We start from the raw sequence: 144,179 nt of genomic DNA, 5'->3' as shown, positions 1-144,179 counted from the left end.
AAGAAGGCTGTTTTACGGAGGATGGGTGGGACTTCTTAGCAGTACCAGATTGCACTATGAGGCACTCGTCTTTACAACCTTTCCAGTAATCCCCACGTCTTGTAATAAACCAATGCAAAGCCAGTATGTGTAGAATTATTAAATAAATTCATAAATAATAAATGCAGTTTTCAAATTATTATGATGTCATAAATGTTTTTGTGGAAATAAAACACATGTATGCTTTTTGACTTTTTAATAGTGTTCCACAAGTTATACCCATACTGGCTGTAAACATATATATCTGTTCTAAGACAAACTAAATATTTAAGATAGAAAATGTTAAATCCTTTTTACCCTAGGCTTACCACTTTCCCTAGTTGTACTTTATGATGCAGATATTTCACCGTTTCCCCTTTTATTTTAAAGCTGCAAAAAACATTTTTTGGCCACTAGGGGGTAGAAGAGAGTATGAATAGAAAGCTGTTCTATGAAAATCAGAGAATTTCAAATTCAACACAAAGACTGTTAAATCCAAACTAAACATTTAAAGTAGAAAATGCTAAATTATTTGGGGAGTACATTTGCAGTGGACATGATTCTCACTCATAATCCAACAGTTCTGGATGAAGATTCACTGTACTAGGCCTACTGTGAACTTCACAGGTCTGCAGCTTATATATATATATATATACATATGATATTATCTGTTTAAGGAATGGAACCAAACGGCAATGGCGACTGGACAGAAAATTTGAGTCTCTCATCAAGCCTTCTCAAAATTGGGTGACTGAGTTAGGAAAGGTTGCTGCATGTGAAAGAATGTTATAAAGAATGTGTAATAGGACAGAAAATGTTTTCCTCAAGCAAGGCATAAATGTGTAAGCAAAAGGATGAGATGGAGGCACACAAATGACATTGATTTCGACATGGGAGCTAAAATTTATTTCTTTCACTCAGAATTTTATTTTTTTCTTTATTTCTTAGCCACTTTGTATTTTAATTGACCTCTCATGTTTCTGTGTTTGGGTGAGGTGGGAATGGGACATTTGGGATGTTTTTAAAAATGATTACTATTTTTTTCTGATGTAATGTTAAATTTCAAAATAACAAGACAAATGCTACCAGCCCTGTTAGGCTGTACTCTGGCATACCGGTATTCTGAGCTAAATGCTAGCACGCTTGCACTGACCATGCTAATATACTGATAATATTTTCCATGTTCACCATCTGTAAGTGTAGCATGTTAGCATGCTAATATTTACTTACTGGCAGTAGTGGTGCGTTCCATTTGACATGGAAAGTCGGTATTTCCGAGTTTAAAGTTAAAAATTTCAAAGGGAACGCCCCCTTAAGTCGGATTTCCTATTTGGGATGTCAGGAGAACCGCACTGCCCCGACTTTGTGATCCAAGATGGCTGTCAGGGTATCAACAGTTAGTGAAAGCTGTAGTTTATACTGTTTATTAGCACTTCTGTGTACTTGTGACTCATAGAAATGTTCGTACACAAAGTGCTGTCCAGCGGCTGTCTGGACGTGTTGACACAGTGCTAAGTATGACCGCACAATGCGTTTTTTTTATCAACTGGCAAATCAATAGCTAACCTGGCTATTTGTAAACAATGGCTTGCCAAGTGAGGTTTTCCTGCTTGTTAACTGGAACGCCATCGAATCGGGTGTGACATCATTCCCAGCTCCGACTTCCGAGGTAAATGGAACGCAGTATTAACACAAAGTACAGCTGAGACTGATGGGAATGTCATTAGTTTTGCAACTATTTGGTCATAAATGAACATTTTTACCTGATGACGGGTTTTATGAAAAGTAAAAATAGGATTACCAAAGTGATTACAATTCATCCTCTTCGGACCATGAATGTCTGTACTAAATTCCATGTTAAGTTGTTGAGATATTTCAATCTGGACCAAACTGATGGACCAACCAACTGACAACTAATAATAAAACAAAATCATTTCTACTTCCCACTCTACCGTCTCTTAGATTTAGATACAAATAGCATTACCCTTATTTTTAAAGCTTAATTAATTGATTTGTGGCCACTAGGGGGCAGAAAAACATCAAGAGATACGCAGCCACCACCAAATCCCTGGTTTATAAAGTTTGTTCTGGCTAATGCAAAATATTTTGACAAAATTCAGACATGAAGCAACATTAATATTAATTTGGTGTCATGTTCCTGGTCACCCCATGAGTCTAACTCACACTGCTTTTCACTGTAGTTTGTAGTCTTCAACAACTCCTCAGTAAAGTATCTGGCTTGTTAGACTTTCTTCACTAGCTAGCTTTGTCAGTCTTTCGTTTGGTGCTGGGCTGGTAGTGTATTATCTGGGGGTTAATCAGACCTTGCTTGCTGAAAACAGGAGCCTGCTGCAGCTGGATACAGAGCTGTGAGGCCGAACCTTACATTTAATTTGCAGGCTGTAAAACCAAGATAGTCTGAAAGATCTTTTAAAAGCTATATAGAGGTGCATAGCTGGGTGTTAATTATTTGTGTTCTCAGCTGCATGAGCAATGTTTTTGCATACAGTAATTTGATTCAATGCTACCCTTAAAAAAATATTGATTAAGGTACATTTTGGGTGATCTGCCACAGAGACAGCAGATGATGCGTCTTAATACAGAATAAACAACTCTGTCTGTCTCCCTCCTCAGAGGAACAATGTAGAACACCAAACACAACAGCAGCTTTGCGGGAAAGGCGAGGGAGAGGGGGGGGGCGGGGAATGACAAATTACCTCTCCTCACAATGCCCTGCCACAATAGCACAGCCTGAGAACAAATAATGAATAAAATAAAGTTCTCTGAGATTGAATGAGGAGAGCAATTTGTGAAGCAGTGGCTTTTGTATGCGCAAGAGCGAATGGCCTTCTGCTTGTCTTGCAGATGGAATGACCACAAGTGGAACTGAGCACATGAACAAAGCAACTCCATTCATCTTTCTGTCCACAAAGTACACTGATTACACATATAAGAACACTTCAAGGGACAAAGAGACACACAAAAAAATGTAGTGTGGTGGTGACACAAATACATTCGCAATACTAGGAGGTTGAGGTGAAATCTGTGCGAAATCAGTTTGATCACACACTCTGCTCTCCAAAGGCCTTACTCGCCATTTCCTTTGCTCTCCACAGGTAAAAACATATCAGAACAGAGGTGGAAAATAGAAAAAAGCACAGAGAACAAGGGTAATGGCGGTAACAGCGCGAGGTCAGATTGATTTTCATCAAGAGGTGGAGGGAGAGACTGAGGCATGAATAAGGTCTGCAGATTGGTGTTGTAGGCTACTTAAAAGGCTTTGAAATTCTCCCTCTCGCTGTATGGTTTTTGAAAATGTGTTATTACCTTCTAGTTCCCTAAGGCTATTTTCCTCAGCCTTTCCCTGGCAACAACCTTATGTAAGAGTTCAAACACAGGGTGAATGGGCAGCTTTTCCCCCAGCTCTGTGCTGAAACTGAAACCAGTCTCTCTAATACAACAATAAACATGACTTCAGTTTTGTTTCTTCTTCCACATAATTACTTAAATTGTATTGTATTACAAGTGTCTAGACATGTCTGCAAACAACATCCCTCGTTTACTTTGCGATTTGACGCTGCAATGCAGAAAATGTAATTGTGGTGACTGGCTGGAGGGAGAACAAGAGATGTGGGAGGAAAATTAATGTACCTAAAATGAGAGTAAATCAATATGGTTGCCCGAGGATGTGAAAAGGTGGAATGAGAATGAGAACAGTGGGGGGAGGGGGGTGTTGAAATAGAGTTGGAGCAAGATTAATGATTATTTAAAAAGGAACAGTATTCATCAGTAGTCAGCTTCAGGTGCAGAACGCCGACTGTGTGTGCCAGAATGCAGTAAATTTACACTTTGTCTTTAACTTTATAACTTTCCCTCTAACTCTTGCAATAAATGACCACCCAACCTTAATACTGATTACTCTGCAAATGAGAGTGGGGCTTCATTTCTTCTCTTCATTTAATCTCTGCGCATTCACATAGGAACACACACACACACACACACACACACACACACACACACACACACACACACACACACGGTGATCCAACAGCACCATCTACAGGTTTGAGCATTTTTAAATTTAATCATCCAAAAACCATTCAAAGGAAATCAGTTATAAACTCTATAACTTTTAAATTTAGAATTTAAAAATAGGGCACACTGTCCAAGAAATAATGCTTTATTCATTTCAAAAATCTTCAGAAACATATTCAGCCTCCATGCGTACAAAATAATGTTGCTCATCAAGTGTGTTATTACAAAATCATCTTTCCTACACGTAGCAAATGGAGTGAATCTTCCCAATAAATAATCAGCACGGTGTTAAAGGTATACAGCAGGAACACAAGAAATACCCTCATGGTCACATTCACACAAACATATGTCTGTCCATCACTTGCACTTGTATGTGAGCTGTTTGCGATGATAGTGGATCCACGCGGGAGCAGCAACAAGCCCAGTCAGGAAGCCAATCATAGCGCCCAGACTGCAGGAAATGGGCCAAACCTACAAGAAGCAAGACAGTTGGGTCTGATCGTTCAAGGCCTCAATAAGTTGCACTGATACATCAAGAGAAGCTCAAGTCCCCAGAGGCGTGTCTCCACTTGTAATGTTCAGTTAATTTAAAGAGGAACTTCTAGAGGAAAAATACAGCACCACTGTCATTTAGAGTTATGCTCCAATTACCACTGTCTACCTCTAATTTGCATTTCCCTCCAGTCATTTTGTTGAGAACTGCCTTTGCAATTATAATTTGAATCTTTTCCTTTTTGTCACTGAAACAAATCGAATTAATTTAATAAAGAGAAGGATTTAATGGTTACTGTGTTGAATTATTATCTCATACATGTGGAGGTTGTATTTAATACTGTTCAATGATGAATGGAAACAACTGTGCTGTACACCAGTAGGGGAAACAAGAAAAAAAAACTCCTATTATTGTTAAAGTTAAGCACCAGTTACAAAAACTCAAAAACAGTATACAGTATTCACGATTAAAAAAGGGTCTGTATGACATAAATAAGTTCTTTCTAGTTTCCTTTCCTGTTCATTACCTAACAAGCCCTTCAGATTTATCTTCCAACTCCTGAGGGATCCCAACCCACAGGCTGAGAGCCAGTGTTATAAAGGACCACAAAATAGAGCTCTCTGTACTCCTACACATCCATGCTTGTGGACGTTTGGCTTCATGCAAGAATAACTGCAATATCAGATTTGTTCTTAAGTTGCAAATAAGACTGACTTAAAAAATTTGGTCATGAATGTACTCGTACTTGGAATTCTCTCTTTGGTATGAACAAAATTCACGAGTGGTCCAGTCCTGTCATACCAGTACAGTTCTCCGTATATCTGGAATAAACTCTCAGAAAACTGCAGGTCTGCTGAAACTTTCAGTTCTTTCAAATCAAGACTGAAGACTTTTCTTTTTACCCCAGACTTCTATAAAATCTAATTTAAGGCTGTAGATTAATATCTTAAATTGCACTGTAACTTTTACTGTTCTGTTTTATCTTTTTTTTTCTTTCTATTTAACTCTTTTAAATTTTATTTTATCCTGTTTTTATATTTTAACCTTTTAAAATTGTATTTCAATGCCTTTTTTTAATTTTTATTTCCCAATAATGCTTCTATGTTTTATGTAAAGCACTTCGAATTGCCTTGTTGTTGAAACGTGCTAAAAAAGATTAACTTACCTTGCCTAAAGATGAAATCCCACGATTGAACAGGTGGCATTCATCACGCTAAAACAAGTTATTAATGACAATTCCAAAACAAGCCTTTTGTCAAATTCAGCGAATATCTCCTCGCTAGCTGTCCGTTCTATGTGCGATGAAAGAAATCAGGTGTTTGTACACAGCCCTGACTCTGGAAATGCCAAATGGCCCGGGCCGAGCCACACAACACTATTTCAGCTGTTCCAGCCATGATTTCTGTGTCAGGTAATGTTAATTGACTTGCCCACAAACATTGAGGTTAGCTTAGTTGGCCAAAATATGCCGGCTCTGGGACCGTGTCGTCCTCTCAGTATGTAAGCATTGCAGCAGCAACTTTAACGACAGTAGGCTAACCCACAAATTAGCTAACGTTAGATACATTACTTGCTATGTTGTTGTTCGCTCTATATCATGGTATTTGTCATGGAGTTGGAGTTCTTTAGGATAGAAATACAAAAAAAGTCTTCCCACAGTATTAATGTTGTTAACGAGAGGATTTTCAGTGTGTGCTGACCTGCCAAGGCCTGTCCCAGTCCAGAGGTATAGGGAAGGCTCCCACCCAGGCTCCTACCACTGTGCAGGCCACCGTAATCTGTAGACAGGTGTCCCACACAGACATAGCTCTGGAGACAGGGACAGAGCAAAGCAAGGACAGTAAGTATATTAAATTTATAGACACGCATAAGCATGTGAAACATATGACAGAAGGACAGGGAGCAGGGGTAAGCAGATTTTAGGCTTACCCATGCCGACTGAACACTCGTATCCAGGCCTGGACGTTCGGGCCGAGGACACAGAGACACCTCAGTGTGGTTAGAGAGGTCAGAAGCACAGCTAGGGAAAATGTCTCCAAGGCGGATCTGAAACACATGAAAGATTATTAGAGCACAACGGTTTTTCTTTGTTGCACTTTTCTCTATTACACACACATGAGCAGCACCAGCTACTCACTCAATCAGCGGAGCTCCATAGAGAACCACCACAGTGTGGAAGAACAGGCATGACAGGAAAAAGTACAGACAGGAACGAAACAACCTGGACAGCTGCAGAAAGAGACGGATGAAGACAGTTAAAGGTAAATCACGTAAAAAACAAAACAAAAACGTTAAAGAGTAAAAGCTAGAGCCTTTGATATTAAGGTATGAATGTTTCTTGGGCTTGAAAAGTTATCTCCCTGCAGAGTCTTGGAAAGTAGCTAAAAGTGCAGGTTCATTCAGGTTCAGTGGGTAATAAGTTGGTAAATTTCAAAGAGTCAAGTATTTGCAAGCAAACATTAATCTCTTTACAAATAAAATAAAAATAAAAGTGATTAGGTTTATCTAAAATGTTTGCACAATACTCTGTGTACCTGCAAAACACGTATTGTTTGCTTCCTTCAGTCTCTTAACAGAAATAGAAGTTTAAATAAATAAAACATACGATGAGAGAAGCATTTCCATTTTAAATGTCAAACAGGCTAAACAAGATTAAAATGATCCAAATTTATAATTTTACAAAAACTGAATATGGCATAATCAAACACTATCTGACTGAGCTAACAATGTATTGGAATAATGCTGGATATCTGTTGTATTTCCACAATATACAAGTAAATATTTACTTTACGTTTTGTTTGTGGCTCACTGGATGGCTTTTTGCTACAATATTTTACTTTTCATAATGTATAATTAGTAATGTATGCTGTATGCAGCTCCGTGGCTGAGAACGCTGAGCTGTCTCTGTAATTCTGCGTCTTCTTCATTGTGAATTGTGATTGGTGGTTCACATCTCCCCAGCTGGCATATTAAAGAAATGCATTGGAACCTGATCTCAGACATAAAGTATGAGTTGTGAAGTGGCAGACGCCTACGTTTGTGTGAATTGAAGCCAGACATTTTCCCCCCAATAAATTTCTGCTTTTCTTTGCCTCATTTATAGATTTTTAAAAATACTATCGGTTGAAAACCACAGAAAATGTTAATTACATATCATAATAGCTTTCAGTCTAGCAGTCTTTCATGACTGACAGTAGTTTAACTGAAACACGTTCAGCAGTGGTGGAAAGTAACCAAGTACACTACTTCTGTTTTGTGTAGTTAAGTAAAGTTGTTTCTTTTCAAATTAGGATATTATATAAACAACATAAGATGCTTATAAAATACAATACATTGTTAAAGATATTTGGCTTCTTCCATAAACTAAAACTAATTTAAATAACCTGTTGGAGCACTAGAGACAAAGAGAAAAGCCCAAAAAGGAATACACGTTTGTGTTACAGAACATTTTTCTTCTTTCCCACCTCATTCGACTCTTGATATTTTTCTTGAAGCAACATTCAGTTTTTGCAACAAAAACTTGAGATCTGCTCCAACTCTCCATTCTTTTAATCCAGGGTTCAAGACTTTTCTGTTTGCCACTGCCTTTTATTACAGCAAATGTGGAATTGCCTATTCATATTTTGCAGTGCGCTGTAACAATTCTCCTGTTTTATTCTACATTAGCTTACTTTTATCTTTTATTATATTTTTATCTTTGCCATGAGTTGCTTTTTATGTATGTAATGCACTTTAAATTGCCTTGTTGTTAAAGGGGTCCATACAAATAAACATGACTTGCCCTTGTCTTGTGACCCCTAGGTAGGGAACCACAGGATTAAACTGTCCAACTGCACATAAAGTAGTTAAAACAAGCTAAACCTCATCCAGCTTCAACAATAAAATGCAACAAACTACAATTACATTTATTTTAGCATTCAACAGTTCAGACACAATTAGTTCTCCAATACGACCACAAGTCAGCACCTTGTATCCCAGTGTGTGCTTCTTGGTGGGCGGTGTGATGCCGAGCAGCCAGAAGACTGCGACGCTGACTACAGTGACCGCACCGGACGCCGAGTAGAGCCACAGCAGGTGCGTGCCGTACACCGAGAAGCCGGGCACGAGCACCGCAGGTAGAACGGTGGCCATGAACACCGAGGCGGCGATGATGGCGTGAGTGGACGCCATGGCTCTGATTTCATGGTCCCACATGATGGAGACCGTACCTATCTACAACAGGAGACTAAGACACGAGACAAAACTCACATAAAATACGTTAAAATGTTCATTTAGAAACGAGTAGGTTAACTCCATGAATGAGTTTCCCGACCTGTCTTCCGTAAACATGGCGTAACGTGGACTTCCGCTTGGATTTCACTATAAAAGTCAAATTGTTTCCTTATGCTTGCTTGCAGATTCAGATACAGATTCCTTTTGTTGTCATTGCACATACAACGAAATTGAATGCATTCCCACACTACGAATAAAACAACCATCGCTACAAAATTATTAACATAAGGTTTTAGATATAAAATGTGTAAATTATTGAATCTGTAAAACAATGTGAAAAAATATAGTACCATCACTTATTGTTATATTGCTCTCCAGGATATCGCAGGTTTGCTGAATTGCAGTGGCCCTGTGTACAGGTGGTGCAGTTGGGAATATATATATACTCACAAGGTGCAGCTGAAATGCAAGTTCAGCTGTCAAGTTGAAGTGACATACAACTGACCCTGCTATTTAATTTAAATGATAATACCTTAATGTACCTAATGCATTAGGTATTCACATTGTACATTATTGTTTATGCCACCCAACAGTCATTACTCGTAATGCTATTTATGATATTTATAATGAGCAAAAGTGTATTAAAGCGAGTCTAGTTTATTCAATTATATGTCAGTATGCTTGCTATGGGATAATATTGACCTGTACTAAATGACACGAGCTGCCTTTGTGATTACATTTTTGTGTGTCTGTGTAGAAACTGAAAAATACAGTCTGAGAATTTCAAATATAGTCATTATTATTCTAAATATCCATATTCTCTGAAATAAAATACATCCAATTTTAGAGGCCTGACTTAATTGCAATGTCATCTGTCTTTCTGTATCATGTATGTGGTATTTCCCCTTTAATAAAACCTATTGTAATATTGAAAAGTCTTTGTATTTTGCTGTAGGATCAGTTGCCCCTTATAAAATGTTAAGTCCATCTGATATATTATTTGTAGATACAATTAAAGATTACATGGCAAATATCCCTTTCTACTCCATAGCAATCTAAATAATATTAAATGTACAGTCTAAATCTCAATAATCACATGTTTAACTGGATATATCTGGTGCTTACATTATTACTAACATATTCCCCAGTTGACCATATATTTTGCCAGTACAATGTCCAAAACATATCACTAGGTTATACCTTGTATGATGTTTCTGGCATATTTGTTTGAACTGAATTGTTTTAAATCAGTGTCTGCTAAGAATATAACTACATTGTCAAATGTATCTACATGGCAACTGTATTTATTATAACAGTATTGTAGTATCCAATACTTATGCATTTGACTCATAACAGTTCAAAATAGCACTGTAGCAGCAAGACAGAGGGTCAGTGACCTTTGGGGAGGTGTTCTACGGGGAGAGCAGTGATTGGTGGTTATGTAGGTTGAAGGGACTGAACCCTTCTATAGAATTTGACCTCTAACCCCTTGTTTTGTTACCTCAAAATAGTACTGTACCCTTCTATGGGTTTGACCTTTTACTTTGCAGACTCAAACCCTTCTATGGTACCTAACAGATACCTAAACATATCCTATATAAGCTATGTTTGATGTACAGAGAGACAGAGTGGTCATCAGGCTGGGTCACTCTCCAAGCTGCTGCAGAGCTTTTAATTGATGCTGAACTCTTCGACTTAATAAACTTTTATGATCAAGAACAGTGTCAAGCGGGTTTCTTCTCAACACATCATCGCAGCATTATTGTTCGGACACCACAGTATATATATAGATCATTTTAATATTGGAGAACTGTAGACTTTCTAGGATTTTTTAAGGAGAAACAGTGGTGTGAGGTTCTTGAACCTGTCTCTACCTATTTAGGCCACGCTCCAGTTGTTTGACCTAGGCCTATATATAGCTAGAAACACGTTATTTATCTATTTGGCTGTCAACGACTCTTAAATATCATGTACACCGAGGAATTGACCTCTACAAGACTAAGTGCCTCCTTCAGCGGACTTTTACGTTAAAGAAAAAGTACGAGTCTGCAGCAAACAGGAAGTATTATTTTGGAGGTATAAAGCATATGCCGCGTTCGAGACCGGTCGGAACTGGGTAATTTCCAAGCTTCTGTCTTCCGACCTCAAAGCTTTCCAGGTGCATGATGCCGAAAGTGAACGAAAACCATGGCTGACCATGACAAAGTGCACACACAGTTGCACCCTCAGCAGAGTTTTAGGTGTTACTTCAAAGGATGGCAGTTTAACTGCAACAACTGACATAAATAGCCTATACGTTACTAGTTAACTGTGTACCCCTCTAGCTACATCAGTTGGTAACCCTCAAGTCATTCAGTGTTGTAGGTTACACTTCCTAATGTTTTGGCATTTTTAACAATAACTTTTATGCAGAGAAGATGACTTTATGAGAGTCTTTACTGTAGCCAGCTACCTAATAGACCTAACATATTTCTACACCAATGTACATGTATAACAGGTTTTACTATATGATCGTATATGTATTATTTTAAATGTACTTTTTGTTGCCTTTTAGTTTATCGTTTACCATTTACAGTGTGTGCTTCCATGGGAGCTGCCATTGTTTTTCTAGTTGGAGATCGGAAATTTCCGAGTACCAAGTCGCTTGGAACGCAGCAATAGACTGTGTATAAAAGAGTCCAAAGACGTAAAAGTCATCCTCCAACCAATCACAGACGGTCAGGGAAGTTTTACCAGGATCTTATGTGACGGACGGTACTATCAGCCAATGAAATTTGAGATTGCCATCGCTTTGACCACTCAATCTGTTGCGAACACGAGAACGAGGGGAAAGCGACCGGAAGTTTACAAACATTATCCGAGGAAGATACGATTAAGCTAACGTTGTTCATTTTATTTTGACCAACGAAAAGCGACGGTTTAAACGAACAAAGAGAAAATATGGTTTGTGAAAAATGTACGTATGATACTGTTCAAATGATTCCTGTCTTCAAATCTAACCTAAAATTTTGCTGCTAACGAAGGCTGGAGATTCAGCACAGCTAACGTTGTGTTATGCTAACTGTTTTGATTCCTCTACTCATTGTATGGGTTTATGAACACCGACCCTGCTCTTTAGACTTTAATGTAATAACGATTTTTGTGTTACTTCTTATTTCAGGCGAGAAGAAGCTTGGTAAAGTCATCACACCGGACACCTGGAAGGATGGAGCCCGGAATACAACAGGTGAACTGAGGACAGAGGTTCAGTGAAAATGTGGTTTTATCATTAACTATTGTGCGTAAACCGTATTGTAATTCATATCGTTATATAGCTACATTGGGGTCAGGTTTTATAATGTAAAACTACAGCATCATTCGAGACAAACAAACAAACAATAGTGGAGTGGCAAAGCCTACATATTTAAAAGTCTCATCATAATTAATCATGTTACTGAAAAATTCTCTGTTCAAGGCTACTTTGAATATGCTGTTAGATGAGAGCAAAGTGAATTTGCATTTGGGTGGATACACTAGAAAGAAAATGTGTTTTTACCCATCAGACACTTAAAAAGAAACAATATGAAAAGTAGTAATACCTCTTGTAAAATAACTATGAGTGTCTTGTTATTTTTAGCTTCAAATAGCTTGTTTTGTTCAACAGTCTAAACCCCAAAGATATTTAATCTATACTTATATGAACAGATTAAACAGTGTACATATCAAAACACTAATAAAAAAAAATATATATATATATATATATATATATATAATACACAGAAACCACTATAGGTTAATGGCTACTTGCCATGTGCCTGCAGACATGTGGTAGTATTGTGTGTAGTAGTTTCTGACAGAATGGCAGGCTGTTTTTCAAAACAATCAGGACATCACCTTTAGTTTCGGTATGTAATGTTGTGTTCAGCAGTTTAACGTGTAAAAATAGATCCTTTTATCTCTCTGCTCCATTCTGTGCACTGTGATATATTTAGGTTGCCATGTCAGGTGTGACTCTTTCACTTTAGATAAAACTTCCAATATAGGCGAAATTCTTAGCCTAACCCGTCTATTCTACTGTTATATCTTGCTGGCATGATGTTTTTATACTATATGCACATTTTGTCTTCTTTGTTTTTGATGTAATACAAAAATTTATCACTAATCAACATAATTTTTTGCTTCCAAAGTTCAAGTGATAACTGCTTTGATTACAAAAACAAGCTTGACCTCCCTTTTTTTTTTTTTTTTGATTGACACACATTTTTTTAAGCCCGCACTGGACATTAATTATGCCTTTGTTTTGTTTTTTTGGGATCTTTTAATTGTGACATACTATAATGTAATGTTCCTTAGATTATAATTTTTAATGAAGTTCCTTCTGCCTCATTCACTCAGAGGGTGGTGGACGCAAGCTCAATGAAAACAAGATGCTGACTGCTAAGAAAGCCAGGTGAGTATGCTAAAACCCTGGCTTTAAGTCAAAAGTTAGTTAATGTGACTCATCACTTTGTTTGTGAGACAATGTCACCATCATTGTCTCTATTTTTATCTAAAAAGAGTAAGTAGTTTTTATCGCCAATTGTTGCACATTTACATTTATCATGTCCATTTGTCCCTCTTAGGTTTGACCCTTACAGCAAGACGGGCTTTGCTACCTGCAGGATCTGCAAGAGCTCTGTTCATCAGTCTGGATCACACTACTGTCAGGGCTGTGCATACAAGAAAGGTATTAACTCACCCACACCGCACTACATACTGAGCCGAAATCCTGATGAGTTTTATGTTCCACTAGTGACCTAAATTGCAAGGGAAAAACATGCCTTCTCACTTGCCTCTGTAGAGGCAAGCAGATGGTTTTGAGTTTGTTTGGCCATGTTTTCAGATTTTTGTCTGAGATTTCAATGTACCTGTTACCCTATAAACTTCACACACCACACTGTGATCAGGCTCTATTTCTCAGTAGAAATGTATTCTATTGAAAACAGCTGACAAAGAGGTCTGTGGATTATCAAGAATCAATAGGATGGGTTACTTTTACAGGTTTGTTTGAATGTGGTGTGTTTGCTGGCACCATGAAGCGGATAGTATTAGCTACAGAAAATCAGTCCTTGTAAAGCTGCAGTGGAGACACAATAAACAGTATAAACAAATAAAGGGCAGGTCCAAGTACAGTGCATAATAGCTTCATTACCAAATGGTTACACAAACATGATGATGACTTCTGTGGACTGTGCCCAAATATAGTGATAGAGCAGTTATCAGTCGGACAAATAATGGGGCAGTTATCTGGCATTTTGATATAATCGGCATGAGCCAATACCGGCACTCATCATAAGGCCGATGTACAAAAAAAAAAAGTCTGTAGCCTTATCAGTGTGGCTAATGTGGAACAATGTTAGCGCTCCCTCTTGTGAGTTTTGTGAAGGTGGTGAAAATCAACATCTGTCACCAACCGCCTTTTTAAAATGTTTACACTTCTCTACTTGTTAACATTTTCTAACTGTTGAAATCCACAGCATAACTTGATCTATTTTTCTATTGCATTCATTAATAAAACTTCCATATGAAACAACACTTTATGTGGACTTCACCGTGGAAAGGTTAAACAGAAAAGCCACAATAACATTAACATAACAAACCGATGTTCAAGCACCATCTCCAGTTCATATGGTGCAGAGGCAGGAAGATAGTCACTGTGTATGTTTCAAATTTAGAGGACCTCACAATATACTTTTAGCAGCTTTTTACTGCTGATTATTTATATTTAACTTCACAACTGCTCTAAACATGCTGCTGTGTTTTTGAAATTTGAATGTATCTTAACTTTTCAGGCATCCATTGGTTTACATTCATTTTCATAGGGTAGAAAATCTGTCAGCACACTATAGAAATATACTGTTGTGCAAATCAAGTGTATTTCCTTAATAATATCCCAAAATCACAAACCTGTCTCAGACTGTCAATGTGAGGCTCCTTCTATTCTTAGACCCTTGATTAAAAAATGCACCTAAAAAGGGAGAAACCTCAGGAAAAGCAACAGAGGAGGGTTCCCTAGTCCAGGATGGACAGGCATTCAATCGGTGTGCTATATACAGTAGTAGGCAGAAGTACAATATGGAGAGACAGTGACACAGTTACATATAAAATGTACATAACATAATATTCTATTAGGGCTGTTCGATATGGCAAAAAATTAATAACCTGATATAGATCATTTCAATCTGTCGTGCAAGATTCAACCACAGCAAGTCAGCCTAAAAAATGCCAGTGACTCTGTTACTAGAAGGCATTTTCAACTGGAACTCGGATATTCCTCTGCATTATAAACGTGGGGTAATTGAGAACTTAGAAGGGAGAAATCCAACACCATGACAAATTATACCATGATAGAGTGAACAACGACACAGCAAGTAATGTAAATAATGTTAGGTAGGTTGTGGATTAGCAAACTGACGCTACTTGCTGCTGCAAAGCTAAGCCAATGTAAAGCTAACTTTTCCACGCTGCAAAGGTGAGGGAACGGCCTCACCAAAATATTACGGTAAAGTGTGGAATTTGCGACGCTACGATATAAACTATAGAGCATAATTGTAAACGATAGACGTTTTTCTATTGTCAAATGATATAGTCATATCGCACAGCCATGTATTCTATATATATATATATATATATAATATATATATCTGTTTTTGCAGCTCTAACATTGAAAATGGTTGCAGACTCGCAAGTTCCAAGAATATTATAATTGATTTTCATACTGTGCATAAACGTCTAAAAACAATGACTGCCTGCGAAGGTACAAAATAAATCGACCGCTATAACATGCGTTTAAAAATGGATCTGCAAAAATGTTTTGATTTGAAGTTTAGAAGCATGACCCAGAAAATGCCACTGGCATGGTTCTTTACATTTTATATCTTCCTTCTTCGGCTATGTTTCTTAACTTCTGTCCTTCTTTTTTGTCTCTCCAGGAATCTGTGCAATGTGTGGAAAAAAAGTTTTGGACACAAAGAACTACAAACAGACATCTGTGTGACAGCCTGTCGATCAGAGAACAGCTACAAGGATGAGACTGATGGTGCATGTTTGTCCTAGGTCACATTTTCAGGACAGTGTCCTGTCATAGACACCTATGACTCTTTACTGTTATTCTTCCCACCTTCGTGAAAGAGAGAGATTTGGAGGTGGCTTTGCCCTCTTATTATATAAAGCCACTGGAACTATTAAAGTGGCCATACCACCAGTTATCACCTGCCCCTCAAGTTGAGGCTTCTAGATTTTTCTGTATATTTTAAATTCAATACTTAGACTTGGATTCTTTGCTTTTTAAAAACAGATTTCTGTATGTAATATATGAAGTGTTGCATTTTTGAGTGAATTAAAGCATTCAGTAGGAGTACATTTGACAGGATTATTTGTGCCTCTGCTTGAAGCCATTATGGGTATAATTTTAGCCTCTTACGCACAACATACCCATGTTTGTCCTGTATGGCTGTAATAATTGGTTTTCTCTTACATAATCAGATTTGGAAACTGCATGTTGCACAGTCTCCTCCCCCTGCATCATTGCTGTTGGAGATAGAGGTTACAGTTCATAGGTTGTTTGACATAAGGCTCCTCCTTTTGATATTTAAATGCCTTGCACTCCCTCAGGCCTTCAACCACATGTGCACACACTTGCTTATATGTCTCATTGATTTATGCTGTTGTACCACATCACAAAAACAGCACTAGTCTCCAGCTAATACAAATAATGTATGGTAGGTAATGTTTGGATGTAGCAGATGAGCCAGATGTTCAAGCCAGTTTATTAACCTGAAATAAAAAAAACAATCCACTTACAGTCCAGTTACAAGTCTGCAACTATAACTGATTATGTAATTCTGGATCCTCTAGTTTGCTTCTTATATCACTGCCTTTTTGCATTCAGGGTTATCGTTATAATATCCCAGTTTATACCTGTTAATACGGCCAACTCTATAGAGCATTTAGTGTTCAAATTAGAATGTACTGTATAGTATATATACTGCAGTTTGTATATGTAGAATAATGTATAGAAATAAGTGTAGTTTACCATTTAGGACTTTTTAGGGATGGAAAAAATGGTCGGTTTACCACTTTGCTTCAAACTGAAATATTTCAACGAAAGTGTGTACAGAGGTCCGTGATCACCAGAAGGCGAAGATCCTACTGACTTTGGTGAACCCCTGACTTTTCCTCCAGGAGGTCAAAGTTTTCCCCCTGTGAAATATCAACATGATGGGTTTACACAAAATCTCGTACAGACATTTATGGTCCCAATAGGATGAATTGTAATGTTTCTGTGTGAACACACTACATACTCTTAGAATTTGCATGTAGTATGAAATCGAGACACTGAAATAAACACAACACAGAAACCTTTCCTTGGCCGTTAACATCTTTTTGACATGCACAAAGAAAGATCAACAACTTTCATATTGTTTAAGCTAGTTTATTTAAGCACAGTGATCATTTTTATACCATCTATTCAGGACATCATTTACTCTACTCTTTGGACTACAGATATAATAATTTTGATTAGTATCTTAAAAATTTCATATATTACAAAGACTATAAATGTATTTATAAATTACTCAAAGTTCATTAAATCATTAAAATCCGTGGATTCTAAATATGATTATAAGGAAAAGAAAAGGTGTTAAGAGTACCACTTTGCAATAGCACCAATGAAATTCCCATCAAATAAAGTGACTGAAAATCTTAACTAATGTGGCATTACATTTCACTCAGGTTTCACATTTTATGTAGTTATAAAACCTGTAGTTATGAAACCTGAGTGAAATGTTATAATGCCACATTAGTTAAGATTTTGCTTAAAGAATGTGGCATTTTGTTTTGATATTGCCATGTAAGACTATAAAATATCTACCAAAGGCACCAAAAATGTGTCTCTCATTTCCTATAATGTTCACAGTGATTTCAAATGATAGATTTCAGCAACAGGATTGAAATCTACCAGGCATTTTGAGGTGAGCTCCAGAGTAGGCTTGGATACAGCATCAAACAGCAGCTTTGTTGTTTCCAGCATGTTTCCTGCTATTAGTTTTTGTTTTCTTAAAGTAAAGTCAGTTGTGGATGCACTGTTACTCTAGAGCTTTCAGTGTGCAACTGTATAAAGAGGCTTTGGAGTGAATGGTGTATGACATTTGTTAAGTGTGCTTTGAAAGGGTCAGGAACTCCTCCCGGGTTTTGGGGTCTTCGAGGTAAAGTCCCACCATGGCGCTCGTCATTGTGCGGCTGTTCATCTTCTGGACGCCACGCATGACCATACACATGTGCCTGCAAACACACACATGGCTCAGATTTGCAGCTGCAGCGTTTGACATGCTTTGAGGAGGGTCTTTGACCTATAGAACATGTGTTCAAAGGCCACAATTTTACACATCAAAGTCTGTTTAGGGGTACATGTGAACAAATGTGTAAAGTCAGTGTCAGTCAGGGTTTAATTAAAAATGAGCATTCAGCAACCAAAAGCAAGTGCTCGTACCAGATAAGGTAAGGTTGTACAGTGTATCGATTCAACCAGGAATGCGTTTTATTGCTTATGAATTCAACTTTTAATTTGTAAAAGGAAAAACTGTGTTAATTATTTTAATGGTTGCACAGAGTACATGCCAATTCCCATAATTGCATCCACATTTCCCTCACTTGCGTCTTTTCCTTGAATCTTAGTCCCTCCCACAAATGAAACTATAGTTTCTACTCGACGCACAGGAATTTCCAGGCTCACGAGACTGAAGGGAAATGACAATTACAATATTGCTGGAAGACAACAGGCTCCCCTTCTCTCCCAGACAATAATATTATCCATGATACCGATTCAGACACAGAAGAGAAATCGTTCTCTTCTCCTTAATGAATGAAGACGGTAGTGGTTCTTTTGTGAATCGACCTACACAAACACACAGTTTCATTGCTTTCAACTATATGAAGAATCAGCAAACAGAATCTAAAACCTAAGAGTATTATACTTGAGCTGGTTCTGTTATTTGTCAATTATATTAAGTATAAAACTGCAGTGATGGTGTGGTGTGGGTTCAGATCAGTCACTAACACATTTTGCAATAAAGGACTGTGTCAGTCCAGTAAAAGACTGCTGCCAAAGTTGGTCTTGTGTATCCTCATTCATGTCTTCTCAGAGCATAAATTAGAGCCTTTGTAATGGCCTTCGTGATGGCAGACTGGAATAATTCTCGCTCAAATAAGGGAAATGGCTTTATGGTAACATTTTTACATTTTGCCTGAGGTATCAGGACAGCTTTAAATCATACAGATGATGATGAAGAAGGTGGTGTGTGTACTTACACTGCTTCAATAATCACAGCTACACCTTTTGGCTGCAGGGCCTCTGATATTCCCATGGCAATCTGCTTGGTCAGACGCTCTTGAACTGAAATCAAACAAAAGTATGGCACACATGTAAACATGATAACACCAGACTGCATATAAACTCTTGGTTAAACTGGAAGAAAAGTGCTCTGACTGTATGCAAAGCCTTTTGATATTGCGCAGTGTCTTTGGTCGCTCACCTTGGAGCCTCCGACTGAAGAGCTCCACAATCCTGCAGAAACCAGAACATAAGCAAAACAGAGAGGTCTGATTATAGATCAGACGTAATAATGATTAATCATTTGTTAAACACAGACTGGCATCGGTCCCTGACCCGCGGCCTCTAGTCTGGCAATCCAACTGTACAGACCCTTCATCTGTGAATGATTCACCCTACAGAACTCTCTGAATCAGTCGTGCAAGATTCAACCACAGCAAGTCAGCCTAAAAAAAACCAGTGACTCTGTTACTGGTATTCTGGGTTTGTATGTTCAGAGATGGTGTGATATTTTAGGAAAGGGAGAGGAGACAGACAGAGAGGCTGTGAAAATAAGTGCTGATTCCCACAGGTCCGAAGGGATTTTCTCATGGCTCGAGAGCGGATAGAGTTTAGATTTGTGTCTGTGAGTGTGCTTGATGAGGGGACTAGATGATGGCCATTGGGCTTAGACTTAAGCCTCCAGGTCAATGCACTGACATAACAGAAGAACGCTGCCACCCGGCACTAACACCAGAAACATACACCCACAGTGACAGCACAAGGGTATAATGTGTGTGTGCATGCGCTGTGTTACCTTGCCAGCTTGCTTAGTCCCACCACTTTTTTGTTGGGAATGTACCCGATGTGAACCTGAAGAGAGATGGCAGCCAATGAAAGCAGAGGTCACATTATCAGAGTGAAGGAAGGTAAATATTAGCAATTAAATTCTGACACTGACCTCACAATCCTTAGAAACACACACATACACAGCACACATCAGCTCGTAAGCAGAAAAACAAGACAGTGACACCCACATGCATGAGCCTGCACAAATACAGTGTTTCAGGCAAGGGCAGACTGGCCATTGGGAGGACCGGAAGTTTTCCGGGTGGGCCACAGGAGAATTTGGCTGATAAACCACATAGTAATAAAACAGAGACAAACAACTGCAGTTGAGAATCGATTGGATCAACTGGCAAGTAGTGAGTGGTTACTGGCCAGAATATAAAGAAGTGGTTGAAACGTGGACCTAACCCCTAGCCCAATTATTTGTGCTTCAATGGATAAAAACTTTAGAAGAAACACAAAGGTGGTGCTAAAAAGTTAAGGGAGAAAAAAAGTTGCTAAGGGCAGGTGCAGTTAAAGACTTTTCTTTTGGTGCTGCTGCTACTTCTACAGCCACAAAGAGCCAGATAGGGGTTTGTAGTTTTGACTTTTTGTACTTTAATGGCTCATTTCATGATGTACTATACTTAAATAAAATTCTCAAGAATGCAGGAAAAAGGTATTTAAATCCCCATGCTTATTTTGAAGAATGGGTTGACCAGGGACAAATTCCCAGGCCATTTATTTGCCCCAGTCCACCCCTTGTTTCAGGCCAGTTATTTGTAATATCTGCTTTCAACCCAGAAACACACTGTCTTTACACTGTCTTTAAATCCCTTACAGTTGGTATGCATAAATACACAGACTTACCTTGCCATAAAAGGGCACCAGGTGATGTTCACACAGTGAAAACATATCTATGTCCTTCACAATCACCATCTCATCGTGGTCTTCGTCAAATATGGCATCATTTAAAATGTCTAGGGGCACAAACACACATTAACATACTTTAAAGTATCATCCACTTAAATGTTAGAATGTAGTGAAACATGCCCATAAATCCTATTGCTTTGTCCCACAAACACTCCAAAACCTAAATAAATTCAGTATTTCAGTAGAAGAAAATTGTCAACTCATGTCATCTGTGAAGCTGGAACTACTTAAAATTTGGCATTTTTTGCTTGAAAAACGTTATTTTTTGCACATTGACTAATCGATTAATTGTTGCACCTCTAAACTCTTGACATATTTTATAGCTGCTGTAATCTAACAGATTTATGAATATAATTATAATAAATAGCACTGCCATAAAATAATACAAATGTTCACTTTTGTGGAAATGACTTCTTTAGTTGTTTGTATTTTGCTTCATTATTATTGTAGGCTATATTAATCTGATCATAAGGTGTTCATAACATAGGGGTGGTAAACACATTAATGCCATCCCATGCAAATTTCAGCACTGCAAGACAGTGTGCAGAGGTTGTATATTTTTATAGTCACTCAGAGTTTAGTTTTCTCATTAATCGAGAATAAGATACAGTACGATAGATGGGCCATATCACATTAATAACGGTATAATTACACAAGAGCATCTTCCATTGTAAAGCTCACAGAGAGAAACCTGTTGACTCACCGTGGATGTTCTCATGGTAGCCCTTGGTGAGGAACTGCATGGCCTTGGCGGCGCGTAGCGGCGTGCGCAGCAGTCCCTGTCGGTCCGTGTCCTCCCCGAGCTCGTGGAGGATGCTGGTGTAGGCGGCTTCGAGCGCAGGTAAGCGGGACTTGTTTTCCTCCTCTTTGCGGGACGTCTCGTGCTTGCGGTGCACGGAGGACTTCTTGGTGTCTACAGGTCGCCGAAGCAGTTGTTGCAGTGCAGCTCCTCCAAGGTGTGCACTTTCATTACAGTGGCAGTCCATAGGATCGTTTTTGACTCTGGAGGAAGAGAAGAAAAGGTGAGAGAAGTGAAGCTGAGTTAACCTGCAGGTCTGGTAGACTTAACATTTTTACCCGTGCTTTCCGGCTTATAAAGCCTAAAGCCACTGCCGCGTGCGCATCGGGTTCCCATTCGTCGAGGTGCCACCTACGTCAAAACATTTGGTTTCGTCAGCAGTGTTAAATTTTACGCAGAGAACCCCCTCCCAAAGTAAGTAAGACATCCGAATTTTCTGCATCTTATCACTTCAGCCTACTGAAGCCGATCATCATCCGTCTCCATTCATTAGTTCTGATTATGTTACTTTACCAGAAACTACACTGACCACTCTCATTCAAAGCTCATGACTTCAAGTAGAGCTCAGACATGATTTTTGTGCAGTTAGGCCTACACCTATTAAGTCTCTGAAGTTGAACTTCCATAAATCCAATCTTACAGAAACCATATCCAAATGAAATGCCTTGATAATCCACAAACAATACATGAAAAACACAATGTATTAAATCATAGATCAGTGTAGTAAATGAAGCTGCATTGTAGGCTATGTGGCCCTACTGTAAAATGTTTATTGTCTTGGCCTAATTAACGTTATATAGCGTAGCGTTATATTACTGTGTTACTCCCAGCACTGTACAGCATTATAAACAGATCTGTTAAAAACTGATAGTCTAACAATGGTGTAGGAAGTCGGAAATCAATTGGTCAATTACAGGTAGCCTAACTCACAGAAAAAAACTGGGTGGCTGTTAACTGAACTGCCTTATAGTTTTTACCTTATAGCTTCTGTCTGTTTTCCCTGTTGGTGTAAGTTTTGTGGTGATCTGTCTGCTTGTGTCTTTATTAGTTTATATTTCTTCCTCTGGTCTGTTATGTGTTCTGTAACCTGTGTTCCGTCTGTTCCCCCAGTTGTCACTTTGTCTGCCTGTCTCTCTCTGTTTTCCCTGTTGTCTCTCTGCCTGCCTCGTTAGCCTCATGCTCCTCACCTGTGTTGCTCCCGCCCTGCTTGTTGTCTGTGTGTATATATACCTGGTGTTTCTGGCTGTTTTTTGTTGGGTCACTGTTTATTGTCACCCAGTGTTGTAGTGTGTTCGCCTGTTGTCAGCATCACTTGTTGTGTCTCCCTGTTTCCCTGCTCGTTTTGGTTTTCTGTTGGACAACCTTTGTTTTGGACTTAGTCTATCAGCCACTCAGTCTGTAAGTGTGCTCGCTTTTTGTTTCCATTAATAAATTCACTGAACTGTACCTGCCGGCTTTCGTGTCCTGCATTTGGGTCGTACTACCTGCCTCCACACCACTGAACGTGACACACCTACTACATCCAATAAGCAGCAGGAGGCTCGTCATCGTGGCATCTATGGTAATTGTACACAGTTTATGGGTACAATAAGAAACTGTTGAGAATACAGTTATAGGGGATGGTTGTACTGGTTTTCTGTCTCAGCATAACTTGAAGGAATTTTGTGTTGTGCTAAAGCCTTCTCACATTTGGCACAAAGTACCCTTCCTTGTCTACTACAAATAGAAATGTGTCCAACTTCACCAGCTATATTACAAGACGTTCCATTGTTACAACCTGCACCACTATCCGGTAAGTTGTAAACAACCTGGGGGAAGTTTTAACAATAAGAGTGAAGAATTTAAAATTAAGACCACACAACAAAATATGTATCTGAAAAAATGTATTGCACTGCTCTGCATTGTTCCAAAAAAATATATATATATACCGTCTCATCTGAAAATCAGTGTTTTGGCTGTAAATTTTGCATACTTCTTCACCCAGCCATGAAATGGAAGTGGTCATATATGTAATTAATCACATGACTCTGAGGTCATCCCTTCTAGGGGAAAGTGGTGCTTTTACAACTTTCCCTTTTCTACAACCATCCCCTGTTCTCTGCTAATACTGTGAAAACAACTAACTAATTTACCCTACAGTCAGAAGGCCTATTAGATGTTATAGAAGTTAATTGTCTATTCCCTTCTTTCAGGGCCACTTGGTCGTTGTCCTTTTTTTGGGATTTGTTTGCTTTTGGACTTTCTATCTCGGTTACTAGACTTTTCTGCTCCTTTGGTTTTTGTTTGCTGTTGATGAACTGCTGTTTCTGGTTGGGTCCAATCCATTGTGTTCTCTGTGCTTGACTAAACGTGACATTTTAGTGACCTAATGATTTCATAAAACATCATACTAAGTTCAGTCCCTAGCCTATTAAACCTTAAGTCTGAAGTGAATGTCGCAAGGAACATTTCCTGAGCTCTGATGTTAAAATAAAAGATTGCACTTTAAATCGAAGACAGTGTTTAATTTGAAAATGGAGTTGAAAATCAGTTGTTTTTTGCGGTCAGTTCATGGATGTATAATAAGACCTTATAATTCACCCAAAAATCAGTTAGTATTACTATATTTAGATTTATAGTTCTGTTTTCCCAGAATGCATTGAAAATATACAGTAATATACTGTACACAGTTTATAGCTACAGAAGGAAAGTGGAGGCCTGGGATGTTTGTAACACTTTTTGTCTCTGCACCTATAATTTGCAAAACGTTTTGTGTTAGAATTCTCACATTTGGAACAAAGTACCCTTATTTGTCTAGTACAAATAGAAATTTGTCCAAATTTTCCAACTATATTACAGAATTAATTGTTATTTTTGTCCATGAAGTTCCATTGTTCCAACCTGCCCAGTAGTACTACTGTGGTAAGTTGTAACAAGAAGATTGAAGAATAAAAAAACTGAGACCACACCAGCAGGGATGGGGATCGATAATCGGTTCTAAAAGGACCCAGTTTCATCCATCCATCCTTCATCAACCGCTTATTCTGTGTACAGGGTCGCGGGGGGCTGGAGCCAATCCCAGCTGACATCAGGCGAAAGGCGGGGTACACCCTGGACAGGTTGCCAATCCAGACCCGTTCCAAACTTTCTCAAAACCCGAGCTTATAGATACTGCTATCAAGAGCAGGTCCTATAATGTAACGTTATATCATGAGTGTCAAATCTGATTTGTCAAATGAAAGTAAATTTTTTGACCAAAACTAATTCAAATCAGCTTTATTGTTTTGTGTCTGTACTATTGTAGATAACATTGTTTGACTTATATTAGATTGAAATGTAGTTTCTTAAGCAACATGTGATGCATTTTTTCCTTTCTTATTTCAAACCACCATGCTAATACAGCTAGCTAAACAATGGCTGACCGGGGTGAGGTAGTAGGCTGTAACACTTCTTTAAAAAAGTGTTAGAACCATCCACTATACATCCAACTGAGGACTTTCTTGATTTTAATATTTTACAGAGTATCCATTGCAATCTGGGCCCGCCAAGCCTGCACTCCAGGGTTACCAGCATTCATTTGTCAGCTCTGCTGTCACGATCGTGGTGTGGAGGCAGGTTGGAGGACACAGAGCGGAGCAGGTATAGTACAACGAAGGGTTTTAATAAACAAACAAAAGCGAGCACACTTACAGGTGAGTGGCTGAATAACTGAAATCCAAAAGTACAGGGAGACGAGACAAGACGAGACAAGACAAGACAGGCTGGTTAGGCAGGCAGAGAGTACACGCACGACAGACTGGGGGGTAACATGAACAATGACCGGACAAGGACAAGACAGAAACACCAGGTATATATACACAGGGACTAAAGAGCAGGGCGGGAGCAACACAGGTGACAGACATGAAAACAGAGAGACTAGACATGACAAGCAGACTATATAATAGATACTGGACACTAGACAGGACAGAACCCAAAACTCAACATACTAAGGCAGATACTAAACTCAAAAGTGCAACACAAAGGATGGCCAACCGGCAGAGTGTGACATCTGTAACCAGTACTCCCCATTCACATGTTGTTCACATGTTGCTGTGTGCACTAGATCTTTTCCCTAATCAGTCTCCATTGATGGAGAGGGAATAAAAGCGTATAGGCAGCTTGTGAGAAGTGCCGGTGCGCAAGAAAAAGTCCCAGTACGTCAAAGAGGAAAATATAGAGGTGCTGGTACTGCAAGCTCTAACTATCACTCTGATTAAGAATATACATACATTGACACACACCTTTTTTTTAGTTATATTTAAGGATGTACAACGATGTTCTTTGATTAAGTACATTGTAGTAGTAAGTATACTGTTAAGTAAGTTTATTCTATAGACAAATTTATATAAACATACATGCACATGAGTCAATCACACATAGTCTGGCACAGTGAGAGAGAAACGTTCTTTTATTTCACTATACCTGTTTATGTAGCATATCATATGGTGTGGCATCCAATTTTGCTTCTTTTGTCTAATTGTTACAACTTACCCCAGCATGTGTTACAACCTACCCCAGTATTGGGGTACCAACCTCAAATTGCACTAATAAATGTAGAACATTTTAAGGTATGAATGTAGTTTCTAGCTGAAAGACATGAAGATACTGAAGAATTGTGAGAAAGTCCCAAGTGTTGTGAAGACTTTACCTGAAATATTTAGAAAGGGGTATGAAGACTTGGAAAAGTTTCAAATTGGGTAATTAGTATGTGACATAAGGGTACCAACTCCCACTGGAGGTCCTGGCTGAGGATGGTGCCCAGGAAGTGTAATGACTCCACAGTGTCGACTGTAGAGGCACAGAGGGTGATTGGGGTAGGTGTGTTGCTGGGCTCTTCTTGAAAACCACAAACATCTCCACTGTCTGCAGAGCATTGAGGTCCGTATTGATCTGGCTGCACCAGGAACCCACATGGTCAGAGCCCAGTGAGGGTGGTGTCATCTGTACACTTCAAGAGCTTGGTGGTCTTACTACAAAACGCAAAAACCCACCAAAATTATTGCAAACACTAGCAAGCTAATGCTAATAATACTAATAAAACATCCACCCTGCCCGCCACCTCCAAAATATGAATTTCTTTATTATTTTCTTTCGTTTTTGTCATATATTTTTAGGCTTTAAGGCAAAGTTGCTTAAGAAAATGTTTTATTTGTATGGTTTTTGTGTATTTTGTTAGATTTATTTCTATGGATGTACAGGCAAGCCAAAAGTCACTATGTGTTGGTTGATAATAATAAGTTTAATATTTCAGTGAAATGCGAGGAGTTTGATAGCAAATGGATAGTATTATAAGCAATATGTAGACAGTCAGGGGGAGAAACCGGACATCTTGTGTGCTCAGGAATCATAGCTGAAACCCAACTGTATGGATATGTGGCAATTAGGCACTAGAGGAAAAATTGAGGGAGAAGGGGGCTGCGTTAAACAAGGCACTCCTCACAGAGTAATGACTATTGGAAAAGGAATATAACAGGAGTATGTGGTGGTGGAAGTTTGGGTGGAAAGGAAGGAATTAGTGGTTATGAATTACTCTAAATCTTGCAAATTGAACAAACACCACACAAATTGAACAAACTGCACACACACACACCATCAATGCACATAACTCACTATGGGCTAGTGGGAGAGATGTTAAATGCCAGGTCTGATTAAATGATGAAAGTAAAACAAGAATAGAAGTAAACAAAGGGAAGGAGTTGACACTTGATCTTACAATGGTTTCAAATAATATTGCTACCATTTGCGATTGGAAAGTGTACTAAGAGGGAACCATGGGTAGTGACAACTATCTGTTATATGCACGATATAAATGAATGCACTAGACATGGGTGGAAAATGGGTGTTTGGGAATGCTAAGTGGGAGAAGTTCAAATCTGGAAAAATGTAAAATTGTAACAGCTGGTATGTAGTTGCCACTTTTAGATATCATGTGGTATGACCTCAGAAAAACAATGAATATAAAGTTATTTCTGCCAATATTTGTTTTGATTATAAATTTCATGGAGTTCTTTTGTAGGAAGCCTGTTTGTTTTGTTTAGGTTGCGTGTTCTCTCCCTGTAAATTTTGACTAAATTAGAAAATATCATGTGGTGCAACGAAATATCATGTGGTGCGAAAAGTTGTTTCCATGATTGGCAATTTAGTTTTTGTCCTTTTATATTCAATATATGACATTTTCATATAAAGTACTTTTATTGTAGTATAATTTGGAATACATTTTTCTGCAATTTGACACACTTTTCTTACATTTCAGAAACAACGGATTATTTTTATTCTTTGTACAATATCATGAGAAAAATGCCCCCCAAAAAATTTAGAACTTGTAATTTCACTTTGGTAACTATGCAATATTAGTAATATCAGCGCTGGATTGAAAACTAGAAGTAGACATTAATAAGAAGCTTGTGTTTCCCCCAGAAATAGTGGCTACAACACTCCGGCCAGACATGGTCCTGTGGTCTCCAACAACAAAACTGGCATATGTTGTGGAATTAACAGTACCATGGGAAGATGGGTGTGAAGAGGCATAGGAGAGGAAAAAAACAAATATGGCAGCTGAAGCATCCCAGAACGGCTGGAAGATCAGCATCTTCCCAGTAGAGGTGGGATGCAGGGGATTTGTTGCCACATTTACTATTAGTTTGCTAAAAAAAATAGGGGTGAAGGGTCGCTCCCTCCAACAAGCCATCAAGTCCATGTCAAGTGCTGCTGAAAAAAGCAGTAACTGGCTCTGGATCAAGAGTAAGGAGCCCAACTGGGCAGCAAGATAGAGACAGATGGTATGCAGTCAGGCTTAGGCCTGACTCAGGGAGAAGGACGCCCCTGCCATGCAGAGCCCATCAGGGACATAGAGGGGTATGGCATGGAGGGGGGTGTAAGTTACCTGGGACACTGGGTACACTGTTTAGCCCTCTGGAGACGTCGTGGGCTTAAATCAGCGAAACGTTGATGAAGCAGGGTGCCCATCTGATGACCCCAATGACATACCTTACCCTCCTTCTTTTTCATCACTTCACATCGACTGCTACTGTCAAGAGTTTCCTCTTAAAGGGATTGAAACATCTAGTTCTATTAGCTTTACATACTGTCTTTTTACTTGCAAAGGTTTTATTGCACGTACTTACAGTAACGAGCGTAGCTGTCATCAACTATTAGAGAAAGTTTGGAATTGGGTCTCGATCCCCATCCCTACACTGGACTGAACCGCACATTAGGCTATTCAAAATAGGCGAACATTACTCAGGCAGTTGTGACTACTGTGGGCAACAAGAAACTGTAGAGCATGTTATGGTAGGCTACACTATCAGAAGTATGAGGAAGAACGAAAGCAGCTGATTCAAACCCTCAGAATTATAAAAGTAGGTCTACACTTTGATTTATTAGATTTAGAAGAGATGAGTGCCATCGAATTGTATTTCACTATAGAGTAACCAATGTGACTGTGAGGATATGAGTTTTTGTTTGTTCATAATGTAAGGACTAATTATTCTGATCCACACTCTATACCAGTTGGTGGCGGTACTGCATCAATTTGTTGTTTTCCAACCGCCAATAAAATTAATAAAGAAGAAGAAGAAGTAGTAGTTTCCTGAACACAGTTAAAAATAATAGGACGGATAGATAATACAGTAAAAAGTTTATTGGAGTATGGAGAAAGTGTGGAGGGTAGGAAATGGATATTTGGTTTTCTGAGGGCGACTAGATTAGATAGGCAGATTTAGTATGAATGGAAGCAAAGGGTAAATAAAACCTGAAGGTGGCAGTAATGCAACTCAATAAGGAAACCTGGAAAAGATGCCAGCAGACCTGGAAGCTATAGACCAATTGCCTTGACGTCTCATATCTGTAAGTTATTGGAACGTATGGTGAATGAGAGGTTAACATACTTCTTGGAGGAAAGAGAAATGGTGGCATCATACCAAAGCGGTTTCAGGAAGGGAAGGAGTACCATAGATCCAGTGCTGGGACATGAAGATGAAATAAGGAAAGCCCAAGTAAATAAAGAGACAATGGTTGCAGTATTTTTCAACGTGGAAAAGGCATATGATATGTTATGGAAGGAAGGATTGCTAATTAAACTAAACCTTATGGGTGTTGGAGGAAGAAGGTTCAATTGGATTATGGACTTTTTAAATGAAAGAACTATTCAGGTGAAGATAGGAGCAGAACTATCTAGCCAATATATAGTAGAAAACAGGACACCTCAGGGGAGTGTAATAAGTCCAACTTTATTTTCCATTATGATAAATGATGTATTTGTAAACATTCCAACAGATATGGGGACATCATTGTTTGCAGATGATGGAGCATTGTGGAAAAGAGGGAGAAATGTGGAATATGTAGCTAAGAAAATGCAAGATGGAATTAATCAAGTCGAAAAGTGGGGAACAAAATGGGGATTTAAGTTTTCAGTGGAAAAAACAAAAGTTATGTTATCGTTTTTTGGGAGTATATATTGATGTGAGACTAACATGGAGGGAGCATATTAGATATGTAGTTGATAAGTGTAAAAAAAGTTATAAATGTCATGAGGTGTCTTGCAGGATTGGGGTGGGGAGTGGATGTAGCATCGCTGAAATACATATATATAGCCTTAATAAGATCAAGGTTAGATTATGGAAGTATTTTATATGGTTCGGCAGCCAAATCTGTGTTAGCAGACCTGGATGTTATACAAGCTCGGGCTTTAAGAGTGTGTGTAGGAGCAGTTAGAACCTCCCCAGTATGTGCTCTCCAAGTAGAAGCAGGTGAAATGCCATTGTGGTTGAGGAGGAAGCAGCTGGGGGCTAATTATTGGGTCAATTTAAGAGGGCATGGAGATAGCCATCCAGCAAAAAGGGTGCTGCAGACGTGCTGGGAGAAGCAGACAACACAAAAAACAAGTTTTGGGTGGACAGGAGAGCAAATGGCAAGGGATACAGGGGTATATGATAAAGAGTTTGGCGCAAATGTGGTGTGGCCTATCAGACCTGTCTGGGAATTAGAAGTACCATGTGTAGATTTGGAACTACATGAGATTAAACGCAATAATAAGAATGCCGATTTAACTAGTGTATACTATAGCTATAGGGAAAGTAAGTATAAGGAAAGTATTCAGATTTTCACAGATGGGTCAAAGGACATGCAAAAAGATACAACAGGGTCTGCAGTTGTTGTTCCTAAGTATCAGTTAGAACTTAGCAAAAGAACATCTTTTGAACGGTTTGCCATATTGATGGCGTTGGAATGGACAGAACAAATTAGTGATAAGGAAATATTAATATGTAGTGACTCTGTGTCAGCTCTTATAAGCATGAAGACATGCACAACTAGAAGTCACCTGGACTTGCTTTATGAAGTCTTATTTATGGATTCAAGAATAGCTAGGCAGGGGAAAAATGTCATATTTCTGTGGGTCCTTGCACACTCGGGAATTCAGGGAAATGAGAAAGCAGATAAGGTGGCAAAAGAAGCAGTTAAAAAAAAAGGAGATGTTGAAGTCAACATTAAATTATCAAAATCAGAGGGGAAAGGCATAGTGTGGAGGAGTGTAAATCAACAATGGCAACAGAGATAATGCTATAAAAGGGAGACATTTACATGAAATCCAAAGCAAAATAGGTATATCAAGAAGCAGGGGAGCAAAGAGGAAAGAGCAGGTGATAATAAGTAGGTTGAGAATTGGGCATAGCAATCTTAACAGCACACTTTTAATTACAGGAAAACATCCTACAGGAATGTGTGAACAATGTCCGGAGGCTGAAACAGTAGAACATATTCTTATAACATGCAGGAAATTTACTCAGGAAAGACAAGAAATGATAACAGTTAAAAATAATAGGACGGATAGATAATACAGTAAAAAGTTTATTGGAGTATGGAGAAAGTGTGGAGGGTAGGAAATGGATATTTGGTTTTCTGAGGATAGTATAGATAGAAGAAAATAAGGAAAGCAAGGTGGTCATTGCATCAGATAGCTGGGCAGCGCTCACCAGTATTAAATCTGTTAAGTCCTGTAGGCTGGATCTGGTATTTAGTCTTCATAGCTCTCTATGTAGATTATATCATAAGAGCTGGACTGTCTGCTTTGTTTTGGTTCCTGCCCATGTAGGGGTAGAAGGAAATGAAGATGCTGATATTCTGGCAAAACAAGCACTTAAATCAAAGTCAGTTGATATACAAGTTCCGCTAAGTAAATCTGAAGCTAAAACAATCATTAAAGAGAAAATGCAAAAAATATGGCAAGAATACTGGGAACTAAATGAAACTGGAAGACATCTTTACAGTATACAGAATCATGTTGGTCTGGGAAGAAAACTGGGTGGGTGCCGGAAGACAGAGACCGTCATTACCCGTCTAAGAATAGGACACACAGGGCTTAACCATTCACTTTATAAACTAGGTAAACACCCAACTGGACACTGTGTAAAATGTAATAGTATAGAGACCTTTCAACATGTGCTGGTTGAGTGTAGAGGCTATGTAGAGGCAAGGAGGAAAATAGCAGCAGTTGTAGAGAAAGCTGAGCTTAGGTTCACTGTCGAGAACCTCCTTGGGGATAAAGCATGGGGAATATCAAAGCATCTCATTAAATATCTGAAAGAAACAGGATTAATGGAAAGGATATAGGTTTTAAATTTTTATTTATTTAATTTTTTTAATTTTTATTTTGTGTTTTATTTGTTTATTTGGTTTTTATGTTAGTCTGCACATAATCTGTTTCACACTCCAGTCCGGTAGGTGGCGGTAATGCTCCTAAATGCTGGCTGCCAACCGCCAAGCAAATCAAAAGAAGAAGAAGAAGAAGTAGTTTCCTGTTTGGGTACAGTGGTGGCGGGAGATTGCAGCATGGCGGTGCAGCCGAAACAGAACCTGTCTATGGACAGTGCAGCCGAGCATGGCTTTCTAAACTTCATTTTTTCTATGCCGGAGAAACCGGACACTACTTTCAGAATATTTGACCGTAACGACTACTACACTGTTCACGGAAAAGACGCCATATTCGCAGCGAAGGAAGTTTTCAAGACGAATGGGGTCATCAAAAATCTGGGCTCGGGTAAGCTATCCTCTATATCCCGGCTATAGCTAGCTGAACCTTGCAAACTAGTGGCAGGCTGCGTTGACTGTTTAGCAAGCTAATTCAGTTGCGTGTTTGTGCATTTACTCAGAGGCCTTGCGGTAGCTGCAAGCCTTGGCTAGCTACAAATGCATCAGTTAGCTGCAGTCTTGCTAGGCACTTGCTTCAAAGGGAGCCTTTCGGGAAATGTAGGCACAGGTTGTTTCTAATATGAACGTGAACGTGTTGGTCTACAGGGAGCCGCAAGCTGGAGAGTGTGGTCCTGAGCAAGCTGAACTTTGAGGCCTTTGTGAAAGACCTGCTGCTGGTGAGGCAGTACAGAGTAGAAGTGTACAAGAACCACAGCAAGAGCAGCAAGGAACACGACTGGAAGATCGAGTACAAGGTATTGTGTTTATTGTCGAGAAGTGTCAGTGTGGTTTCTGTTTGTTTAAAGATCCATCTACCTATTAAAATGTCGATGAGCTTTGTTGCTATGTTGTTGTCTTACTTTAAGTGTACCAGCACTCCATTATGAATGTGTTGTTAGTAGATGGCCTGTACTGGATATTGATCGTCTGTGTTACATGCTTCAAACAGATAATGCATATTGCATTGATCTAGTCCATACTGTCAATACGAATACTACATAGGGCTGTGTGATATAGTTGATGTATCACAGTATGGCAATGTCATCAGATTTAGAATTGATTTTAATTATGTATGGGTCTACAAAAACAAACAAACAAGTGTCAATTTTTAAAAGACTTAAATTATTTAATCATATTAATTGGTTAATCCATCTATTCATTTTATGCCGCTTGTCTGCATCCAGGTCGCATTATTTTTATTAATTATATATCATTAGTATGTGAATCTGAATCTAAAGCTACCTTCGACTTTCCGGAGATTTATAGTGAATTCAGATTGTCGTTTTGCTGTTTGGACCTCAACTTTACTGTTCTTTATCACTCGCAATGCCCTCATTGTGTTATTTTTGTCTGCAGCTGTTTTCGATGAAAAAGCTCGGCTATTTCTATCAGCGGTTGGTGGTGACCTAAAAGACAGTGTACGATGTATTTATATTCACTAGGTTGGCAGAAACATTACTCCAAATTACATATCTGCTGGATGTGTAAAGAAATGACTGTTTGCTAGCTAGTTCACTGGATCACCTTAAACAGTGTTAAAATGTCAATGTTGTATTTAAAACAAAAATATCAGTTATCTCTGGTTTTAGCAAACCAATAAAATAAGGGGTTGTTTGAAAATCTCTTTTTGTATATGTTGTCCTTTTACTCCCCTCTCAGGCGTCTCCAGGAAACTTGACTCAGTTTGAGGAGATTCTGTTTGGTGGTGGAACCGGAGCGGAGGGTTGTGCAGGAGTTGTTGCTGTTCGGTTTTCTACAGGAGCTGACGGACAACGTGTGGTCGGGGTCGGCTATGTGGACGCAGCCCAGAGGACGATGGGAGTGTGCGAGTTTCCAGACAACGAGATTTTCTCCAATCTGGAGTCCCTGCTTGTCCAAATCAGCCCAAAAGAGTGTCTTTTAGCCCAGGGTGAAGCCAACACAGACGGCAACAAACTACGGGAGGTATGTGGTGGGAACAGTTATGATATAACAGCAAAACAGCTGTGCTACATCTGAAAGAAATTTCCTAAGTGTGCCGTGTGTGAGAAGGTGGTACAAGCTAAAGTTTGGGATTTTTGCTTGAAAAGTGACTCAAGCAATTGATCTATCCTGTTAAATTAGTTGCCATTCATTTGGTGTGGGAGACTGGGGTTCGATTCCCACTGTGACACATCCACCAACGTGTCCCTGAGCAAGACATTTAACTCCTATTGAGCTGTTTTTGCATCTGGATCTGTCAATCAAACTGGATTTCCTGCCTCATTTATTGTCTCACTGGTACCTGAAGCAACATGCTCCCCACCAATTCTATTTGTTATATGTTTGTATAGGTGGTACAGCGTGGCGGCATACTGGTCTCTGACAAGAAGAGAGCGGAGTTTAGTTGCAAGGATGTGGTGCAGGATCTCAACAGGCTGCTGAGGGTGAAAAGAGGAGAGACTGTGGCGAGCAACACACTGCCTGAGCTGGATAAACAGGTGAACAAAAGATAGAACTAAGATTGAGACACTTAAAATTGATTCACTTGAGATGAGTATGGCTACACCCACACTAATACATTTTTGTTTTAAAACACATAACCGTTGCTGTTTACACCTAGCGTTCACACTACTTCAGTGTTTTTGAACCCCTAATACGATAGTTTTGACCCCATTTTAGTTAAAGTTTCATAAAACTCTTGTGTATATGTCTATATACAGTATAGTAAAATTGGGAAGGTTGTGTCTTCAGTAGTAGTAGTGTCAGTTTGCCAAAATGTAAACGAAATACAGGTGCTGGTCATATAATTAGAATATCATCAAAAAGTTGATTTATTTCAGTAATTCCATTCAAAACATTCATTCCACACAGACTGATATATCTCAAGTGTTCATTCCTTTAAATTTTGATGATTATAACTGACAACTAATGAAAACCCCAATATCAGTATCTCAGAAAATTTGAATATTGTGAAAAGGTTCAATATTGAAGACACCTGGTGCCACACTCTAATCAGCTAATTAACTCAAAACACCTACAAAGGCCTTTAAATGGTCTCTCAGTCTAGTTCTGTAGGCTACACAATCATGGGGAAGACTGCTGACTTGACAGCTGGCCAAAAGACGACCATTGACACCTTGCACAAGGAGGGCAAGACACAAAAGGTCATTGCTAAAGAGGCTGGCTGTTCACAGAGCTCTGTGTCCAAGCACATTAATAGAGAGGCAAAAGGAAGGAAAAGATGTGGTAGAAAAAAGTGTACAAGCAATAGGGATAACCGCACCCTGGAGAGGATTGTGAAACAAAACCCATTCAAAAATGTGGGGGAGATTCACAAAGAGTGGACTGCAGCTGGAGTCGGTGCTTCAAGAACCACCACGCACAGACGTATGCAGACATGGGTTTCAGCTGTCGCATTCCTTGTGTCAAGCCACTCTTGAACAAGACACAGCGTCAGAAGCGTCTCGCCCAGGCTAAAGACAAAGGACTGGACTGCTGCTGAGTGGTCCAAAGTTATGTTCTCTGATGAAAGTAAATTTTGCATTTCCTTTGGAAATCAAGGCCCCAGAGTCTGGAGGAAGAGAGGAGAGGCACAGAATCCACGTTGCTTGAAGTCCAGTGTAAAGTTTCCACAGTCAGTGATGGTTTGGGGTGCCATGTCATCTGCTGGTGTTGGTCCACTGTGTTTTCTGAGGTCCAAGGTCAACGCAGCCGTCTACCAGGAAGTTTTAGAGCACTTCATGCTTCCTGCTGCTGACCAACTTTATGGAGATGCAGATTTCATTTTCCAACAGGACTTGGCACCTGCACACAGTGCCAAAGCTACCAGTACCTGGTTTAAGGACCATGGTATCCCTGCATTGCTTCAGTAATTCAGGCAAATGGAGACCCGACTTAGTATTGAGTGCTGTACATGTTCATACTTTTCAGTTGGCCAACATTTCTAAAAATCCTGTTTTTGTATTGGTCTTAAGTAATATTCAAATTTTTGGAGATACTGAATTTGGGATTTTCATTAGTTGTCAGTTTTAATCATCACAATTAAATGAAATAAACATTTTAAATATATCAGTCGGTGTGGAATGAATGAATGAATATATTTCCAAGTTTCACTTTTTGAATGGAATTACTGATATAAATCAACTTTTTGATGATATTCTAACTATATGACCAGCACCTGTATTGTTCCATGGACAGTGAACAGGATGGCCAGATATTTCATATCCAGATTTCTTACATATTACAAACGTCTGTGGAACATATGAAACGTTTATACAAATATCCAAAATGGAAAATTTAAGAAGATAAGAGAACACTCATGCAAGACTCTGTTTTACTTTTGTCTTTTGTGTCTTTATTTTTATTATTTGTCATTATTATATGTAACTTCAGTAGGAGGGGTGGATTGATTAGAAAAGTCTTTCGGCTTTCCTGCGCTGAACTTTACCTTACTAATGATCTTTTTCATACAACAATCGGTCAAATTCATATGTTTCCCAGCATCTGTGTTTGCTTAGTATTGGCTTGTTTGAATATTTATGGCAAAATGAAAAGCTGCTTAGTAGTCAGTTAGATCTCTTGTTAGATATAGTAAACAATACATGCAATGAAATGGTCCCAAAATGTGTATTGTTAATTACATCTTCAAATATAAAGTTAAAAGTTCAATATTTGTAAAGTTCAATATATGAAATGTTTGACTAGAGTCTCTGCGTGTATTTGTTATTCAAAGGTGGCGATGTCGTGCCTGGCTGCAGTGGTGCGTTTCCTTGAACTGCTGTCTGATGAGTCTAACTTCAACTCCTTCAGTCTGACCACTCTGGAGCTGGGTCAGTACATGAGGCTGGACAATGCTGCAGTGAGGGCTCTTAACCTCTTCCAGGTCAGTGACAGGAACCAGGTCGTAGAAGCTCACCCCCCAGTAACCATAGTGGTTTAAAAACACTAAAGCGTCCGATCACTTAAATGACAAAAGAAACATTCTCTTTCTGTGTCCAACCAATCATGCATGAAGCGTGTACAGGACCTTTGGGACCTCCCAACTTGAAACTCTATTATGGAGCTAGAGCTGTAGAGTAAAGATAGGAGAGGGGTATCAATGTTCTCATTTAACACTCAACAAGAAAGCGAATAACTTTTCAGATGTCATTCTCCTACTGCCAGCAACTGCTTAGCTTAGCATAAAGACTGGAAACGGGAAAAATGGCTGGCTTGGCTCATTCTGAAGGTAATACAAGCTGCTTACTAATGCTTCTTAAAGCGCACTAATTAACACTGTATATCTTGTTTGTTCAATACAGAAGTGTAACAATGACCGTTTTGGGTTTTATGGGGGGTTACAAAATGACCAGGTGCAGTCGACCCCCTTTCCAGTCTTTATGCTAAGCTACGGGAATCGCTTCGTATTTACGGTACAGACATGAGGGTGGTATCAATCTTCTTATCTAACTGTCAGTAGACTAGGAAAAAAGCGAGAGAATGAAACCGAGAACACTGCTTTCCAAATGTATGTTGTATCACAATACCCCGGCAGGCTAAAAAAATTCACATTATTTGTGACCTGTTTTTGTTATTTTTGTTTCTGTTAGAGCTATAATGGAATAGTTTCTGCATTATTATATATTTTGTTGCTGTGGCACATTTTGATATAGATGTCATGGGATGTTGTTTGTAGATGCGTTGTAAACTCTAATGATCAAAAGTGTATGATGTTTGTGTTTTTTGTTCCCAGGGATCAGCAGTAGTATGTGCTATAGACACCATAAGATATTTATCATCATAACATTTTACTGGCTTTGAAACGAGCTATTTTAAATTCATATTCCAGGGATCGCCTGACGACACCAGTGGAGCTCATTCATTGGCCGGTCTGTTGAACAAGTGCCGTACGCCGCAGGGTCAGCGGCTGGTCAACCAATGGATCAAACAACCACTCATGGACAAAACCAAAATAGAGGAGAGGTAATACAACTGTCGACCTCAAATACTTCTACTAGAGATGTTTCAGCTAAAATAAAGCAGGTCCAATTCTTTCTTACTGAACTCTATTCTTTGTCCAAATCAGCCTGTTGCAGCATCCTTAATGAATCACAGTGAAGCATTTAACTTCATAAGCGAGTGAACATTTGTGTGTGAATATGAAAAATAATTTGGGTTACTGAGAGACACTGGCCTAAAAAAAGAGTCCCTAAACTTGTACACTAACAAAACTGTTGTCTGTCCCCTTTACTAGCAAAGAACGGTGCACAAAAAATGCAGGTATCAGCTTCTCAATTAGAGCTGGCACTTTGGTCAATGACAAAATGACAAAACGTTGCCAGAGGTCATATTAGCTTATTACTTGATGGCAGGCCAAAAGTAATCTGTTTCAACATGTTTTCTGCAGCCGGTGTCTGAGATTTGTGAAAGATAAGTTGAAGATTTAGTAGCTACAGCTGTAATTTCAATATGTCATATACATATTTATATGATCAGCATTTAAGTAACTGTAAGTAATGGATTGAAATCTGTATCAGCAGATACCCCTTTATTAAATTTTCCCCAATTTCTACATTGTTCTTTGAAATACCTGTAGTTGAATAGAGTGTGTTTTTATTGTTTTGTTTTATTGAAGGTAGTAGGTGCTGCTATGGACAAATATGGAAAATCTACTATGGACATTAATTGCACTCAAAAGACAAATTTTGTAGATACTCTTTTTTGTGTGTGTACAGGCTGGACCTGGTGGAGAGTTTTGTGTGCGACTCTGAGCTCAGGCAGACCTGTCAGGAGGACTTGCTGCGGCGGTTTCCTGATCTTCACCGTCTGGCCAAGAAGTTCCTCCGTCACACTGCGACACTGCAAGACTGCTACCGCGTCTACCAGGCTGTGAGCCACATCCCTGCCCTCGTCACAGCCCTGGAGAAATACTCGGGTACACACAAAGCCAGTTTATTAGGTGCCAGTTTATTAGGTACAACTTTTGTAATGGTGTATAGCTCCTCCTCAAACGGCTACCACCGGCAGCCTGCACTGCAGATACTTAACCGTATTACTCCAAAGACTGGGTGTTGCCTAGAGAGGCTGGTGGTATACCTGATAAACTGGCAACTCGATTTAGATGTATTAAGAGCCTGCATACATACTGTACACTGCAGTAAGTCGCTGTACATGCACACTACCTATTTTGATTTCTTGTATGTGTGTGTTGTAGGTAGCTACGAGGTTCTGTTGGAGGCGGTGTTCCTGTCTCCTCTCAGAGACCTGCAGAATGACTTTGCGAAGTACCAGGAGATGATTGAAACCACTCTGGACATGAACCAGGTCTTTTTCTTTAGTATTTCTGTAAACATGTACAATGTAAGAATATTTTTCCGTATATTATGTTTGCACATTATCAGTTCTACATGTTGTTTACATGGATCTTTTCTTGCATGTAAACAAGATTGACCACCACGAGTTCCTGGTGAAGGCGTCTTTTGATCCAGCATTGAGTGAACTGAGAGAAAAGATGGATACGCTGGAAAATAGCATGCAGGCAGTCCTGAACAGCGCAGCCAGGGAACTAGGTAACTACACACACCATGTGAAGCAAGTCGATCATATGCTGTATAATCATTTGTTTTGAATGTGGCAGATATGCAGATCCCTCCAACCAGGGTCCAAAATCAAGACCCGCCAAGCGCTAAATGCGGTTAGATCTTCCGTTTGGCTAGTAAATCTTGGAAGCCTATTGAGAGTTGTATTCAGACTTGATTAGACATTGATCAATATATTAAAATGATTTTGCTCTGGTCTGTTCTTTAAGATCGGCAGGTTCGATATCCTGGCTCCACCAGTCCTTGGGCAAGATACTGAACACCAAATTGCTTCCAATGCTTCCCACTGAAAGACTAAGATTAAAAATCTGAATGTGTGGCAAGTCAAAATTTGGTTAAAGTCTTAATTTTAGAGTGCATACTTTAGTAATGATATGAACAAAATATTATCATTTTACCAAACATTGCCTCAAAGTCAGTATACAGCTATTTTGCCTACATTACTAATGTTTTTTACATGACGAAATTATTGTCCAACTGATGTCAGTGTTACGGGTAACTAACTTACGCTGTAGCCTACATATCATGGGCAGACGTGTTGTTGGTAGTACTGAAGAGTAAGGACCACAGCAGCATCTAACTGGCCCTTCTAGTGCACTTTCCCAGTTAATTTGTTTGGTCGCTCAATCAACAAGCAAGGCCTGCTACAGTGACCTGAGACCAGAAAAATGGCAGAAAATGTATGGCCAAGTGTAGTTTTATATTTGGGTGTTTAAATGTCAGTTTGAGCTCATCATAGTCATTTTGTGTTTCAGGTCTGGATGCTGGTAAGACGGTGAAGCTGGAGTCAAACGCCATGCTCGGCTTTTACCTGAGAGTCACCTGCAAGGAGGAGAAGAGTCTGAGGAACAACAAGAAATTCACCACCCTGGATGTTCAGAAGAACGGAGTGCGCTTCACAAACAGGTCCGTCTCACTGTGTGTCACACACACCTAATGTCAGCCTCGGATAATCTGTTTTCTCATTCATGTGCACTTTCACATGTCTACAGTAAACTGAGCTCTCTAAATGAGGAGTACACCAAGAACAGGGAGGAGTATGAGGAGGCCCAGAATGCCATCGTGAAAGAGATCATCAACATTGCTTCAGGTGAGGCATCTCATCACATGTTGCTTACTTTCTCATCAGCATGACGCTGGTTTGACAGAGAAGAAAAACTATGATCTCTCTTATGTGACATTAAGTAGTTGATTTAATTCACAAGCTCTGTAAACTCTACAGTGCATTGAACTTTTAAATGACTTGAAGAATAGTCATTTGATAATGACTGGTATTTGTGCCTGCACATGCTGCAGTTTCCTGTCTCAGTGATGATTAATTTCAAGTGTTGAACTCTTTATTCACCAGGTTACGTGGATCCCCTCCAGACGCTGAGCGACGTGATAGCACAGCTGGACGGTGTGGCGAGTTTTGCCGTGGCGTCAGTCTCTGCTCCCGTGCCGTATGTTCGGCCCCGTCTGTTGGCGGACGGCTGCAGGCGTATGGAGCTGCAGCAGGCCAGACATCCCTGCATGGAGACGGACGCAGATACCGCCTTCATACCCAACAACATCACCTTCGTCCAGGGAGAGAAGAGCTTCTATATTATAACAGGTGTGAAGCGATTACGCAGTTCTGCAGTGAAATATCCACAGTTTCAGTGCAGTTAGTATGATAAAAATGTCAAAGCTAAAAGGAGCGTGACTATGGATATATATTTTTCTTTTAAAATGTTTTTAAATGTTAAAGAATGATATTACATATTGGGTTTTGGCCATTATTCCTGTTGGTAATAATATCAATTTCTACCTCAAAGCACCACAAAGTGCCAAAATTCTTGTTGGTGAAAATTGACTTTCAATCGCAGTAGTCGGGTTTAAATTAGCAAATGTTGTAATTCTTCACGGTTCCACAGATGCAGTGGTGAACTGGAAACGCATACAGGAATGCGCAAAAGAGACTTTATAATATTATTTTTGAGTTTCTTTTTAAAACATGAAAGGGGAACACATGAAATTATACCAAAAACTATAAAAGATGAATAAACAGAGATGATCTTTTAAGGCAACTTGAAGGGAAAACCCAGCTTTAAGCATTTACTGTAATATGTGGGTAAATTTTGGACCTCACCATCACACATGGTACACTTTCTACAACTCTCCTGTTTTTTTTTGTTTTTTTTGTCTGCAGGACCAAATATGGGCGGCAAGTCAACATTTATCCGGCAGGTAGGTGTGATTGCGCTGATGGCTCAGATCGGCTGCTTTGTGCCATGCGAGAAGGCGGAGCTTAGCGTGATCGACAGCATCCTGGCCAGGGTGGGAGCGGGAGACAGCCAGGTGAAAGGAGTATCTACCTTCATGTCAGAGATGCTGGAGACGGCTGCCGTTCTGCGGTAAGAAGTCGACACACAGGCTCGTTTACAGCTTCACTAAACAGATTTTTCTCATCATCCGTGCTTGCCCCTCCAGCTCGGCCACGGGAAACTCCCTCATCATAATCGACGAGCTTGGCAGAGGCACGTCCACATACGATGGCTTCGGTCTGGCCTGGGCCATCAGCGAGCACATTGCCTCCAACATCGGCTGCTTCTGTCTGTTTGCCACTCACTTCCATGAGCTGACGGCGCTGGCAGCACAGCAGCCCTCTGTCCACAACCTGCACGTCACAGCCCTGACCTCCCACAACACACTCACCATGCTGTACAGAGTCAAACCAGGTCAGCAGACAATACATGTGGTTAATGCAGTTTTGTTCTCTCATGTCTAAAATATCTGTGAAATATGAAGCTATAGTCTGCTGACAGTTATCTTAGACTAGAAAGACTAGAAAGACTAGAAAATGGGGGGGGGGGCAGCTTGCCAGGCTCTGTCAAAATCAGCCTACCAGCACCTCTAAATCTCACTTATTAACAGTTTGTTTGTTTAATCCGTACAAAAAAATGTATAAACAAAAAGTTGTGGTTTTACAGGGGGTTATTAGGGTCCAGGCTTTACTGTGAAGTTGCCAGGCCAACTAGTAGTCAATCACATAACCCCTGTAAAGCCATAAATTGTTGTCTTTACATTTTAAGTTAGTGTTTTTTTGTTGTACGGATCAAGGTGTTTTTACACTACGACACATTCGTACACTGAAGGCAGAGGCTAAGGTCACACCGATGGAACAGCCATTGGGAGCAATTTGGGGTTCAGTATCTTGTCCAACAATACTTCAGCATGCAGTCCGGGGGAGCCAGGATCAAAACACTGACCTGATAAGTGGATGACCGCTCTACCTCGAGCAACAGACGCTATGTCATAAATAGATAGAATATTCTACTTAAGTAAAAGTACAGTTACTTTAAAGATGTCTAACTATTTCTTCAAGGATGACCTCTCTGAACAATTAATTGATAAAATTATGATGTATTTCTTTTGTCGACTGATGCAAAACTAGAATCAGGAAACTAAGCAGAAAAGGCTGTGGACCTTGAGTTGATTTTCAAGTTAAGTCAAGTTTCAGCAATAGTTGGACGTGAACTCTTGTATGAATTAATGTGATTCAGTCAGTGCCATAAAGTCTCCAAACTGTGTTCAGGTGTGTGTGACCAGAGTTTTGGGATCCACGTTGCCGAGTTGGCTTGCTTCCCACCATCTGTGGTTGCCATGGCGAAGGAGAAGGCGGAGGAGCTGGAGGAGTTCCAGGAACCTGGAGGGGAGAAGTCAGAGCAGGAGGAGGAACCTGAGGCCAAGAGACGGCGGACAGACAAACAAGTAGGGTGCAATTTTCCAGTATCCTGCTGTCATCACAACCTAGTTATATTGATCACGCATAATGACCTCCTATGTTGTCTGCATAGGTGACGAGTGGGTCGAGCATTTATAAGCAGTGTATAAACATTTTAATAAATTATTTATAACACCAATGTAGTTAAAGCAGATTAATAATTCAACAGCTATAACTCCTGCTGTGGGCACTTGATTGTGGGCATTAGAAGATTGTGTATAAACAGGTAATAAATGACAGTATAGTAAAATTGGGAAGGTTGTGGCTCGGGGTAGAGCGGTCGTCCACTAACTGGAAGGTTGGTGGTTCGATCCCCGGCTCCGCCAGTCCCCATGTCAGAAGTGTCCTTGGGCAAGACCCTGAACTTCAAATTGCTCCCGGTGGCTGTGCCATTGGTGTGTGAATGTGAATGAATGTGTTCCCAAAGGATGAATGTGAGTCTAGTCTAAAGCGCTTTGAGTGGTCACAAAGACTAGAAAGGCGCTACACAAATACAGACCATGTACCATTTAAAACACCGTTGTAATATTACTTCAGATTCAGTGTCACAATAGAGCTGGGCAGTAAAACAATTACCTCAATATAATTTTCCTCAATAACATAACAAATAAAACAAGAATTTCCCCATGCACAGCAACGACAGATTTAATTCGTTTTCATAATTGTTTTGAATGTTACCTACCTCAGATTTGTTAAGTGATCGACTGTTTAGCATTACGTGTCATGTTCTGACCATAAAGGATAGTTAAAAACTACGATTAACCATCTGGTTTCTTCAACTTTCACTCAAGAGCAAAAATCAGCCTTTAAACTTTTAATATGTGATAATTATCAATATCAAATGATTGAAAAAAATACTCGTTATAACTCCAGAGCTTGCCCTATAATCGTGTTTAAGTCTTCAGTAGTAGTAGTAGTGTCAGTTTGCCAAAATGTAAACGAAATACAGGTGCTGGACATATAATTAGAATATCATCAAAAAGTTGATTTATTTCAGTAATTCCATTCAAAAAGTGAAACTTGTATAATGTCTACATTCATTCCACACAGACTGATATTTCTCAAGTGTTCATTCCTTTTAATTTTGATGATTATAACTGACAACTAATGAAAACCCCAAAATCACTATCTCAGAAAATTTGAATATTGTGAAAAGGTTCAATATTGAAGACACCTGGTGCCACACTCTAATCAGCTAATTACCTCAGAAACACCGGCAAAGGCCTTTAAATGGTCTCTCAGTCTAGTTCTGTAGGCTACACAATCATGGGGAAGACTGCTGACTTGACAGCTGTCCAAAAGACGACCATTGACACCTTGCACAAGGAGGGCAAGACACAAAAGGTCATTGCTAAAGAGGCTGGCTGTTCACAGAGCTCTGTGTCCAAGCACATTAATAGAGAGGCAAAAGGAAGGAAAAGATGTGGTAGGAAAAAAGTGTACAAGCAATAGGGATAACCGCACCCTGGAGAGGATTGAGAAACAAAACCCATTCAAAAATGTGGGGGAGATTCACAAAGAGTGGACTGCAGCTGGAGTCGGTGCTTCAAGAACCACCACGCACAGACGTATGCAAGACATGGGTTTCAGCTGTCGCATTCCTTGTGTCAAGCCACTCTTGAACAAGACAGCGTCAGAAGCGTCTCGCCCGGGTTAAAGACAAAAAGGACTGGACTGCTGCTGAGTGGTCCAAAGTTATGTTCTCTGATGAAAGTAAACTTTGTATTTCCTTTGGAAATCAAGGCCCCAGAGTCTGGAGGAAGAGAGGAGAGGCACAGAATCCACGTTGCTTGAAGTCCAGTGTAAAGATTCCACAGTCAGTGATGGTTTGGGGTGCCATGTCATCTGCTGGTGTTGGTCCACTGTGTTTTCTGAGGTCCAAGGTCAACGCAGCCGTCTACCAGGAAGTTTTAGAGCACTTCATGCTTCCTGCTGCTGACCAACTTTATGCAGATGCCGATTTCATTTTCCAACAGGACTTGGCACCTGCACACAGTGCGAAAGCTACCAGTACCTGGTTTAAGGACCATGGTATCCCTGTTCTTAATTGGCCAGCAAACTCGCCTGACCTTAACCCTATAGAAAATCTATGTGGTATTGTGAAGAGGAAGATGCGTTACGCCAGACCCAACAATGCAGAAGAGCAACCTGGGCTCTCATAACACCTGAGCAATGCCACAGACTGATCGACTCCATGCCACGCCGCATTGCTGCAGTAATTCAGGCAAAAGGAGCCCCAACTAAGTATTGAGTGCTGTACATGCTCATACTTTTCATGTTCATACTTTTCAGTTGGCCAACATTTCTAAAAATCCTGTTTTTGTATTGGTCTTAAGTAATATTCAAATTTTTAGAGATACTGAATTTGGGATTTTCATTAGTTGTCAGTTTTAATCATCACAATTAAATGAAAAACATTTGAAATATCAGTCTGTGTGTAATGAATGTATATATTATACAAGTTTCACTTTTTGAATGGAATTTCTGAAATAAATGAACTTTTTGATGATATTCTATGACTAGCACCTGTATTGGCTAAAGGTTGTAGCCTATATTTTACTGACTCCATGGCAAAATATACTTCCATACAGCACGATTATCCCTCATGTCAAAGACAAATAACTTTTTTCATGTTGCACTATCAGTATTTTGACAGAGTAGCTGTGAGGCGCACATTATCAAGATTTAATGTTTAAAACGTATAAAGCAATCATGAAGAATCCTGATAATGGGTTAACATGCCATTGATGGTTAATTGTGTTGCTCAGACAATTTGATTTTGATTATAACCTATGATTAATTTCCAGTATGCTCTTTCACCTGTTGTACAGCTGCCTTGGCTGTTTTTAATGCTTCTGACAAAAGGGCTAACTGCAATTAATTGTTTTTAAGGAGGAGCAAAGATGAGATAAGAAACTGTATTTATCCCGAACAGAGACGGTGAAGAAAATATTCAGTGCACTGGCAAGTGTGGAGATCAGTGCATCAGTTAAACAGTATGTTGAGTATGAGTATTTCAGTGCTTTGCTAAAGTAAAAGTTGTAATACAACGTGAAAATATTCCATCACAAGTCCTCAAATTTGACTTAAAGCCTCACTTATCAGTACTTTTTAATTAACAATGGATCAAATGGTCAAGAGTGTTTTGGTGTCTTTCGGCTAATTGTTTTGGTTCAACTGCCAACAACTTAACTGCTAAAATCCACTGACTCTGGCTAGGGCGCGTTATGGCTGCGCCGCGGTTGACTGAGCTAATCGCGACTACTATAGTCAATGCTTCCGAGTCCACCAAATGCTGCTCTCTGCTCCACAGAGAATAGGTAGCAGGTCTACTTTTGCTGCTAGCCGCATCAAGCAGCACAGAGCAGATCGAACCAGGCAGGAAATCAGACACAGAACAGCATAGAGAATCTGATCAATTTTCAAAATAAAACACCCTGTGACGACTCCCGATTGTAAAACAACAATAAACACTTAAAACGGACACATAAGGAAATCATCTAACTACGTAGCCTACTTAATCATAGTAGAAGCACAAAATGCAGACACTGATTACCAAATCATTAAAATCTAAACATGTCAGCAAAATCAGGCAGGTAAAACACTGATTCTGAAATGCTTCCTGTGGGAAATGCAGCCTGAAGTTGACGGAACGAAACGGGGTCACAGATGTGAAGAAGGAAGTAGAAGCACAAAAATGACTAATCAATAACGTGGGGCAGGCTGCACGCTCCGCTGCTGAAACGCTTCTGAGACGCAGCCATTGGACATTGATGCTGGGCTATGGACGCATCAAAACCGTGGCGCAGCTGGAGTCGGTAGATTCCCGGCGTTACTGTTTTCAATCCATTGACTAGTCAAGTATCTCAAAATTATCATCTAACTTAAGTTGAAGGATTACATGTTTCTTTAATTAGCTCATTCATTTGTTTTAATTTTTTTTCCTTTTAGAAATACAAATCTTGAACTGTTTGTTTCTGATCTGCTTCTAAAACTGATGTTCTGCTTGTCCTTCAGGTGGGGGAGAACCTGATCAAGGACTTCCTGGAGAAGGCTAAGTCACTTTCTGTTGCCACCATGAGTGAGGAAGAGGTGAAGGCGGAGCTCCGGAGAATGAAGCAGGAGCTTATTGTCAAAAATAACACATACATCACGGAGATCCTTGCACGCTGTGTTCCTGCAAAAACAGCTTGATTTTTAGACTTGCATTTGTGTGCTCATGACAGGCAAAGTTCATATACTGTAGGTAACCACACTAAAGCTCTTATATTGTATAGTTTTTTTTTTTCCCAATAAAAAAATATTCCTGGAAGTGTTGTTTGTTTTTGACAGTTATTGTAGCTTCTTTGCATGTAATTAATACACAAACATTATCCTAACTTTTGTTTTCCTTAGCGATTTTCCTTTAAATGTGTGCAGGCCAACATGTTCTGCCAATGTAAAAGTAATAGCATGATACCTTAAAATGCATTTGGTCCAACTGACCATTCACCAAACTTTATTCTATGGTGTAGGTTAAACTCTGGATTTTACACTAACATTTCTTTATGTTGTACCAAGCACAACACTGAAATAACTGGGAAACCTTTTGAACTGCAATGTAGCCACATTAATCCAAATCAGATGTCTGCAATGTAGGCAGCTAAAATAATTTTGCCAGCTTCAATAACTGATTTGTCAGAAGCAACTTTCATATGATACCGTTTACTGAAAATCTGAGCAGAACAATTAGTGCATGGTTAAAGAAAATGAATCACCAACCATCTGGATATTTAACTGCCTGTTTTTGGAAGCAAAAAGACATACTATATTAAAAATTAGATGCAAGTCTACTGAAAGTAAGAAGTTTGGTTAAATGCAACCGTAAACTCTTGAAGATCCAAAGATTTGCATTTTCTTTGTCCTTATAGCACAACCTGTTTCATGTTATGAAGTTAAGATCAATGGGTTTCCAACATATTGTGACTGAAAAGCTGTTTCAACACAAAAACAGTTATGACGTTTTAAATCACAATAGGTTCACCACTTCTCCAAGCAACATCCCTCAGTTTGGCAAAGGCCACATGAATACAAATTCTGTAAAACCAGCGTCACCCAAAAGAGCAACTGTTACAAATGCCCATTTTGTCTGAATGAGTTTCACTGTCAAATAAGTTGCTCTTACTAATGCATGTGTAAATTTTAATCATTCTTTGCAGGTTTCTTAGCTCATTAGGACCTGCATTGATAGAATATCAGAGCAGCTGCAACTTCCCCCTAGGTAATCCTGTAGGATGTGAATTTAAAGACAGACACCTCTGATCTAATAAAGTTTTATTTTCTTAGAAATGGCCAGTTTCCTGTTTTCTTTTTGTCTTTCTAAGAAAGTATACCCCTTTTTGAATTCCAACTAGCATCTACATAATGGTTATTGAATACTTCACAATATATTAAGTCTAGATGTTATGGTACATGCATACGATTCAGGCTGCATGAGGAGCCACAGTCACCACGATACACGGGGGGGGGGGGGGGGGGGGGACTTGGGGAGGCTGCAGAATGACTCTTCAGTTCCAGTTCAAAAGGAGCTCTGACACTTCCTATTGAAACCCTCTCCACAAAACACTGACTGCATCAACTTATAAACATATACACACACCCCCACACACACACCCCCACACACAACTTTCACTGTACACAACACACACATACACACTCACTCACATACACACCTTTATACAACTGTGGAGCCCCTCCACCTGCCGTTTAAGCTAATATACTGGAGAGGGTTTGTAGTGTTTAAACGAGATTCTCTTTCACAGAAAGAACTTCACCACTGGGACGTTTGAGTTTCTGCGGTTTGCCCGGGTGTCAGGGTGGGAGAAGGGACGCTAACCAAAGAAAAATATAATAATTATAATATATAATAAAATAAAAGACATTCAAATACAGTCAGCTTTTTGCTTGAAAATACAAAACTACATGAGAAAGCATTGAAATAAAATCCATTGATCAGAACATTTAAAAAAAAAAAAAAAAAAATTAATAATAATAAAGCCCAAGTGCTCCATCACACACACAATCTTGCTCTTTATCCACTCATAAGAGAGCAACATCCGCCCATCCGTTGCCTAGTTACAACTGGCTGGGCAGCCAATGGGGAAGGCAGCTGCGAGGAAGCAGGAAGCCTCTTTTGAGAGCAGTTCTTAAAGAGGAAGAAGAAGAAGAGGGCCGGGAGCCGAGGATTAACACCTGGGGAGGGTGGGGTGGCCTTCATTCGCTGTCAAAAGGGTGCGGGCCTCAAAAGCTCCTCTGCAGCCCTTCTCTTCCCATTTTCTCCTTGTCTACAGACTGCAATAAGAAATACTCAAGTGAGGAATCTCTTGTGGCCGTTCTGTCAAGTCTACACTCAGCTCCACTGCTCTCTCTAGTGGAGTCTACCTTCGCTGCAGCGTGTCTGACTGCAGCGAGAAGGAAGCTGCTTCCTCTGCAGCCTCTTTCACCTCGAGCCCGTCTGAGAGCGCCGCAATCACAGAGTCTCTCTGGGTCCTTATGGCTGCATGGGGGATGTGTGTATGCAACTGCGTGTGTGTGTTTGTGTGTTTGTGTGTGTGTATATATGCATGGCTGTGTGCAATGTAATGTGTTTATATGCTTATGTGAGTGTAATTAGACAGGATGCCTTCAGTTATGTTGCAGCGTGTTGGATTCAATGGGCGGCGCTGAGTCATACAGAGTGTCTGTGTCGTGTGTGGGCTCTCCGGCCAGTGTGCACGGGTTGGACAACGTCCCCGCTCCGCAGTCACAGAAAAACCTAGAGGGAACAGATAGCAGGGATTATGAACAAGTGTCCTTAAATAAGTGACAGAAAATGTTCAAATACCCTTTAAGACAGTTAAACTACAGAGTGGCTGATCTGCAAATGGCATTTTTCAAGCTGAAAATATTTTCATTGCCCCCCCGCAAGTAAAAAATGAAAACAATTGGTCATCCGAAGTAAATGTAAGAAAGGAACCGAAACTGCCTTACCGATCGTGCCGTATAAACTCTACATCGTGCCCTTGGTGGCATTTTTTGATGCAGTTTACACAGATGGCATTCCTATCTGTTGTATTACAGGTGTGACATCTAGGAGAGAGACAAGACAAATTTGACGTTTTCATTTACGTAAAACAATGAGGCATTTAACCATTTCTTAAATTAAAGGTTTCTTACATGTAGGGCAGTAAATTAACAATTATTTTCAGTATCAATAAATCTGCCGATTATTTTCTTGATTGATCTTAATTGGTTAATTGTTTGGTCTACAAAATGTCAGAAAACTTTGATAAATGACCGTCACAATTTCCAAGGTGTAGCTATCAGAACCTTTTGATACATACAAGGTGACGTCTTCAAACTTCTTGTTTTGTTTGACTGACTCTATTTAATATTTATCAACTGTTACATAAGACAAAGAAAAGCAATGCTGACAAGGGGAAGCTGGAACTAGGCAATATTTAGGGCAATCAAAATAGATTACATTCATTTTGTGTCAATAGACTAAACATTTCAGCTCTATTTAAACGTAACATCATTCTGAAACTTTTATCTGACGCAGTTTACCTGTAGAAGTCGTGCATGGGGTAACTGGTGTAGCTGGAGATCTTGTAGAGACACTGTCCTCGGCTAACTGCCTTCTCAATGGCATCCTGGTTATTCAGAATCTTGTTATCTGAGAGAAGAAGGATAGAAAGTGAAGAGGGGAGTGCGATTACAAAGCAGATAAAACCATCTTGTAACCATGCAAAGCTTTAATTTCCACCAAGCAGCAGTTTACCTTTCATGGTGACATTGACTCCAGAGGCCAGAAACAGACCTCCAAAGCGATTGTTGAAGATCTGGTTGCCCTCCAACGTGGCTGTGGCATGGTTAGTGATTTCAATACCTGGTGGAAAAAAAATAATCAGCACCAAAACGAGATATACACTGGAGATGTTATATGTGCTCATATGGAGTTGATTTAAAAAAATAAAATAAATAAATTAAAATTAAAATTAAAAAAACAATACTAACCTGCGGCGAAGCCGTCAAAAATGCGGTTCTTGCGGAGTATCGGATGGCTGTTAGTACTGATCAGCACGCCAGCCTGAGCGTTCCTGAAGATGTCGTTCTCTTCCAGCAGACCTGCAGAGAAAAAGGCTTTATACTTCAAGCTGTAGATATACACAAGCTAAATTACAAGGAACAAACATCAAGGTTACTTCGATGCCCTAATTCTACTATGTGAAGCTAAATGCTCACATTCTATAGTCGGCTGATTGCACTATTAAGTTTCAGACATATCTACCAAACAGGAAGAACATTTCAGAAGCTATGTGCTGTTTTCTACATTATCTGGCTGTTTAGTTGAAGACGTTATAGATTGTGTTAAAGTACCTCTGCCTCCATTGAAGATGCAGATGCCTCCATCTCTGCCGTCATGAATCTTATTTCGTCTCAGCGTGGGGTTGCTGTCCGTCTTGATCCACACCCCGGCCATGGCGTTATCGAAGATCTCATTGTCCTCGATGAAACCCAGACCTGTTATATTAAACAGCGGAGTTAGGCGTACGAGTGCACACAAATTACGTGTGTGACAAACAGAGTGGCAGTGAGAAACACAGACCTGAGTTGTAGACTAAAATCCCTCCATTCTGGCCGCCCCATATCTTGTTGCGCCTGATCTTTGGGTTGCTCCCCGTCCTGTCAAGAGTAATTTGAATTAAAAGAAAAATCTGGAACATGCTAAGCCTTTTATGGAGAATAATCTTGTTTAAAAAGTTCTTATGTTTAAATATACAGTACACATACAGTGAATATACTGCTGAAAGGGAGTAATCTATACCTGATTTGCACACCAGAGTACATGTGATTGTAGATGTCATTGTCTTCCAACACACCGTGCCCATTGTCATAGAAATACACGCCAACCTAAATAAAAAATTTAAACAAAAAAATAGATCACAACACTGAATAAACATAAGAAAAGATCAGATAAGCAGACAGTAGTAGAAGTAAATGTTCTGTGAAATGCACAAACTGAAGACTGCTGGAGTATTAGTGCAATTATTGTTTTATGTATTCTCACATTAGATATTTGGAAATATGTGATGCAATGTTTACCCCTCTGGGAATCAATAAAGGCTCATCTTATCAAATTCGCTTTATCTTATCTTACCTTACATTTACATAAATGGAGCAGCTGAGTAATCATACTCAGTGTATTTCAATGGCTAAAATAAACACCCTCAGTCTCCCTGTTGCCAAGAATAACAGAATATTCCTGTTCACTCACAAAAAGTAAGTAAATGTGCATGCTGCAGTACAACTTCTGTGTCTATCCAAGTACATCTGGCATCTTACTTGTGCTCCCCTAACTATGATTATCCGTCGAACTATAGCCAGATTTCTTCAGAAACTGAGATTTACAAATTAAACGTTTGAATGGCTTCAATTATTCATTTTTTTAATACTTCCAACTACAGTACTGTTATCACGTCAATCAAAATGTTACAGCTGTTTATCATTTCACATGAAATTTTTCTATTTATTTTTTCCCCCTTTCGTTTCTTATGGCTGATGTTGGACAGTGTTTATGTTCACTTCACCTGTTTGCCACTGTGGATGCGGTTCTTGCGAAGGACAGGAGTGCTCCCTGTGGTCACCCAGACTCCAGCCAGTGTGTTGCTGTAAACCTCGTTCTCCTCAATCACCCCCTGGCCTTTCTCATGCTGAAACACAAAAACAGGAGCAGCTGTCAAAATCTTCTAACTGGGGCCATTTAAGCTTTTATTGAAAGCTGGAAAACGATCTGTACTTGCTGGAAAAGTGTTACATTTTACCATACAGAAATGTCATATCTGCTGGTAAATTGAAGAGTGTATTTACCACATAGATGCCCCCATGCTGCCCGTCGTGGATCTTGTTGTGCCGTACAATGGGGCAGCTGTTGGTTCGGATCTGGATTCCCGCCAAGGCATTGCCATAGATATCGTTACTCTCTATCAAACCCCGTCCATCTCCGAAAATGTACACCCCTCCTTGGTTACCGTTGAATATAGCATTTCCCCTGGAAACAAAAATGTAAAAACAGTCACAATCTGGGAATAAACTCACATGGACAAAACAATGGTGCAATCAAATTACCGACACAGCCATCCCATGTATATTCTTGATGCTCCATATCAATATCAGCCATGTTGAATTTTACATATTTAGCTGTCTCCATTAAAATGTTGAGCACCCAACCACTACTCCACTAGCCTGTGTCCCTTTATAGGTTTCCTACAAGTGCCGCCCCGTGTGGAGTGTGTGTGTCCTCACCGTATCGTCGGGTCACTGTTGGACGTAATCCACACCCCGGCGAAATTATTGGCATAGATTTTATTCTCTATAAACTGTCCCCGCCCCTTCTCATGGACGTAGATGCCTCCTGTTTGTCCGTGATGGATCTCACAACGCACCACTGTGGGGTTTGCGTAGGCCTTCACCTCGAAGCCTGCTATACGGTTCCGGTGGATGTTACAGTTCTCAAAGTAACCCTGGAACACGGAGATGACAAATTAGTCTGTGTGATAGATATTGTGATATCGCACAGCTCTATTGTTTACAATTATGCTCTATCGTTATGTCACAAATTTCACACTTTCCTGTAGTATTTTGGTGAGGGAACAGCGCTATGCACTGCGGTGACGTTAATTTTACATTGGAATTCAACATCTAACCAGTGTCCAACGTAAAATAAAATATCCAAGTTGAAACTAACTTAACCGTGGCCCGTTCTGGTGTGACGGAGAAGAAGTTGTATCATTATAATGGACGTACCACACAACACTATCCAGCAGTGCCAGCTGTGATGTGCGCGTCAGTCAGGTAACGTTAAATGACTTGCCCACAGACATCCAGCTTACTTTACAGTTCAACAACACATGCTGCTGTGATGTTAGCTGTAGCAGCAGCAGAGCTGTGAGAGTCGCTGTCTGAGCTGCTGTGATGCACTGGGACCGTCTCCTCCTCGTGTGTTAGCTTTGCAGCAGCAAGTGGCGTCAGCTTGCTAATCCACAACCTACCTAACATTAGTTACATTACTTGCTGTGTCGTTGTTCACTATCATGGTATTTGTCATGGTGTTGGATTTCTCCCTTCTAAGTTCTCACTTACCCACCTTTACAATGCAGAGAAATATCTCGAGTTACAGTTGGAAATGCCATATTTCATTGAATTTACAAAAAATGTTCTATATTGGGACATGTATTGTTATTGGGATATGAAATGACCTATATTGGAATATGATTTTTTTTGCCATATCGCACAGCCCTAGTCTGTGATGTTCCTTCGAGTTAAGATTTGTGATGTATTTACCATGCCGTGATCAAAGGTGAACACTCCAACATCTCGTCCGTGGTGGATGTGGTTACGCCTAATGATGGGATTACCGTGGTTTTTCACCCAAATTCCTGCTAGCGCATTGTTGCTGATTTCATTGTCTTCATAAATGCCCTGAAACAGACAAGACTCTTGAGTAAGAAGCAACATTTGTGTCTGTATGTTTGTGCATTTATGGAACACCATTAGTGTTAATACTGAAGGGGGGAAAGTCAATTTTACCTGCGCATGATCTGTAATGTACAGTCCTACATTCTCACAGTCACTGATGTTGCAGTGTTTGATGTTTGGACACGCTCCCTGGCCACTCACACACACAGCTGAACCCACTGAACACAGAAAAAAAAACAAACAAACAGAAATGTCACACTTACAGTAGGGCAGTGACGAATGATCACTTCCATTATCAATTGACACTTTGCTAAGCCCCACCCCCATTAGTTACTGTTGCTAAGTCTGACAAACTGTTGGCGCTGCCACTGTCTATTACTGCACTCCCTGGTGAAATGTTGTCAAATTTGTTGGAAAAAGCGATCTCAGAAAGAAGCAGACAGTTTTGCAGATGCATAATATATTTGAAGGTTGTATTCAGGCTGTCAAACCATCTCTCTGGGTAGCAACTGTAACTAGTGCCCCAGGAACGGTGTTTGAACATATCTTAAAAATAAATACAGACACACAAAAAAAAGAAGCTAGAATACAACTCTTTTTGCATGATAGTCAGTGGAACGCATCCATGAAAGTGTCGGACCACAGTTAGAGCAAGCCCTATACTACGCTGTGATTGGCCAGCTGTGTATTTGGGGTGTGGCTTAGTAAAGGCTCATTTGATTAACAAAAAACCCTTAAGTTGTTTTGTAGTTCTCTCATATTTTTGTGCTTATCATCTCTGTCCTTTCTCTGTTGCCGGAGCCGTAGACTCTGGATCTATGATTGCAAGCCACTTTCTACCACCATGTTCCTGCTCGACACCTGCTGCCCGATCATCGTAATTTTTTAATTGATATTTGAATTATCACTACCGTTGCTATTATTTTACATCTAAATTTGGAACTTTTAGCATTGTGCTACTGTATGTTCTCTTTTCTGCCGCTCATATCTAAACAAAAGCAAGACATTCTTCCATTTGAGAAGCTTTTTTATGAAGACAAAAATCATTATCAGAATTGTCAGATAAATTTTTTGCTGACTGACAGAATATTTTATTCTTGCTGCCTAAATCTAATATACACACACACACACACACACACACACACGTTTGACTAGAGTTGTCTGGAATCGTTTTGAAAGAAAACCAAACCAAAAACCCCCCCCCCCCCAACCTATTTTTAAATTTAAAATACACATTATTTGCATTTACTGGCTAGAAAACCAGCACTGCTGGGCAACACTGTACTTGCTAACAAAACATATCAAAGGTTCCGATTGGTACAAGTAGATTCCACACACTACAATTCCCCAAGACATACGATTAGTGCCGTCTTTTATAACAGTTTAGAGCCAAAGCACACAAACACCCTTTTGTAATTTTATGTAAAATAACACAAGAGCCCTGCAGTAAATGCTACTTTTGTGAAATGTTCCATCTGTAAATGAGGTGCACATTCACTTGTTTTGTTTTTTTGGGGGGGGTGTTCATGCTGTCGTGTCTTCCCCAAGTAACAAGAAGTGTGTTACCTGTGCATGTGGAGCGGATGATGCAGTGGTCGATGTTGGGGCTGCAGTTGACTGTGATCTCCAGACAGTGGTGGGCGTTATGGTGCTGCGCTGACTTATCATCAGGATTAAACTGAGGAGAGAGGAGCAGCAGAAGTCAGACAGTGGCAGCACAAAGCTTTTTTTCCTTCACCCACCACATTATCCACACCGGACTCTCCCTACTGGCATTAGTGCCACTAATAGTGGTAGCTGATAACAGGATATAATCAGGAAACTGTCTTATTTTGTCTCATATCTTTTTTTAACTGGTTAATTTGCAACAGATGGGAAAACCTACAATCAATGAATAAAATTATCTCATAACTTACAAAATGTTACAGCTCTTTAACTTTACACACAACACTACCCAGACAACCAACATAGGTAATTTTGATCTTTGACCACTTTCAGTCCAAACATAAACCAAATCTATGTGTGTAACTGGCATTGTATGACAGTGAGTTCAACTCAATTGCATAAATGAGTCTGATTACATCCACATGTCTACCTCCTGAGCTCTTTAATATGGCACACGGTTCATATTATAACCTTCTAGCTTACATTTAAAATAAATATCAGCTGAGCAGCAAACCAATCTCAAATGGGTAAATTCGAGATTACAAAACAAAACAAAGCAGCTTAGAGCTGTACCAATATCAGGCCATAACCTTCTATACAGCAGAACAACGCTTATAGCTTGGTCCCCAAAACTGCAGAGACAAATTTGGTTTTGTTATCAGGGGGCCCCATGTTTGTTGTTTGACTCGTGTGTGGCTCTTGCTTAATTACAGCGAATAAATAATAGAGTGTAAGCTAGACTTTCAACACTGTGACTAATAGGGCAGAACTAAATATCTGATTGCGATTATTTTGACAGAAGGTATGATATTTATTCTCATTTTCATTGAAAAACATATTTTAATCATGTGGTTTTTGCAAGGATCTGTTCCAAACAAAGATGTTTTCTTAAGTCTGTGGAATATGATGTGCAGTCAAGGACATGCGACATGACAATATTTAATTTAAAATTATATTCGACACACATTTTGCCCATAAAAAATACTGCACCTCCTGTGATTTGACAATGGCAGTAGGCCATACTGCGATTTCAAAAAGATTTTGCTTAATTGTTCAGCCCTAGTGACTTAGTAGTTTAACAGTGGAGCTCTGATGTTACTATGAAACAGTGTACTTAATATACAGCCATTCTTCAAGTTTGTTTGAAAAGACGTATGAATCAAGGTAACGGCAAGATCTGTGTTTACCTTTATGGTCATGTATCCCACGTAGGCATCCTCTGAGCCCTCCATGAACACAAATGTTGAGTCTCTAGTATTCTCTATCACCACCTTGTCTGCTACTTTACCAGGAGCTGAGGGGAAAGCAAAAAAAAACTCATTAACACCTTCATACATAAGGACATAAACGCAGCAGAGAGTGTATCCCATCTTAAGAGAGATATTGATTGCATGCGGCACAAGCATCAAGGTAATGTCTTAAGTACTTTTCAGTGAAGGCAATATGCTTACCTGCACCGATCATGGTAATAGGGGACTCTATATAAATCCACTCGTCTGTATAGATGCCAGAGTGGACGAAGATTAGACCGTCAAAGTGGGCCTCCTGTACTCCACCCAACGCATCCTCAATGGTGTCATAATACTGCAGGGGAAAAGGCACAAACACTTTCAGGCAGAATATACACACCTACAATTCATCAGACGGCAGTTTGGAAAAGCAAGGAGGTGTTTAACATTAGCTGTGCCATAAATATCAGTACCATGGCCAAAAAAGGAAATCGTGAAGGATTTGAAATTGAACAGAATTTATTATTAAAGGATAGCCTCTTGAGATGCATCATCTCATTTTCAAGGGGTTACTATCATTTCTTATTAGCTATGAAGATTTGACTTACCAGCATATTCTCTCTGCCTTTGTATCTGCCAGGGTTACTGTAGAAATGCTCAGCAAAGCCCGGTTTTACATGAGCACCTTTGTACTGCAACACAGAAAACAAAGTCAAAATACAGAGCTTGTGGTGCGTCCTGGTGGCCTGATTGTTAAGCAGACTCTCTTTTTCTCTACACGTTTCCTGTCTCTCTCTACCAGCTGTCAAGTAAAGGCAAATTTGCTGGTGAGTGAAGTATTGCAAAAACGTTTGACTGAAAAATATAGTTCTTCTAGATATTAAAGTAAGGATTTTCAAAGAAAACCGAGCTACAAAAAGAAGGTGCCATAAAAAGTGGTACAGTCTGTGTGCATCAGTAGTTCTCAGAAAACAAAACAAAGCAATGTTTAATTGTGACCCCTCCTGGCCCGTTGCATGTCTACTGGTTGCGAACTTGCATGTCAACCACAGAGTGACCCCCCCTCAAAAGAGGTACAATTATCCAACAAGCCACTTAAAAAAATAGCAAAAGTCTGAAAAAACATGATATTTCTGGTTTCTCTCCTAACCATCTTTTGACCCAAAACCCAAATTAGGAACCACTGGTGTCCATAAATATATGCATCCCACAAATGCAGAGGTACAAGATAACAATACATTATTTAATTTTTAGACATCACAATTTCAAGCCTTTAAAAGTAAGGAATCAAACTCCTACAAAAACTTAAGAGTCAAGTGATCACTACATAAAAACAAACTGCAATTAAGGTTTTGTTTTCACTTTGAATTTTACTACTACATTATAATTACTATAGCAAACATGTTAAGTCTCCCACTAGGCTGAGGACCTTAGACAATAATAACATAATTAGATAATGAGATTAACTCCACACAAAGGAATTATATGCACACTATTGTTGACATACCCTTAGAACATTGCAATCAGATGTACATAAATTAAAGTATCTGCCTGTGGAGGAAGTGAACGCATTAATTGTGATATGGAACTTCAGAAATTCTGTATATGCGGTAAAAAAAAAAAAAAAAAGTTTGAGAAGAGTTCTGACAGCTACTGGCCATAAGTGGTTGACCACCCACCCCTAAAAAAATCTTGCTAAAAACAGCGACACACAGAAAACTATGAGGGCAGACTTACCAGCTGTTGGAAGCTCTCCTTCCAGGGGTTTGGGTGTTCATGCTCTTCAGGGCTGACCTGGTAGAACCTGCCTGGCTCTGGGTGCATCATGGGACGTGTGTACTCAAACACCTCCATGTATAGGCGCTTCCTAGAATATGAAATACCACATAAAATGAATTTCAGTTGTCTGCCTTTTAATGGCCGTGATATTCAAAACGGGAACAGACAAGTGTCCATCTCTTCAGCAGCACTGACCATAGGATGGGGTCGTTGGCTAGCTGGCTGAATCTCTTGCAGACACATGCTGCCTGACAGAGGTCCTGTTCCAGTAAGTAGGAGAAGATCTTCAAAACAACCTCATCAGGAAGTTTCTGCTGCAGATATTGCTCTGCTGGGGCTGCTAAAAACACACAGACACAAACACACTGTAAGCTTCGGGAAAGATTCTTTTCACTCCAAGCACATTAAACTACAGAGTGATGCTATTTAAGAGATAAAGATAAAAAAACAAGATATACCAGCACACACAAAAAAGAAATCAATAAAAGATAGAAAAAAAAAAAAAAAAAAAAAAAAAAAAAAGGCTAACACTCTCCTTTCCCCAGTTGCGGAGATTAAACACACACCTGGCAGGTCGTGGCTCTTACCGGACACTCGTGCCCGCTTGGCTCGATGGCCAAAGGCCTCTGTTGATGAAGTGGAAGCTCCCTGTAAAAGAGGGGAAATAGGATATTAACTCCATGCCAACATTCAAGCACTAAGTAATCAACTTGGAAATTTACAGCTCCATCTCAAAATCATTGTTTCTTCATGAGGAGGACATAATCAATCCAAAATATTCTCTCATTCACACACTCCAGTCTGTAGGGATGCACATTGCAATCAATGAATACATGAAGAAATGCACTCATGAAATGTTTCAGTCTAACCTCCATTGGGCCCTTGCTGGGGCAGGCAGAGGCGGTGGCAGAGGCAGCAGCGGTTCTCTTGGGAAGCAGGGTCTTGCGTCGAAGCTGGTAGGGACTGTTCTGAGCTCCTGGACCGGACTCCTCAATAGCCATCTCTGCTGCAGCTGCTGCAGGAGCCTCTTCATCTGGACAGAAAGGCAAACAGATTTCCTATTACATACACCATGTTCTAAACAGGCATTTCAATGCACAGAGCTGCAGTATAGAACAAGGCTGTGCAATAAATATAAATGAATGTGTATTTATGGGTCAGCCCAATCATCTCTCTCTCTATTATACAATTAAAATGTATCCAGTGATTGCAGCAAACACTTGACACTCCTCACCATTAATGACACAATGGTGTGAATTCAGCTCACATGCAGTATTCACACTGCGCAGGCTAACAGACATGGTAATACTTGGTATAGCAGACAAAGGTTAGTGATTGATAATGGCAGATGCACCCCCTGCAGCCACAGTACCAGTCTTTCATGTCTAGTCATTTCCAAATGGTATCGGGCAGTATGTTTATGTCTCTGCGTCCCGTATGAGCAGAATCACACTCATATTTTATGCTGCTGTCAAATAAAGGGCCGCAGATGAAGACAATCATACGTGCGGCTAATGGCTAAAAACTGAACTGCGTAGCTGGCAAATCCGCGGTGTAAACAAATCGAGCTACGGCTAGCGAACAAGGAAGGGGATATAGGTTCACTCTGCTGGCTACATTTGCGTTAAACTACAGCTCCGAGCACAGAAAATTGACATGTGAATTCATCCAAATCACACCGTATCATCTATCACAGCTGATCTGTGTGGCCTCTTTAAGCTAGGGCCAGCTAGCTATCATTACCCCCATTCGCTGCTAATGTTTTTGTTAACGTTACACCCCAAAAATGGCAGTCCAAAGACGCCGCAGATTTACACCCTCGGAATCGGTAGTGACAGCTGGGAATGCAACAACTGAGCAGACGCGCAGATTGTGGCTCTTGCGTGTGAAGTCGATCCCTTTGCCTCAAGCGGAGGTTACGGGAAAAAGAGCTTTTAATGTTGACCGTGTAGCTACATACGCATCACGTTATGCGAACACAACCCCCAACATCCACATAACCTGGAAGGCTAGCTAGCGGTGTTAGCTAGCCCCAATCACTCAAGCCAAACAAAGCGCGGCCTGGCCTAAACCACAGAGCGAGAAGCCTCGGCTTTTCCTGCTGAACCCGCCGTCTCTAGAGGGAGAGAACAGGCCAGTAGCAGAAACTGAGGGATATGTGAAGACAATGATCACCTGACACGGCTTCGTCTTATATTATTAGCTGACCGTGGACTAGCTTACCTCTCTCCCCGTTGTTCCGTTCGGGCTGCACCGGGCGCGGCCTCGACACTCGCCTGGGTCTCCTGTTGGTGGCTCTGACGGAGTTCATCTGGGGAGTTGGTTGTTGGAAAATAGACTGTTATCCTCGACCGCCGGATTCTAATTTTAGCCCTCGACCCAAACTACCACCCGGACAGCCTTTTTTCCCAGATACACCCAAACAATTGCGATCAAAAACCCGCTGGTATTTGGGGTGTAATCGCTTTTTTTCCCTCCTCCGTGGTGTTACAGCTCCCCCCGTCTCGCTGCTCGGTGCCAGCTCCGTCTCAGTCTGTAGCAGGAGGAGCCATTAACCCACACGGGAAACAATCGCGAGAAAAAAAGAGCTGGGTGTCCGTTTGACCAATCAGGTTTGGTGTTTTATTATCTCCTCCTGCAGCGGCCAATCAGGAGCTTCGTATTAGACGACTTGACAAACCTTTCTGTTGGGGTTCGGGATCGGTCAAGCAGCGATTTGATCAGTGTATAAGCACATCAATGGACCCCACAGTCATCAAAATAATACACATTTTGCAGCCCTGCTGTAATACATAAAGACTGAGCTACATGTTAGTGTATTTTGTAATAGTGTGGCACATTAACAAGGGATATAAACCAGCAACACTATCACTCTATTATTAACAAAAAGCAAAACCTTGAATCTAATTATCTTCTTAACTAATTGAATAGATTGACATCTATTATTTGCCATATATGTGTGTTTAGAGCATATTGAGCATATGGAGGGCAGATACGTTAAATGTCTCTGATAGAAAGTTTATATGTTTTCACACTTCAAAATCATTGAAAGCGATATTGAGGTTAAAGCAGGAGACACATGAATTTGGAGATGGAGCACAATAGGCAGATGCATTTTTAAATGGGATAACAAAAAGTAAAATTTAAAAGCCTTTATAAAGTTAATTTTACAATTCAGTTAACATTTAAGTATGACTTAAACCCAAAACAATTAAATGTAATGATCTTTCATAATTTCTAAATCTTCTTTTTTGCATTTGGTAATGCATCACATACAAATCAAACACAAATTGTATTACTCAATATATAATAAAAGTTCCATATGTATTAATCAATTATGAGACAAAAGTGTTCCATTTCAGTGGAAATACAATATACAATCAATTTTACATACTGATATGAATGCTCACATGAATGCAGCTGACATTAATCTACAATCTTTTTTATCAAGCTTACAGGAGATGTGAATGTTAGAATTTTTAATTTATAGATTTTGGGTGGAGTATCACTTTAATAAATATGTTTCATTATTTAGTAGCCTATCATTTTATATAATTGGACCACCAGAGGGCATTGTTTGTCTGCTAGCAGTTAGATTATCATCTCAGAGTATAAGGACACAGCATGACACTGTTTTGTTACATAGTTACAGGCTACGTTCTTTTCTTTTCTTTTCTCTCATCACGTTGTGTTCTGTTTGGAGAAGATCTGTACCACAACCTTTGAACCTTCAACAAAAGCAATGATTCATCATTTTTTAGTAATCAGTAGATATGAGTTTGAGGATGATTACGTTACAATCCACTGAATCATTTATAGTGCTTTGGAAATAAATAATCAAGTAAACACATATAGCCTACAGTACGCCATCTATTCAAATATATATTTACTCCATTTTCCTGTGAAAACGGGATAATTTTCTTGTGATCTCGAGATAACCAACCATAGCTGAATACAGGGGTCGGCCGGTACTTTTCTTTAGGATAACTTTACATTGTTTTCAGATTGACTGGTTAGCTCAGTTGGTAGCACAGGACTTGTAATTTGAGGGCTGAGGGTTTGACTCCTGCCTGGGAAATGAAAAGTCCATAGGTTGATGGATGTGGATCAATCCCCGGGATGGACAAAGTCCAGCACATGCTTTATTATGAGTACGTGAAACAGTCTCTTCATAAGAACTTTGTTGAAGAGGATTATAAAAATGACAAAAAAGAGAAAAAGATTAGTCTTTGGTGAGGATCAAACCCACAACTCCAAAAGTATGCCGTAGAATCCTATGCCCTCCCCACTGAGCTAACCATCCATCGTCAACTGCTTATCCTGCGTACAGGATTGCGGGAGGCTGGAGCCAATCCCAGCTGACATCGGGCAAAAGGTGGGGTAGACCCTGGACAGGTCGGCAATCCATCGCAGGGCCACACGTAAACAAACACTCACAACTCAGGGTCACCAATTAACCTAGTCCACATGTCTTTGGACAGTGGTAGGAAGCTGTAGCACCCAGAGAGAACCCACGCAGACACGGGGAGAACATGCAAACTTGAACCCACAACCTTCTTGCTGTGAGGCAACAGCGCTAACCACTGCACCACTGAGCTAACCAGTGTTACTAATATTGGCACTGGAATTACCATTAAACCACTGTGTTAAACTACTGTTTTGTTATCTCGAGATCACAAGAAAATCATCCCATTATCACGGGAAAACAACATTCATTATCTCGAGATCTCGAGATAGGATGCACTGAATGTTATCCCTTAAAGTAGGTCCAGCTATGTACTCAGCAAACACAGCACAGCTTGGGGAAAATCAGACCTCAATAGCTTTTTTTTTCTGTAGGCCCCAATGTGTCACATTATTCCACAGAGCTCTGTCTAGAGACTTTAAAGATTGTCAACATCACATTTACTATTGTCTGCACGAGCAGGTGAGAAGGAGTTTTTCAGAGACGGTTTCTAGTCCTGAGCTGCAAAGAAATATCTTACTGAGACTATATCAGTCAAAGTATTGAAGTCAGCCTTTCTCAGAAACGGTGATGTAATCTTATATGCAACTGTTCTCCGCGTACAACCTTTTTTTATTGACATAATAGAGATGGTTTGATATCTCTGTTTTGTTCTTCTTTTATGAAAACATGTTAGGAAAGAATACCACCAGCCATGAAGACAGAGAATATTCCATTTTATTGTTATTGTTCTTCAACACTGATGTATGTTTTTGTATCTTAAATATGTTTACCCCACACTGAAGTGCTGTAAAGGTGTGCTTTGCTGTCACTATCAATTGTTTGTTTGAATATTTACAGTGTCTGCTGAGCAGTTGACATTACCTATAGACCATAACAGAGCAGGGACCAAATTAAATCCTGCATCAGTAGCATCACCTGCTGGTGAAAGAGTATTAATGCACCCACACGTTCAATGTTGGCATGTAGGAGGCAGTGTATCCATATCAATGAGATGGACTTGGATTCCTTCTTGCAGCTGCAGCCTTGAAACCCTGGGTTGCTTGCTTCTGAGTGTGTGTGTGTGTGTGTGTGTGTGCCTTATCTAGCGGCCATATCCATCCTCCTGTAATATGCAGAAAGAGCAGCTGTGTAGTCTCCCCCTCCCACACTCACCCAACCTGGCACACAGAGCAGAGGTTGGTAGGGTCACTCTGTCCTTGAAAGCTTTGGATGCGCCGAAGGACAGCATTTCTAGCTAAAGGCAACTCAGTTTAGTGTGTGTGTGTGTGTGTGTGTTTTGTCCTTTTGTTACTACTCCATATACACCCTCGTTCAGCATACAAAATCTACTCAAACAGGGAGGATGTAATAAAACAACTTTATAAATGACATCACAAAAACATCACAAAGATATATTTTGTAGTACACACATATATATAAAAAAGTGGCACTTAAAAATATTTACAAACAATAAACACAATTACATTACAAAGATAGGTACACACTGAAGGGTATGAGGGATGTGGAGCCAGGGAGAGTGACAGCAGACAGAGTATTTGAGGAGATTATTAATCAGTATAGCCCTGCGATGTGCTTCTTAATGAATTACATTCAGTCATGGTGTTGACGTGACATGTGGAAATTTAATTTCTTGAAGTGCAGATGCTGATATCTGTAAAACAGATTCAAAGTACTTTAGTTTGTTTCATTATCTTGGGACACTAGATGGATGGCATTTGCTACATAAGAACAATCAGTTTATATCTTTTTCTACTCTTCTTACTTGTGATCTTAATTGTTATGATGCCTTAATCGCCACATATCTGGCGTTCCTGTTAAGTTAAAACAAACACAAGGAATAATTTATGACAGCTATTTGACTTAGATTTGTCAAAGTACCTGCAGTTGTTCTAATCTTCACTTGGATTTCTAGACACACTGTATACAGTAGCATTTACCCATGGGTCACGTGGTTTCAGAAGGACACTGCACACTGTGTTGTTGCAGCACTGAGGTCAGGCCTGAAGAGCCAGCAACATTAGAGAAAAATGAAAACCAACAAAGTTCGATAAAGATGACATTGGGCATCAATTTGAGGATTTAGCTGTCTGATAGGGGTGGTGCACTTGCACACATGAAAACAAGTGTACCTCTTTAGCAAAGTTAAATTTTTTGTGACTTTAAGAAGCGTTCATGCATTAGATTCTGTCAATAACTCCGTAAGTCCTAAGAGGGATTTCTTAATTTGCCAGAGAGAATTGGGACTTTGGTGGGGAGAGAAATATGACCCTCCTGTTGACAATCCAGCAAAAAGTCTGTATCTGTTTTTGAATGACAGTCAGCAGTCATGTTTCCCATCTAGACTTAATGTATTGGCCAAGGAGTACAGCATCACATGGCTGCTCTTTGGAGAGGTCCATGCTGGCTGCTGACAGGAGGAACTCTCTGCTCGGTAAATCTGTGCCCGGGTCTTAAACAGGCCAAAGCGAGCTGCGAGAAGAAAGAAATCCCGTCTGAAGGTGCGGGTGAAGAAGGCATACAGGAAAGGGTTGGAGCAGGAGTTGATTGGGTAGAAGAGGACCAGCAGGAGTTTGGCGTCTGAGACGGTGATGAGAGGGAGCTTGAGAGCCGCTGAGATGGCAAAGAAGGAGATGGGAGCCATGCAGATGAAGTCAGTGAAGATGAGGATGGCCATGCGTTTGGCCACTCGGGTGTCGGCGTGCGCCGGCGCTGATGAGGGGTTGCGGACAGTCAGGTAGATGCTAAGGTAACAGCCGCACACGCAGAAGAAGGCCAGAATGTTGAGGAGGAGTAGAGACACCACATAGACCTGAGACACTAGAGACTCCACGTCCATGGGCAGGCAGATACTCACCTGCACCGACAACAAATACAGACACATAAACACACACGTTCAAAAAAGCTTCTCTGTAGAGGTCTGGACCAGTTAAACCCAGACTATTTTGTGGGCCTATAGTAATTTTGTGGACCTGTAGGCTATATGAAAAACATCCACTCTATGTGTAAATAGCTTTATATTTGTATGAACAAAATAATTAACTTAAGGTCAGCAGAGGAATATAATATATGTGAATTACTGTTTATATATTTCACAGTTCTCAAACAAAGCAGAAGTGTGGGCATCTCTATCTGTGTTTGCTGTCTCTGGATAGGCTACCATTGTCCTCTCAAAACAAGACAGATGATGATTTCACCTCAGGCTCTATCAAATTGTTCTGACCAATTTTCACTTTGTTTCGGGTGTTTATTGGACCAAACCATTAAGTGATTAATTGAGAAAATAATTGGCAGGTTAATTGCTAATGACAGTAATCGTATAGCTGCAGTCCTATGTCTACTGAATGTCATCTTTGTCCTCCAGCCCACTTGATGTAATGCCTACAAAGTTTTTACTGAAAGTAATGGATTCTGTTGGGCCCCATTTGATCTCTGTTTTCAACAGCTCCCTATCTACTGGTTGTGTCCCTGATTATTTTAAAACGGCTTGCGTGAACCCACTCCCTCCCACATAATTTTAGACCAATTTCAAAACTGCTTTTTATTGCAAAGATTCTAGAAATAATTGTGTCCAAACAGCTGCTCACTGTACTGGAAAATAACAGAAAATATTTGAAAAGTTTCAGTCTGGTTTTAGGAAGTACCACAGCACTGAGACTGCCCTGCTTAAAGTCACCAATGACCTTTTAATGTCTGCTGATGAAGGCATGTGCTCAGTCCTGGTACTCCTGGACCTTAGCGCTGCTTTTGACACCATTGATCACAACATCATGTTAGACAGACTGAGGCACTGGGTGGGGATCTCTGGTACTGCCCTAGAATGGTTTTCATCCTACCTGTCAAATAGGAAGTTTTGCGTGTCTGTAAACAACTATGTCTCTTCGTTCTGTCCAGTTAAATAAGGTGTGCCTCAGGGGTCGGTCTTAGGACCCATTTTGTTTTCCTTGTATCTGCTTCCCCTTGGACATATTATCCATAAACATGGCATTTCTTTCTCATATTTATGCTGATGACACACAAATATACTTGCCCGTCAGATCCACAGACCCTGGAATGCTGAGTTCACTTAACAACTGCCTTTGTGAAGTTAAAAAATGGATGTCAAATAATTTCCTCCAGCTGAACTCAGACAAAACAGAAATCCTGGTCATCGGGATCTCAGCAGATGGCAAATCAAATACTGCCATCTGCTGGTTCCCTAGTAAATCACATTAAGCCTGTGGCAAAGAACCCTGGTGTTTGGTTTGATAGTAATTTAAATTTCGAGCAGCACACCACAAAGCTTGTTCAATCATGTTTTTATCAACTTAGAAATATAGCAAAAATTCAATCTATGTTAACTTTTAAGGACACCGAGACCATTTTACACGCCTTCATCTCATCACGCCTGGATTATTGCAACAGCCTTTTCACCTGTTTAACCCAAAAATCTATTGATCGACTCCAGACTGTCCAGAACTCAGATGCCAGGCTTTTAACCAGAACAAAGAAATATGACCACATTACTCCTATTTTAGCTTCATTACACTGGCTCCCAGTATGTTTTAGAATTGACTTTAAAATTCTATTGATCACTTTTAAAGCTCTTCATGGCCTCTCGCCTTGTTATATTTCTGACCTTTTAGTCCCATACACACCAGCACGTACCTTGAGATCCTCGGGCAGAGGTCTGTTGTCTGCTCCAGAGTATTGACTGAAAACTAAAGGGGACAGAGCGTTTGCTGTCAGGGCCCCGAGGCTCTGGAACAGCCTACCCAAGGAAATCAGGTTGGCTGAGTCAGTGAACTCTTTTAAGTCCCTTCTTAAAACATACTTTTATAGGAGAGCCTTTCCCGATCTTATTTGACTTTATTTTATCCCTTTTATTTTATTGTATTTTACTAATTTTATATTTATCTTAAACGTGTATTTTAGTCTTTTCAATGTTTTCATGCTTTTATCTTGTACTGTTTTTGTATTATTGTCTTTACACTTGTTAAAGCACTTTGTAACTTGTTTTTGAAAAGTGCTCTACAAATAAAGATTATTATTATTATTATTATTATCTGAGACATACAAAACATTACATAACATAAGCTGTTTTGCATATTTTCTGTATATTTTGAAGTTGGCTTATGGAGTATGAGTTCATGCACCATTTTGCATCCCCAACTACACAGGCCTGAGCAAATTCTTACAGAACATACAGTACATGGCTATCGTAAACTGGAAAGCACAGAGGAGTCGAATGGAGACTGAGCAGACTATGTGAAGCACCCACCTTGCCATAGCTGCTGACTCCGACAGTGGGCAGCAAAGCGGCAAGGGAGGAGAAGATCCAGCCTGCTGTCATGATAATACATGCGTGTCTTAGGCGAAGTTTACGGTCAAGCCGCAGAGCATGTGTGATGGTGTGCCAGCGCTCCAGGGTGATTGCTGTTAATGTGAACACTGAGAGCTCACTGGCAAACACCTGCAGGTGACACACATGTTTCTAGTTAAACATGAACATTTATGGGTGTTAATGTAGGGCTATCACATGCAAATGACTCCACGCATGCACACACACCGTGAAGAAGCCTGCAGCACTGCAGCCTAGGCCCGTCTGCCAGTCTATGGCGTGGTTGTAGTACCGGCCACGAGTGAGCATGTCTACAGTTGCTATGACTACCAGGTAGATGCCCATGCAGAGGTCAGAAAAGGCCAAGTGGCACATGAGGAAACGTGGAACAGTCAGTTTGGAGCGGCTGCCTGACAAAAAAAAAAAGTGAGACTCTGACAAGAACACAGTCTATGCAAAACAGTGAAATGTCCTTGGGTTTTGCAAAAAAACCTAATAATTCCAGGTTTGGGAAATAAAATAAGTAAACACAAAAGCAACAATTTATTAATTATTAAGAAATAAGGTAGGATGGAAGAAAGAACACAAGGAAGGAAAGCAGAAAGTAAAAAATAAGGAAAGAAAGAAGGAAACAAATGATGAGAGAACTGGATGATTTAGCAAAGAAAGTACTGTCACCAGATAACTGATAACTCTGTAATGAGTACATTTGCTTCTCAAATATAGTGGAGGATGAGTCTCATTAAAGAGAAATACTAGTGTAGCAGTACAAATACCTCAAATTTGTAATTAAGTATAGCACTAATTGTGTTTAGTTGTACACTTTTCACCTGTGAATGCAGAACCTCAAAGCTAGAGTGCAGGACTTTTACATATAAATGAACATGTTACATAAAAGAAAAGAAAAAGCACATATTTTCTTTAACAGAATGGTACATGAAATTTTCCCCCGCAAAAAAATCTGAGGTACAACCAAACGTGACTTCTGCCTCTGTCCTATTTCTTACCTAACAAGACCAGGAGTACCGCTGCGTTCCCCAGCAGCGCAAGGATAGAGATGATCCAGATAAGGACTCGTAGGGGGACGGCGGACATGATGTCCTCACAGGGGTTAAAGTCATCTTGGGTTGGGCTGCAGGTGATGGAGGTGGAGTTGGAGCAGTGGTCCCTGTAGAAGTGAAGGTTATCCTGAGCCTTAGGGTGGGAGCACAGGGAGCTCCACCTCGATCTAACAGCAACACACACACAAACACAGACAACATACATTTTCTTTTAATCTTTCATGGCTTTGGAATGCAGATGGAATGCATCTTTTTTGACACATTTTTGAATGAGTTCTATGAGATTAAGGCTTTGTGGTCAATACTATAATATTTTTTATTGTTATAATATAAACTGCTGTTATATGGTTAAATCTCATCTAACTCTCGATAACAAAGCGAATATGCAAATTTCCCTAAACTTTGACCTATTCCTTTAATAATAAGACTTTCAGATACCTTGTGATGATAATGCATGTGTACCTGTTCCTGTGTATGTTTTTGAAGGCGCAGCAGTGTGACGGGTATGTCAGGTTGGCCTGGTGGAGTTTGGTGAAGAGCTGCAGAGGAGGAAGTTCTTTCAGGTGGAAGGCGGACTCTGCGATCAGCCTCTGGAGTCCACCGAGGATGTAGTCCGGAAAGGAGCTGAGGGCTGTGTTGGAAATGTCACTGCAGGAACAAACACAAATAAGCTGATGTTTAACACCGGAGGTACAGTCATTTCATGTTCACAATCCATGCCATTTTCAACAGATATCTTCTCTGTTTACAGAGTATTTGACCAATGAACAGTTTTTCTGAGACTGAGAGAAGTGATGCTAAAAATCCCCCTGAAACTCAAAGATGCTGAACAGAAAAATCATGTGAAGAGTCCCTGTTTGATTGCCAAGTGATTGCTAGGATGTGGAGTGAAAAAAAATTACAGGCATTACATGGCAGCCCAAAAGAAAATAGTTAAATAATAGTTGTTTTTTTTTGATTGCTACTTCAATAGAATAGGTGTCTCTTTGTTTGGGGAAATAAACAGGTCTCTCTCTCCGGTTAAAATTAAATTTCACCTGCTCTCGGTTTATTTTCACGTTAAGTCTGGTATGTTTCTAAGTTTTTTTGAGCCTCCCCACACATGCCACATTGCTTTTTGTTTTCTCGTACGAGTTTAATAAGTGATGATGAGGAGGGTGAATCATGTAGGCATGAGTTACTGTTGGATGTAATGCTTACAGCACCACCAACTCACTGGAACCCACAAAGGCTTTGGGATTGATGTGAGTAAGCTGTTGGTTGCCTCTTAGGAACCTAAGAGAGAGGGAGTAAAGAGAGAGGAATTAAATATGTGAGATGACTATCTAATTTTTATTTATTTATTTACTTCTGTTCGTAATTGTGTGTCTCTGCTTGTGACTCACAATCTGTGCATCCTTGTGCCGTTGAAAGCGTCACTTTCCACCTCCTTGATGCCATTTCTGGTGAGCCGTCTGTCATTACAAAGGAAAGCCAAATTACAGTCATGTGGCTCCAACACAGAACAGTTCCAACAGTAAACATATCTAAACTAATTTTAGTGTGTGCAGTTCTTTTGTTCTCAGTGACTAAAGCTGTATGAATATACAAAAAACACAAAATAAATAGTTTTTATAATTGTATAAGACTTCTCCTTCTCCTTCTCCTCTTCTCTTTCTTCCATTTCTACTTTTTAACAGTCTGGACCTCGGAGGCTAGGCAAACTGCATTTGTTGAATAGATTCGGCAGTGGTGGAAGACATAGACCATTCAGATTTTCACTAAAGTAAAAGTACTAATATCACAATTTCAAAGCATTCTATGATAAGTAAGTCCTGCATTAGAAATGTTACAGATAGAAATAGTTCAACATTTTAGGAAATACACTTTATTTTGAGAAGATTGATACAACTCTCCTATCTGTCTATAATATGAAGCTAGAGGCAGCAGTTGGTTAGCTTAGCTTAACATAAAGACTGGAAACAGGAGGAAATGGCTCACTCCAAAAAGGTAACAACATTTGCACACCAGAACCTTTAAAGCTCACTAATTAACACGTTACATTTTGTTTGTTAAATATGTACAAAAACCGAAGTGTGAAAACGTCAACTCGCCGTTTTACAGGGGGCTGTGTGTCAGACTGTTTCTCGCCTCTGTGCAATTGCCAGGCAACCAGCAGGGACTTCAGGAAGTTACTGGTCCAGGCCAAGAAATATTCATGCACATAACCCCCCACCATAAAGAGATGATACTTAGTTTTTACTCTTTGGGTTCTCTAAAGATTAAACTAAGTATATGTAATGTGCTAGTGAGCTTTAGACATGCTGGTAGGTGCATTTTTTGTTTTTGTTTCCTGTCTTTGTGATAAGCTAACTGGCCACTGGTTGTAGCTTTATGTTTAATCAGAGTGGGATCCACCTCCTCATAAAACCCCCAAGCATATATCCAAAATGTCTCACTTTTTCTGTAAACACTTACAATTTACAAGTAGTCTGTTACAAGTTCAAGTCAAAATGTTACTTAGGTTGAAAAAGTATCACCATAAAGTATTAAAAGCAAAAATACTGATTATGCAGAGTAACTGTGCCTGTTAGTTGTCACTATACATTGTAATATTGGATAATTATTACTGAATCACCATTTACTGTAAGCTGCATTTTATTGTTGCATCTAGTCAGAGGGAGATACTTTAACTATTGTTGATGACATGGATTGTTTGTAGAATATTAATTTGAAAAGTAAACAGTAACTGCATCTGTCAGAAAAATTCAGGGCAATATTTGTACTGGTGCAAATTCCACAAATGTTGATCAGTCAACTTTAAATGTGGTCAATAGCTTCTGAGTATTATCGGTGGTAGTAGTAGTAGTAGCTATAGTTTTATTTTTTTACTAACTTACTTTTAATTTTGTATTTTTTACAAAAGAAAAACAACAGCAAAAACCCAATTATGTACAAAATTAAAATACACAGTCACCGATTTATTGACTATGATGCAGTATATACATACATATACTACATATACAGTAGTAGGTATATGTATGTGATTTTCATTAGAACTCGGGATCCACAGCTTAAAAGAGGGACAATAGAAAAAAATAAAGAGGCTATATGTAGCGCTAAGTGTGTTAGAAATGATGCAGAAAAAAGAAGGCAAGTAGGAGAAGATAGAACTAAAAAAAAGAGGGCAGAGAGCATTTCAGGGAACATTCATCATTGCGCATGTAAAGCCCACTCAGAGCTGTGTGAGGGTGGTGTGCATGTGTTTCTAAAAAAGTGATGAATCTCTTACATCTCTGTGATAGTTTGAGTGCAGAGGCCTCTGAACGCATTGGCGGGGACTCTCTCTATGTCGCTGTTCTCTTGCAGGTCTCTAAACAGCACATTGGTCAAACACACACAATTAACAACAAATGCCGAGAAGTAAATAGTACATATTCAAGTAGAAACACAGTTGATATGTGCAATTTTAAGGTGCAAAATATTAGATAATACATGCCACAATCTCCTTGAAATCCACTTATTTTTTAAGCTGATAGATGTCAGGTGGGAGATTTTATAGGGGACAGGTGGTTTGCATTACTGATATTCTGTTCTGTAAGAACTGCTCGTGCGTAGGTTTAAACTGTGTGAAGTGTTTTGATTTCCTCTGGGCATATTTAATTCTGTGTGCATACAGTAGCCTATGTATTCAAGTGCATGTGGGAATAATAGTGTGTGGGTGTGTGTCTCAGCATGCATTTGTAGTTCATTTGTATATTGTGTTGAGACTTACAACAGAAAGCTGTGGGCTGTGGATTGGATCTTACTGAAGTTAGGAAAAATTCTCAGTCCGGTGTTGGAGATGGTCCTGTGATGTGCAGATAAAGCACAAAATGTTACTACAATCACACTGCGACCTCTGAACAACAGACACTCTGTGCAGTGAGTCATAGTGAAAAAATCAGACAATGTAGCATCCATTGTGTTAAACCAAGATAAAAATTAACAAGTGAAGAGATTCCAAGACAATTCAGAGAGAAGCTCAGGTGCCAACATGGAGTCTACAGCCACACAATCAGCTCTGTGAGGTTGTACTAATCAACATCATTTATTTGTCATTTTACAACATAGGGTTGCGCGGTGAAACATAAGTTCTAGCCCTTTCATGCTACACACTCATTGAATATAGACAGTATACAAATAATTAAATGTAGATGATAAAATGCTATAAAAATAAAGTGAAATAAATAAGCAATCTATACAGTTATTTACATATTTACCCATTCACGTACACACCCAAAAGGTAATACTTCTGTAGTGCATTTTTTTGAATTTGCTAACATATACTGTATGCTGGTGTTTACTATCTTCATATCTTGTACTTTCAGCATAGTAGTTTAGCTTGTTAGCATGCTAACATAAGAGCAAAACAAAGAACAGCTGAGGCTAATGGGAATGCCAATTTTGCAGGTGTTTGGTTATAAGCCAAAGTATTGGCCAAACTTAAATTTTGACCTGATGGTGGCGCTAGATGAATAGTCACAGGATCAACAAATTCATATAGATCAATTCTCTGACCACCATGAATGTCACGGAAACCCATCCAATTGTTTTGGAAACATTTCACTTAAAAATACAAACTTCAACCTCATGACGGCACCAGATTTGAAGATCAAAAAGTTGAATGGCAGCTAATACCAAGGTGCAGAGCAATAACATTTAACCTTTTTTCCCCCGAACAAACTAATACAAGAAACATTTAATCCTAGTAAAATCAGGAATATTTGAAATCTAATTCAAAATGCAATGTTGTTGTGCGAAGTTGCCCTGGTTTAAAAGTTAAATAGTTTAATAATTGTATTTTATTCCAATAAACTGTTCAGTTTATATGCTCCAGTTCTCACAAATTGGGACAAACATAACAGTTATAGTTGGTTATGCACTGTCTTGGTCATTTGAGACAGTTTCAAGATATAAATAATCCAGTTTAGTATATACTGTTTTGCAACAAATATAGATTTAACATGTCTGAAATGATGTATAACTTGTTTTGTGGAAAAACTGTTTTTCATGAGATGAAGTATGACACTTGATTTCTCTTCCAGGGGATCCAAACTAATTAAAAAATTATGTCTGGACGTGTGGGGACCCGTCAGAAGTAGGCCTGTCACCCATGACCCATTTTGGACTCAACAATCAGTTTGAAAAACACAAACTGAAGAAGAAAGCATTCCCCCCCTGCTGCACTCACACTGAGTACTCACAGATACTGTAGTTTCACGATGTTCTTGAATGCATCTGGATGGATGTATCTCAGGTGTTTTGACTTTGTTATGGTTCTGAAAGAAACACACACAGTCATGTACTCATTAATATAAATGACTGGTCTCACAATTACAGGGTTTCACCACTGCCATTATCCTGCCAGTTATACTTACATTTCAAAGAGTTCAGGGAGATCAGAGAAAGCAAAAGCTCCTATCCTCTCTAATGCAACATTCTCAGAGATGACGCTAAGGGAAACACAAATGTATGAATGAAGAATATGACATATATTTGAAAGATTCAGCTGTTAGGTGTTCATTCACACTTAATCTTTGACGTATTATTTCTCCACCACCCCACCAAACTTACTCCTCAACTGTTTGGGTGATCAGTTTTCTCAGAGTTTGCAGCTCTTCTTGTTCCATAACAAAGACTAAACACACAAGCACATCTGGTAAAATACGTCACGAGCAGTGGCTTATATAAAACCGCATACTCACATATCAGTGAGCCGAGGGAGGCTGGCAAAGGCAAACGCGCTGATACTCTCCAGCATGTCGTTCTCTGATATGGTTCTAAAGTTGAAGGTAGGGCAGAACAGAGGAAGGGGATGCAACTTTATTGAAGCTCCATTCTATGACTGTGTATTAGGGCCATTGTAGGTAAAAACAAATCTATTATGGTTGTGGCGGAGTGGGGTAATATTCCAAGAAAAAACTTAAACTGAGATTGATTCGTACTTTTAGGAGAAAAAATTTCTCTTCTGCAGTTCCTCCCCAATTTGTATGCTTTTGCTGTTTTGAACAGAAGGACATATCTCATCATATTGATTAGTGAAAGTAGTCTATGTGTGACAGCTGTTGTTAGTAAAATCTGCATGCCCTGCTTTTAATAGTACAGAAGAATACAGAGCCTTTTAATAAAACACGCACATCTAAAAAAATGTATTTTCCAAGTTTTTTCTTGTAAATTTGAAAATCTTAGAAAATATTCAAGGTTTTGTGTTTTTTCTTGGAATTACAGTTTTATTTAACCTACAATGGCCCTAATACGCTGTAGCATTCACACTGTTGTATTATGATAAAACAAACTGACCTTCACACCATATTATCACTAAATTCCGTTTTTTATTTTGAAGGAGTAATTGATGAATTGACACTTCACCCTCATCCACACTTCCCGTCTGTTTGGATGACCCACATCTTGAGTGTTTTGACCTCCTCAGTTCATTATGTTCCATATCAAAGTATAAACATGAACGACATACAGACATACACACTTACAGTTTCCTGAGGTTCTGCAGGCGGTTGAGGGCACCTCTGGGAATCACTCTGATCTGCGTCTGCTTAACTTCCCTGTTGATACAGAATGAGACACTCACATCAGCTCTCGGCGATACACAGATCACAGGAAAGTAAACACTCACAAGAAATCTTTCAAAATCTTCAGTGGACAATTTCTTTGTGTGCGTCCGGGACAGCGAGGTCAGCGAGGCCATGACCAGTTAGCTACTCCCTCAACCTGGGATTTTCTTTCATGCAAGAAGCAGAACTGTTTTGTGTACAGAAACAAGTTTCTAAGCTTATTTAGCATCATGGCCATCCGTTGTAGTTGACATCTGAAATGACCATCCATTGCATACTTGTAAACATCCCCACTGTTCTTGAGCCTTGAACTTCGAGCAGAACAGAACAGATGAGAACACACACATCGCAGACTGGGAGTTCATAGTACATCTCTTGGGAATAGTCGCTACTTCTGCCACAAAGTCGCCCACGTCCTCCTCTGTGTGTGTGTGTGTGTGTGTTGGCTGCATTTGTTTGAATGCCTTTGTGAGTAAGAGTATGTACATCTGCACTCTATTCACGTGCATGTTTGTGCAAAAGCTTCAGGCGATCCTAATCTTAATGCTGGCCCCCACCGCTGCTGTCCAGTCCCCCCTCCCCCTGGCCTTGAGATTCCTTCAGACCATTCCAACAGCCAAAACAACAGGTTCATGTTTACTCCATGTGGCAATCACCTTCTCATGCCTCATCCAGCTCTGTGTCAAAAAACACTTGAAGTCCCTTCAATCAACGCCTTTGCTCATCATTTTGGGGAAACAAAATGTATGGACATGAGAGTGGTAACAGTCTTCTAATTTAAATCTTGTCTTGCATACATTCGCTCAGTAAATGAATGTTTAATAAAAACACTGTTGGCAAGTTCAGTGCAAAATTCAGCCAAGAGGAGATGAGCAAGGATTAGAGGGGAAAGTCTAAATAATTATGCATACTCACGAGATGGGATTTTGAAACATGGTATGCCCCCTGAATCTGTATTGGTATTGGCTGGTGAATAGGAAATACTATTTTCGGTTGTATTCTCTGTATTACTGACCTATGTCACTGGTTTTAGTTGAGTAGAGAGACCCTACACCAATTTTACGCATTGTTAGTTTACTCACCATAAAGTACTATTCATTATATAAACAATGTGTAATGTATTCTGTGGCTCTACAGCCAGCTCTTAAAGTCTGAAAAAATAACTGAATGATATCATCTAAACATGTGGTGTAGAGTTTGCAAGACATGGACATTTATCAGGCATGGAGTGACCAACCAAAGATGCCATTTAGTTGCATTATGGGAAATGTAGTGTTTTTGGAGCTTGAACCATACTAGAGAACAAAAGTCAGGTTGTTGTGGCCTTTTCAGCTTCAATTGAGTCCCTTAATTTTAAAATCTGTCTCACAACTCTCTGTAAGCGCTTGACACCACACAATGCAATGAACACAGCGGCAACAGCAGCTCAAATCGCATTGTGTCAGGCACTTTAGGAATTACACTGTTAAATTGCTGCAGTACCCCTTTAATGTCCCACAATTAATACAAGAAAAACACAAATATACATTGTCTCTGTTCACAAAAAATCTAAAGAAAGGAAAGAGAGAAAGAGACCAGGAGACAGCCAACATCACATTCACAACAGGTGGCTGGCCAAAATATATTTCAATTGAGGTTTACTTAAGTAAAGTACGTAAGCATTATTAGGAATACACTAAAGTATTAAAAGGAAAAGTGCTCAATGAAGAAAAATGGCCCCTGTGAATGTTATACTATTATTATTATATCATTAGATTATTATTTCTCATGCATTAATGTAAAATAAGTATGGAGCTTATTTGAATTATTTTGTGTTGGACCCAATATAGTTTCCAATTCTTTTTCTATTAATGGACTTGTTGATTAATCAACTAATAGTTTCAGGTGTACTTGTATAAACTGTTGGGTAGTTTAATTTATAACAAAACATCAACATTTTTTATAAGCACTTCGTATGTTTTGTGTGTGAAAATTGAACTAAAGCTGTCAGATAAATGTAATGGAGTAGAAGTAGAAAGTGGCATGAAATGGGACTACTCAAGTAAAGTTCTGATAGTTCGGCTGCTGGGAATTTTCCAAACAATTCTTTTGAGATGTAAAACAGCTGTGTACAATGTAAACACCTGAAATGGCTGCCTCAACTTTACATTTACCTCCTAACATTGTTGCAGATATTTGTGTGCATACACTTGTGTGTGTGTGTGTGTGTGTGTGTGTTTGTACCCACAGGCACTGGGTGTTGCTGGTGATGTTGGAGGGAATATCTGTGACTCCGAATCCCAGTTTATAGCAGAAGTGCAGGGTTCGTTTGGCCAAGCTGGTCCCAACTCCAGGTTTAACATCCATCCCAGAGCCAGGTGCCGAGGCTGCTGTCGTCTTTATCATCACAATCATTAACATTATTAGAATGATCACCATCATCATTGCAGTCTGTCCACAGTCCAGAAAGCTGTACTTTAGATTTCCTCTTTCTACCAAATCTTCAAATCTTCTTGTTTTTCTTCTTCTTTTGCTTCTTCTCACTTTTTTGTCTCTGTCTTCCTGTCTTTCTGCCTCCCATGTGATGTTTAAATGTACGCAGGCTGTCCACCAGAGCACACACTCCACATTTGATATGAATGGTTTTGCCCGTTAATCCGTCAGTCCCCTCTGGGTTCACCACCAGGTCAAAGAGAGAAGAAGTGTGAGGTGCTTTTAGTGCTTTCTGCCATGCAGTGGTGAATGATGGGGGTGTGTGAAAAGCTTTATGGGAGTATTGAGGATGTAGGAGGTCTCTGCTGGGTTGTGTATGTGTGTGTGTAATATACACCACAGCAGAGCATAGATATTGATGTTGTGGTGAAAATTATATGCTTCTGCTTTTTATTCATCACACTTTGACCCTTAAATCTCTCCTTCAAATCAAACCACACTAGCAAGCAGGCACACTAGTACTGGTTGCAAAGCTAATGACATTTCTCCCTGTCAGTCCTTCACAAGAAGACTCCCCTAATTTAACCTAACACCTAAAAATTGATTCTTGAATAGCAGATCTAAAAGTATACAGAAATGAAATCACTTAACTTTGCTGCTGGGCAAGAGCAGTTTGGATAATACTTGAAAAAAATTTAATTTAAACTCTGGTTTTGTTGTGGAGCCACAGAACTTGTCTAACTGTTAGCTAATGCTGTTTTTGTGTTTGTTTAGTTTATTTGAAGAGAAATTAAATCACACACATTTACAAAATCTGACACATTAAAATCTAAGACTTATTTCCTCTGCTGTCTTTGCTGTGAGCTAGTGTTGTGGTCAAGACCTCCCAAACCGAGACCAAGTCAAGACCAAGACCAGAGTTTATTGAGACCGAGACAAGACCAAGACCAGTTCCCCACATTACATGACACACAATAAAATGTGGAACGAGATTATAGGTACTTCTCAAATTGATCTGAAAGATCCACATTCCCATTAAAACACGCACATACAAACACTAAGAGCTGAAATCATCTTAACCATCTTTATTCAACACTCCTTTTCAATGCTTACCATCTCAGGGAGTCGTTAATGGTAACAACGCATTTTTAATTAGGGTTCTTGGTCGCATTTGAAGCAATAAGTTTTACATCCAGTCAAAGTTAGGATGTCAAATAAATTAGACAATGCAAAAGCAATTTATTGATATTCCCAAAGTTATGGTCTTGACTGGTCTTGAAAAAAAATCATGAGTCCTCAATGTCTGAGGCCGAAACAAGAACGAGTACAAATACGGTTGAGTCCGAGACAAGACCAAGTCCATCAAAAAGTGGTCTTAAGACCGATCTCAAGACCAAGACCGGTCACGAGTAATACAACACTGCTGTGAGCTACCAAGTGGTTTTAGATAGCTAGCATTAGCTTTCCGGCTAAAATGCTTTAGTTACTATTATAAGATTTTATATGCTACAGCAGTATGCAGTACCGGATTAACATTACCTACACACTGACTTGAGTAATTTTATGAGAAAAGTTAGCTTCAGCAAGGCACCTAGCTGAAAAGACTGGTGTTCAGTGTGTTTATGGCTTTGGAGATACCATTGTTTTCAGTTAAGCTAGCTAACTACACGGTGTGCCATGGCCAAAATAATAGATTAAAATCTATTAAATATGTACCAAGACAAAAAAAAAACAACTGGAAAATGAAGGAGTTTAAAAATGAAATGAGTCAGTGAAAGAAAAATATAGAGTAGCCCAAAATAAATTAAGATTACTAATTTATTTCATTAACTAATATAATTGGTGGTAAAAGATTTTTTTTTAACCAATTGGTCGGGGGTCAAAGGAACATCTTGTCATTAATAGTGGAAAATACCTCACGTTCCCATTATTGTTCATTAATATTGCTGTCAACATAAATGCTGTTATTCATTTCCATTGATGTCTGTTTCTACATGCTAGAAGGGAGTTTTTCCTTGCAAGTACTTCCTCATGGTGGGAATTGTTGGGTCTCTGATAGTAATATTACAGAGTACTCTATAGACCTGCGCTATGAAAAGTGCAATGATATAAGTTATGTTATGAAGTGGGGCTGTATAAATAAAATTGAATTGAATTGATGTATTCAGTTATATTTTTGACTTATCTTGATAACCTTTTAGTAGCCAACATTTTGTCAGTTTTGGGGCGCCATAGTCTTAAAGCTTCCTTTTACATTGAAAACTATATTTTTTTCATAGTTTATTGTTTGTTGATAGTTTTAATGGCAAAATAGTCTGTATTGTTTACAGTTTTGTAGTTGAGAAAATAATACAGACAGCAGGGAGTTACTTATTTCTGTTGGATTGTCTTCTTTTTAGCTTTAAAGTCATATCAACAAACAAACAAAAATTTAATTATGGGGAACAGGTGGAATCTGTTTAGGCTCTTGTCTCATTTGTGTTGAAAGATGAGCACAGTTTGATAGCAATGGACATAATATTCCTTTCTACTCTACTCCCCACATGTCAGCAGGACAGCCAGCTTGCAAGGACGCTCTCTCTGCATTCACATGCACATGCCTGCGCACACACGCACACATACACACACACACACACACACGCACACACACACACGCTCTCTCTCTCTCTCTTACACACATGTATTTTGATAATACTCAAGGAAAGAAAGGAGAGAGAGAAAGACAGGAAGCTAGATTCTGACAAATGCAGGTGCACAAAGAAATTAAGGACTGAGGAAGAGGAAGGTCCATTGCATCTGTGTGTTTTTGTGCAGATACATGATATGAATTTGTCCATTAATCTGTAATTTTCCTGTGCAGGGAGGTGTGGATGAAAGTCAGTCTTTTGTGCAGCCTCAGCCCAAATGAAGGATCAGCAAAGTCTGACATTGTATGAGATGTCCTAAAACTGCCACTGTTGATGACAGACTGTTCTGATTTTGGGAACTACATGACCTATTTTCCTTATGGTAGCAGCCTCAAGTCAAACTTTAAAAATTTTTTTATTAGTGGTAGTAGTGTAAGGATCTAAGAATAGTAAATTTCACTCTCCAGGTTTCATCATTCCAAGTTTTGTTTTCTGGTGTGTAATGAACATTATTGTGCTGCTGGTGAGGGTATGTTCTATCTGTAAATGTAAATTTGAATGTTGGAGGTGTATGCTAACACGAGTTAACTGATTGGCCACTGGTGAGCACTGGAGTTGTTTCTTATTTACCCTATAAATATAGCAGGGCTGTGTCTTTATCTCTGTGCTAGCTGGCTGTGGTCAAGGACAGCACAGCGGCAGATGGCTACAGCCTAACACAAGCCATTGAGCACACACTGTTCAGCAGAAGACAAGAAGAAAGAGAAACAGTGAGAGAAGAAGACAGCGAGGCTTGGGAGGTGTTTATTGAAATAGCTGGTCCTTGTAGATCTTCTCACCCGAGGACGCAAACTCAACTGCAGGCTCACGGAGCTTTCATCCGGCAAACAGCAAGTCTGCAGAGACTTATACTGTTCACTTCACTGAGTCATACTTCAAAGCCCTGTTTGGTGTGTGCAAGGGGATATTTATGTGTGTCTGCTATCCCAGTTAGACACAACAAGACTTGGAAAAAAAGGTGCTGCTTTACTTACTTTGATGAAGCAAGATGAAAGGTGAAAGGGACAAGCCAGGATATGGGGGAATCTCTCACATGCTGATAGTTTGTTAAAAGCAGGTACTCAAAGGAATATTTTGACATTTTGGGAAATACACTTGTTGCTTTCTGGTGATGAATTAGATGAGCACATCAATACCACTCTCATGTATATATGTTAAATATACAGCCAGCAGTTGGTTAACTTAGCTTAGGATAAAGACTGGAAACAGGGGGAAACAGCCAGCTTGGCTGTGTCCAAAGTAATGCTGCAACTAACGTTTATTTTGATTATTGATTAATCTACCGGCCCTGCGATGGACTGGCGACCTGTCCAGGGTGTACCTTGTCTTTTGCCCAATGTCAGTTGGGATTGGCTCCAGCCCCCCGCGACCCTGTAAGCAGGATAAGCGGTTGACGATGGATGGATGGATGGATGGATGGAATAATCTACCAATTATTTTAAATTATAATGGAGTCCAAGAGAGCACACATATATGGTATTATATTTGTGCTACAAACTTTAGTTTTTTTCTTGTCAGCAAATATGCAACAGATAAGATTTGTTTGCTTAAATTCAATTAGTCTTTATACTTTTCCCCCCCAACTAAATATAATTTATTTGTGCAAACATATATTTGTTAACTTTAGAGCTTCAGTGAATTTTATGGATATGAACATTTAATGTTTTTTTTCAGAAAGACAGGCTCTCTTTTTAGTTTACTGTCATAGAAAACAGGCAGATGGAGCAAAAACCAACACACAAACGCACTCCAGGCTCACTTGGGTAATATTTTATTTACTCGTTAATCTTCAAAACTATTTTTCATAATAAATTTCCACTTTATGTTCATCAAAGAACCGTAACAATAAAAATAAAAGTAAATACTGTAGAAAAATTGTACATATAGAAAATAAACATGGTTAATGAACACCTAGATGAAGAATCCCATTGGTTGAGACACCTCCTTTGTTTCAGATGGCAACACAACATAGAGGGAAAAGAAAGCAATAGACACAGAGGAACTGGGAGGGCAGACAGGGAAACATACTAAACATGGGGGAAACAAGAGAAGGAAGGAAAAGGCAGTCAAAAAGGCCAGTTAAGGATGGAGAGAATAAGGGAATATGTTAAGTTAATTTTGACATTATACTTTGAAATCTCACACAGTCCTTTTTATGTCCTTTCTTGCCCTGGTCATTTTGCATGCATCTGACTGGTAGGTTAATTGCTTGGAAGAACTAGAGGGGCTTGTTCATGTCATGACATGGTTTGTATTGATATATCATAGAGCTACAATTCTTGATCTGTAGAGGGCTGAGACACTGCAAGCCCATAAACAGATAATTTTACTGTAGCCCATCAGAAACCCATCTGTCTGTCCAGTATTGGTCTTGCCGTGGGCATTGATAAATCAGTCAACCTAGCATGGAGACAAAAGGGCGCAAAGAGAAAGAGAGAAAAGGGAAAGCCAATGAAATCAAAGCAACTCAAGTTGTCATGTTGCCAATGGCATCATGAACTGGACATTTCTATCTATTAGCAACACATGGTAACATTTACTTTTTTGATTCTTTTCCTCAGCTGGTTTTTGCTATAAAAGGTGGTTGGTTAGAGCAGGTATGGTGGGCGTGGCCTATAAGACATCAGGCTAGAAAACAGGAAGTGACCTGTGGTGGGCGCACACATCCAGGTGTTGCACTGGAGTGACATTGAAAACCGAACCAACCCCTCCCTCCCGTCTTCCTCCTCCTCCCCCCACAAACAAACCTACCACCTCTGGACTTTGTGGGACACGCCACCACTTCACAGCACAGCTCAGAGACTCAGGCATGCAGCACACTCGAGATGGTCACACTTTTTCAGTGAGGATTTGAACTGAGAGTCGATTCAGAGATTAAATCATTATTGAATCCCACAGACTGAAAACCATTTGAAGTGCGTATTCATGAATACTTCAAGCCAAGGTGGTAAGTTTATGATGGTGGTGCGTCACGGTGTAACCTCTGGAGTTTCAACGTGGTATAAATCACACGGAGTAAGATAATTCACGTGCAATAAGACACCCCCCTCCCTTCCCCAAAGAGTCTATACTGCCCAAATGTCCTTCATGTTCATCATTATCATTGCCATAACAATTATCGTGATGGTCTTTGTCATTTTCACCATTGTCTTCTTGTTCAGTCTTCAGGCTTATGAAGATATGGTAGGTCTTTAGCATTGCAAGTATGTGTATGTCTGCATGTATACATTGTTTTTATTTTAGTGTGTGTGTGCATTTGTGCTGTATGCATGTGTGTATGACACCGCAGTCGAGCACGACTGGTGTCTGTAGGTAGCATCTGAAGTCTCAAGTATCCTGTCCAGGAAAATATCTCCTTTTCCGCTGATTCCACCTTTGTGATTTACAGGGTGCCGTAAAACATCTGCTCTGCAGCTTAACAACCACAGCCCACCCATTATATAAACGGCACCAGCCCTGCCTCTGCCTATTCACTCGTAATTCACCGTCTCTATGGCTACACCCTGATTTCCTGCCCTGTTGTGTGGGGTTGACTTGGCTCGGTGTGCTTGTTTCTTCGGCATCCTCAGTGCTTTATCGAGTCCCGTCTGCTAACAGGGAGGAAGGCCAAGAAGCTTGGAAGAGACACTTAGTGCTTTTCTTGGTGCTTTTACATTATCTTTGTTCCGGTGCTTTGCCCTCTTGCTCAACGCACTCAGTCTGCCATGTGCTTTACTTAAAGTCTTCCTTGACCTCTCTGAGTCCAACAGGAGAGGTCCCACTGTGGCAGGGGAGCGAGTGGTCTGTCATCTGGCTGGCCCCGAAATGATTCTTAACTGGGAGTTGAACTGGTGTTTTTTTTTTAATCATTTGGAATGGTGTTTATGTTCATAAAACAAGCCTCTCTCAGAGGCTCTGCTCATTGGTAAATACTGTACAATAAGGGTCCGTGTCCTTGGGCCAGTCTGTATGTGTGGGTGTGTGTATGTTTGTGCTTAAGTGTATGTGTGTGCATGAACGTGTATATGTTTGTGCTTGCCAGCATGTGTGCAGGTGTGATTATTGGAGAGTAAACATTAACATCAGCATGTCTATGTCAGTGTGCATGTATTTTTTTTGAGAATATATCTATTTATGTACATATACGTTATATATAAAGGTGTATGCGTATATGTCTGTGTGTCGGATGTCTTCCACCTCAGACGTAGTACTCCTTGTCTTTGTTCTTCTTGTTCTTGGAGATCTTGGCAATGCCCAGCGGCTTGTCCTTGGTGCTGCCGTTGGGCTGTGTGGCTGAGTTGCTGATGTAGTTGCGGCTCTCGTCCACGTGGTAGGAGCCCTCGTCGCGGTTGCGGTACTTGTACATGGCGTAGAGGAGGATGAGGATGCAGAGGGCTGCGGCTGCCACGATGCCCACCACCATGCCCGTGGTGCTGCTGCTCTCGCGCACCACCTCAGATGGACCTGGGAACACCTTCACCTCGGGTAAGGGAGGACGGGCTATAAGAGGAAAGGGGAGGCATGTAATGTTACTTTACAGTTTAGTGTATACATTATTAATTTGTATTACATGTGAAGGTGATGGGTAGAAAGCTGAATCAAGAAGAAAAAATGCATCATCATGATGAATTATTTGACATCCATTTTGCACAATTATACATGCTGGCAAGGGAAGGCTGCAGCTTAGAGCCAAAGCTGTTTCCATGTTATCACATAATGTGTAAACAGATTACATTACACTGTGTGTATAATGAAAGATTGCTGGTAAAAGAATTTGCATGTGAATTCTCTGAGATGGGTGGAGATGAGGGAGGGAAAAGAAGGAAAGGGGCAAAACAGGGGGAAAAAAAGGGATATGAAAAGAAAGGTTGACTAAATAAACGGGAGTGGAGGGGGTGAAAGCAAAGTAAGGGATGGAGACATAGATTGGGGAGTGGATGGAGAGTGTTAGGTAATGCCGGGAGGCAGAAACCTAAGTGGAAATGAAAAATTCATTTTCGAGAAGGACAAAACAGTAGCAAAAAAAAAAAAAAAACCCGAGCGACAGTGAGTTTGTGAGGCCACAGAGAAAAAAAAGTAAAAAAGGCAGTGTGATGTGTGTTTTTTGGAAGGGGCGGGGATGGTCTCACCTGAACTGGGGTCACAGGGGTCAATGTCTTCATCATCGCTGGGACACTCAGCAGAAGCCACCAGCAGGTCGTCTGCCGACTATGGAGAGAGGATCAAGAAAAAAGGAACATTAGCTCAGATATCTAGACTCAAACTCATCATCCACAAAATCACCAACAGCCTGTGCTCCACACCCCTTCTCTTTATTTTGTAAGTGTGTGAACACACAGCGCCAATCCATCGCCCACCCGTTTTCTAGTTTGCCACAAACACTTTTGCCTGATACGGCCCCCGGCAATGGCAGGCGGCCAAAACTACAGTACCGAGGAGAGAAGAAGAAAGAAGGAGGGAGGAGAGAAACACTGAATCCTGTTTCAGTCCACAAGGGGACAACCAGTTATCATCTCCTAGTCTCTTGACCCTCTCCTTCTTTTTTCTCCTCTGGCCTTTCCATCTTCCACACCTCCCTGATTCCCTCTGTTCTGCTCTCTCCATCTGATATTGGCTAGTGCTCAAATGTGTTGAAGAAGGAGAGGATTAAAACCACATTTTGTCCCTCAGTTTTCATTAAATATTCTAGCTAAGCACTTGATGGTTCGTTTAAATCTCCTTTATTTAACACCGCTCCATAAGCACCTTGTCAATAATCCACTTACATTCAACCTCTAACATATATCAACCAACTAATATCTCAACAAGACCGCTCTTTCTCTGTGCCTCGATCCCTCTCTATGGAAAAGGAGCCCTTTTTCCTCTCCATCCTTGCTCCTCCTGTTGCCATGGCAACTCTAAGTTCAGGCTATTAAAAATGATGGGGTGTAAAAATAAAAAAAAAGGAGTGTGCACCCTCAGAGGGGTCCTGTGCATTGATTTGCCATCCTAGCCAGAGTGTGAGGAGGAGGGTGGGGGGGGGGGGGTGGGGGGGGGGTGTGGGGTGAGTGAAAGATGGATGGATAAAATGAATTTTTGGAGAAGGTGATTGGGGTGAAAGAGAGAGAAAAGAAGACTGATAGGAGGAGGCGGACTTCAAAGTGCTGCAGTCTTTACTTAACACTGTGTTAATGTGCTCCGCATATTCATGAACTACTGTTAAACATCGCCCGCCTTGACGCTTCGGCATGAGAGATATCAATGTGTGTGTTTTAACCACACTGGGCGCTCAGTGCCAGCACTAAATTAAAATTGGATCGTGATGCATTGCAGTAGATGTTAGTAACCCACAGAATAAAGGAGAGAGGAGAGAGCGGCATAGCTATAAAAGAGAAGAGCTCTAGAGGCAGATTACAACCAGATCAGAACAGAATCTGAACCAAATCAAAGTACTAAGTGGTTGATGATGTCTTAGCTGAATCCTACAGGCAGTATTTCAAACAGAAATTCATTTAGCGTTGTCTCTGTCCTTGGATTCTCTATTTCCTCGCCTCCCTCTCTTTGTAAGAACATAGATTACATAAGGTTTAAGAAGGAACCACTTAGTTTATTCATTTGAAAAAGCCTGCACTGGCCTCGTATGGTGTTGTCTTGGTCCTGACAAGTCTACTGTGGTTCAGTTTGGCCTGAAACATACATTAGGTTATTGATGCTTGACTCTGTCTCTTTACTCCACTGCCTTTCCAATCAGTTCTGCCCACTGGGCTGTCAAATGCTGCTAGGGTGAGCTTAGCCTGTGGAATCCAGCCAGTCAATAAACCTCTGTGCCTTTGCCAGGATCCAAATAGCACAAGAACCAATCAGCCAGTAGGAAACACATCACCCCTGACTGTCACCGATCAATGTCAAGCCACCATGCTCGATCGTTGATCCGAAGACACCTATGTACCCTCCACGGGAACCTGTTTTGAATCCTGATTTTAGCTAAAACAAAAGCAGACATTTAAATTAACCAAGGCCCCTCCTCCGATCTGTGACATCTCCCCATCAGCTGACCACCCCATTCAACTGGGAAGGTGACAATTGGACTATCGATCCACTTATCACAAGAGAGACAATGAACACGAGGAAAACTAGAGACATGCCAAAGACAACTTAAATGATGATAATAAACCACAGAAGTTTATAGAAGCAACCTCCGCCCCTCCAACCATCCTCCACCTCACCCTCCTTCTGTCACTCCCTCTTTGTCCCAATCTTTGTCCCAAGGTCTATCAAGAGAGCATGCTGACATAATGATGGACACAGATGCACAACAATAACAGGGGGTAAAAAGAGATACAGAAGGGAAGAAAAAGGAAGTGAGACAGCATGAAAAGATGGATATCTGCATGCTGAAAGATCTCTACCTGAGCAGCCGAACAGTGCCAACGGCCGTCCATGCCTCCCTGACTGCCTAGTTCACACATAGTAGCTGCACTCTGTCCTCACACACTCTTGCAGAAGATTCAACAGCTCGTTTGCTACTTTCACAACTGGATATCAAACACACTTGTACGTACACAAGCTCTATAAAAGCCAGATGTGCTCCATTGGTCTATTTCTATTTAGCCACATCTACACAGACACACAAGCGTACACCAAATCAAGCTGAAGTTGGCAGGATGGTGAATAGATCCTGACGAGAGAGGAGAGAAGCTAGCTCCACTACTGCAGATGGTGAGATAGACTCATACACCGCCTGCATTAACAGCCTATCACTGGAGCTCAACCACAGAGAGAGAGGGAGGGAGGGAGGGAGATAGGAGAGGAGGGGGGAGTGACGGGTAAATATGGAAAGATATGGAGGGAGAGAGAGCAAAGGAGAGTGAGAAGAAAGGAAAAGACAAAAGTGAGCGAGGGAGGAGGGAGAAAATATCTCCAGAAGATGGATAGCGAGCGGAAGAACGGCAAGAGGGAGAAAAAGATGTGAAAGATCTGAGAGCGAATAAGATAGCAAGGGAAAAAAACAGACAGGGAGGGAGGATGGGAACGAATGAGAGCTAGATGATCAGAGGGCTTGTGGAAGTGTCTGGGTCAGCTGATGCCTGATAGCCAATCGGGCGCTGCACTGAGCCTCAGGTTTCATCTATCATTCTTCCCATCAAACACAGGTACACACATACACATGAACGGAAAACACACACTTACACACACACTTACACACACACACACACACACACACACGTCCACAGACAGACACAAAACATCACAACCAAACTCAAGCTCTGTGACTCAGAGCAGCCTCTAGCATAAACACTCACACACTTACACAATCTCTCTCTCTCCCTCTCCTCTTCTCGCTGGTGCTCAGCTGTCATGCATTATTAATCCCTTCCACTTTTCAACATGCCAAAAAAAAATCAAAAAAATCAAAAAAAATCAATAAACTCTGGACGTCAGGAGGAAGCATATAACATATTCTTACTACACAGAGCACCGACGGTAGGAGTAAACCCGTGGGGCGACTTAGGCAGATCCACTTCAACAGCGCACCCAAACTTGGGCGTGTGCGTGAAATCGATAAATTGCTTGAATCCAAAGCACTTTTGGAAGACATCTCTCACGGCCCCTCCTCTGATGCAATGTGCTGCAATTCAGGCCTATTGTTCTCAATCCACCTGAGTGTTTGCGTGTGTGTATTCTGTATTCGTTTCCACACTGTATGTGTGCACTGGTTGAGGGCAGGTTGGTTGCCAGGCAACACTAGGCAGCCTCAATGGCGAGGCTGTAGATTCTTCTTAAACAAGACAAACACAGACACAAACACACACAGACACACACAAACACACACACACACACACACACACACACACACACACTGCAGCATGATGACTATAGTGGGCCTGACCTAGATCTCATACAGTGATATTGACTCCAGTGCACAACTCTGAATCCCATACTTGGCACTGACATCAGCATATCATAAGAGCAGGAATATTTAGTTTGATGCACATACACATAAACAGGGCGCAATAGAGAGGTGAAGTGTGAAAACAAGCCCCTGTGACAAGGCTGTCACTCTGCGGCGCAATCCATCCAGCTCTCATATTCATTATTGATGCCTGAGGCTTAGCTCACAGCTCTCAGCGTTCTATTATTTATGTCTGAAACAGCTGGCGGTTTATACACTGAGGAGCTATTCTCTATGGGAGTCTGGATGGGAGAGAGAAGGCAAGCAGCGGGTAGTGGGGCTCACTATCTCCATGGCAACTTGTATCATTGGGGGGAAGAGAAAAAATCTTTTTCAGTGCGGCAGGCGCAGTTTTATAACAGAAAAAGAACTGCAGCACACACAGACGCCCACAAAGAGCCTGAGAACATCTCAGTAATGATCTGAACAATAGAGCAAAAGAGTCTGTGTACCTGCTGAATGCATCCTCTGACATTAGCATTGACACTACGGTTGCATCCACTATAAATATACCTCAATAACACTTGTTTTGTAAACTATTGTAGTACCATTTGAATCAGTTTACTAGACGCATATAATGGAAAAGCTATTACAGCTTCCATTAACACAAACATTTCTCCTACAATATAGTGGGTAAGGACCACTTAGTTGAGTATTTGCAATCTAATCCATTCATGTGAAAGTGCTGTAGCAGAAAAATTATGCATGTCTTCTTCTTGATTATATATTTTTGGTGCTTTTTAAAAAAAGATATTTTATTTTCCTGTAAGCTTTGATATAGATGATGTTACAGAGCATAACAAAATACTGTTAGTCACTCAGAAAGAAGAAAAACAAGAAATATAGGTTACATTAATTTTACAGGAGCATAGTTTGGTTTGGTGTCAGATGAGACACTCTAGCATCTTATGACAACAATATGTAGACTTTTTAGATACTTGATGTTTCATAGATTGAGATTAAATCAGTGATTAAAGCATTATTTAGTTACTCTGCTCCAAAGAGCCGGAGCAAACTTACAGATGACGTAAGACTTGGTCTTTTAAGTTTAAACCTTTGATCTTTGATCATCCTGGTGGCCCAGAGGTTTAAAACACTGACCATTTTTTCTACCTACCATGTTTACCAGTATGCATGAAAATGCCAAAGCAAATTCCTTGTATGTGTAAACCTACTTGGCAATTAAAGCTGTTTCTGATTTTGATTTTGATCTCAACTTCCATGGTTGGATTCTGGGTGGGGACCTTTGATGCATGTCATCTTTGCTACCTCTTCATCCTCCGTTAGCTTTCCACTGCGTACTATCTAATAAAGGCTAAAATGCCTGGAAAAAAGACTTTCTAAAATATTTTATATTCTCCTCTGCCTTTGACCGAATGTCGAGCATTCATCATTATCTACATTGTGCTTAAACCCTGAACTATATATCTTATCTTTTTGATTTCTTATAAAATTATTTTCCATAATTCTGGTTAATGGTTTTAATGCATTCTGCTTTCTATGTTAATGCCTTGTGTAAAACACTTTGAATTGCCTTTGTGTACAAAATGTGCAGCTTAAATAAGCTTTCAGTGGAGTTTAAAACAATCCCACTCCTCTTGACATATTTTGCCATCCTCTAGTTTTTGATTAGTGTGCTTGCTAATCCTCTTACTGAGTTTGAAAAGAAACTTATCAAAGCAAATTAACACTTTTTTAATTACGCACTGTCACACCAAAGAATGGTGGCAGTGGGGCGACAAGACATATATGTACAAAATATCTAAGGATGTAGGAAGTAAAGGAAAGTCAGAAGTTAAAGCATTTTTGCATGACCACTACACAGCAGGGATTTTGTGAGTTTTCCATGCACAAGTGGCCACATAAAAACTTAAAGATGTGATTTTGCTCTGACCTGCTGTGTGGCACCCTGTTTCCTGTTGGTGGCCGTGGTGGTTGTGATGTCACTTATTGATGGGGCGGAGTCAGAACGGTTGCCTCCAGCTGCAGCGCTAGACTGCGGGGTGATGGAGGAGGATGGCATGTCGCCGACCAGTCGCGCGCTGCCTTCCACTCTGATGTGCGGGTGCCCCTCTGCGGCCATGTTGAGGATGCGGAGGCCGTTGTAGTAGAGGCCAGACAACTGGCCTTGGAACATACCTGTACCTCGCTCACCTCCACCTACACGCACGGTCGTCTGGCTGTTGAAGATGGTCAGCTGCCGACCTACATGGACACACATGCACGTACACACAAACGCGCACCAAACACACAAGAGGCACACCAGGAAGGAACATACAGACAGACACACGCAAATACAGTCACACACACATACATACCAGTGGTCACATACGTGCATACATACACACACAAGAGTGTTTGAGCGTTACACAATTCACCACCCCCAAGCCATGGTGAGAGGATGGGATAGATTAAGCATGGCAGAGAAAATTTCGAAGCCGTGGAAAAATCGTGGAGAGGGCTGAGACTGAGAGAGATAAGAGTGAGAGCAGAAAACAGAGAGGGGGCGGGGGGGGGGGGGGGGGGGGGGGGGGGTGACGAGTCTGAAAAGTCGAGGAGGAGGATGAAGAGGCAAAGAACAGAAGGAGGAGGAAGAGGCAGCAGATGAGAGAGTCAGAGGGCTCTGAGAAGACAGGGCTGACAGATGGTTGCTATGGTGATGGCTGTGCGGCACGACATTGTATTTGAAGGAGCAACAGACAGGCAGACAGAGAGACAGAGACCTATAGAACTGTTGTAACAGCCCTATCAAGCATGCACAGGTTATAAGCTCTAGCACTGCTCACTGTTAAAGGGACTAGAGGCTAATTTAAGGAGCTCTGCTGAAGTTTAGGAGGAAAACTTTTACATTTTTTCAAAAAGCATTGCTCTATTAGTGATTTCAAATTTACATAATTCTTACATGTCACAATACTTTGCATTTACTTTAATTTGATTACAAAATTGTTTTACAACATATGATCTTTAGTAAATGCTTTATTGTTTACAATTTGATAATAAACAAAAACTTATTTACCAGTCTTAATAAAGCATCTTTTATCAGTACTTCTTTTCTATTTTCTCATTTATTCACATTTAAATCTCTCCATCGTCCCTTTAACCTGATATTATCAGATACACACTAACAAGATATGTTCACAGGCACTACAGTTTACACAGTATTACACACTACAGCTGCCCAACTTTTAAATACTTAGTTATGGATTTAGATTTTTAGATGTTAGTTGATGGTGCACAATAAAGTATACTCATCTGTCTTCAAATTGTATTTTTTAAGCTCAAAGTTTTAAGGAATTTTAATCAGGGTTTTTACCTTTGTCGAGTAGCCATTCGTCAACTACTCGACCGAGCCGATAGGGGATTCGCTGTCTGGCGATGGCCAGGCGCTCGTTATCAATGTTGCCTTTAATTTAGAGATGAAAACACAGTAGTAATTACGCACATCCAAACGTGGTACAGGAGCTGGATACAAAAAGAACAGCAATGAAAAGAAAGTAATGGTCTGCTCATTGTTAGCATGTCACTGCGTTAAGGTAGGCTTGATGTGCTAAGAGAAGAGAAGCTGAATTCACTATGTTTCCAGTGAGCGGACTCTTACTCTCTGTTCATTGGGTTTAATTTAAAGAGACATTTCAGGGGTTAACATCTGCAAGAGCACAGGGAAATAATGTTACAGCTGCCACATACTGTCTATATGACTGTTTAGAGTTACATACAGGAAGAACCCTTACACACACCTCACAACAACTAGCATTTAGCATTTTATCTATCCGCTACCTAAAGCCTGGACCTCATTGTGTTAACGACTATCTAAGATTACCACTTTAAATATAAAAACCAACAAATATAAAAACAAAGACAAAATACACTTTTTTCTTTTTCTTATTTTTTCTCTCTAGTTAAACATTTAACTCAACATATGACATGTTTTTAAATTATTGTTTGTCCAAAAATGCACCAACTGTTATTATTTTCTTTTATGGTGAGAAAAACAACTGACACCTGAATTGAATATTTTCATAAATTACCTTTAACACTATTTAACAGGTCTAACATGACATAGCTGACTAATATACAAGCTATTGTAATAACTATCTCATTTTATGGTTTAAAAAGTCATATTTCATATCAGATCACACATATTTCATTTCAAACACAATAACAATAACACAGTAATTATATTTCTAAACCTCAGTGTTTGAATATAAACATTGATAGAAACACTGATTCATCAATCAGGACGTGGGTTGATTTGGACTAAGGTGGGGTTAGCTCTGTCCCAGGACAGGCAGTGCTGTGGTGGGTTGGTGGGTTGGGCTTATGTGGACGGGACAGGGCCTACCTGAGGGATAGCGCTCTATGACCGGCAGGTCGTCCAGTTGGAGGGTTGCATTGCCTCCGCTGCGGGTGAATCGAATTATGTGGTACTTCCCATCGTTGACAAACTTGGAGCTCTCCTCGATGTTGATGTCATCAGTGCCAACATTAAACACTACTCTAATGTTGCCTTTGTCCTAAGGAGGAGGAGATATATGAAAATGCGTTATGAGGAATGTAATTGTTTCAAAAAGGCAAGGATTTCTTTCATGTTTTTCATGCCCAAGTTTACTGTGCCTAATGCCTAAAATGTGTGTTGCCATGTGACTGCCTGGGTTAAAGGTAGGTTTCATATATGAAAAAAGTTATATAAAGCCTTTTGTGGCTCCAGAGGGAGCTGCGCTAAAAATTGCCCCAAGCGATGTCACTTTGTCAAGTTGGTTGGGGCTATGGCCTACAATTTTAAAAATGAAAGAAATCTGGAGGTGTGGAGTTAAAAATAAGTGAGCTTACCAGACCTCTGTAGCCTACTCCTTATATCTGCTTGAGGCTGGTGGCTTGAGGCTATGTTAGCCGCTACTAGCATAACACACCTGACTCTCAGACTCAAATATCTGAGACAATTGAGTTGCATTGTGGGTAATGTAGGCCCTGTATTTTGACTAAGAAGAAGAATGCATGAAATAAAAAAAAAAAATGTCTGTTTTTGCTGTATCGATTTTGACAGTGCTTTTGTTTAAAAAAACCTGTCCATTGTAAGTTCTTTGTTTTATAGGGGTGCAATGCTATATCAGGAGTACCCTTAACTTCTTTATGCTTCCATTTAAGGCCAGGTCCCTTGTGTAAAGACAACCATGGCTCTGTTCAAATACCCATGGCATGAAAGTGGTGAAGTGTTTAGCCTACTTGTGTGATGTTGTTTAGGCCAATAATTGGTTAATAAGGCAATCTTGTCACTTTCACAGTTACAAATCCAAATCCAAATAATGAACAAAATAGTCGGATCCACCATAGAGTATAAGATGACAAACAATCAAATCAAGAAAGGGAAGTATCTAGGCCTAATGTATAATGACCGGTGTTACACTGTGGAGACCTGTGGGATACCGCTCACTCTGAAGTGTTATCAAGGAAAGTGCGCATCAAGTGTCCGTTCAGTGTACTAGCATTTATTCAGACACGGGACTTTTCTTCTGATGGCACTTGAATGCACTGTATTTATTGGGACAGCCCCAATGAATTTCATGAAACTAAAGGTTAAATAAAATAAATAAATGAAGCATGTGTCAGTATATGAGTTAAATTAGGGGTGGCCAAACTATAGGTCAAGGGTCAATTTAATTATTGTTATTTAATTAAACTAGAATATGGCTTGAGTTTATTTCTTATTAATTTCATGTACATTGCATATCCTGTCTTTGCAATTCTTAGTTTGCACAAGAGGCATTGCCGATGATGCTTATCGATGAAAACATTTGAAAAGACGGAAAATGCAACTTAATGCCGAAAATTATAAAAATTTGCCGATTGACTTTTTATATTTTTATATATAAATATATATAAATAAATATTATATATTTATTTAATATTATATTTATTAATTCCTCAAGAAAAAGCAGTATGTAAAACAACCTAAATGGTTCATAAGTATGGAAAATCTGCCCTAGTGTTTGAGTGTAAGGGTGTGTACTTACTATCTGCAGCTGAAGGTAGTCTCCCAGGCCAGATGCGCTGTCCACCCGAAGCAGAATGGCGTGTTTCTGTTGGGTGCTGAACCCAAGGGCAAGCCGGTCTGCCCTGGTGCTGGGACGTTCATTAGGGGGCCACGTGTAAACCACCACGCCTCCGTCACGGCCAAAGATATAAGTGGTCCCAGCTGGCCCACACAGATAAAAAAAAATGTAATTGCAAGAATGTCTATATGCCATAAACAGTATTATCCATCATCAGAGGTTCTGTACTGTAGATGTCACCTAGGCCTATTTATTTATTTTTTGCTAAATGTTAAAATACACAAGGGGCATATTGAAAAACAATGCTGGCTCAAAACAAAATCTGTATTTTCTACCTCTCAACATTATGCAGGGGGCTGACTGCAATAACTGAGTCATACAAATAACAGCATAGAACAGTTTGACTCAACTGTAAGATGACTAAATAATCATCAAGTATCTTGCTTGTAAGGTTGCTGAGGATAATTTAGTGTCAAAAGATAGAAATGTAAAGAGGACATCATAACATGTTACAGAGAGAGACCCAATTAGAATAACCAAACTAGGCATTGAGCTGGTAGTGTTCTTGTCATCTCAGAATCAACAGATGACAGTGCCCTCCCGTGGTAGCTCTGATAAAATGCACACAAAAATGCTTAAATTCATTCATTCATTCAAGTGGTTCAGTGAAACCAAATCACCCACGTGCATCAGTTGTGGACCTGTAGTCCCACATCAGGGTTAAAGTTAGACTGGGTGTGTTTTCTAGGGTTTAGAGAAATTTAAGGTGATGAATGAGGTTTGACAGAGTATAGGACAAAGTACATTTGTACACATAGCCTCTAGAAAGACATGTTTAACCCTGATGTTCTATGATCTACATACCCAAACTAATCTACTGAGTATTCAGGGTACACACAAACTGTTCTAATAGACTTTACTTATATTTTTGGGATTTAAATATTGAAATGAGCTCATCCTATACTATATACACCATGAAAAACTGAAATGTTAATAATCTACCTAGGTCTGAGAGAGAAAATCTAAAGCAAAGACTCACCATCATTGCACAGTGGCCCAGCATACGAAGTCATGCTGCAGTCACAGGTGAAGCCCTCCCACTGCTGCAAACAAACACCCTGATTTGAGCAGGAGTCTTCTTGACATGTCGTGCTGGGACCTGCAGTGAGAGATGTGGTGGGGTGGGACGGTGCAAAAGTTAGGAGAAGATAAACGCACACACTTTTTTGATTTTGTCTGGAGCCCAGTGTGTTCACAACAGTTTGCCAGTACAGTATGGTTATTTTTAGACTTCATTTCATTGAAACATTTTGTATTTTGAAATGGTCGGGTAGACTATTGTGCTGCAATAGTGTTATGATTAGTAGTATTAGTCGAACAAAATTGTGGTGCTACGATATTGTGGATAGGCTCCCATTCTTTAGCTTTACGCCAACAGAAGAGGGTTGAAAGGCTGAAACTAAACTGGAATTTCTGTTACTAGGCGGGAAGAGCCAAATGTGGAGAGCATGCAGGTGGTGAGGCTAGATGAGCGGGGCAAGGGCAGGAGGAGGAGTTAAACATAAGAGGGCAGAGTTATGTTTAAAGGCCTTCATCTCAATACTCTTTCTTCAGCAGTCTGTCGCCATTCACTCCCTGCCTCGTGCTAAAACCACGCAGGAGGAGAATGTCAAAGCTCTTAGTTCTCCCTCATTGCACTTTTAACTCGAGGCGTGGAGGAAAGGGTGTGGAATGATTCACAAATGGAGTATTGAAGTTTAGGCTGGGAATCAGTAGGAGGGGTTAGAGAGCATGCTGCTAGGCAACCCGGGTGGTGGAGCTGTGGTCAACTCAAGTCAAGCGGTGGTGATGTCACTACTGTGATGAAGTCACTATGGTGGCTAGGAGAGGACAGGTCACCTCTGACCTTTGACTCTGGATCACTGGGATCCACACAACACTGGACACCACTGGGTAGTTTCAACACACGCATACACACACGCGCACACACACACGCGCGCACTCGCACACATATTTTCCCTCCCTCACACACGTGTCTCAAATGCTCACACAAAGCGATATACCTTGCAAGTCAGCTTTCATCAATGTAACTTTTGTCAGCCAAACAAAAAAGCAAACAAGCAAATTAAGTTAGATGGTTAGTCAATGCACACAGATGCCTGTGAACTACTGAAAGAGTGGAACAGAGAGAGAAAACACAGTGTGCAGAGAGACTGAGGAGGAGATGAGAAGAAAGAGAGTCAAATTTACATCTAATACGCCAAAAGCTGGGTTAGTGGGTTATCCTCATAACAGAGAGCATGAGTTAAATGGAAACTGAAAGAAAAAGTAGTAGGGACATGTAACCAGGACAGATCTGCTGCTGGTTTCTGTGTGTCTGCACCTCACCTTCACAGCCTCTCTCTACTTGTCCCACGGTTGCCAAGGCATCAGCCAAAAGGTCAGGGAGCCGGCCATTTAGATCAACTGTTGCTAGGCAACCCTGAAATCCCTCGCGGGAGTGGACCAGCTTGGGCAGTTCTCTGTACATCTCTTTGGAGATGCCCCCAATGTACAGATCACCTGATGAGGAGGAACACAATGAATGGCAGCTTCATTAACCAAACACAATGATGAACTGTATCAGTATCAGGGCTGCAAGTAATTATTTTCATTATTGATTGGTCGGGCCATTATTTCAGTTAATTGATTGTTTGTTGTTTAAAAAGGCTGAAAAATAGGTTGTTTTGTCCGACCAAAAACCCATATAAAAAACAGAAAAGTTGCAGATTTTATCATTTTTAAAGCTGTAACCAGTGAATATTTGGCTTTCTTTTTCATGAATTACAAACAAATAATCAGATTGTTGTCTATTAATATCTGTATGGTAAATATGAAGCTACCGCCAGGAGACAGAGTTAGCTTAGGCAGTCCCTCCAGGATTTTGCGATGTCGCAATCGCAACTCTTAACACAAATTCAACAAACGAATTAAGCGCAACTTGCAATTTTTACCGATCTCCACAACTTTTCTGCAAATTTGACCTTGCTGTTTCCCGCAAAACGTTGTAATACATCAGCTTGTCACCTCCTTGTTTACAAGACGCAGCAGACATGTGTGATACCGTCTCACATTTGCCAACAAAAAAAACATATCTTCTTTACCAAAGCGGGGGTAAACTGTTTTGCAAAATGTGCAGTATTGTGGTAAAACATAAAAGGAAATCGTCTACTGACAAACACTTTTCCACCGCAAAACATACGCGGAGAGCGGTAGAAAGGCATGGAGGACGTCAGACGAGACAAATCACTGTGATAAAGGTTTCTGCATCCTGGTCAACTGTAAGCACTGAATATGCATGGTTAGGGTTAGGGTTAAGACCCAACTATAATTCTAAAATTGTATTTATTATACTGACATGTAGCAATCTTCTCAGCTAACTCTCGTTAAGATCCTTTTTGTGCATACCCTTTAGGTCGAGGTTCTTGGCGCCCATGGTGGTCTGAGTGGTGACTTTGGTGTCAATCTTGACTGTATGAAGATTGTTCGTGTCTCGTGATATGTGCACATTGTGCCAGTGGTTGTCATTTAGAGGACTGTTAGAGTTGCCCTTGATCAGGTGTGCTCCATTGCCCAGATCAGAGATGTAGTGTAGGTAGCTAGAAAGGAAACAAGCACAGGAGAGAGGAGGGATTTAACAAAAATAAGGAGAGAAAAGGCAAATTTGTCATTTTCGTGATGAAGAACAAAGGGTCATACACTTAAGAGCATTATAATCCGTTTTGTAGAAATCTAATATAGAAAAAGAGCTGTTCAACTTTTTTCACTTTTTGCATTTTTCACATTTAATATTTTAGCCTTACACTCAAGAATTTCCTCTATGTTCAGCAAGGACAACGTTATCTGTAAATCCTAGTACAAATGGCAAAAGTGAACATGCATTTCTTTAAGACAGATATTGCCATAAACACATATTTAAACTGCATATGAATTAATGTACAATTTGGTTCTACATTTGCTATTTTAAATGTAATGTGGAGACATTGCAGTGACCCATGTAAAAACCTCACACTGTGCTTGTCCTGCTCACCCTTTAACCAGCTCTACCACTATGAAGTCATTGCCATCTCCCCGGTTGAAGAGAATAAGGCCATCGGGGGACGTTGTCTTGAATTGCATGAAGAGATGCATGGAGTAGTAGGCTTGAAGTGTGGGCAGCGTGACGAAACTGGAGCGTGAGCGGAATGTGACAGGGTCAGCCACGATGCTCTTATAGCCGATAACAGCATTGAGCTCACAGTAGTCGATGTCGCCGTTCTTGCACAGGTCAATGTATGGCATGCCGTTCAGCGTCAGACCCTGAAGGTGGCCAATGAAATTGGAGGGCACGGCAGGCATGAAGCGCTTCTCCGTCACAATACCCGTCTCCACATTGTGGAACTCCAACTGGGTGTGGTCGCCCGCCATCTGACCTGGTGGCGGGGGTAAACTTCAGAGGTGAGGGCTACAGAAAGTTGACTTTCAAGTGGAACTGTTATGTACTAAAACTAATATCATAACTAATGTAATTACAAATATAGTGGTGTACAGTTGTGATCACAATCATAATCCCGAATTATTAATTTCACATACGCACAGAGAATACAAAAAATAATCTAATTGGTCTTATAGAATTCAATAAACAAAATTGTATTATGATATAAAACATTTTCACACAGAACACAAGCAGATGTCTACACACAGGATCTGGGTCTAGAGTTAAGAGAGTGATTTTATGGTGAAAAACTAAAAGTAGTGCCGCTATGGTTACCTTCAACAGGCTGCAGGTCATCCACGGTGAGTTTCAGGCTCTTGCCACGCCGGACTACCCTCACTGTGTGCCACTCATTATCATTGAGGCCCGACCCCGCAAAGATGGTCTCTGGGCCTTTACCTACACATAGCCCAGAGCACCATTAACATAATGTACAGAGATGTGGAGAGAGAAAGATAGAAAGAAAGATCCAGAGACAGAGACAGAAAAGATAAGAAGAAGAAGAAGAAGAAGAAGAAGAAGAAGAGGAAGAAGCCAGGCAGGTTGAATTAAAATTGAAGGGGGTTTAATGGAGGGAAATAGCAGAGGGAAGGAGGAACCATACATATCCTGGCGAGACACCTTCGTGTCAACACACTCGCTCCACAGATAGACAGACAAGTCTCTTTGCAGCGAGACAGATGATGTGACACAGACAGACAGAAAAATTAACATAAATGAATGCCATGGGTGCCTAAGATGGAGACTGTGAGTCACAACAGGCCCACGCTGAGACAATCCATCTGTGGACAGATCACACCGCCATGATGACCACCCACTACCCACACATGCACAGATGGCACATTTGCACCCCCCTTGACACCTAAACTGCCCCACAACCCTCTCGCCCCCACATATAACATATATCCTGTGTCTACATGCAGGATCTTTATTTTACTTTTCCCATAAGAGCGCAATACTGCAGTTTGCCTCATGGTGGCACTAGACACACAGTGGAACGTCAGAGAGCTGTCCAAGGTGCTGATGTGCAGCAGAATGAAAGAAGCTGAGCTGTCCTCTCATGATGTCTCTGTCTCTGCACATCTACCAGCTCACATCTTCACATAGTTGACTGCACACATTTGACAGACAGTTCCCAAAACCTCAGTGTCCCCTTTCTTCTACTCACTTAAAGCACCCCACCAACCTTGAACAAAACACCCACCATCCCCCAACACACATACACACACTTCCCTTCTTCCTCCAAGCCCTGTTGGTTTGAGGAGTGTGAGCGAGTCTGCTTACAGTGACCTATAGGAAGTAATGATGGGGGAGGTGAGAAGTAAACCGACCCGAACGGATTCTGCTGTTGAAAATGTCAACTATGCCTACATCACTCATGGAGGCATGCAGGCACACACAGGCACACACAGACACACAGACACACACACACACACACACACACACACACACACACACACACACACACACACACACAGGTACAGAGGTAGTGGGACAGACATACAGGCATGCTGACACAAACATAATGAAACAAAAATGAGAAGTCAATCAAAATGAACATGGCAGCGTGAAAAGCGTGTGTGTATTTGCAAAGCTAAAAGAGTGTGTTGTGTGTTCAGAGAGGACACAGGGTTCCCCTGAGGAGACTCAGCTGTGCTCTGGGCATGAGCATCTCATCCTGTTACCATGGATCACTGCCTAACACTGAGTGAAGGAGAGAATATGTGTATGTATGTGTGAGTTCATGAGTGTGTGTTTTTTTTTCATGTGTAACCAAATACTCAAAGAATGTGCAGAGTGATGTGAGAGTGAGGCAGTGATCTGTGTCAACCTGGGAACAGGGAGAGGCACAAATACACACCAACAGACCGAGTCACACACACACATGCACAAACACCTATTTTGGGTCACTGCTAATAGTGCGTTCAGCAGCATGGTGAGCTTGGTTTAATGTTGAACTACTAGCGATCACTGTGGCGGTCAGCAGACACTCTGTGCTCTGTACTGTTAAAAGAAAGACAATGAGGCAAGACAATTCAAACAGAAAGACAAAAAGGAATGGTTTGTTGCGATGGAAATACAATCTAAATCAAATAACATAAGCTATTGGACATTATAAGAGCAGGATAATGAAAACAAAATGACAAAAAGCATTTCATATTTCATTAGCTCCAAAAAACAAATGGCTTTTCTGCCGGATAAGCCTCAATCTCTCCCATGCCGAGGCTTTTATTTGACTGCTGAGTGGACTATTTCAGTAGCGCCTGGCTGTTAAATACATTTTTTTCTTCCCCCTCCAATATAAGATGTATAATTTATTGTATGCACACGGTGTGCCAGGAAAGTGGCTGCCTACTGAAATGTTCATTGAGACAACTGGTCTAAAATTGTCCGACAGACATGCGGGATAGCAACAGTGCTGTGTGGCTAGTAGGGTTTCTATGGCAACTGCAGTCGTCCATTTCACCACCTCTTTGCCATCACAGAGCATTCGTCTCCCTCTTTCTCTCTCACTTTCTCTGTGGTCGTGACAGAGAGAAACTCCACGTGAGGGAATTAAACTTCATCAGGGATTCAGCTCCAACCACGAGAGCATGAACACACACATTCACTCTCACACAGGAAAACACTGCCAAGCAAACAAAGAAAGCAACCAGACAGACACCGGGATGAAGGTGCGACAGAGAGAAACCAGGGGGATAACATGTCTTTTGTCCCGGCATGAAGGAGAAGTAATTACCCTGCAGCTCTGAGTTGCATTCATCCACTAATTACCACTCTTTCCCTCTTTAGTGCACACTTCCCAAAACACCTAATTTTGCCTGAACACCTGAGATTTTGTCCTTCTTCTTCTTCTCTTTCTTTTTTTCTCCTCTGTTCAACCCCCACCGTCCCCTCTTCCGTGTATCCTTCTTTGATAAAATGGCCGACCTGGAAAAACCCTGGCCCTCAGCAAAAATCGCACCACTCCTGTGGTGTAGCTGAACATGCAGAGAGTAACACGCATATGTGCACCTCCCCTGCCCCTGTCCAGCACACACTTATATATACACACATATATGCACACAGACACACAGTACAAAGATATGTTGAATAAGGGATTACGATTAGATGGACTGACAAGAAAGTGAAATATAGTCAGACACATTAACAAAAACACACTACCGCACACATACGCACACACATACTGAGGATGAAGAGGAAGGGGGAGGGGTTAGGTGAGATGGAGGATCACTTACTGGCTGTACAGTTTATCCTGATACAGTCTGGAGGGAGAGCAGAGCAGAGGGTTAATGCTGCACACATACACATACTCTCCACGCCCTGGGGACGCACACATCGACACACCCTGCACGCACAAACATGCACACACACACACACTGCTGAGAAACACACACTCTCCTTTGTCACAGGACCTCAAGCTGGACCGTGTATTTTCTTACTACAGTGTGTAGCAAAAATGCAATATCTGTGATTTTTTTGCCAATAAAAAATAAAATATGAATGAAGATTGGTTGATCTTTACATTTAACAGTGAGATGTTAGAAGGAGAGTGGTCTGTCCCAGCATGAGTGGTGTGCTCATTGGCTGCTCTGGCCTGAGCGACAGCTTCAGTCACCAATCAAAAGCACCAGGAGACTGAGATGGGTCATGTGTGCCAGTTTGTCTGATGACATCGCACACATCCCATAATTTTTGTCGCCCATCCAGTGCGCAAATCTCCGCAAATGGTTGGAAGATTCAGACACATTATTATATATATTTTTTTTTACTCATGATGCCTTGGTGTGTCGTGTGGCGTCAACCACAGAAAAGACGCGGCTGCAGACAACCAGAGACCAACACATGCACCCCTCTGTTAGTCTATGTGTGTGTTAGCATGTGAGTGTACTTGAATTCATTTCATAGTGTGTGGCTGTGAAGGAGTGAGGATGGAAATGTGTTTAGCAGTCGAACTGAGGACAAATGTACAAAAAAATAAAGGGATGTGCTTTTCTTGCGGTTATGTGTGGAGTATACTATTTGTGTGTGTTTGTACAGTTTCTGAGCCTTTATGTTGATTTCTAAAGGTGTTGGGGATGCACAGGTCCACTGGGAGTGAGCAGAGAATGCAGCTTGAGGCTTGACCCTCTGTTCAACACAAAAATGCCCTTCAATTGTGTATGTCTATGTGTGTGTTCAAAGATAGACTGTATTTGCACAATGAAGTCAATCAAAATGCTAAAAAGTATCTGTCAAAACCTGAAACCTATGTCTTAAATATATTGAGTTTAAAAGTGGAGCAGCAGAATTATCTGGAAGAATTATCAGGAAGCGTTTACATTCCAGAGAAACTATATTATTAATCAACATTTAATGACATTCCTATGCAAGAAATAGCCAACAGGCCAGTATCAGCCGCATTCCCCAAAGGTAATTAAAATAATATTTGAGAATCTACATGTTTGTGTGCATGTGTGTACCTAGGTTGACAGTGAGTCGGACACGGCCCCCATCCAGCTCCAGACGAAGGGTGTCTGCAGAGTTACGGGATGTGGTTGCCATGAGAACGCCATAGGCCCGCTGGGAGCGAAAGCGTAGCGAGACGTCCTCTGCCTCGGTGTGCATCGCCACAGGCAACTGCACCTTCATAAACTTACTGCCGTCGTACGACAGGATAGTCGCATCTGTACAAGACACAGAGAGAGAGAGAAAGACAAGGAGTGAATGAGAGAGAGGGAGGGCAGACATGAAAGACAGGCGGGGGAAATACAGAGATGATGGTGGAGGAGAGTGAGGTGGGTGAAAACACAAAAAGACAATAAAAAATGAGACAGACAAGATTGACAAGGAGAAAACACACGAGGTGGGAAGAGACAAAGGCAATTTGCCACTGAGTGAATCAGATTTAAACATGACAAAGTATGTTGCAGCGTGGCTACACTCCCTTGCCACGTCATATTGAGACTCAAAAACCTGCTTCCTACAAAACTACCCCATCACTTTCCACCCTTAATTCATCATCACTCCCTCACAAAAGAGGATTTAAAAATAGCCGCAGCTGGTTGGCTGGCCCTATTATCCGGTTAAATCAGAATGCAAGGCGGTGAGTGTGTTAGCCACAGTTGCTGACATCCCAGACCCTGGAGTCATAATGTAACAAGCTCAGGTGATCCCGCTTTAATGTCTTTTGCATACTCATTTACATATTCATAATCTTCTCTCCGTGCTACCTGCTGGGGCCAATCCCCAACCGCTAAACTGTTTACCTCCGAGGACCCTGTTTTTTATTGGCCAATTACATACACAGCTAAACACACTCTCCATGTCTCTGTGCCTTTATCTCTCTGTTTCTTCCTTCTTCTTATATCTCTCCACTCCATTCCTCCTTCGCTTTCTCTTCCTTTCGCTCTCCCTGTTTCCGTGGGAGACGGTTGGAGCCAAGGCAAAAACAAGAGAACAGGAAGAGAGGGAGGCCTCATGAATACTGATGAGCTGAGAAGGAGGGAAAGAGAGAGATAGTGTGTGTATGTGTGCGTGCATGTCAGAATAAGTGAGTGAATTTAAGTGTGAACAGAGGAGGGTTTAGTAAAGTGAGAGCAGGGGGAGAGAAAATAGGGGCAGAGCAAGACAGAGAGAAAGGAGAGGGAAAAGGGAGAGAAGCTCTTGGCTAAAATGCAAATGAACCCTCATTAACTCAGGGAAAAAGGAGGTGGTTGGCCTGTTATATCACAGATAACATAACTAACAGCTACACACACACACACACACACACACACACCACTGCCCAAGCACACTCCAACACACACACACACACACACATGCGCACACATTTCTGATAAGGGAGACAGCTGACTAAATTTTCCTCACCACGGCACCTGACTCACTACCAGGCAAATTGAGGAGGGAGGGTTGCTGAGAAAGAAGTATGGAAGCCCATTTATGCCAGGAAATGAACAATTTGCAATGTACACCGGCCTTGTCGCATACCGTCACATCATTTGACGCCTGTGGCACACACCAGATGCACCATTCAAACAGAATATGTAGTTAAAGGATAAGTCTGGCTATATTCTACATTGTTGTTGTTGTCAATGGCCCCATGAAAAGAATGAAATCAACCATGTGTTAGTCAGGTCTGAAGCACTCAGCACCAAGCCCGCTGCTTTCTACTGGAGACATAAATCTTTAAAATGGGTCACAAATATACAGGTTCATTTTAAAAAAAAGGGTCTCAGTAATGTCCTGAAACAGCTGGGCACTCAAACAGGAGTGAATAGTGCATCAATGAGTATTTATGGCAGTAGAAGGGTTTTAACTGTGACTCAAAATAAACGACAGCGTATATGTTCGTGTCAGGCTTTGGCTACACAGACAATAGAAGGATCAATTTATTGTTGGTTTCATGGGATTTGTTGACAAAAAGAAAAATATTGAATATCGCCAGACTTATGCTGTCAGATCAGAGATAGCTTTGACAACTGATGGGAGTTCATGCTGGGAATTTGGAAAGGCCAGCCGCACATCTTGAAGTGTTATTATCTTTTTCTAAATTTGATTCAAAATACTGACTTAGAATCTACAAAGTCAACATTCTTATCAATCTGACTTCATTTCTCATTTTCACATTTCATCTTGTAATTGTGACACGGTTTCTCATATTTTCAGTTTGCATCATGTTTACTTAAAAACATATTTCTGACTTCTTCTCATTCGTTCATTTGGACTTATTAAGTCATCATTTTGCCTGACTATTCAATATTACTGACTTAGAATCTTGTCATTTTGACTTTCTTTCTCATATTTTCAATCATCAAAAAACATGAATTGTTTGAGAGCAATATAACCTTTAGTTATAAAAGGTCAACTGTAGATTGACATAGAAATTAGTTAGGGATATCTATAACTATACAAGATTACATTTTTTTGAAAAATTTGGTTCCAAGAGTACTGAATTTGCTCTTTCGTATTGAAAAATTGAGATTCAACCTTTTACCCATTGATGCATTAAGAATTTTTTTTTATAATTCCTAACATTTTATACATTTTTTTCCTTTCCTGGCAGGAATGGGTTTCTGTAGAGGAAGCTGGACAGCAAGAAAAATATGGAACATACCAGTGTGAACAGCAGCAAGCGAGCAGGAGGAAAGAACTGAATATGCTAGAAATATGTGTTTGTGTCTTTATAAAATAAAAATTCATCTTGGAGCCGGAGCGTGGCGACCATCTTTGTTCATTAAGGAAGAGAGAGGGGGAACAAAGGACCGAGTGAGAGAATGAGTGAAGAAAAAAAGGGAGGGAGAAACCGCAGGTAGAAGGCGTAAACATGGCCAATCACTCTCTCCATCTGCTTCTCCATCTGTGCTTCCTTTAATCCACTGAACCACCAGTTAGTGACCCCTCAATGCACACAGAGAGGGATGAAGAAAGATATATAGCAAAGGAAGACAGAGCTAAGGGAGATAGAGAAAAAGAGAAAGAAACTGCATTGCTATGATAAACATACACTGCGGATGTTTGTCCTCCGAAATAAAACATTTTCATATCAACACCTTTCAGAAAGTGCGTGTGTGTATGTGTGTGTCCATATCTCCTGTTAGATGATAGTACAATCATCACTTGAGACGCGTCAGCAGTTGTGGCACAAACAACATTTCTTCTCTTCTCCTTGTCTGACTCCATCTCGCTTCTTTCAACAGGCCTGTATCAGTCCCTCTGCCAGTCTATCCTGCTTTCCATTTCTCTCTCGTCCTGAATTCATACCTTTTCTCATAACTCTCTCTCTGTCAGATTTTCTACTCCCATCTCCCATTCCTCCTCATCTCCTCACCTGCTGTCATATGGCGGTTCCAGCCCAGCGGTTCCACCCTCCTCTGTCACAGCTCCTGCTCCTTGCTTTCTGCACATTTCCTCTCCCATCGATTCCCAGTCTCTGCATCCATAGCAGTCCAATAGTCCTGTCTGCAGCTCTGCTTCCCCCCACCTCTTCTCTTTCACCCCCTGTTTGATCCTCTTTACTGCCTCCATCTTACTACTCTCACTTTCACACAGAAAATGTGTGTTTTTGAATAAAAAACAGCCAAAGACATAAAAGCTGCACTATTATTTTTCATTGTTGAAGATTATTTTTCCTTACCCTTATTTTCTATCTTGGCGTTTCTCTACAGTACCTCTTTTCTACCTGCCATCCTTTTTTCATTTTCAACCTCTTATTCTCCATGACCAGGGACGTAGTGGAGGGTACACTTACCTTAACTCAAATTGGAAGCCTTTTTATTTGAATAGTTTATTTTGCTATAAATCTTTATAAGGGTACATTTTCAGCTTTCAGTTAGTTGGGCCTTTTAAAGGAAAAAAAGCATTACTTAAAGGTATAATGAATACAAATTTTATTACCCAATACTGATCATATTATATTTCCATTTGATGGAGTTATTTCTGACTTTAAAATTTCAGACCACCCCATACCATCTGTCTTCTGTCACCCATCCCTCAAGCAAATGACAAAGCTGTCACTATGACTGTATTCTGAATCATGACATATTACTAATCTTTCACAATATTTTGCTGTTTAGTGAAAGTAATTAGCCAGCTTACTCATCTCTTTTGAGAAAATGTGACTTTAGCATTCATGCCAATGGCTATACAGCCTGCCAAAAGTCCAGTTGAAGTGTTATTCTCATCCTCGTCTCTGACCTCTCTGACCTCCTATCATGTCATTCTCACCTCTCTCACAGGAGCGTCCAAGGTATCCTGTCCCAGAGCAGTCGCAGACGTAGCGATTCCAACCCTCCCTGCAGATGCCGTTGTGCTGGCAGGGGTTGGACAGGCACTGTTTGGGGGGCTCTCTGGAGCATGAGGGCTTCACCCCCACAGCCCTCTGGGCCTCGGCCAGCCTCCGGATGTCTTTGCTCTGCCCGTCCACAAACAGGTCTCTGATGCAGCCCACGTAACCGTAGTTCAACAGAGCCGTCCACACCTGAGGAAGAGGTCACCAGTGTTGAGTAGTTTCACTCAAAGGACCCCATTTTTCAGTGTTTGGTGATAAACTAAAGTCAATATTATTTTGTGTTTTAAGTAGCGTATTAAAGGCACAGATAAAAGCTAAAAGTGACAGCTATTTTTGGTTTTAAAAGCAAAACACATTTTTGTCATACTTTCGCCCTGATATATTTTTGTTTATTTATTCCTTAACACAAGTTGCTCAAACCAGGTGCTGAAATCAACTTTTTAAGATTGCTATCAAGTTAAAATTAAAATGTCAAAATAGATCGCTTTGTCCGAAATTAGGTCCAGACTGTAGTATAGGATGACTCACTTACTAGCTTTTCGAGCTTTTGTCTGCATATCACAGTCTTCTTCAAACAGTGAAATGTGTTGTATTTTATATTTACATTCAACTTATATTTCATTTATATTTAATCTATTTTTCTATTTTGGTGTAACTACTGTTAGTTACAAAAGCTCACAAAATATATTGCTCTTGAATAGGGCTACAAATAACAATTATTTCTATTATATATTCATCTGTCGAATATTTTCACGATTAATCAATTAATCGTTAAAAGACTGATGGTCAATAAAAAACAAAACAATGAAAAACACAATAATATCCTAGAGCCCAGAGTGAAGTCATCCAATGTCTTGTTTTGTCCGACAAACAGTCCAAAACCCAACATTGTTTGTCCTTGCTATGATGTAAGCTCAAGACAAGCATAATAATCAAAGGCATTTTTGCTTGAAAGTGACGATTATCAATTTATAAGATAGTTGCAGATTAATTTTTAATCTGATTGATTGATTGACTGACTGATTAATTGATTTATCAGCTCTACTCTTGAACAGTGCTCTTCACTTTTGTTGTCAATATTAATAAGAGAAACAATTAGTATTGGGCTTGGAATATCCTATACTAAAAGAAAAAAGAAAGAATCAAATAACAAACTAAGAAAAAGTTTGTCATCTAAATGACAACGGAGCACAACATGGGTGGAAAAATCTTTAATCTAATTTGAAAAGATCTGGTTACATAGATTAAACAAATTTAATATGGACGGTATAGACTTACATACAAAGAAGAAGAAGAATTTATTTCAGGATAACCCCTTGAGATGTATCATCTCATTTTCAAGGGGGTCCTGCAGCATATATGTATATACAGACACAAAAGTTAACCACACAGTATCTATACAAAAACATAAACACAATACAAACACAGACATATACACATACTTACTCATTACTCAGTATATCAAGCATGGCTGCAACAAATTATTTTCATAACTGATTAATCTGGCGATCATTTTCAATTATATGTAATTTACTAATAGTTTGGTCTATAATAACTTTCAAGACAGTGATAAAAACACCTGTCACAAATCTCTAGAGCGCAAGGTAACATCATCAAATTTCTTGTTTTTTTCCGACCAAAAGTCCAAAACCCTAAAATACTCAATTTATTATAATACAAGACAAGGAAAAGCAGCAAATGCTACCATATGAGAAGCTGTCTTTTTTTTTGTCCACCAATTAATTGACTGATTGTTGCAGCTCAAATACCAAAATTAGTGTGTCAAACTGTAGACACACAACATCAACACACAAACCTCTGTAGGGAAGATGAGTCCAGCGCGGTCCTCAGGTAGTCCTCCAAGGTATAAAGTGTCATCCAGGTCCAAGATCTCACTGTCTCCCGGAGCAGTGTACGCTGTTCTTACACTATTCACCGAGATGGTTCCTGAATTCACCGTGACACAACAACGTTAGTAATCATTATGACCTTCAATGGGAACAGCCTCATCACAATCATCACTGTCATCATTACCACCACCTATCATCATCATCATCTTTATCATAGTCATCCTTCCCCAGTTTGTCCTCCTCCTCCTCCTCATCATCACAACCACTCATCACTGCTATAATCAGAAGCAATGGAAATCCAAAACTACATCATCACTGGTTAGTGCTTTTAAGTCCATTTAGTTAAAAAATTATGTCCAACATTTTGTCACCAATAAATCATTAATAAATTAATTTTTAGACATTATTAATTAATACAGTTACAGTACATAAACAAGACCCCCTATTGAGAAGACTGTCAGCCTGTACTGTGGGTTTCCACACTGTAATTAACGCTGCAAACTATAACCTACTACATACCGGTATAAAATCCTGGTACTACATATGTTCCACCCCCCCCCCCCCCCCCACCCCCCCCACCCCCCACGGCTTCTGGCATTTGGCTCATGTTGTGTGGTCGTTGTAACATGGGATGTTTGTGAAAGAAAACAAAAGGCACTGTGTAAATATGTTGTATATATCTACCCACAGGAAACATGGTTAATTGCAAATGTGGCCATAACTTTAAAAAACATTAACAGCACTCCAGTAGCATGAGAAAGAGGCAACAAATTGCTTTAATTATAGTCTCAGTGTTATGGTAATTATACCAACACATTACAATAAATGTGACCATCCTGTACTGTATATTGATTGTGTTAAAAATGGTCTATACAGCACCCTTAAGATCAGATTCAACCCCAGTTTGAATTAAATACAGACAGTAGGCATCCAAATGGCCTTGCTAAGCTGGTGCTTAATATAAAATGTTGAAGTATGATCTCGCCTACTCATTATCCTCCACCTCCCCCTTATCAACCTCTGTGGTCAGGGCTAACATCAGAGTTGAGAGAGCTGTGAGTGTACCTGAGCGTCCGTCTCTTTGGAAGTCCACATGATACCATTCTCCGTCATTGACTTTTCTGTCGATAGCCTTAGTCTTGGTGGTTCCTGAGCCCATGTCCAGCAGCAAGTACAGGTGCCCATCCAGCATCTCAATGGCAAAAAAATCCACCTGTAGGTCAAACAGAAACACCATCAGTATTCTGTAAAAAGAAAGTGCATTGATGGCTAGCAATAAAAATGCAAATTGTAGCTAAGTTACAATAAAGGTGATTGGGCTCCAGGCTAACCATTTATAATCAGGTTCTTTGTGCAATGTCATTCAGTTTTAAAGGAGATTAGCAAACCTGTACATTTCTGGAAACTACATAGATCTTGGACTTGCGGATGAGGATTTCTAGATTGCTTAGAGTCTTGTTTTTGCACTGCTGTGTGTAAGTACTACCTCACAGGATTGCTAGCATGGCTGTAGATTGTTAATCTTGTTTCTTTTAGTTTGAAGTTTTCCTGTATGTTTTTAAAAAATATACATCATATTTTTACCTTGAGTGTAGGAGGCGTGCGTGGGTCCTTGCGTTGCTGCTGTCTGGGTTTTCCATGGCTAAAAAGCATCAACCCATTCGGCTCTGTGGTCCTGAAGTCAAACGAGATCGATCCCGCCTTCTTCGCTGTCCATTTGCTCAGGGCCACAAAAGACTCTGGGGTGTCAAAGGTCACGGGGTCTAGTGTGGCCACACTCTCACACTTAAAGGACACCACCCCACTTACCTGGAGAAGGTAGAAGAAAAATAAATGTTTAGGGCATTATCGTTAAAAGAATGGGCGGTTAAACTGAGTGAATATCAAGTGAAAAATGGTTTCTTTGTAGTCTGGGACTGAAATAAAGCCAGTTGCTCCCAGCTTTGAACTGACTAAAAGACAAAAGCTTGAGGCTACCTCTCAAAAATATAATCCCATTTATATATAATTCCTACAGAATAAGCTTTGCAGAGCCTGACTGGAGGTTGTGGTACAAAACCATCTCTGTGTTCTGTGTTTAAGAGGATAATGTGTCGTCTGCCTCAGATTGTACATGCTGTTGAAAGTGCATACCTTCATCTTTGGGTCTCCCTGTTTGGCCAGTCTAGACAGCTCCAATCGTACATCATTGTTCTTATACACCACCTACAGGGAAGAGGATTGAAGGGAAAAAGAATGAAACATTAATTCACATTTGGATTAAATAAAAAGAATCCTATGGCTTCACTTTTGGTCAACAGATGTACCCTCTCAGATTCCTTTTTACATAATTCTGGTGTGGCACAGAATTGGACTATTGGGATTTTTCTTCATTTAAACTCGCAGCAATAAGCAAAAAAACAGGCAAAAAGAATAAGACACGCTTTGATTAACCTTTTCCGAAGGAAAGAAAAGAAGAGAATGTTAAAGAGATAAAGAGAGGACAAGAAACTTGAAGTATGACCAGACATCCATTAATCTTTCAACCCAGGAAACATTTGTTTTATTCAAGTGTTTTGGTATTTTTATATGAAAGTGACGAGCGAGTCACTCCAGCCTCATCTTTTGATAACTCCCATTTGTCCCTGCCTCTTGCATGATCGGTTTTACTCTTTCTCTCTTCTTCCCTTTTCTGTTCTCTTTCCTTTCCCTGACACAGTACACTCTCTGACTGAACAGCATGAGTGTAAAGAGTGTGCTTGTGCTGAGCATTTTGATGTAGAGAGAGACGAGCACACACAGGCTCTGCTTTATCATTCCAGACCTCCTTCTATGACTTGTGAGCAACTCAGCTACATCACAAAATTTCTCCTCTGCATTGCCTTTTTACCTGTCTCTTTTGTATATCATGTGCTTTTCTGTGTGTAGGGCAATGAGGGTGATTCGTGAATGTAAGCGCTGCAAGTGTGCAAAACGGTGTTAAGCTGTGTGTATGGAAGACTGTGCCCATGCCGCTTCAAATGCACAAAATTGTTACAGCCGCGATCGTTCATGCGCGTGATTCACTGCATACATCTTAATTTGCTCACACGGATTATCATATCATCGTATTAAATATGTAAATGTGCCAGTGGAGGGCTCACATTGACAGCGGCAGCCTCGTTTAAACACCATCAGTCTTAATGAAGCAACACAGAGTGCATTCACCACTGATACAGATAGCTCTCTGTTTGGCACATCATCTGTCGGCTTGTTTGGTTGTTTGTTTATGCCTCTGTGTGAGTCTGTGTGAATGAAAGTGAGACACAGACATGGTGTTTATATAATGGATGTAAGGATGTATTTGGGAGTTTTGTATCAAGTTCTGCATATGTATGTTTATTTGTTTGACTATTTTTGTCTGTGTGTGTTTTAGCGGATATATTTGTGCGTTCCTGCTCATGTATGCATATGCACACATCTGTGTATGTTAATATTGTATTTATCTGTATATGCAAGTGTATTAGTGTGTTTTCATCAGTGTGTCATGTGAGTTTTTGTTGTTGCAGTGTTGTGGCCCATTTCAAGCACAGCGGATGGATGGAGCGTCTCTGTGGCGTAGCTAATTAGCATGTTAGTGCTTAGTGCTGTATCTACTCCCTCAACGACACTCATCACTGATTCTCTCTGATGCTGGGGAGGGTGTGTGTGTCTGGGACTGTTTGTGTGAGTCTGCCAAATTGAAGAATTTCTCTGTGTTTGTGCATATAATGTTTGCGTGATGTGTGACAGAAAAGGAAGGGAGGAAGAGAGAAAGAAAGAAAATGAGAGACAAAGAAGATCAGTGTTTTTTAAACCTGAGAGTATACAGAAATCTGTGCAGTGTGCGAATGTATGAACTAGGAAATAATTAAATATCATCATTCATACTGTAAAGAAATTATCATGTGGAGATTATATTAGTAGCTCATTCTGTCTAAATTCTGTCTAAATCAATACCTTGAGGCAAATTGTAATTAAAAACTAACATAATTTGTTATTAAAGTTTTTTCTGATATAAAGGAGTCTATTTCACATGCAATTAGGCAAACATTTGCCAAAAATGACCTTATTAATATCATGTTATTTCTTTTCAACCATACTGCCCAGCACTAGTATGAGTAAGTCAAACATCATCCCACCTCTTTGAGACAGCCCATGAAGTTATTGCTGACTGGAGAACCAGGTAGGTCAGCGGTGCTCGGGCTTCCTCCCACGTAGAAGAAGTCGTCAGAGCCCAGCATGGTGTAGTCTTCCTGGGTGTAGCCCGTGGTGGTCAGGATGCCGTCCACAGAGATGGTCACCTACACAACAAAGCACAGGGAAAGGACACGCTATATACTCACACCAAAGGCAGCGCTAAGCGCTAGCTAGGCGCTGACCAGCCAAATTAGCCCCCGGTACTCTGGTAACCAATGTGTATGCATTCTGGTGGTGAGAAGGCTTGATTGGTTTTGGGAATTGGCTAGTTGTGCTGTTGGGACTTTGATTTGGTGTGATTGGATCAGTTTGGTGTAATTGAGTAGTGCTGCCTCTTGCCTTTGCTAGTATTACTGACATTATAAATAAGAAATAAGTACACTGCTAAATACTGCTCACTCTGTAGCCCCTCTACCACTTGTACACTCTTACTGGAATCATACAATGTGAGCTGTCTGCTTCTGCCTGTCAACAGCGGTAAGTCTATTGTACAGAATGACAACTAGATCTTGTGTGTGATTAATAAAGATTTAAAGATACCTAAAGCTTCAGGGCCACCTTTGGTGGATTGTGACTCTCAGACTTCAAAGGCAGTTTGTTATTCTGTCACTGACTTTACAAAACAGACAAAAAAAACGATTTGAGCAGCGCTGCATTAAAATGCTAGCCTCGTCTTCTATATAAGCTAGTTCAACCTTTACATTAAAAAGGTTCATCCTTATGTCTCTGCTACATACTCTAAGCTGATTTATCTTTTGAAGTACAAAATGCAATTTGATTTTCTTCATAATATACTAACAGCTACTATCCTTCATACTCAACCTTAAGTGACACCAGTGCTGGCGTTCTTATAATTAAACCAGTCCAATCTGCAGTGTATTACCCTGTATGGGGGCTTTTAGCTTGCAATAGTTGCCAACCCTGTCACACCTAAGTCACAGTTAGTGGTATGTTATCACCCTGATATTCCACAGTACATTACTGACCATGTACAACTGCCATTAAAGGTTGTGAGCGCTTTACTTTCCCACTACAATAAGTTCCCTCTCACTGATGGTGCTTATCATTGCCAGGCAAACTTGCCCAGCCAGGCAGGTGTTAGTAAAGTCTCTGCAGGCTTCTTCGTGCTATAGAGTTGGTGTTAGTACTATTTACTTGTTAGTGGTTGTTAGTTGTTGCACAGCCATGTTACTTGTGTCAGGCCAAGCTGTGCTGGGTTACTGAGGTTAGGGTAAATGATTTCAATGTTGTTAGTAGTTGTGATGATATGTTATTGTGTTGTTAGGGTGAGTTGAGATGATGGTGTTAGTTAGTTAGTTTGTGGTCTGGGGGGGGGTTTGTTAGATCAGCGGGTCTGAATGAGATGACACATGGACGAACACACACATATTGATGTACACACACGCGCAGGTGTTAGATGGGTTACGGCTCATTCCACACATACACACGCACATAAATATATAAACATGCAGCCTGTTCCTCTCTCTGCATGCAACCACTGGCAAAGAGGACACAGTGGATAAAGAAACGACAGGATGAATCAGAGGCACCATGGAGAACATGCAGTGGCAGAGGGGACGAAAAATCAAAAGAAGTAAAAAGAAAGAAAAGAGGGGAAGAAGGGACCTCTCTATCCATTTTACAGACCAATCAGAGAGGGGAAGGGTTTCTGAGTCACGACATGCAGGAAGGGGAGGGGGGCTCGCCATTTGCGTGCAGGTGAGGGATGAGCCAATCAGTACACGCCTACATGTCAGTCACAGAGTGATGGGGTGAAAAAAACAGTAGAGAAAGGGGGAATAGGATTTAAAGAAAAAAAGTGGTTGTCAAGGAGGGGGGACGGGTTTTTTTTTAAGCGTAAAAGATTACCAACCGGATTTATCCTTTTATTGGTTTAGTTTTGATGTCTATGGTTCAAAAGGAAATAGACACGGGGCAAACCCAAACTAAGAAACAATTAGAATGATATCTACCGAACAATGGAGTTTGTTTACCATAGCGTGTCCAATGCCTGAGTGCTTTGTAGGAGAGGGGGAGAAAGGAAAGCAAAAAACTGTGAACAGAACAACTTCGGGAACAAAAAAAGGAAAGCTAGAAGGCCTCTGGTGAGGTTAGTAGGTTGGTTGGAGTGGTTTCGCTAGGAGAAGGGCACAGGTTAGGTTAGTAGAATGAATCATTCCATGGATGGTGGTTAGTTTCACTAGCAGGTTAGTAAAGTTAGTAGTCAAGTTAGTAGTACAAACAGGCAAACGGTAGAGGCAGGGCACAGGTAGGTTACAAGCACCTGAGTGCTAGTGAGCCTCAATGTTCTCTAGTTCACTCTCTCTCTCTCATTCACTCACTCACTTACTCATTCACACACACAATTGAAAAAGCACTCACCTAGAGCTGAAAGCAGCGCTGGTCTGGTGGTTAACCCACTGTAAACTAAGACCAAAACCTCAGGTATTTTCTTCCTACCACAGCATCACTGCAGTTGGACAACAGACCACTGACTGTAGCTTCTACATTGATTAGTTTCTTGCTGTGGACTAAAGCCTTTTCTGCTGCCCACTGCCCCTGAAACATCTGCAGCAGTCACTGTGTTTCACCAAAGTCAAATACACACTGAAACTATTTAACAGGGAATTCAAATTAACGCAGCAACTGACAAACATTTTCATCTTTGATTAATCTGTCAATTATTTATCAAATAACAAATTAATAATTTAATCTATAAAGTGTCAGAAAATAGTCAAAAATGCGCATTACAGTTTGCCAGAGCCCAAGACAACATCTTATTTGGTTCAACCAAAATTGAAAGATATTCAATTTACAATGATATAAAACAAAGAAAAGCAGCAAATCCTCACATTTCAGAAGCTAAAACTAGCAAATGTTTGGTATTTTTGCTTGATAAATTGATTAAGGATTATTCAAAATGATAAAAATTTTTGTCAATTCACTTTCCGTTGATTGCTAATCATTTCATTACTAACTGAAATCCAAGCATGCTTCCATCCATTTGTTAAACTGCCACAAGCCATATTTCTTTACCTCCCTATACCCCTTTAAATCTTTCTTCTTCACATTCTTCATTATCAAAACTAATTTTATATCTCCTCTCCTCTCCTGTTTGCTCGGTCGCTTACTCTTCCAACTCCTGTTGTCTGGTTACCTGTCTCAGGTTGCGGGTGACCTTGACGTCGTGCCAGGCGTTGTCATTGAACTTGCCATTGACGGGCTCCACCAAGGCCTCGAAGGCCCCAGAGCCGAGGTTGATGACAAGTGACACGGCACCGTTCTTCAGCGCCAGGTTGACGTAGTCGGCTGACTTGCCGGTATGCAGCATCAGGCCGTTGCGCTGCAGTGTCTTGAAGGAGAGTGTGATTTCATCGCTGCTAGACTGGATGGGGTTGGGCGACAGGTCATAGCAGAAGTACTCAGAGCCCTTGAAGGTGGCAACATACTCCTCGCGAGCTGAGATAGAAAGGGAGAGGTGGAGGAGGAAACAAGGAGGAAGAACAAAGAAGTGTGGAGCCATTATAATCTTGTTGAGCATTATCATAATGATTAGTACAATATCCAAGCTATGTTGCTTCTTCCCACACTGCTTTACACAATATGCTCAAAGATGATAAAATGGTGGGTGTTCATCAGAGCCAGTTGAGTAAAACAAAGCTCTGCTGGGCCTGGTTAAATTTGATTCGGATGTGCAGTACAAAACATATTGTTTAAGACACTGAAAATGTTGTTACTGTCAAGTAAAGCCTCACTGATGCCAGCACTTGGAAGAAACACTTCCTTCCATACCTCTAATCGTACCATGGAGTGGTGTGTAAACAAGCTTTGATCACTCATGTGGGTTGGAGATTAAACAGTGTGGATGCGAGAGAGACAGTCGTGAGTCTGTAGCATTCCAAACTCGTTATAAAACCTGCCATCCTCTCTTTTGAGAGAACAGCTGTGTTGGCAGTCTGAAGTGATGTGGTCTTGTTTGACAACATGGCTTGTTTCGTGATGTTCATCAAAGGCCAGAATATGTATGTCTGTGTATGTACGTGCAGTAGCAATGGAGGTTAAAAAGGTTTTGAGAAGGATGGCATAAACTGACGAAGAAGATGGAGAACAGCAGCCTGTAAGCATCATGGCAGCTAAAGCAGGCAGGTTGACCAATTAGAATTCAGAATAACAAGCAGACAGCCAATGGCAACTTACCTGGCGCACCCTTAGTGACCCCCAAGGACACTTGACCAAGGTTTTGCAATCCATCATCCTTAAGCTCACACTCTCTTATCTACTCTCTCACACCTACTCATACAGAAGTGCACAGCCATATACGCAAGCCAGCCGAGGAACAAATATGCACACCTACACAGACATCTGCGTGCAAAAAAATGATCATACTATTGTACAGGCATACACAAGCAGGGGTGACATTATCTGTCTCCTTCACCCCCCCCCACCCAAAGCATCACTCTTCCTCCGCATCCACTCTAGCATTCTCTTCACCACCATCCTGATATCTCTCACACCTCCCTTCAAGCTCCAAGCCACCATTCTTCTCCGCACATCTCGTTGGCCTCTTTTTCGCTGCTCTGTGGAGCCTCTGGCATAACCACCAACTTGTAGTTCACGATAATGAGGAGAACAGAGGGGAATTTAACATACACTAGGTCAGGCTGGAGCAAGACAGACACTTGGTGAGGAACCGCTGGAGAGAGGCGGGGGGAGAAAGATTGCCATGTAATGAATAGACTGAAGTGTAATAGCTTATTAAAGGTAGTGAGAAGCAGAGGGAGAGAGTGCTGGAATGGAATCAGCCGCACTTGAGTGAATATAGCATAGAAAGAATAATGAGAAAGAAAAAGTGAGAATATAGCACAATTCAAGAGCAATTGTGGCAAATTGTCTTTCTTTTCTTCTGTTGCATGAAAAAACTGCACAAGTGTGAACGCCAATATATAAGTGAGAAACAAGTTGTTTGCCAGCATCTGGGCGAGTTCCCCCTAGTGTATGATTCCTTCCCTCCCAGCATGTTAATTAAGTGTGTGTGTCTGTGTGTGTGTGTGTGTATGTGTGTGTGTGTATGTGTGAGCCTGCCTCAAAAAGAAAAACAGTGTGTGCAAGTTTGTGTTCCAGCATGTGAATGTGTATGTGTGCGCGGACAAGTATATGCTTTTTATGTGTGCATGAAATGTGCAGGGTGTGGGTGGGTGCTGGTCTCTGTAAATATTGGTGTATTGCTGTCAGAAAAGCTATTACCAACTCAGGGCCTCGGGCTAGTCTTTACTGAGGAGCGAGCGCGAGGAGGTGGAGGGAGGCATACACATACAGAAAGAACAGTCACAAATGCTAACACAATCACACAAACGCACTGACACTCACAAGCAGACACGTAGACAAATGTAGATGAGGTGGCAGATTGAGGGGGGGAGCCAAGTTGTTCACAATGAGAACACACACAGCAGTCCAGCAGCATTCTTGCGGTAATTTACAGAGGTGCCATTAAGTTTCAGTGTGGTGCTCCACCATTCTGTTGCTAATTTACAGACATGTCATTAGACCAGACAGGAGCACATAAAGCATCTCTGCATTGATCTGGAAGCTCTGGCTTGTAAACAACAACCAACGTACAGACACACACATCTGGCAGGGAGATGCATATAGTGTGACACAAACACACATGAACATGTGTCGTGCATGCATGTATTCAATGTACAGGCACACCTAAAACACACGCGCCGAAACACGCACGCTCTCAAGTGGGCAGGTTGGAGTGGATCTGTTGTAGCTCAGATTAATGGAGTGAGTCAGTATTAGCTCAGAGTAAACAGTGAGACAGACACTGACATACACACCACATGTCACACTTCATCCTGTGGAGTGCACTGTCGATCAAAGCAAGTGAGCAGGAGGATGAAGGAATGCAGAGAAAGAGAGAGAAAAATGCAAATGAAAGGAAAGAGAAAAGAAAAGCAGAGGAAAGGAATAGAAATCTCTCATGATAAAATATTTCCTTTCCTTTGGATATTTTAAGCACTATCATCTTATGTTTTACATGACTTGTTTCTATTTATTAACGGTTTCTTGTGGGCTGATTGTGTAGTTATGTGTAAAATGTGACTGTAAAAGTTATTGCTCCCAGGTTTCTTTGTTGAAAAAGATCTTTACTGTATGTTCTATTATTTCTTGTTTTTATTTGATTGTTGGTTGTTTGAATTTATAATTATTTTACTGTGACCGCTGCTTTTTGTATGCTGGTTGGGTGTAAGGTATGACTGCAGTATTGGAATGATCAGTCAATTAACTGATAGGTAATTCCACAGAAACTGTATTGACAAATATCTTAATACAAAGTTGATTGTATTATTGAAGTAAAAATGTCAAATTAATCGACCAAGTAAAAAAAAAGATCAACAGTTTAAGTGATACTGTTAATAATCGTTAGCTGCAGGTTTATATGAAATGTTTTTCTTTTTTTCTCAGATTTCACTGACACCAATTAAATTAAGTTACAATAAGAAAAGGACAACAAAGGAAAGAAGAAGAGGAGAGCAGGAAGAAAGGAAAGGGGGGAGGTAGGAAACTGTGTGAGAAATAACCAAGAAAATATGAATTGGTATGGTTAAGAAGAAAGTAATTAATAACCATGGAGACTACAGGCAGAGTGGGAATAGGCAAAAATGTAAAGATGGAAGGTGATTGGCATGAGACTTTGAAGGCTATCATTAAACTACTGCTCTAATGAATAAAGCAGTCTGTGGGGAGGCAAAAAGGAGAGAGAGAGGGTGAATAACTGATCTGATGGTTTCTGCTACCGGGACCAGCTGCAACTGTACCACCCCTTCAACGATCAAACACACATCACTTGGATTTCTCTGTGTTTGTGCGCATATGGCGAGTGTGATTGTGTGTGTCTCATACGGCTTTGTTTCTTCTCATGGGTCTCCTCATCAACATTTCACACGCTAATTTGTCATTTCCATGGCAACCCTGTGTTACAGGGTCTACAGCAAATATGTGTCTTTGTGCATGTGTGTTTCAGGGAGGGAGAGAGAGAAAGAGGGGGAGAGACAGGAAGAGAGATGGGGAAGGAGAGCAAGAGAGAGAAAGAGTGATTGAGTGAACAGTACATTATCATGGACAGCTGTACTGAATCAAAATGGCGGATGGAGGCTGGGAGCACATCAGGGGAGCCTACATTATACAGCACCTGATAGAGGGAGCAGGGTGGAAAAGATGCAGGATAGAGAAAAAGGGAAAGACGCGTAAGGGGGATTTAAAAGAAGAAGGAATAAAAGAGGGGAGATGGAGGGACTGACTGAGATTGGTAACACAAAATGGAAGAGAAGAGAGAAAGAGGGTAGAGGGGTAGAAAGAGAGACAAGGAAAGGGAGTGGCAGAGAGCGAGGGATGGATGGCTAGAGAGAAGGAAAAAGAGAAAAATGCTGGTGTATCTAAATCCTAGTGTAGCAAGCCTCAATCATGGCAGCCCTGTCATTGTGGAGATAGCACACTGCAATTCCCCTGCACCTCGTTTTTAGCCCACCATGCAGTTCTGCTATCAGCTCCTCTCAGACTGTCCACACACGCAATTGCACGCACACAGACAACACACACACACACACACACACACACACACACACACACACCCACACACATCGTGCATGAAAGCGTCCCTCCTTAATAACAGACAGGTGGATTAACTATGCACTCATACAGTATACAGATAGATGACCAATGTAGGAAATGTATGTAAATGTAGCTAACATATGCATAGTCTCTATATTAAGTTAAAGTGTGAAAATCCATACAGCCAAATTCACTAAAGGCTATGACTGCTGTTTCAATCTCTATTCTGTGATATACAGCATCTAGCTTTGAAACCGATTGGGCAATCACATCACATCCAAGGGAGCAATACTGTAGAGGAGGATATTACTGTCAGGACACAAGCGACAGATTGATTGTTTGCGACGTTGAGCTCTTATTCCTTTTTTCGTTGTTGTTGCTGTTAAATGGAAGGCATTCATTCCCAACATAAGATAGTTTTAAAAAATTGACACTCGCTCTGACAAAGGTGTTACTGGCCCAAAAGTTAAACTAACTCAGAAACGATTTATCGGTTAGTTGATCAACAGATTCAAAGTAATTTGTCAAGTTTCGTTGTCACTGTAAATTGAATATCTTTCAGTTTTGAAGGTAGTACATTGGAAACTGTGATGGGCACGGACTATTTTGTGTCACTTTACAGTATAGATCAAATGAATTATTGACAATAGGGCAGATCTATTAATCTGCAGATTATTTTCTTGATTCTTTTATTATTGTTTGCTTTATAAAACAAAAAACAATGAAAAATGCCCATCACAATTTGCTATGGCAAAGGTGATGTAATAAAATGTCTTGTTTTGTCTTACAAACAGTCCAAAACCAAAAGATATTCAATTTACTTTTATGTTAAGACAAAGAAAAGCACATTCTCACTTCTAAGAAGCTGAAAACCATCAATTTATGAGCATTTTTACTTGAAAAATTATTTAAACGATTAATCGATTATTAAGATTAGGAAGTTCATTTTCTGTTGACTTATAGTTATACTTATATACAACTTATAGTTGCAGCTCTAATCGACTAATTGAAGAAATGATCAACACATTAATCAGTGCTGAAAATTATCATTACTTACAGCCCTGTAGTGAATGAATCATTTGAGACACAAATAGAACATAACTAAATAATATCTTACATATTGCTAATTGCATTGAATTTCATTTCAAGAAAAAACAATGAACAGGACCCTTCCTGCCATCATCTTTTACTTCTTGTCCCTTTTCCTTCTGTCTACACTCATGTCTCTCTCTTTCCATCTGTAGCTTGAATTTGGCCTTTTCTCTGGTACCCAGGGAAACCGGCTTGTTTCCATGACAATGTCTGCAGGCAGAACAGTGTATTTGTCTTAAGCTGGATAAGATCAGAGTCAGTTTCATCCGTGTTAGACACACACACACACATCCACAAAGGCGTTCACACAAACACACGTACATAGCATCATGGCACATATGCTCAGAAGACCACAGAGCGCTGAGTACACGCACTGAAACAATGTGCATTTTTTGCATACAGGCAGCCACACTGATTTGAAACCATCAAGTTGTATATATTGTAATATGCCCACACAGACAAACAACAATGCTCAGATTTGCATGCATGTAGAGCCACACACATACTGCACTGTTGCACAAACACACACACATGCCTAATGAAACCCCTTACAGTAGGTTGTTAACAAATAACAAGAGTGTAAAGACCTGTTTTCATAAAGGTAATGTAATGGGTTTTTAATGAATGCTGTGGCTATTTCAGTTGTCGTAGCTATGCCAGACAAGTACCATGAGTAAATCAGTGTTTGTGTGTGCATGTGCAAGGCCTGTGAGTGCAAGTGCGTGTACGCTTGTTCATGTGTTTGTTCTTGTTTTGGCAAACAGCAAAGAAATGAACTTCAAATGCCAGATGGGGCACTGGAGTGAATCGCCAATTGGGCCACTACCCTCAGCACCAGCCCAGACACAATGGAAATTGCTAGAACAGGTAGGAGACAATTGGAGCACAGACTAGCCTGTTTCTTTCTTTCTAAAAAGAGAGTGTGTGTGTGTGTGTGTGTGTGTGTGTGTGTGTCAGTGTTGGATGAGGTATCTGCATCACTGATGAATACCATTCTGGCTGATGCGAGAATGTGTCAAGTCGGGGAGCCCAAGGAGAGATGCAGCGCCCCTGCTGAGAACCGCTGCAGTCTTATCTTCCTTCCTGTCTCCCTCTGTGTGTCTGACCTTCTCTTTCCAACCCTCTTTTCCCACTTTCTGAAAGCGCTCCTATCTTTCCTCACCATCACTTTTCTACACTCCTTTACCCTATCCAACCCACCCCATCTCCCATCCTCCCTTAAACACTTGCAGCCAGCCTCTGCTCTATCTCTCCCCTTCATTCTCTGTAAACGGGGAGTCCGTTTGATGTCTTTATTTTTAGGCGATTACAGGGTGCGTCGGCTTTGTGTCTTCCCTATTAGCCTTGCGGTGAATGTGCAAAAATGTTAATGTGTACACTTCCTAACGGGATGGTAATTGCGTACAATTACCAATAAATGTATACATTTACTAGTGGGATTGCTACACATTTCCCATGTTGAATTCAGTAGCTGTGCATCTCCCTGATAATGTAGAGCTATGTATGGGTTGCTGTGGCTTTCATTACAAGAACTGCATGGGCGCTACGCATTAATGAGTGTTGTAGTGCAGTACTGTAATGGGTGTTAGTAGAGGTGAAAAGAGGCAGAATTAGTACCATTAGTGGAAAGGGTATATGTAGAAAAACTGTGCATTTTGCAATAAAAACTTTTTTGCAATTGCTTTATCACTGCTGAAGGCCAGGGCAGGACAACTTAGTTTTAACAGGTTTTTTTTCACAGCTCAAGATGTGGCCATCAGGAACCAAATTCATGCCAGTCAGTCGGGCAGGCAGCCAATCACCAGACTCCCTCTTAACACCAAGTGGCTCTCTCTCACCTCGAGTTGGGTGCTGCTCACTTGTCCGTCTGTGTGTCTGACAAAATATATTTTATTGACAAATATACAGTAAATTACAGTAATTGCTTTAAGGCTTAAGTGATTGGGCAGATATTACTAGAAGGTGAAGAAATGCGGCGAATGCAGCATTCATATGCATGCATATTCATATTATTCATTATAACATTTTTCACTATTTTCTGACATTTAATAAAAAAAACGATTAACTGACGAGAAAATAATTTTATTACCTTACATTATTTATCGTTTATCAAAATTGCTGTTGATCAGTGGTAGACTAGTTTTATAATTACAAAATATTTGAGCACTACTACCTAAAAACAACACTTGTTACTTATACTTATAGGTATTATTATAGTATTATTTAGTTGATTATAAAGGCATTAGTAAAATAACAAAAATATGTTTTTTCCTGTAGTTTCAGTGCCTGTGTGTTATTAAAGAGAAATAACTCCTGAGATGTATTATTAGGACAGTTAGATGATGATGAGTAAGAGTAGGATACATGCTGTACTTTGCTGGTACTGACTGGTTCCCCTTGTCTTGGCGTCTGCTACCACTCCCAACCCCACATATGGTCTAGTCAGCACGGAGCTCGTACCCTGCGTGTGTGTGTATGTGTGTGTGTTTCTGTGGGAGAGAACATGCACATGTGTATATCCGGCATAGAACAAGGGAGAAAAGGAGGGACAAACACAAAAGAGACATCCAAAGAGTGTGACACTGAACATGTGTGTGTAGCTTGTGCCTGAGTGGAGTGTGTGTCCATCTGTGTGTTTTTGCCATAAGACAATGTGTTAAAATGAGCCGCTTTGATTGCCGACGCTTTGTGAGTCACAAGTGATGACTCACAATCCACCTCCCCTGAACATGCACTCACACAAGACGCACACACACGCACGCACACAAACATACGGACACACATACCTCATTCTCTCTTCTGCCTTCATCCACTGACCGTGAAGAATATGTGCAGGCAGCCTTACTCATGCATATTTACACTGAACATACACTCACTCACCTACTCAGCGGGCACTCTCTAAAGGTTATTGTGTGTGAGTGTGTCTGTTTGTCCGTCCGTTCACACAGCGCGTGTATAAAGGTCACTTCAAGCGAGGCTGACCACTTGTTTATGCTGCGCAGATTGTTGGATTGAAATCGAGAACACTTGAGACATGCAGACAAACAACCATTATTAACCAGACAACCTGCCTCAAAGCTAAAAACAAATAAATAAATATCATAAACGAGCATTGCTGCCAATTACATCCAAGAGCCACTTCTCAATCCTATTCACAACCTACAATCACTCACCCAGAACCCTTCACGGTCTATTCTTGGCCAGACAGAGAGAAAAGAAAGGGCAAAATCTGCTACTTGGCTTTAAGCACATTTTCCATCCAGATTATTGCTGCTCAATACTTTTCAAAAAAAGGAAAAAAATCCATTTCCCCTCTCTTCCTTTGGCTGCTCGATACTTATGAAAATCCAATTTGGCTCCCTCTTTTCTTTCTTCCCTCCACAATTCGTGCATTTTCACCCACTCAAAGTGATTAGTGATCTGTGGGTATCGTTTCCAGGGAGAATGATAGCTGTGTTTTATGGAGGAGGGGAAAGGTCCAGGGCTCCCCATCAGGACTGATGTTCCTTGGAGAATGACTGGGCTGGGAGGGCAGACAGGAGCACCGCTGTCCCTTTGCAGATACAGGCAGTTGCTCTACATCACAGGAGAAGAGAAGACTCACTTTATCTCTCCCTCGTTTCTCTTTCGCTCTCTACTCCCTCTATCATTCATTCCTTTAGCGCTTCTCTCACAGACACAGTCGCTTTTTCTCAATTTCTCCAGTACTGACACACACACACACAAGTAGACACACATGCTATATATCTTTCTAAGACACCTCCCCACACCCAATCCACCCCCTCAAAGAAACTCATTTTAGCTTTGCGGGCTCCTCAAAAAGCCTCTTTACGCTGAGCTAACCTAAGCTAGGCTTCGTCTGCACCATTTGACAGCCTTTACATCTCAGTATGCAGAGCACAAACACACTCGCACACACACACACACACACACACACACACACACACACACACACACACAGCTTTTTCATGTGTACAGTTTCTCAAAAAGACTTCAAAGGTTTTTTTTTTTAATCCGCCAAGTTCTACTTTCAGCCTATCACAATCCAAACATCTGTAATAGTGAGGGCATCCACTATACACAAATACTCTGAATACACAGTGTAATACTACTGGAAACATATGTTAATACATGTCTGTCCTTAAGTAGGTGATTTAATGCTGAGCATAAGCCAGATGAAGAAATTAAATTTTCACTGCCACCTGGTTGATTCATGGCAGACATTTTAAGTCCAGCAGGAGGAGCTTACATAGCGATCAAAACACAGCAAGAATGCTGTGATAGAACTATACTTGTCAGAATAGAGATGGGTTACTGTGATATATGGTTGAAGACATCATTTGTGCTCTCTTCAATATATTTCTATCCACCAGTTTGGTGGATAGAACATTTCATTACATAGCACATTTCACCGAATACATTGCGGTCGTGTCACAATGGGAGACAGCCGTCATCATGTCCTCTCTCATCCAATCAAAAAGCACAATAGACGCATATCAGCCTGTCACGGCCAGGTCTGTCTTTATGTGGGTCAATCAGTGTATTCATCAGCGTCATGCAGAGCCGACCGATCCAGCAGCACCTACCTTCAGATTTTCAAAAGCATTGTACGCCGTAGCTCCTATTCATTCACATGCACGCAGGCATGCTTCAGTATGAGCACACTCGCACACACATGCATCAACAGCTTACCTTATCAAAAAAGAAACATTTAATGGGAACCATAAATAAGAATTTGAAGCCTAACGGCTTTAAAGGTCTGCATTACCATACATACAAGTGCCTGTCAATACATTCAACTTCAAAACCATCCAGAACAGCCCATTAGCCATACAAATGAAACAATTGGGGGGGGGGGGTACCTCTGAGCTTTCCTAAAGTCACAGAGGGTGGTGTCCCAAACAGTGAGAAAGTGGGCAGAAGCAAAGAAGGAAAAGGAGAAAGAGGGCAAAAAGAGAGAGGTGGCATTGTGAGTTTTGTTCATCAGTGAATAATTTTCAAATAGCAGAGCAATGGCATTTGTTTTTGGGCTGTGTTCAAAAACACTGGACAACTTGGGGGTTGAGGTATAACAGCATTACTTTCACACACAGGAACTTCTATTCAGAATCACGTGCGCTCGCCAGTGTATGAGCATGAGCCCATGTGAGGAACCAGCAACGGTAGAGTGAGACATGCTAGAAGCCGGTGAAAAGTCATCGATGAATGTGGACAAGTGTTCCTGAAAAAACTGCCACAGTCATTGATTCAAACCATAATGTAAAAGCACACATGCACACAGATGTATTCAACACACGCACGCACGCACGCACTCACTCCTATCCCCTCAGACAAACTCTTAGATACAGATGAGAAAATGAAATGAGGTGGAAGAGTAAAGACCAATTCAAACCATCCATGGAGTCAGTCGGTCAGTCGGCCCTTAGGTCCATTTTCATGACCTGGAGCCCTGCCAAGTGTAACCCAGCCAAGCGCCGCCAAGCCCATATCAGCGGCCATGATTATAGTATATATACCAGCAGAAGTTGCACTCAGGCTTGTAACTCTTTACAAAAATCAAACCAAAACATTATCTATGAGGTCACAAAGCCATCAATTTCAGTTTAAATTAAAACTGGAATTTCTAATGAGACCAAATGGGACCATTTTGAAATGAAAAAAACAAAAAAACAACTCAATTACAGAGAAAAAAACTGACCTTAGTTCAGTGCCTACAGAGACAACTTCCTCCCGCGCCAGGTGGTGATGATATGGGGGAGGGATACATTGAGTTGTGAGTGTGGGAGTGAGGAGGTAGGGGATGATGGTATAGCAGAGGACAACAGGAAGTGAGGTAAGAGGAGGCCATACCTTGGTCGCCAATCATCAGGTGTGCCAGACCTTAAAGGAAAACAAGAGCACAGTCAGCACAGCAAAGGATCATGGGGCGTGATGTGTGTGTGTGTGTGTGTGTGTTTGTGATAGAGGAGTGTGTCAATGACATGCTGGTGAAAGCTAAAGATCGCTGTGTGTATAAGTGTGTGTACGAGTCCTCCTAAAGTATTCCAAATGTCTAAAAAAACTCACTTTGAAGACACTTACTGATCCCAGGCAGAAATCCTACGCACAGAGACGTTTGCACACAGCCATGATCTAGGTCATATACAGTACAGTATCTGTGTGAGGCTATGTCTCTGCTACCTCCAAGCAGGAGCTACTTCAGATGATTGCACATGGGATGTAGAACTTACCAGATGTCAGCAACCAAACCCTACATACCCAAATAGACCAACATACATTTACGCTGTCTACCTTGTACTGTATTTCTATGACAGAAGATGTAATGAGAAGATGAAGGCCAGAAAGAAGAATGTAAAGGACAAGACTGAGGAAGGAAAAATGCTAAATGGGTTCAGAGAGTATAAAGAGAAATTATGAAAATGAGATGATGACAGAGCTAGAGAAATAAGGAAAAAAGGGAATCAGATAGAGAAGCAAAGATAGAGATACTTCAATAAAGAGCAGGAAGAGAAACTTAAATAAAGACATCTGTAGACAGAACTGAGAGAAAGATAGATAGATAGATAGATAGATAGATAGATAGTGCAACCTACCTGGAGTGTAGCTGTGCTCTGGAAAGGTGTCGCGGCCGAGCGAGGAGAGAGAGAGACAGACATTCATTAACATGCATGCTAAGCCCTTGGGTTACCATGGCTACTTACTGTACATGCACACCCGTCCAGGGTTACCGTGGTAACATACATGCAAAGTCCACGCAAACGTCACAATGGATACCATGCTGTACTGGTAGCCAAAACTGAGGTTTGTCTAAATGTATATATATATATATATATATGCACACAGCCGCATTTTTTTAATTTCATTTTTGTCTATGACTCCATAGACAGCACACACACTTGTATGTACAGAGGGTGGAGGTGGTGTGTGCGAAAATATACTTTCCTACCTGCATGTTTGGATTCAAGAGCCGTTTACCCCAGAACTTACCTTGTAGCCGCTTCCTCTCCCCAGAGCCCCCCGACAGATAGCATGCAACACACACACACACACATTCAGTCTCACAATCTCTCCCTCAGTCTCTCTGCCTTTCACACACACACACACACACGCACGCACGCACACTAACATTGACTATTGCAGTAATAATGATGTGAAATAGCAGGTAAACATGTAGGGATGGATTAGCAGTGCAGGAAGACGAGGGGCATGCATGGTTCAATACTGGGACTGAGTGTGTTTGTGTTTGTGTGTTTGTGTGCACGTGAAAGTGTGTTTTCTGAGCTGTGTGATCATCTGGTCATCTTCCTTGCCTCTGCCCTTGTGCTAGTAGCATGGCAGAAACAGGTGGAGCCATTAGCATGCTAACAGCATTTTGCCCTCAAGGACAATGAAAGCCAGGCCAGGCCTAACAAGCCAGGTTCACTCTGCCTTCACTGGAGGGCACAATGGCTTAGACAGTAATTACATTTATGCATAGCCCTGCCCAAACTCTCTTTGCTGTATTGAATACCTTAAATAATAATTTCCCCCCAAAAACTGACATATTGTTGTGCTTTGGAACAAAATCCTTTATAAATAACCAACTCCTCACACTGGTATGAAAGTTTAAAAAATGTAATATACTGTCTTTCACAGGAGAAAAAACGCTTACAGTATATAATTATATTACAATATTTTGCAAGTGTTTCTAAACTTGTCACAAACCTGAAAAATAGAGTGTGAATAAAAGTGGATCATTAGGGAGCCTTGAAGATATCTTGTAATTGTAAATGTGTACGGAAACTACCACTGCCACAGCTAAATTACTTATTTCTGGCTTCAAACATGGTCCTAAGGATCCATTTTTTCCTCCAGTGCAGCACATTCATTTTGTATTAAAGATTCATAACAGAATATCTTTCTAATTTTCAGAGGGTTACAATTTCATCTCAAAGCTTTATTGTGCAGCTTCAGTGCGGTTGCTGGGTTCAAAATAAAAATAATTTCAAGGTATCATCCAAGAGTTAAACCTTTATACCCAACTCTGCCTGACTCTTAAAAAACAACTACACAGCCTGGACTCACATACTTCCAAATGATGCTCATTTCCAAAGAGTCAACTATGGTTCTATCATATAAATTCAACATTTACAAAATCTTTGATACTGTTAACATAATATTTTCCTTCCTCAAATATGGAGTTTTTACTCCCATCTCCCACTTAATTTCTCTCAAATACAACCTTTAAACTTTCTCCTCAGTGCACCTGAAGAGAGATTTCTTTTGACATACTATAAGCTGGTATGAGTTATTTACTGTGTGATACTGATGTATGGATATTAGCTGTGCCTGCAGATCTTGTGGTCGGAGATATCCCACTGAGCCGGCTTCTTGTCACACTGAAATAAACAACAGTATATGGGGCCAGTTTTCAAAAAACATTCTATACAACAAAACAGCACTCAAAATTTAAACCATCCACAAAGAATCCATCATCTGCTCAGTTCTCCTCTCAGACCTCTCTGTATCGCTGAACTGTTTTCCGAGGATGATTTCCATGATTCATAGAGGTCTAAGATAAGAACCAAGCATCGGAAAATGTTATTGCACTCTGTTGTCCATGGTTTATGTTTTTGTTAACTGGCCCAGTTTGCTGCTGTTTATTTCTGTCTGAAAGGTTGCTGGTTCACTGGAATAGCTCCATACCTTCAATCTCTTTCCTGCGCATCTCCATGAACTACCCTGAAACCACTACCAGCGAGTAACCGAAGAAAATACATGAAATAACCAGTCATTAAGCTACTCTCAATTTCCACCATCATCAAACTGCAAACAGCACTAACCTCTGAAGTGTGATTCTCAGAATCTAGTGTCTGAAACAACACACTCATACCAACACTCAAAAGGGGAGCTGGGAGGGATCTTTGTATTTCCACTTCAGCCTAACAGAAAAATTAAACCCAAGAAAAACTCCCTATTATGTTTTATCTGTAGCTGTTTTTTTCAGTGCAGAATGTACAAATTATTTATTGCGGTAATGCTGTATCATTCCACATGATAGCAAATCTACTACAACCAAATACAGTTCTGCTCACCCCATAGACATCCATTCAAGTAGACCTCCCAACTGGAACCATTTTATGTGGCTACTATTACTAACATTGCCCACTACTGCCAAGAGAAAAAAAATATTTTAGCACTTGTTCTCCACAGCAAGAGAGTCCATCTCTAGGAATATAAAACAACCCCTCTTGTTGGGCGACAAAGTGCCAGCCCAATACAGGTATTTTATCTGGTGAGAGCCTTTATGTAAAATGTCTGCACATCACATTTAGCCTATAGAGCTACACTGCTATTAGGTACGTCAGTGGTGATGTGACTAATGGTGGAGCTGAAGCTTGAACAGTGCATGAATGTGTGTGTTTTGGTTCCATGTGTTTGTGCAGGTATGTCTGTGTCAGTGATGCCTGTGTCTCCCACTGTGCTCCCAGCAAAACAGCAGACTGGATTAGACTGGCTTCGATCTCATGTAATTCTCAGTGCAGCACCAAGTTTCCGCAAAGAACTGATCATAGCTTCATCTGTCACTTCTTTAAGTATAGATGCGCCACATGCATACATGAACACTAGCGTGATGCAAATAAAGATTGTTTTCATGATTGATAAATCCGTCAATTATTTTGATTAGTCTATAAAATGCCAATATGTACTATATTTCCGAGAGCACAAGGTGGGGTCTTCAAATTGCTGTTTTGTCTGACCAACAGACCAAATTCAATTAACAAAATACAAACAGAGAAAAGCAATTATTATTTAACATTTCTTTTCAATTTCTTGATCATTTCATCTGTAAGTTATTTACTTGATTAATTGTTTGCCTAAAATTGTGAAAAAATGCTTGTTAGGATTTTCCACATCTGTCAAGACATGTCTTCAGATTTAGGTTCAGGTTGTTTTATTCCACCATTAGCCAAAAGCTCAAAGATATTCAGTTTACTATCATATATAACAAAGACAAGCATCAATTATCACATGCTTGGCATTTTTTCTTAAAAAAATATTTATGATCAAAATGGTTGCTGATCAATTTTCTGCAGAGCAACTAATCAATTAATTGTCCAATCTGCAGCGCTACCTTAAATCATTAATTATTTCTCTGTCAGTTGACAAATCATTTCAGCACTAGTGAGCATAACACACAGACTACCTTCCCCCACCTGGAATCAGCAAATATTTGACCTTTTTGCTTGAAAAATGCTAGTCAATGAATAAAAAGGCTTCTGCTTAATTTTCTATCGAGCAACTAATCAATTAATTGACTAATCAGTGCTACTCTCTCTCAATCCACAAACAATTTCAGCACAAGTAAGCAAAATGCACCAGCTACCTTCCCCACCTGTTTGGAAAATTAAGACCAGTGGTCAAAACACTGTCGCCTTAGGGATGCCTGTCATACATAAACACACATACACACACACTCACCACCACAAAATACAGTAGATTTGTGTGGCAGACATGATGCCTGAAGTCACTAGGAGGGAGGGGGAGGTTTGGAGCTGAGGAGTGGGGGTAGAGAGGAAGAGCGAGGACGGAGAAACACTCCTGGCATGAGGTCTCCCTATTAGTCCTGTCTCCATGGCAACCTAGGCCATCCCACTGTCCACTAAATGCAAGGGAGTGATATGGTGGGTGGCTGAAGGGAGCTGCGATGCTGACAGCGGTGCTGTGTGGGGTGTGAGGTCAGATCTGTGACAAACTGTGTCCACACATCAAGGCCACTCGGATGTTTTTGGCAGATGTATTTGTGTCGTTAAAATATCAATCGCTGAGGCAAAGCTGAAAGGAATATTTGTCCTCGAAAGAAAAAAAAACATACAGAGGTTTAGAGCGCTATTGATTAAGAATGCAGATTTGCTCTGTTAATGAACTGGCATATCTGGCAACACACACACAACTATGCAGGGGGAAATGAAAGCATTTGCGGTACTGGCCATAACAAGGTAGCTGAGTTCATTAAGCTGCTGTTTCGTTTTTCTAATGGCCATTATTACAGTGCCTTGAATATTGGCACTTGTATTGACTGAATGTGTGTTTGACAGTATTAAGGGAGGGCTGGTCTTGTAGAGTTGTGATATTAAATCATTTGTGAAACAGCATTTTTCTTTTGCCCTCTTCCACATAAAGGTTTTATTTTGTTATCAGGCTGTTTATTGTCACAGTTCTTCATATTTATAAAGTACTACTGACAGGACACTATTTCCTCTTTTATAATGCATGAGAAAAGTCACATAAAAACACATAACTATGTACACTCACACATACACGAATGCGTTATTTTTCCCCCCACCAGGTTTTTCACAACTTTCACTGGACACAGACAGCTTTTCGTCAAGTTCTGGCTCCTACTCTGCCTCTGATTGGCTAACCCTAACCCCACCCTAACCCTAACATTAATCAACCTGACCAACAGATCAGTGAGTACTAGCCAATCAGAGGCAGAGTTGTCAAAAATCTGGTGGGGGAAAAAATAAGGCTCCACAAACAGAGCATCTTAACAGGGTGCAAGCTGTTTAATGGAAGGCCATAGATTGTACACGCTTCATTTCAAAACCCTATGTATGGTACCTCTGGAGCCCATCTAGAATCAATGCAAATCCAGTAACACCGGCAGCCAGGTGTCAGCCATGTAACAAGCACTGATTTCCAGCCTCGTTCCAATTAAAGTCTCTTAACACAAGCCAACAACCACATCCATAATGGATCTATATGGTTATTGTGTTTTGCCAAACACACCACCTGAGCCCATCAAGGCTTTAACACTGCCAGCCAGGTTATGCTTTTCAGTGAGTTTCAGGAATTTGCCTCAAATCTCCAGATAACCAAGCATGATGGTCTGAATGCAGCTCAGAACAGCTGTTCTGAAGCTCTCCGCTTCAGCATCTCTCAACTGACTGCACTGCACTTTTTGGGAGGGGACTTAGCTCTGAGCTCTGGAGGTACATACTAAATTGGGAGTCATTGGCAGCCATAAAAAATCAATATCAAACATCACTATGCATGTCTTGCACTGTGTGTGAAGACTGCTGGTTCATACACAGCAACTGAAGGCAGCTGTGAATTGTGAATGAAAAATAATCGTCTACACTGAAGGACCCGGTGCATCATGAACCTAGTTAAGCATCAACAAAGGTAACTGTATGTGCATGCATATTTTTAAGTGTATGTGTGTATGTAAAGGATGAGATGTATATTATGGGTCAGCATGGCTCTGGGCCTTACCTTCACTGCAGTCATTGCCTTGGTAACCGGTGTCGGAGCAGTCGCAGACGGCCTGGTCGTTGACCACGCTGCACACACCTCCGTTCTGGCACTGGTGATCCGGCCCACAGCCAGCTGTTACTGTGACGCCCTCTGAGCTGTCCAGAGTCACCAGTGAGCCATTGATGCCCACCGCCGTGATCCAGCCACGGAAGGCGGGGTGATCCCGCACCGAAGGGGATGTGAGGCGCAAGGGCGAGGAGTGGAGTTCTGGCGTCACCCCACCCATGAATGTGTGGCTGAATACTGTCATGTCTCTTCTCTTGCTCTTCACTTCCGCCCATCCCTCCAGTCGCCCGTCCACCTCCAACGAGGTGTTCCTCCAGTCCCGCTTGACACGCACTGCGTGCCAGTGCCCATCACTCACCGCCACACCTGACTGCAGCTCGGCTGGCTCAGCACAGAAGATGGAGAACCGAAGGCGAAGGTGGCCGTGGAGAAGCAGCAGCTCCAGGAAGTCGCAAAAGCCCTCATCATCCAGGTAGAGCAGCAGGCCCTCTTGGCTGTGAGTCCGCAGACTGAAGCTCAGCACACTCTCGCAGCAGGCGTTCCACACTGGAAACCGCCCCCACTGGCTGGACACACCTCCAAACTCCAAGACCTCCCCTTGGGCCTGACCCCCCACGCTGCACAGGCACAGCCCCAGGAAGAGCAGGGGGGCTGCCGCCCAAACACACACCGCCATCACACTCATGCACACACTCGCTCTCACACTCACACACACTCACACGGGAGGAGATAGAGGCTAGAGCTGGGGTGTTTCCTCTAGCCTACAGCTCATGGTGACAACTGTAGGGCACTTCGTAGAACACTTGCTATGTGTCTCAGGCGCTCCCTGCTCTCTTGGTAGTGCTCTTTACAGGAGGAGGCTCCTACACGATACAACTCCCGTGACAAAGGGGGTAAAACAGCAGCTCCCTACGTCCTTTCAGCACACTTGAGGAATATTCTTTTGCCTTTGGCTGGCCTGTTTGTGTCTTCTCCAAGAAGTTCAGTGTCTTCTCTCCATTCAGTCTTTCAGTCTTCACTTCTGACATGAGATTCCAGGTGTGTGTATTTGTGTGTACGTTTGTGTTAGTGTTAGATACGTGACAAATAGGATGTTAACTCCATCGTTGTGCCCTAGATAGGGCCTTATCCCCCATGAAGGCAACTCCCCACGGAGTATGAGTGTGTGTGTGTGGGTGTGTGGCTCACACATTGGTAATGGAGAGAAATGATGCCGTCATAGCAGAATTTTCTCCCCCTCCTCCCTGTCTTAGTAGGGTAATACTTAACGTGTGTGTGGGCAAATATGTGTGTGTGTGCAAGTGAGGTATGTGCGTCTCTCACTGCCACGTCATCACTCTCTCCAGCAACCTACAGAGTGAACAGAGAAGGCACAATCAAACAGGGTCACACACACAGGTAAACACTCATGCACAAACCCTTGCACACACACACACACACAGCATTTGCAAGCACCCTTATTATTCTCAAATTACTCTCCCTCATGCATTTTGTGCACGCACACACACTTTCTCTCTCTCTCCCACACACACACACACACACACACACACACACACACACACACACACGGACATCATTGTCACATTACACATTTAACAGGCCCATATCAAGACTGTGTGAACACAGTGAACATTAAAACCTAGATTTTTACTCTCACACAACCCACACAAAAATTACTATGCTAAACACATACACACACACACTGTAGACACGCGCACGCATACACAAAGACATACACAAACAGCACCTCCTCAGTAGAGCTCCCATCATGCCGCAGGAGATTTTTATAAGGTGGCATACCTGCGACTGCCTTAACGTCACAATGCATTTTTTAGTCACTTCTGAGACATATTATCATGAACAAGACACATTAACCTGTGTTTTTTTGTTCTTTTTTTTGGGGGGGGGGGGGGGGGGGGTAAAGGAATTAATAACGTTTAGCGGAGGTTACCTCCGCCACCTTCAAGGATTGTGTTATCTACATCACAAAGAGCGGGAGCAGCACCGCGCGCTGCGGCGGATGACTCAAACCGCCTGGCTTTTATCGAATTAACGGAGCACATTTCTAACAACTAAACGAATTCACACACAAACACACCACTGCTGTAAATGTACACACACACAGTGGGCAACACAGTTTCTCCTCCGCGTCTTGAATCTTCGACAGGCAAAAACCGGGCGACATCACAATTATTGATAGACGAGGTGAATGAATGCGGTTGAAATATCGATTCTCGATTTGCGGCCATACCTCCTCTCCATTTTTTCTTCTTCGCGCCCGCTAGTTCACCGGGTGTTTAGTCTCCTCACCTGCGCCGTAGCACCTAACTACAGCTCAGCTAACCGGTGACATTTTAATTAGGCTACTTTTTTATGCACGCTTAATGTTTTAATTGACACAACCTGTAATGGTGATGTGACAGCTCCGCCCCGGTAAATAAAAAAACAAACCAACAGCGGTTCCTTTTTTAGTGCAGGCACATATGGGCTAGAAAACCGACCTACCTCACGCACATCCTGTGGTTCCGTGGCAACAGTGCAGCGCGCGTCTCATCGATTTCCCTTCCCATTTGAGGCGAATCTCAAAGCCACCAGAGAGGACAGAGAACCCGCGCGCCTGGTGGTAGATAGAGCCGGTGTACCGGACAGGGACAAAATTATCACAGGCTCGCCTCCAAGCGACAAGGTGCTATTGGTCTCCCCCTCGCGCGCGCTCTCTCTCTATAGCTCTCCTTGCCTCTCTCGCGCTCACTCTCTGACTCAGTGTCTCTCTCTCTCTCTTCTCTCTCTCTCTCTCTTCCCGTTCTCTTGAGGGGGAAAAGGTGCAGTCTGATGCTCTCTGCGAGACTCGGCAAAGGGAGCGTCACGTGGTCGCGAGAGAGCGAGAGAGAGAGAAAGAGAAAAAGTGTGTATGTGTGATAGAGAGTGAGATGGAGAGGATGGGCGGGGCCGCGCGCTGCTGCAGCACCTTGGACAGCGCACACTCGCCACCCGCACGAAACAGAAACGCAATTACCGGAGGCAGAAAATAAGTCGAGAACCTGGGTAGATTCGAATGATTAAATCCGTGAGTGACGGAGAAGATGGCCTTTACCTCTCTCGTGCTACAGGAGCGAGTGATTCAGTGAGCTGTGGGGGGGAATGGGACGGAATAAAAAGGAAACAGAGAAAGACCGTCTCAATTTACACATCTCTCTCACTCTGTTTCTCTCCCCACTCACATTCTCACACATTTAAACTTATATACAGAACACACATTTAATTCATCTGAACCGACATAAACATGGTTTTGGATGGACAAATACACATGGCCAAAAATATATGGACATTGTTATTGTGTAGCCTACTAGAGTACTTTTTATAGTCTGGGCAGGACCACTTTATTTTACCACATCCAATGATATTTCTGAAATTTCATGCAACAAGGCCCTTCCCTGTTGCAATGTGCCCACATATAATCAGGTCCATAGATAAATGTTTTCCCCAGTGTTGTGTGTACCTTCACCTCAACCCCATACAACACCTTTTGGGATGAACTGGAAAGCTGACTATGAGCCAGGCCTTATGACCCTACATCAGTGCCCGACTGCCAGGTTTCTAAATGTTGTGGAAAGCCTTCCCAGAAGAGGGGACGTTGTTGTTGCAGCATATAAATGCCTGGTTTTGGAAGGAGATGTTCAACAATCACATATGGTCAGAGTGTTCAAGTGTCCACATATTTTTGGCCTAAAGTGTATGAAATCCCACTGTTTTTGTGTGTGTGTGTGTGCGCGCGCGTGTGTGTATGCTTTGTATTAAGCTGATGTGTGGTCAGGTATGCAGGTGTATCCACTTTATTTGATTCTTTATATCAGGTGCTTCAGGCAGTAAGACAATATGGGTGTAATGTCAGGTGTCAACATACGTTTTGGCATGTGATGTATTTACATTTTCATGGTACATGTCTCAAATATGCAATACTGTACAAAATCATCAGCAAACACACATGCACACACACATACACACAGGTTTTTTTTCCCTCCAGCCTGTAACATGGAGGGACTCCAGCTGTGTTGGGCCCATTTCAGAGGTGCTCTCCCTGCGCTTCCCAGGCCAGCTGCTGCTGCTGCTCTTTTCGTCTCCCTCCCTCGATCTGTGTATGTCTGTCTCTGACAAGCCAAACACATCTGCTTTACTCATTTTACTCTGCTTTAACACTCACCTCTATTAAGTGCTGGAGTTGAAGGAGGAGGAGGAGTAGTAGAGCTAGAAAATTGGAAACCAAAGGCCAGGGCCTCCTTTGAAAGGAACAACCCTGACCTGATCGGAGATGCCGATTCAAGATGCACTCAACAGAAAAGATGAATGGAGCAGCATTCAGCGTTTAGAGATATGCAGCCGTCAACTGCATACAAATACATCATTCCTATTTTCATAGAGTAGTTGTCATCTTTATCTGTGTCTGTTTGCACTGGATTGTGCCGTCTGTACCGGCTGTTTGGTGCTATGTGATCTTTGGTAGTGTACATATTTACTCCAGCAAGACAGGCAACTTGGTAGAGAGACAACTTTACTGGTTAAGCCACATTATTATTAGTATTAGTATGACCACAAAGCTGGAACATGAAATGTCACGATCCTGGTCTGAGTCTGTCTGTGTTTGTAATTATTTTTGCCGTGTCTGCTCTGTGTTCTGTGTTTCGATTCTTCTTTCAGTCTTCAGTTTTCCTGGTTACATGGTTTTGGTTTTGGTATCAGTGCACTAGTCCTGTTCCCGGTCTGTTCAGGTGTTCACCTCGTGTTTGTTCCTGTCTGTTTACAGTTCCATCTGCGAGTGCTCTGTCTGCTTGGTCCTTGTTTCACCATCTTGCCCTGTTTCCTGTTTTAGTTTGAAGTTGTCTGCGTCAGTTGTCGGTGTTTGTTATCCAGCTTGTATCCTGTCTTCCTGATTTGCCTGATTTGTCTCACCTGTGTGTTCCTTCCTTGCTCATTAAGCCTTGTATATATTGCCTGTGTTTCTGTTCAGTTGTGCTGGATAATGTTTGTTTATGCTCTCACTTTTGCCTTGTCATGTGCTTCGTCATGCCCTGTGTGTCTTCCATGTTGAGTGTGACTGCCTCTCACCCTGCAGTTTTAAGTTTTGTTACCTTGTTTGGACTACCTGTTGTTTTGTCTTTGTTTGGACAATTAAATTCCTTTGGATTTATCTGGACTCTGCCACTGTTTTAATGAGTACTCTTTTCATTAAATAAATTATCATAAATTTTCCTGTCTGTAGAGTGTCTTGCATTTGGTCCCTATTCCTGTCTGCACTCGGCGTAACCCTGACAATGAAAGCTCAAATTGATCTGACCAACAGATGTTATGTTAGAGCTAAGATCAGACATGGGATAATAAGAGGAGGTCTGAGCATGCAGTTGTGCACATGTTTTTGTGTGTGTTCTCATGTGTGAGGGAAGTGTAAAAGAGGGAAGAGCGGAAACCTGGGGCGAGGAGGAGGATCAGGAGGAGGAGGAGTTTCTATGGAAACTATCTCAACACCAGCTCCTGGTTTCCCATTGGAGTGACCACCACCACCACTCCTTGAACCCCCTTAAATGCTACTCCTCCCCTCCCTCCTGCCCCTTCTCTCTCTCCCCCCAGTCCCTGGGCCAGGCTGACCTTTTGGACCAAATGGCATTATCAAATAATAACGTTCTTCCATCTATTCCCTGTGCAATGGAAAACACCACAGAAAATTCTGGTAGAAACATGTTTTCAGTGTGGAGGACTGTGTCCAAGTAAAAGGTAAAATTCACATGTTGAGATTAATTACTGCTCTGACAAAATGAAAGTTGATGTCAAATACAAATAAGTATTGATGAAGTAGATGTTCATACCAAACTAAAGATATTGTAAAAATCTTAATCAAGTAGCCTATTGAGCCGTAAATATTCTTGATATAAGTAAAAACATCTGTCATTGTTTTGCTGCACTCAAATTAATAAAGATTACACAAATTGATTTATTTTTGGAAACAGGTTGAAGAGAAATCTCATTAAACAAGCAGCTTGAAATTAAAATTCAGTAACAGATACACTTTGTGGCATTTGTAAGAGCATTGCTTTTGCCTGACGGAATCACAACAGGATATAATCATAACCATTTTGAAATATTGAGCAGTGAACTTCAGGTAACTTATTTTTAAAATGGATTTTGGAATGAAACTTCTTCGTAGCCGGTTATGATAAAAACGAGCAAAGTGGTCAGCTGTAATGGAGGCCCTATTCAGCATGCTGCAGAGTAGGCTATCTGTTTCTACAAGAGCCATCAAGGCGTGGTGTGATGCATCATCAGTCTGTAAGAGGCACATGTGCATTTTAAATTGCGGCGACTCTATCAGCCAACATTAACCATGACAGATATGGGCTGCCTCTGATTGCATTAGTCTTTATTGAATGATGAAGCGGAGGAGCTTCATTCTGTACATTCCTGCAACCACGTTTGCTCTTCCTCAGCCTCTTCTCACTTCCCCTCTCCCTGACAGGCTGACAGCAGGCAGTGACCCCTGACTCTTTGCCT

The 144,179-nt window shown here is 40.7% G+C and overlaps 7 protein-coding genes across 22 annotated transcripts; 2 read left to right on the top strand and 5 right to left on the bottom strand.

Moving 5' to 3' along the window:
• Positions 1-4,182: 4,182 nt before the first annotated feature.
• Positions 4,183-8,884, bottom strand: pigf (phosphatidylinositol glycan anchor biosynthesis, class F). Its single transcript, XM_038736263.1, has 5 exons — positions 8,513-8,884; positions 6,684-6,775; positions 6,476-6,592; positions 6,247-6,355; positions 4,183-4,524 (listed from the first exon to the last, which is right to left on the bottom strand). Exons 1-5 carry the CDS (start codon positions 8,738-8,740, stop codon positions 4,411-4,413), a joined length of 660 nt encoding a protein of 219 aa, XP_038592191.1. The 5' UTR covers positions 8,741-8,884; the 3' UTR covers positions 4,183-4,410.
• Positions 8,885-11,553: 2,669 nt separating this feature from the next.
• Positions 11,554-16,148, top strand: cript (cysteine-rich PDZ-binding protein). Its single transcript, XM_038735942.1, has 5 exons — positions 11,554-11,714; positions 11,919-11,984; positions 13,133-13,187; positions 13,360-13,463; positions 15,709-16,148. Exons 1-5 carry the CDS (start codon positions 11,699-11,701, stop codon positions 15,771-15,773), a joined length of 306 nt encoding a protein of 101 aa, XP_038591870.1. The 5' UTR covers positions 11,554-11,698; the 3' UTR covers positions 15,774-16,148.
• Positions 16,149-17,569: 1,421 nt separating this feature from the next.
• gch2 (GTP cyclohydrolase 2) lies at positions 17,570-21,925 on the bottom strand. Its single transcript, XM_038735941.1, is given in 7 exon segments — positions 17,570-18,058; positions 19,085-19,169; positions 19,309-19,340; positions 19,903-19,958; positions 20,784-20,893; positions 21,550-21,762; positions 21,765-21,925. Coding segments are annotated over 7 exon segments (678 nt in total). The 5' UTR covers positions 21,817-21,925; the 3' UTR covers positions 17,570-17,928.
• A 10,541-nt stretch (positions 21,926-32,466) lies between these two features.
• On the top strand, positions 32,467-47,944 carry msh2 (mutS homolog 2 (E. coli)). Its single transcript, XM_038735259.1, has 16 exons — positions 32,467-32,698; positions 32,956-33,104; positions 34,009-34,293; positions 34,662-34,808; positions 37,043-37,192; positions 38,138-38,271; positions 39,024-39,223; positions 39,503-39,612; positions 39,734-39,857; positions 40,643-40,793; positions 40,880-40,977; positions 41,236-41,481; positions 42,058-42,262; positions 42,339-42,586; positions 43,444-43,619; positions 47,650-47,944. Exons 1-16 carry the CDS (start codon positions 32,491-32,493, stop codon positions 47,824-47,826), a joined length of 2,808 nt encoding a protein of 935 aa, XP_038591187.1. The 5' UTR covers positions 32,467-32,490; the 3' UTR covers positions 47,827-47,944.
• A 984-nt stretch (positions 47,945-48,928) lies between these two features.
• fbxo11b (F-box protein 11b) lies at positions 48,929-62,352 on the bottom strand. Of its 4 annotated transcripts, none has more exons than XM_038735260.1 (22): positions 62,025-62,352; positions 60,671-60,834; positions 60,368-60,449; positions 59,997-60,141; positions 59,760-59,889; positions 58,631-58,714; positions 58,245-58,377; positions 57,981-58,087; positions 56,695-56,806; positions 55,240-55,346; positions 54,994-55,131; positions 53,956-54,173; positions 53,521-53,701; positions 53,241-53,363; positions 52,478-52,563; positions 52,259-52,335; positions 52,030-52,173; positions 51,667-51,777; positions 51,431-51,538; positions 51,217-51,325; positions 50,641-50,739; positions 48,929-50,425 (listed from the first exon to the last, which is right to left on the bottom strand). In XM_038735260.1, the coding sequence occupies exons 1-22, from the start codon at positions 62,110-62,112 to the stop codon at positions 50,296-50,298; spliced, it is 2,676 nt and encodes an 891-aa protein (XP_038591188.1). In that variant the 5' UTR covers positions 62,113-62,352; the 3' UTR covers positions 48,929-50,295. The 4 variants fall into 4 exon arrangements, with proteins under 4 accessions (XP_038591188.1, XP_038591189.1, XP_038591190.1 ...); XM_038735261.1 differs by having other exon boundaries at positions 59,997-60,138; XM_038735262.1 differs by having other exon boundaries at positions 60,389-60,449.
• Positions 62,353-65,609: 3,257 nt separating this feature from the next.
• On the bottom strand, positions 65,610-79,930 carry fshr (follicle stimulating hormone receptor). The gene is given in 15 exon segments (XM_038736037.1): positions 65,610-66,697; positions 66,699-67,123; positions 69,527-69,718; positions 69,815-69,996; positions 70,594-70,814; positions 71,110-71,295; positions 71,848-71,922; positions 72,033-72,101; positions 73,919-73,999; positions 74,402-74,476; positions 75,873-75,947; positions 76,047-76,121; positions 76,374-76,448; positions 77,157-77,228; positions 79,465-79,930. Coding segments are annotated over 15 exon segments (2,058 nt in total). The 5' UTR covers positions 79,662-79,930; the 3' UTR covers positions 65,610-66,639.
• Positions 79,931-84,087: 4,157 nt separating this feature from the next.
• Positions 84,088-140,501, bottom strand: nrxn1a (neurexin 1a). 13 transcript variants are annotated; one of them, XM_038735877.1, is made up of 25 exons: positions 140,145-140,499; positions 137,592-138,989; positions 131,927-131,944; positions 131,184-131,213; positions 119,785-120,086; positions 118,622-118,645; positions 116,570-116,731; positions 114,564-114,635; positions 114,015-114,239; positions 113,496-113,643; positions 112,397-112,527; positions 110,517-110,769; positions 106,274-106,477; positions 105,050-105,076; positions 102,087-102,209; positions 101,367-101,748; positions 100,745-100,935; positions 99,686-99,859; positions 98,337-98,456; positions 97,259-97,440; positions 95,590-95,761; positions 94,561-94,650; positions 93,142-93,452; positions 87,445-87,523; positions 84,088-86,815 (listed from the first exon to the last, which is right to left on the bottom strand). In XM_038735877.1, the coding sequence occupies exons 2-25, from the start codon at positions 138,322-138,324 to the stop codon at positions 86,514-86,516; spliced, it is 4,455 nt and encodes a 1,484-aa protein (XP_038591805.1). In that variant the 5' UTR covers positions 138,325-138,989; positions 140,145-140,499; the 3' UTR covers positions 84,088-86,513. The 13 variants fall into 13 exon arrangements, with proteins under 13 accessions (XP_038591805.1, XP_038591810.1, XP_038591808.1 ...); XM_038735882.1 differs by lacking the exon at positions 94,561-94,650 and having other exon boundaries at positions 140,145-140,501; XM_038735880.1 differs by lacking the exon at positions 105,050-105,076.
• Positions 140,502-144,179: the final 3,678 nt, after the last annotated feature.

This window comes from Micropterus salmoides, unplaced genomic scaffold (genome assembly GCF_014851395.1).
Source record: "Micropterus salmoides isolate LMB-PRFRI ecotype aquatic unplaced genomic scaffold, ASM1485139v1 Ms_hic_scaffold_21, whole genome shotgun sequence".
In the NCBI taxonomy this organism is placed as follows: Eukaryota; Metazoa; Chordata; class Actinopteri; order Centrarchiformes; family Centrarchidae; genus Micropterus; species Micropterus salmoides.
This window is presented reverse-complemented; position numbering and strand designations above follow the sequence as displayed.

What these genes read in the sequence shown, in the direction of transcription:
- pigf (XM_038736263.1), bottom strand. Translation starts at nt 8,740, where the DNA reads ATGTGGGACCATGAAATCAGAGCCATGGCGTCCACTCACGCCATCATC. An exon ending in TATGGAGCTCCGCTGATTGA is followed by an intron (nt 6,593 to 6,683) that starts GTGAGTAGCTGG and finishes CATGTGTTTCAG; the next exon opens with ATCCGCCTTGGAGACATTTT. An exon ending in CGAGTGTTCAGTCGGCATGG is followed by an intron (nt 6,356 to 6,475) that starts GTAAGCCTAAAA and finishes CCCTGTCTCCAG; the next exon opens with AGCTATGTCTGTGTGGGACA.
- cript (XM_038735942.1), top strand. An exon ending in TGGAGCCCGGAATACAACAG is followed by an intron (nt 11,985 to 13,132) that starts GTGAACTGAGGA and finishes TCATTCACTCAG; the next exon opens with AGGGTGGTGGACGCAAGCTC. An exon ending in GGGCTGTGCATACAAGAAAG is followed by an intron (nt 13,464 to 15,708) that starts GTATTAACTCAC and finishes TTGTCTCTCCAG; the next exon opens with GAATCTGTGCAATGTGTGGA.
- msh2 (XM_038735259.1), top strand. Translation starts at nt 32,491, where the DNA reads ATGGCGGTGCAGCCGAAACAGAACCTGTCTATGGACAGTGCAGCCGAG. An exon ending in ACGGCAACAAACTACGGGAG is followed by an intron (nt 34,294 to 34,661) that starts GTATGTGGTGGG and finishes ATGTTTGTATAG; the next exon opens with GTGGTACAGCGTGGCGGCAT. An exon ending in TGCCTGAGCTGGATAAACAG is followed by an intron (nt 34,809 to 37,042) that starts GTGAACAAAAGA and finishes TGTTATTCAAAG; the next exon opens with GTGGCGATGTCGTGCCTGGC.
- fbxo11b (XM_038735260.1), bottom strand. Translation starts at nt 62,112, where the DNA reads ATGAACTCCGTCAGAGCCACCAACAGGAGACCCAGGCGAGTGTCGAGG. An exon ending in TATTACCATGATCGGTGCAG is followed by an intron (nt 58,088 to 58,244) that starts GTAAGCATATTG and finishes CTTTCCCCTCAG; the next exon opens with CTCCTGGTAAAGTAGCAGAC. An exon ending in AGTCAATGTCACCATGAAAG is followed by an intron (nt 51,326 to 51,430) that starts GTAAACTGCTGC and finishes TTCTTCTCTCAG; the next exon opens with ATAACAAGATTCTGAATAAC.
- nrxn1a (XM_038735877.1), bottom strand. Translation starts at nt 138,324, where the DNA reads ATGAGTGTGATGGCGGTGTGTGTTTGGGCGGCAGCCCCCCTGCTCTTC. An exon ending in AGGGAGACCCAAAGATGAAG is followed by an intron (nt 114,240 to 114,563) that starts GTATGCACTTTC and finishes TACCTTCTCCAG; the next exon opens with GTAAGTGGGGTGGTGTCCTT. An exon ending in CAAGAACCTCGACCTAAAGG is followed by an intron (nt 99,860 to 100,744) that starts GTATGCACAAAA and finishes CCTCCTCATCAG; the next exon opens with GTGATCTGTACATTGGGGGC.